This window comes from Mus musculus, chromosome 15, assembly GCF_000001635.26.
Source record: "Mus musculus strain C57BL/6J chromosome 15, GRCm38.p6 C57BL/6J".
Classification (NCBI taxonomy): domain Eukaryota; kingdom Metazoa; phylum Chordata; class Mammalia; order Rodentia; family Muridae; genus Mus; species Mus musculus.
Window position 1 is genome coordinate 25,082,498 of NC_000081.6, and position 144,179 is coordinate 25,226,676.

Consider the following 144,179-nt stretch of genomic DNA (forward strand, 5'->3'; position numbering starts at 1 on the left):
TTCTAAACATCTATACTCAAAATGCAAGGGCACCCACATTCATAAAAGAAACATTACTAAAGCTTAAATCATAAATCACACCCCATACATGAATAGTGGGAGACGTCAATATCTCACTTTCACCTATGAACAGGTCATAGAGACAGAAACTAAACAGAAAAATAATGAAACTAACACAGGTTATGAATCAAATCGACCTAACAGATCTATAGAAAATTTCACCCAAACACAAAAGAATCTTAGCATCATCTCATAGGACTTTCTCCAAAAATACCATATAATTGGTCACAAAGCAAGCTTCAACAGATACAAGACTATTGAAATAACACCATGCATCTTATCAGATTACCACAGATTAAAGCTGGACTTCAACAACTGAAGAAACAACAGAAAGCCTACATATTCTCAGAAACTGAATAACTCTCTACTCAATGATGATGGAGTCAGGGAAGAAATAAAAAAAGAGATTAAAGGCTTTCTAGAATTCAGTGAAAATGAGGGCACAGCATACCCAAACTTACAGGATACTCTGAAAGCAGTGCTGAGAGGAAAATTCATAGTACTACGTGCCCTCAAAAATAATTATAGAGTTCTCATACTAACAAATTAAAAGTACAAAAGGAGGAGGAGGAGGAGGAGGAGGAGGAAGAGGAAGAGAAGGAGGAGGAGGAAGAAGAAGAAAAGAGGAAGAAGAAGAGGAAGAGGAAGAAGAGGACACACTGAAGATGGGAGGAAATAATCAAACCCAGATCTGAAGTCAAACAATTAGAAACAAAGAGAACAATATAAAGAATCAACAAAACCACAGGCTATTGCTTTGAGAAAAATCAGAAAGATAGACAAACCATTAGCCAAACTAACTAAAATGCAGAGAAACAGTACCCAAATTAACAAAATCAGAAATGAAAAGAGAGACATAACAACAGAACTGAGGAAATTCAAAGAATCTTTAGGTCTTATTTCAAAAGCCTATAATCCACAAAAATTGAAAAATCTAAATAAAATTGATGATTTTTCTGGACAGATACCAATTGCCAAAACTAAATCAAGATCGAGTAAACTATATAAATAGTTCTATAACCCTAAGGAAATAGATGCAATCATTAAAAGATTTCTAACCAAAAATGCCCTAGGCCAGATGGTGCAGAATTCTACCAGACTTTCAAAGAAGTGCTAATGCCAATATTATTCAAACCATTCCATAAAGTAGAAACAATTAGAACACTGCAAAACTCATTCTATGAGGCCACAGCCACCCTGACATCTAAACCACACAAAGACTCAACAAAGAAAGAAAATTTCAGACCAATTCCCTTATGAACACTATACTCAATAAAATAATCACAAACAGAATCCAAAAACATATCAAAGACATCACACACCATGATCAAATAGGGTTCATCCCAGGGATGCAGGGGTAGTTCAATATGTGAAAATTCATCAACACAATACACCATATAAACAAACAAAGAAAAAACTTAATGAACATCTCATTCGATACTAAAAACAGATGTGACAAAATCCAATACTCCTTCATGATAAAAAGTCTTGGAGAGAGCAGGGATGCAAAGTGCATACTTAAACACAATAAAGGCAATGCATAGCAGGTGAATTGCTAGCCCCAAACCAAGGGGAGAGAAACTTAAAGCATTTCCACTAAAACTGAGGGCAAGACAAGATTGTCCACTCTCCCCTATATCTTCAATGTAGTGTTTAAAGTTCTAGCTAGAGCAATAAGACAACTAGAGGAGATTAAGAGGAAACAAAATCAAAAGAAGGAAGTCAAAGTAGGCTTTCTGCCTTCATTTGCAGCTGATATGATAGTATACCAGCATCCTTCATGATAGCCACAAATACTATAAAATACTTTGGTGTAAAGTACTGTATAACTTCAAGACTCTGAAAAAAGAAATTAAAGAAGATATCAGAAGATAGAAAGATCTCCTACACTTGTGAATCAGTAAGATTAATATAGAAAAATAGCTATCTTACTAAAAGCAATCTACAGATTCAATGCAATCTGTTGAAAGAATAATCCTTGGCTTCATATGGAAAAGAAAGCCAGAATAGCTAAAATTATCCTGAAAAATGAAAGAACTTCTGGAGGTATCACTATCCCTGACTTCAAGCTACACTACAGAGAAACAGTAATAAAAATTGCATGGTATTGATGTAGAAATAGACAGGCAGATCAATGAAATTAAATCAAAGACTCAGAAATAAACCCACATGCTAGACAGACACTTGATTTTCTTGACAAAGAATCCAAACCATACAATGGAAAAGAGAGAGCATCTTCAACAAAAGGTGCTGGTCTAACTGAATGTCAGCAGCTAGAAGAATGAAAATAGATCCATATTTATTACTCTACACAAAACTCAAGTTCAAATGTATCAAATACTTCAAAGTAAAATGAGAAACTCTAAATCTAATAGAACAGAAAGTGGAGGATAACATTGAACTCAGCTGTGTAGGAGACAGCACATCAATGCCTGAGTCTCTAAGATCAAGAATTAATAAACGACCTCATGAAACTGAAAGGCTACTGTAAGTCAAAGGACACCATCATTAAGACGAAATGCAACCTAAATATTGTGGAAAAATCTTCATTAACCCTACCCCTGTCAGAGGGCTAGTACCCAAAATAAACAAAGAACTCAAGAAGTTAGACAACAACATTCCAAATAACCCAATTTAAAAATGGAGCACAGAGATAAAAAAAAGAATTCCCAACAGAGGAATCTCGAATGGCTGAAAAACACCTAAAGAAATGTTCGTCATCTTTAGTCATCCGGTAAAAGCAAATTGAAAAGACCTTGAGATTCCACCTTACACACATCAGAATGGCTAAGATCAAAAACTCAAAGGACAGCACGTGTTGGTGAGGATGAGGAATACGGGGAACACTCCTCCACTGTTGATGGGAGTGCAAACATGTACAACCACTCTGGAAATCAATTTAGTGGTTTCTCAGAAGACTTGGAATAGTTCTATCTGAAGACCCAGCTATACCACTCCTGGGTATATACCCAAGAGATGCCCCACCATCTTACATAGGATTATTCATAATACCCAGAAACTGGAAACAACCCAGATGCCCCTCAACTGAAGAATGGACAAAGAAAAAGTGGTTCATTTACTCAATGGAATACTACACAGTCATTAAAAACAAGGACATCATGACTTCCACAGGCAAATGGAACTTGAGAATATCATCCTGAGTGAAGGAATCCAGAACATGAATAGTATGTATTTACCTCTAAGTGGATATTAGCCATAGAGTACAGGGTAACTGTGCTATAATCAACAGACTCAAAGAAGCCAAATAACAAGGAGGGTCCAAGGGAAGATGGTTGATTCTTTCTCAGAAGGGGAAACAAAACAGATATCAGAGGTCCATGGAAGGAGGAAACTGGGTGGAAGAGGGAAGAGGGACGGAAAATCTTATGTAGGGAGAGAAAGGGAGGAAAAAAAAAAGAGATTGGGGGTGGTGAGCAATCTCTAGAAAGTGCTAGAGATCTGGGATTGGGGCAGAATCCTAAGTGGCTCTGGGAGCCACTCTAGCTGAGACTCTTAGCAGTAGGGGATATGGATCCTAAAGTAGCTACTTCCTGTAGCCAGACAGGACTCCCATTGGAAGGATAAGGACATCAACCCACCCATAAAAACTTCAATCCAAAATGTGCCTTGCCCTCAAGAAGTGCAAGGACAAAGATAGAGCAGAGACTGGGGGAATGGCCAACCAATGACTGCCCCAATGTGAGACCCATCCCATGAGCTAGAACCAATCCCTGACACTATTAATTATAGTCTGTTATGTTTGCAGACAGGAACTGTCCTCTGAGAGGCTTCACCCAGCAGTCAATGGAAAGAGGTGCAAAGACCCACACCTGAACATTAGATGGAGATCAGGGAATCTTACAGAAGAGTTGGGAAAAAGATTAAGAGACCCGAATAGGACAGGAACTCCACAGAAATACCAACAGAGTCAACTAACCTGGACCCTTGGGGACTGCCATAAACTGAATCACCAATCAAAGAGCAAGCATGAGCTGGTCCTAGGACCCATGCATATATGTAGCAAATGAAAAGCTTGGTCTTTATGTGGGTCCCCCAACAACTAGAGCAGGGGCTGTCCCTGAGCCTTTTGCCTAACTGTGGGTCCCATGACCCTAAATGGACCACGTTATCTGGCTTCAGTGGGAGAGGGTGTGCCTAGTCCCACAGTGACCTGATATGGGGGTGGGGGATAAGTGTTTGTGGAAGGTAAAGACCCCCAGGCTGGAAAGGCTAAATTCAGGACAAAAGGACACAGAGAAAAGGAAGGAAGAACCCGTGGCTATAGCTACCCTATACAGAAAGACCAGTCAATCTCATCTACAAATATTAGAACTGAAGGAAACCTAGAAGGTGAGAAAACAAGTTCTAGAGCTAGGACATTCTTAAAGAGAAAGCATAATGGCCATAGGGTTGCTTTAGGCTGTCTGTGTTGGAGAAAAAAGGAACACTTACTGGAGAAAATTAGCCAGATGACAGAAGGTGAAGTGACATCTTAGAAATAGCCAGGTCCAGTAGGGCTATAAATCAGGGTTCATAAATTGCATAATGAATGGCTCTGAAAGAACCTAGTGGGGAAACCCCCACTCAATTTCCGTCCGGCATGCACCCAAGAATCACAAACAGAAGACCATCTTGATGTAAAAGTATGAGGTAGTTTAATGACGGAGCTTGGGGGGGGGGGGGGTGACACATATCTCCCGCAGGAGACAGAGGTATCGACCACATGGTGGAGCCATAATGGCAGAGCTCCGGGTCGAAATGTATCTCACGCAGGAGATAGTGGTTTTGACCCCGACACTTGGAAGCTAGGGGTTTTTATAGAAAAGGGGTGGGGCTGGGGGAGGAATTGGCGTGGTTTCACATGATTGGTCCATTTAAACATCAACAGACTGTCAGAAGGGCGGGAGATAGGGAGCCACTAGGCCAGTCAGGACTTGTAACGACTGGCCTTCCCCGGGCATGTCCTGGCCTGTTCTGCTATGTTCTCAGCTCCAGGTTTCAAAGCTCACAAACAACTCTTTGGGCTATTTGACATAAATTACATGAATCACAGGTCTCAGGTTTTATTTCCTTTTATTCCCCTTTTCTAAGTAATTCTAATCTTAGAATTTTAGAAGTCTATTATCTCTATGTGGAGAATAGAAATCATAAGAACAAGAAGGGGTGGTAAACAGAACTAGGCAGGGACCCTTCTGGTGAGGCTTGAGGGTCTGGGCATGATGTAGGTGTACGTGGGTCAGATCTCTGGCTGGAACTGTTGAGATGTCTTTGTGGTACCCGGCTCGTTTGCTGTAGCCAATTGTGAGCAGCCTTCTTTCTGCACCACCTGCAAGCCTTTTAACTTAGCATACAGATTATTATTACAACCACATGTAGGTTTAAACACATCATTTAAGACAGTGATGAACATGGGAGCCCATAAAGGATAAGGCTGAATAGGGCATGGGGAAGGAGCACCAAGTCTGCACCAGTCTCTTTTAGAATTTTATTCATCTTTTCTACCTGTCCTGAGCTTTGGAGCTTGTATGCACAATGTAACTTCTAATTAATCTCTAATATCTTGGCCAGTCCCTGATTTACCTGGGCAACAAAGGCAAGTCCATTACCTCGGGAAGATTTCTTTTAGGATCTTCTTGGCTATCACATTGGTGGTCTCAGTCCTGAGGTAGGGAAAGCTTCTATTCATCTTGAAATGGTGTCTATAAACACTAATAAGTACTTGTTGCCATATCTAGCTGGCTTAATTTCTGTAAATTTTACCTCGTCATAGCACAGGCCTTGTAGCTTTTGACTATTTCTTCTGCCAAGTCAGAGAGTCCTGTAACATAGTAGTCAAAGGACCTAACCACACCTTTTAATTTCTTGGCCCCCAGGTGGGTCAAGCAATGTCCATAACTTGATAGTGCTCAGGGGTGTATCTAAAGCTGGTCTCTTTGACATCATAATAATCTTTAGGCTCCTTGACTGCCAGAATCATTGCTCTTTGGGCCACATGTTTGGCGGTTAGATTTGCCATCTGATTTCCTTTAGCCACAGCATCTTAGGTCCTTCTCTGCAGATGTCAACAGCCCTCTTTGTATCAAAGTTACAAGTTTAGCTTTTTGGGCCGATGTCCCTTTAGGGAGGCTGCTGGCCTAGATCACTTGCTTTCTGTCCACCACCGTACTGCTGTCCCTGCCTTCTGCTTACCTTTAACTGCGAGGCTACTGCCATCAGTGTACCAGCTCGAACTCTCAGGTCAAGGCTGATCTGATCCTTCAGATCATTTTGAGTACCAGTTTCTTCTGCTAGAATGTCAGCTCAGTGATGAGTAGGTGAAGTCTTAGGCAGTAGTGTAGTGAGATTCAGGACAGCAGGTGGAGCGAAGGTCACTCGTTCAGTCAACAAAAAGCTCTGATGTGTCACAGGAGCGTTGGTTGTCATTCATCAGTCAGAGAGCTTTTTGAACAAAGGAACCCAGTCCGTTTGCACCAGAATTCATGGCCTACACCACTGCTACATAACGTTTCAAAGCTCTCCAGCTGCAAACCATCTGTCGTTACTCATAATTTGCCACTCTCACCTGCTCCTTCATTCTGCAGTCTAGCTAATAATCAGAGCTGTTGTCATACAAAAGTAGGTTTTCAGAGAACCCACTTCTAGGAGCACCTGCATGGGGTGATTGCCAGGATTACAGTTCTGTTTCCAAGTGCTTATCATGGAGGGCCAAGGTCTACCTTGAATTTCTCTCTTCAACATGGGAACTTGCTGCATGAGATCAAGCAAATCGCTAAGGGTCTTCTAACAAGATGGAAGTGCTAGCCATTTGTTACACGGGCATGGAATGATATCCTGTGAGTTCTGCTCTGTTTTAGTTCATATAAAGCAAATGGAAACTAAATACCTACAAGAGAAAAAGAGCCCTGCATAGAAACATGAATGAGAGAGACAGGGACTGGAGAAAACTAAGAACACAGGACCTAGAAAAGGAACTGGAATTTTGTTTTCAAGGAGATCGGTAGAGCCTTGGGAGGTTTCTGTTGGTTCAGGAACAGTTGTAATGTCATCTTTAGTGCAAGAAGGGGTGTCTGAGGCCACTGTAATTGTAGATCTTGATCATGTGGTCATCCACGACAGGCACATAGATACTGGTTTTTTGTTTTTTTTTTTTTGGTTTTTTGGTTTTTTGGTTTTTTTTTTTTTTTCTTTCTGGAAAGCATCACCTTTCCATGATAAGGTGACTGGAAACAGAACAAAGGCCTGCCATGGCTGCCTCCATTTGTGTCCATCTCCTGAACTCTAGTGTAGGCACTTACTTCACCCTATATGTAGGCATTTTAACAATCCAAGGAATGTCCTTTTACATACTGGTGGTGTTTCTATCTTATCAGTCTCCAGAACTAAAGGCACAAAGATAAGAATAACTGAGTTATCTTACTATCAGCTTTCATAATGATTTCTTTGAGTTCTCCAAGGGGCATCTGGAAGTTTCCAGTCATTACCCTAAATCTACAGTCACCTGGAATCCCAGAAACAGCAGAGTTTGGCAGACACTGTTCCCCAGCAGAAATAGTTACCTCACCTGACCAACCTTGTCCCCTCCAGCAATGAGGTCTTTCCAAACTCTTTGTAGAGTCAGAACGGAGACAGTGATCAACCAGACTACAGTTTGACCGAGACTTCTGAATCCACATTCTGAGTCCAGTCCTTCTTCTGCTTAAATCCAAGACTCATGTCAGTATCTAGGGGACAGACTCTGAATCAATGAGTCACTGCCTCTGTATTTTCCAATGTGGTTACATTGATTAAAATCTCCTTTCTCTGCTCTCTTGCTGTTACTCATCTCTTTAATTGGCAAACTGGGACAAGTAGCTGAGCCCAGTGAACTGACACTGAGAAAGCTGGAATTTTTTTTTTCTTATGACTCCAGTACCAGTTACAGAGCTACCGAAATCATGTCATGCTGTTTGAGTGACAGAGACTACAGCATTTACTCCTAAAATTAGTAACCGGAGGTAGGGGATATCAACCAGAACACCTTAAATATGCAACCAAGCCCCCAAGAAAGATGCTTTTTTATGCTTCCAAAAGAAAGGCAATCTGCTTCCATACCCTGTCTGTCTTCTGACATACTGATGCTTCCCTGGTCTTTCAAGTAATTCCGGACATTGTTGTCAGAAAAATCCAGACTTCCAGCACTTAATTATGTGGGGGAAAATGTGATAAAAAATGTCATTAGCACAATTTCTTAGCAGAAATGCAGTGCTACCTTTTTAAGTGTAAGCTCTAGTTTTTCATCCTCATTGATTGATAGAACAACCTTCATTGTTCTGATTTTTCGATTTAAAAATTGCGGTATAGAAGTTCATTGAAAGATGCTGACTTTGGAGCTAGTTAATTTCCATGACTGATCTTTTTTATTTTCAGGTTATTTATAATAAAGTCTTAATTTAAGTATGCCAATAAAGAAGATAAATTGGTTTGAAGACAGTACAAAGGAAGAATGGCTGTGTATGTCTATATTTGAGCTTTCTGTGACAAATCACAGTCCTCCCAAAGTCATACATGTGACCTCCCAATGCACGTTGCCTTACAAGTCCTATCTCCTATGAAACCAGGAGCCCACAGACAAACCAGACAACAATGTGCTTATCTATGACAGCCTTGATTCATATAAAGTTATGCATCATCCAAAGCTAAATATGTATGCAGCCAAAAAATAAATGAACAAAACCTAGATGGGCCAATGTTAGTGAGCAATAGAATTCTCCCTCTTGAGTTTTAATAATTAACCCAAATTCCTTCATTAGTAAGCAACTGATGCCATCTTTGCCTTGAGCAAAATAATGTAATGTCACTTTGCAACTGACTTACTCTCCCTTCCGTTCTTTCATCTCTCCCACCCACTCTCTGGACACAGGGTTCTTTTCGCATGAGCATTTCTTGTTGGGAATAGGAACTCAGATATTCAAGAACAACACATATACAAAAAAGAAAGCTTACCATAGAGGCAAAACTTACCCACCATTCAAGTAGCTAAGGCATAGTACCCTATGTCATAGGAAGTGTGTATGCCTGTGTATGTCCGTTCCAAGTCCCAGACCTAGTCTATCAACAGCCCAGTAACATGAAATCACCACTCACCCTACACACACACACACACACACACACACACACACACAGGAATACTGGATAGGTAGACAGAAATGTAGCAGAAACAGTGATCATCTTAATTTCAACCTTAGAGGGGCTTTGATTAGAAACAAATAATTAGAAGCTCAGTATCTCTAAGACAGCCCCCCTACATACACAGAGAGAGGGGAGAGAGGGAGAGAGAGAGCGAGAGAGAGAGCGAGAGCGAGAGAGAGAGAGAGAGAGAGAGAGTCATTTAGCCTCAGAATGCTGCTAGGGACAAAGATCTTAAACATGGGGTAAGAGAAATTCCCAAACTGACAGGAATATTCTGAATAGCAGAGGCCTCCTGCCTACCAGGCCATGTTTACTAGTTATTCACTCAGATGCCGAACTATCATAAAGAGATCAGTTTAAAGACAGTTAGGCTGCATCAATTGCCATACCAATGTTCCACACGGAACAAAAATCCTTATTTTCAAATTGTGTTTCTCCCATGTAGGCTTATACCTTTATCACACATCAAAGCCTTTCTTCCAGGAGTGAAGCCACACTGCATCCCGGGCCTACAACTCCAGCTTCTGTCCAGCCTCGCATGTGACTGAGCTGAGGGTCCCAGCTGTAGGTCTCAGCAGCTTGTGACTACATGCCTAGAAGGGTGGATCAAGGCAGCCTACAGCAATCACGTCTCTCAGGACTATCACAGTATACATCATAAACACCATCCACACCAGGCTGACTGGGGCCCAAAGTGCAGCTGTGAGTAAGAAAAAAAAATGGATGTACGGGTATAAACAGAGCATTAGCATCACCAGAGATCTTGGTTGGCTCAGTTTGGTCGGACTGAAGAACAGCTGTTGACGCTATCTCTACTAGACTCCAAAAAAAAAAAAAAAAAAAAAAAAAAAAAAGTCCTAGGACGACTGCTGATGTGCTGTGAGAACCACCAGGAAAGCCCCCACACGACTTGCCCTTCAAACTGATTTTTGAGTAAGTTTGATCTCTCTCTTATCTTTAAGACAAGTGCTATCGTTGCCTCTGTCTGGCTTGTGCCAGATTCATCACAGCATCTATAGGTCTATGTCTGCTTCCATGGACTCTGGACAGTATAGGGGAATGCCAGGGCGAGGATGCAGGATTGGGTGGGTTGGGGAGCAGGGGGGAGGGGGAGGGACTAGGGGGCTTGGGGAGGAGAAACTATGAAAGGGGATAACATTTGAAATGTAAATAAAGAAAATAATTGAATAAAAAAATTTAAAAACAATATTAAAAAAAAACCAAAAAAACAAAAAACCAGCTTCTCTGTTAACTTTCTAGCTGCCTCTTGGCATCTTCGGTTTAGTTCCCAAGCTGATGAGTTCAAGCTATAGTACCTCTTGTTCCTCGGGTGCTGTCTCACTCTCCTTGATCACCCAACCTTGCTATCTGTCTTTCTGGTCCTGTCAACTTGACTTCAGCCCTGCCCCCATTCAGCCTTCTGGGCTGTACCTGCTGTCCTGTCTTGTCTGTTTGTCTTTCTTTCTGATCTTGGCATTTTCATAATCATCTTCACTCTCAGGTCCCTTCACCCCTTGGCATGTTTTCCTGGGTCCAGATTCCTGGGGCAGGAACCTGCACACCTGCCACACTGTTCCACAAAGCCTCTTCCCATCCAGCCACGGTCGTCACGTTTCTCTGTGCTTTGTAACCCTCTGGGCTATACAAATGGAAGGTTCATACAGGGCACGTTGAAAAACCAAGTCTTGCTACATTCTGCGCAAATTTTGACCAAGGGAAAAATAGCCAAACAAGTTAGTCACTGGATATAGAAGGAAACCATTTTGTGAAGTTGCAAAATACAGAATAAATAAGCATGCTGCTGTCAGCATGTGTAGCTATAGGGGATTTTAAAAAATGGTAATATATTTTTGATCTTTGCATGTTTTCCCAAAAAAAGAATACAAATGTAATAAGTAATGACCTATACAATAAAGAGTTTGTTCAACTACTCCTTTGTATACTAATGAATATTTTAAGAAGTCCATTTTTTTATTTTCTGTAGAAAAATAAATCACCCCAATTTCCCCTTTCCATTGTTTTATTTACTTTACCTATTTCTGTTTATCTAATCATCCAGTGGCAGATGAGAGCATATTTGTCCTCAAGAAGTTTTTAAATCACTTGAAAAAAAATGTCGTATACTGTGCTTCTTTGTGCATTGTTCAAAGCCTGCCCTGGAGCATAGCATGAGGCAGAAGACTTGCAGTGAACACTGCCACCCCTCCAGGGGAAAGCTTTACCCATCTCACAGCCATTAGGAGAGGCCGGAGATGCATCACCGCAGGCTGCAATTACTCCGTGAATCCCACGTCGACTGAAGTATCACCTCTCAAGGGTGTAATCTTAGGGTCACATTTCTTTTCCAGGGGAGCTAAGCCCACACTCTGACTATTAAAGCTGCTGTGGGCAATCCCAGACAATCAAAGCTCCTCTTCTTCTCTGAGTAAATAAAATCACCTTTAAAAGCAGGCAGTTTGATATTCACAAAAACAACAACCTACAGGGATCTGAGCAAATCAGTCACCAACAAAACACTAATTATGGTCATACAGTGAAGAGAGATTACATTTACACATTGCCTATTTAAAGCATCACGCCTGTGTGTTACTGAAACATACGTGGAAATCACATATGTCTTTTGCTTTCCAACTTCAAGATATTTTTTAAATAATTTTTAAATAATAAAATAAAAGTAATAAAATAATAAGTAAAAACATTTAAAGAGGTCTGCCTGTAGCAATTATTAGTTACTTTATTTGTCTCCTGAAATTAATGTCTCCAAAGCCTTAATGTCTTTTTCCAATTGAGAGGATAAATTTGTGCTCCCAGATATTTTTTCCATCTCCATCTTCTTCCCATCTCTCTCTCTCTGTCTCTGTCTCTCTGTCTCTCTCTGTCTCTCTCTGTCTCTCTCTGTCTCTCTCTGTCTCTCTCTCTCTCTCTGTCTCTCTCTCTCTCTCTCTCTCTCTCTCTCTGAGGCAGGGTTTTATATAACCTCATCTAACCTCAAATTCACTATTTAGCCAAGGATAGCATTGAATTTACCATCTTCCTGTCTCTACCCCTGAGTAATGGGATTATGGATTCGCATACATTTATGGGTTCTGAAAGATTGAATCCAGGGCTTTGCACGTGTTGACTAAGGCAATACCAATGGAGCCACATGCCCAGGCCTCCACCCTCACTGCTCAGCCATACCTTACATATTTGTGAGCTTAGCATACTCTTCATCTCTGTCCTCATTCTTTTCTATAGCCTATCGCACTATAGAATTGAGTGCTTGTACTCAACAATGGATGGGAAAGTTATTTTGTTATATTGTAAAGCTTAACACTGTCATTCTACACTGGGACAGAGCCACCTCAACTCCAGGTCACCATTGCATAACAGTGCTAGCTTCAGGTTTGCAGAATTAATGGCTGTCGGTGCAAGGATGTATTGGTAGGTGAGGAAATAAATAGTTACCTTTAAATCTGTGTGAAATTAAGATGGCTATTTTGGAAGAAAGATTAAGACTGGGCACATAAGGACCTTCTTGATATCAATACACCACATTGCTAACTTTGCTCACATTAATTTGATACAAGACAGATAAGAATCTGCTTACAACTGAAATTATCTAGCCATACTTTTTTTTTTGCATTAATTTAGTTGTGACAAATATGGGACAAGTCTCTCACAGAAGCAAGATGAAAATCATTGTGTTCTTCCTTAGAGAGTTTCTGGTATTGGGAGTGGGGCACTGTATAGTGAAAATGAAGCAAAAAAATGTACAGCAAAGTAATAGATTTAGTTGCAGGATTTTCATATGTCTGACATCATCCTTCTCTTCCCTGAACTTACTATGTCTGGGCTGCCTCTTAAAAAAAAACCATTTTTTATAATCACCCTTACAAATGGGGGCTGAAGAGATGGCTTGACAGCCAAAAGCACTGGTTGCCAGATGCCCTCGATTTGATCCTGATCACCCACATAGAGACACACAGCTGTCTATAATTCCAGTTCTAGGAGATCCAATGTCATTTTCTGTCTTCCACAGGCACCAGCTATGCCCATGATTCACGATCATGCATGCAAGCAAGATACTCATATAGTGAAATAATAATAAAATATTTTAGATATTTCAAAACAGTTTGGACTAGAAAAATCATAAACTTTTAATGTCTAAATTTAAAATTACTTTGGATTGATGATATGTTCCCTCTTCCAGCAATGATTAAACAATGGGTTTCCACCTGGGAAAAGCAGCCAGTATAAGAAGAGAACGTGAGATTTGTAGACTCATAAAATGGACTGGGCAAAGCAGAGAGAAGAGCCTACCTGTGGCATACCAAGGGTTGCATCCCATCACAGGACACCACCACTGGGTAGTGGAAGCCACAATTTGGACAGCACAGAAAACCAGAAACCTAATAACCAGCCTTGCCATTTGGGGACAACAGAGGGATGATTGTACTTGGAACAAAATCCGGGAGTCACTAGATAACGTAAATGGTTCTGCCATATTTTCCACTGAAAAAAAGATTTCTTATTAGCCTGACTGTACAAAGGCACCTTATAAAGGAAAGCAGGTTCATAAATGGTGCTGGGGGAGTGGGGGGCTGTCAATCATTGTGGCTGTGGCAGCATTAGGAACAACAGGAGAAGAAGTTTCACTTAAATGCCTTCACCTCACTCCAATGTGTGATTATATTAAAATGATAATGGCTACTAAATCTTATTTCACATTGTATAATAACCTACAGATCCTTACATTTTCCTGAATATGCCACATTTTATTTCTTCTCTATTAATGAACAAAATCCCATTGTGGGATTAGAATTAATAAGTGACTTAAATCACTAATAGACAATACATGATTATGAAGATAGATACACAAATAAATGATAGATGTGATAGGTAGATAGATAGATAGGCAGACATAGATTGAAAGAATGGGTAAATGGAAGATGATTATGATAGATTGCTAGGATAAATAGTTGAAAAATAATTTTCTAAGAATTATTTTCACAAAGTACTCCTGCCAATTCTACTTAAGTCTTGTATTCTTAGGCAGCTATGGCTGCAATAACCATGTCTCACAGAACTGGACTATATTTAAAGCCTTAGATTTTATTATTTTCTTTTTAAAATAATTCTTATTTATTAATTGAGAATTATATACGTGTGTATATTATGTTATTCTAATAGGCCCGCCTTTATATGTTATTTGACCTTTTCTCCTTGCAGCTTTTAGTATTCTTTCTTTGTTTTGTATGTTTAATGTTAGGATTGTTATATGACCCAGGGATCTCTTTTATGGTACAATCTCTATGCTTCTTATGCCTTGATCGCCTTCTTTTGTAGGGTTAGGAAAGGGTTTTTTTTTCTAGGATTTTGTCATGGCTTGTTTCAGGACTGGGGATGAGATCGGGGAATTGGAAATAGAGAGGAAGGAAGAGAGTGAAGATCAGCTACTGATTCCCAGTCTGCGAAGCCAGCTGGTTTCCAGTAAAGAGTGCCTCTGGGTATGGGAGGCTGACTGAGGGAATGAGGTAAGTAGGAAGGCTAGGTCCTTGAGGATATGGAATCCCAGGGAATTGGGTCAGAGAGGTTGGAGAGGCTTCAGCAGATGTTTTGCTACAGGCCTGGAGGTAGTACTGGGGAATTGGTATTAAAGGATAGGAAAGAGACTGAAGATGGTATACTTGGTCCCCAGGCCAGTGTGCCCAGTGGGATTCTAGATTGAGAGAGCCTGTGGGTACCTGGCAGTAAAGAGAAAGGGGTCAGGTGAGGAAGGCAGCTGAACCAGAAGATCTGAGGATGGAGGCACAGGAGAAGGAGAAGGCCAACATGTGGCCTTAAAGTCTTACCATTTTCCAATTTAAAAGCTGCTTATGTTGTTGGGAAATTAAAGTGGCCTTGGCATCAATATCAATTGATATTCTCATTTTCACTAAGACCAAAAATGCAAAGATAGCTGGGCAGTCTTGTTTTCTCCTTTCCTTTCATAAGTCTAGACAGTCAGCACAATAGTAAACCAAACACTGTCCAGTCTTCAAATGTGAAAGGAAGTATTTGCCAATCCCTGCCGCCTACATGATCCCAGCAAGACCAAATCAGAGCTCTTGCTATATGGTGTTCCTGAATACAAAAATGGGAAAATAGACATAATAACACACACAAACACACATACACACACTCACACTCACACTCACACACACACACATATATATGTTTCCTCAAGATAAATGCAAGGGTCATGAGATCTCAAGAATATGGCTCATAGTATAGAAAGTCAGAGATGAGTTTTTTCAAATACATACTAGTCTTATTTTTATTACTAAAATATTCTTTGATAATTTCATGCTTGCGCATAGTCTATTCTGTGTACCCTCACCCTTATCTTACCAACTCCCACTGCCTAAAACCTTCTGCCTAAATAGTCTTTCTCCCCTGTTCATGTTTGTTGTTGTTGTTATTGTTGACTAATACACCCTTAAATAAACTGTTAGAAATGAGACTGAACATCCATGAATGCAGAGATGCATAACTGTTGACAGTTTTGAGTATAAGTGAGGGTTGAGTGCTCAGCTCTACACAGGACATTTATCCTCCCCTATCTGAGCTCCAAAGAACATCAAAGAGGGTTAGGAAGAATGTAAGAAAGGAACATATATAGAAAAAACAGAAATGATGTCATGAAACACACACACACACACACACACACACACACACACACAGGGGTAGGGATTTATTGAAGTCATGTACTATGACTTACAGGTTGTGATCTGAGTAGTGTAACAATGAATAGCTCCTAACAGAAAGGCCATGAGACTAATATCTGTGCAAACTCCATCTAGCGCTGTAGTCATAGAGAGATGCTAGCCTATATTGGAATCCAAAAAAAGTAGATTCTAAAACTAGTGAAGGATACTGCCTCCGGATTAGTACAGATGGACTTGCCAATGAGAGTGAGGGAGAGTAGGCAAAATCAAAAAGAGTTCATCTTCTATTATTTTTTGTTATTGTTTGTTTGTTAGTTTTTTATGTAGGCTGCCAGAAGATGTGGCCCAGATTTAGGGTGTGTCTTCTCATCTCAAATGACCCAATCAAGAAAACCCTTCACAGGCCTACTGTCTGCTTGGGATTTAGTTGATTTCAGATATAGTCACATTGACAACCAAGATTAGCCATCACAAATGCTAAATTTATATAATTTTATCTTCAACAATGCCTATGTTTGACCAAAGTTGGCAGGTTCTGAAAATTTCACTTGCTCTTGTGAATGAATCAAGCCAACTCTAATCACTGCAAGTCACTGTCCTTCATAATCTGTGTCCTCTCTTACTGCTAATCACAGCATCATGCCAGTAATGAATGCTACTCTTTCCTCCTGAAGCAGTTCATCACATGGAGGACAGGAAGTCCCTTCTCTGACTCCAGTCCTTGACGTACAGACCACATCAATGGCTGTAATGGAGATGAAACAACTGCCCTTTTCTAACTGGGTACCTAAAAATTGTCCAGACGCAAACACCTAGAATTTCTTGGTCCTTATCATTACCTCATTACTGATGTCAACTAAGGTGAGCAACTGTTGTTGGTATTAACTCATTAAATGAAACTCAAAATTTTAGTGATGTAGCATCAATGATTTTCTTATATAAATGGTAGCTGCATCGTCATATTAAGGAATCCTGGTAAACCTTCTGAAGTTCTTCTTGCCTGTAATTTCTAGGACCTGGGAGCCTTGGGGACCGTTACGGCAGCTACCTCAGTCATCTACCGGTGTGCATTCCTCTCAGGACTGAGGAATTAATGAATGTCTCTAGCTAACTCAGGGAACTAAAAGTCCTCAGACGAAGTCTTCTGGAACTACTCTCATCTAATCCATTATCCAGTCCCAAATCATGCCCTCCCTCTAGTGGCAGTCTAAAACAAATGGCTGGTCACTGCAGGGGTTTGTAGACCCAGCCATTTTGCTTCAATCCAGCCATCTTGCCTCCATTTCTGATAGCTCTGAATGGCTCCTTTAGCCCCAGAATTCCTTGGGTGTCTGGTGCGAATTTGTGTGCAGTCACTATGTCTTCCAACTTCTCCCTCTGCCCACTTTTATTTCCTTAACTCTCCTCATCAATTTACACACAAAAGCTTCCCCTCTGTTTTTTGAGGGTCCCAGTATGTTGTGCTATGCAGAGCAACACAGATATTTTAACACCACACCATGTGTAAAGAGACACATCATGAAAACTGCTGAAGTTTAAAACTGGAGCTGAACTCCAGCAAATAGAAGAGATGAACAGATAGAGTGGTGCAATTTCACTGGACTGCCTCAGCTATTAAACCTTAGCATTTAAATGCATATGTGTGTATACACATATGTATATATATATTAGTTTTGGTAAAAAATTACTCTATAATTTTAAGTATAATTAAATCTGTGTGTTTTCAGTGTATAGGCTGCTGAAACAAGCACCTATATATTAAGTTTCCAAGGCTCACAAAAGACAGAAAATTCTTGCATGAATAGCAAACTATATGGAGAGTAGTTAGTCATTTGTATTTTCAGTAGAGTGTCTGGAAGTGTGGGGTGAGTGGTAATTGGCTATAGGAATGAAAAATAGCTCAGTTAACATTAATAATCATGAAAGAATGAAAATGACCTTAATTTCTTAATAAGAAGGGCATGTTTAATGACACCTTATTAGCTGACTCTTGCCTTACACAATTACGGAGACAGCTCTGGATAGACACAATACCTGGTATGTCTGAACAATTGCCACTCCTGGATGAACAGCACTTTGTGTGTGCAGTCCCTTCGATGAAATAGGTTTTAATTCTAAGACAAGAAAAGACAAAACTAGAAACTGCTTTCTTAAAACTCTACCAAATTAGCTACGAAGATTGCTCAATGACCTTGGGCCATAAACTAGTTAATTCCATAGTATTGACACTTTTCCTAACACACACACACACAAAGAGGATGCCTCGGTAACCTATGACCAAGCCATAAGTCATCTAAATCATGCTCACCCCCATCAGAAATTGGTCCAAGGAAGTGCACTTGAGTTTTTGAAGAGATGAGATATTATGTTCATATCAAGGCCAACTTTTAAATAATAGTATGCCAAAGTAAACCTAAGATAGACTAATTTAAAATAATACTCCTCATTCCTTTTTCCATACTTGTCATAATTTATAAAATAGGGTCTTTAAAAAGATACACAACACCAAGTGTCCATTAATGTGTTTTTCTACCTTCTAATTATTTTTCTACCTGAGTAAAATAAGAATTAATTCACAAATAATGACACATGTGTGCTACAAATACACAAGAATCCTGCATTTTACTAGAAGTCCGTGATAGATCCAATGGCTCACCACCTCTTTAACACAGATGAGTTTCCATTTTCATTTCAAACACAAAATGGAGACAAGAATAAAATTACATTTTTTTTTCTTGAGGGTCAGCATAGCCCAGAAGTTTGTCTACCAGATTTGCCTGAGCTGTTGCTTAGATTGGAAGTTTTGCTCCAGAATTAGAACCCCACAAAAAAGGAAAATATAAGTATAAATTTGAAGCAAGGTTCCGTGCTCTTTGTAGGTTTGTTTGTAACATAGTAACAAAGGTGCTTCCTTGTTCTTAATGTCTACCTTTCATATGACCAATCTGTTTCACCTTAGTGTTATATTTGCAGACCTAAGCCTGAATTAAAAGGAAAATATAAACCTTGAGGAAAGGTGTGCCTAACTTAATGGACCAAATCCAAAATGGAAAGCTTTAATTCTGAGCGTCTCAAACTGGCCTTCCAGATTTGTGGCCAGTGTCCCACATTACTGCATTCCTTTGCCATTTTTATACACTGGTTGCACTGGACAAAATATCCTTCTCAACCTACCTCATTTCCGTTCTCCTGGATTTCCCAATTTGGGAGTGCAGTGTGTTATTAAATGCTATTGCTCTTCCTGCTTCATCAAAATCCATCTTGAGGGAAATACCAAATAACTACCCTGTAGCACACACATATTTTGAAAAGGGATGCAGTCTAAGTTATTGCTTTAGGATTTGCAGGCATTGACAAGAAAACATAACCAGATTGGTCTTTTTAGCAGGAGCAAGTCATTGACCTTAGCCTAAATATGACTAAAGTCTCATGGCAGCCAGCTACAGTGACTCCCACCACAGCTCTGGAGGATGGGCAGTCACGCGTCTTCCTGTCCTCAAGCTAAAGAAAAGACAAGGCAGGGAGACACAAAGGAACTGTAACCTAAAAAAGAATAGCTGGCTCTCCTGAATGAAACAACATTTCTATGCCCAGAAAAGCATCTTTAAGTCTACAAATGAAATTTGTGAAGAAATTTGAGTCGGACGGTTATTCTAGTTTCTTCTGGAATTGGGTAACATCACTGGATGCCTGTCAGAGGCAGGGGTGGACACATATGTTGTCAGTCCTCAAAGTTTATCAGTCAGGCTTCTTTTCCGTTGGAAAGCATACGTTTGTGATTTCCAAATCCGAAGCAGAGCCGAGAAGAGAACTACAGATTGGTGTTCCAGGAGCAAGGTCCTCTTCAGAGAACTGAAGTAATGTGTACAAACTTCATTGTTCTGAATGTCTCCTGTCCTGGAAGCAGATAACGCTGCTGTAAAGGAGCATAATTTAATAAAAGCCTAATTAGCTCCTCAAGATGCTTGCTAGAGTTAGCTATTTCACACACAGATATAGTGATAATAAATCCTACGCATATTTTATGTGTATTTATGACCTGAGTTGTACATATCCAAACATTTTAATAGTTGTGACTTTTACATACAAATCCACTAAGCTTGACATTTTTAACCATCTTAACTTTTTTTAAATTTTTGCTTGAATTCCACTAGCTATCATTAATAAGCAGTAGGGACTCTAGTCTAGACCATTTAACATTTGATGGCTACAAGCTGGCTTGATCACAATGTTTTTGTGTCATTTGAAACATCTTTAAGATTCTCCTAATCCTTAGTACCTTCCTGGTTGAGCAAATTCCTAAATTCCCTAAATAATCATAAGTATTGCTCATTTTTGTTGATAGTGGCCTCAGAGAACTTTAAACAAAATGCCTTGTTGACTTGGGACAATAGGACCAACTGCGGCGTCATTAGACTGAGCTCTATGGGCTTCTTTTGCTCCATAATGTCCTTCTAGTGGAGGAAACCATGAGCAATTCAGCAGTAGAGAAAAAAACTGACATTATTTATTGGCGTTTCCTTTCCTAAACAATAGACGGTTATATTTCTCTCATTTTTTTAAACTGCTTGTCTGTACCGCACACAGGCAAGAAGACATAAAGAAATGTTCTTGAAGTGTAGTCATCTATCATTCAAACTGCACACATAAATTTTTCTTAAGGCTTAAAAATGAAAAATATAAAACTGGGGCTATGGTTTAGTGTGAGGAATGTCTGCGATACAAGCATCTCTAGCGCCTGCAGGCAGCAGAGTCCTGCCTATAAACCCAGTGCTCCGGAGGCAGACAGGGGTTCACTGGAACAAGCTGACAGGTTAAAGTAGCTGAACCTGGGAGCTCTGGGTTCAAGTGACAGGTCTTGCCTGATTACCTAAGGGGAAGAGTAATAGAAGACACTTCACATAGGCCATTACACTCATACATATGCACATGGATAAGCATACACATGTGAAAGAAAAAGAAATGTGGGCTAGTCAGCACCCTCCTGGACTCACACTCTCCCTAGTCTTTGTGGCCTTCTAGATATACCACAACCTGTCCATGACACTCTTCTCCACACTACCCAACTTTTGGTTAGGATATTGTGTTTTCTAACTTATATGTAGAACAGTTTCCCTGTGCAAAGGGAGAAAAACAAGCAAAAGACATTAGAACATCATTCACACCCAAGAATCTATGGTTTCAATAATTCTACTTTCTACGTGGTCAGTTTCTTACTTTCGTCTCTGATTAACATTTATTAATTTTTATCTCCCCTACTGTGTTTCCTTAACCATGTTCTACAGCCTACTATGTCCTTTTTTTTGCCTCTGATCTTATAACCTATCTTTCTTCTTTATTACTACACGCTAACTCCAGTCCACAGTTACCATACTACTACCACTACTATCCCCCCATGTGTGTGCCCTCCATTTCTAGCCTTTCTCTCTCACACTAGCTTCCTGCACATTTGTTTCTGTGTGGCTGAACATACATATAGAGTAGAAAACAACCACACTCCCTGTTACCTTGATTGTATGATCACTAACACACTGAGCCCTTATTATCTCAAGAGCCTCCTGAACCCCATGAATCCTGCTTCTCCATAACTGAATGTAAATGGGTCCAATCTTAAGAGGGGTGATCACAGTCATCTGTAAGTTGGAACACAGGGCCCCCAATGGAGAAGCTAGAGAAAGCACCAAAGGAGATGAAGGTTGAATATATGAACTAACCAGTACCCCTAGAGCTCATATCTCTAGCTGCATATGTAGCAGAAGATGGCCTAGTCGGCCATCATTGGGAAGAGAGGCCCCTTGGTATTGCAAACTTTATATGCCCCAGTACAGGGGAATGCCAGGGCCAAGAAGCAGGAGTGGGTGGGTAGGGGAGAAGGGCGGAGCGGGGGAGGGAATAGGGAACTTTCGGGATAGCATTTGAAATGTAGATCTAGAAAATATCTAATAAAAAAAAAGAGGGGCTGTGCAAATAACTGCAGCTGCTCTGGTTCAATGGTACTGACGATGTCCAACTAGAAGACATAGCGACAAAGTGTAGAGAGGGATTAGAGATTGAGATGGAACGAGGGTTTGGTTTCTGCTAAGAAAAAGTCATAGAATATGAGATATATTGGTAGAAAAAAGGAACCATAAATACATTTTATATGTGTTATTTTAGTTTGAAAGTTATTCACTTCCACCACCACTACCATGTTCAGCAGTATCTATTTGATTATTTTAATTAATTCTCATGACTAGACTGTGTTTCTATTAATAAGAAATAAAGAGATCTTGCTCCACCAAGGGCTGCATATTGTACTTAAAACCTAATTTTAACAGTTTGCCTTTATAAATTTAAACTGTACTCTTTTTATCATTACAAGAAATTTCTTGCTACCAAGCTTAACTTCTTTTTGACCTCTGGGTAAACTTTATTCAAAATATAACTCCTTTCACAAAGGAATTCCAGTGCCTTACAAATGTAGAGATTTGGAGAGTGTTATCAAAGGCTTTTCACAACTGATCCAGAGGATCATAGTCCAAGGACATCTTTGTCAGCTGACTGTCGTCCAGTTGTACGTCCTGGGTCCTTGTCTCTGTCCTCTCCATGTGCACTCTGAAGTCACTTCTGCCTCCTCTCTCTTTTTGTGAATAAAAAAGCTCGTGGCTTCCTCCTGAAACAGACTTAGAAAGAATGCATTGTCAAGAATTTCTGAACTAATGTGAAATATGTAAAAGTTGTATTATTCACAGGTAGAGGGGAATGGAGGATTAAATTAAAGGACAAATTCCTCTGTCAGCATTACCTACCAGAGAGGAAAAAAATGGTTCTTCCAGGTGAAAATGTAATCCCATGTGACTAAAGAAGTATCCCTTGTTTCCATGAGGCGCTCTCTATAGGAACATGCATTGTTTTCCTTGATTTTACCTCTAAGCTCCATAAACTCGTGAAATTTATAAATTTGAAAGTCTGACATAAACACAAAAGAAAATCAGTTAATGATCACTGAGAAAAAACCAACTTGATAAGATGGGGAAGAAGGAGAAACAGCAATGTCTATGAATGAAGTATCAAAATTGATCCCTGACAGTTTTCTAGTAGATACAAGAACAGCACATATTCTTATACACTGAATTTTAAATATGTTCAATTCTTGCTGCACTTTCTGGAAAAAAGCAAGCACAAAATTTTTGTGTATTAAAATTTAAATGCTGAATTTAGTTACCTTGTAGAACTCTTTTTTTTTTTTTTTTCTTGAACTGTGGGGCTTATTGGGAAAATGTGCATCTTTATTCTTGTGTAATGATTCTTTGCATTTAATGTTGTCATAAATCAATAAATCATTAAAAATAAACTAAAGACAACTAAATGGTTCATAAAATCAGTTTTCAATTTATGGCTTCATAATAAAAAAAAAAAGGTTCCATATAAGCTATAAGCTATGATGTAGTTTCCTCCCTAGTGATGAGTTTCGTGTTGAAGTTACCTGAATGGAGCGCTTCAAGAATATTAGTAAGCTCTGTTTGGCATTCCAGATCAGTGCTCATGGAAAGCACAGTCATTTGAAAAGTCACAAACATGGGATCTCATCAAGCTCCCTCCTCAGTTGTCCCTTTGTGTGGCTGTCCTCAAGGTCGAGCTCCTACAGGCATCCCCTCAAGGTCGAGCTCCTACAGGCATCCCCTCAAGGTCGAGCTCCTACAGGCATCCCTCCCCGTTCTGACATTCCAGAAAGCCATAGAAGCCTACAGCTTCTGCCCATTTATAATTCCCAGAAATAATCAATACATATTTGGTAATAGTCTCAAGGGAACTGCTAAATACCCATTCCATTTCCTTTTCTTAGCAAGCTATTGAGACTCAACAGAGTTGAATTACAATACCCAGGTTCTTTTAAGTGCCTAAGAGTGTAATATTGTATATATTTAGAATTAAATTAATGTCTCAAATATATTAGTAAATTGTGCTTGAGACTGGATGCACTTGGGCCTTATCCTCAAAAATGGCTGTTTCGTGGTCGTTAACAAGATTCAGGAGATCTGAGGAACCACAAATGAGAGAGGTATCTCAGTATGTATGCCTCACTTCAGATCTTGAGTGACTTCCCTACCACAGTACAGAGTGAAGAAACCTGAGGACTGAGGTAGACAGCCAGGCATGCACATCTGCCTTCCCATTTGGATTGTACTTTCTCCCTTCATTTTTCTGGCAAACATTATATACGTCATGGGGCTAATTATATTTCATGTTAATTCCGTTCTCCTGTGAGGGGCTGCGAATAAGGAATGAGTCAGCACTCAGGTGATTTCCTGTAAACCTGCTTCCCACCTTAATTTGTAAAATAGAGAGCTGGTGATTGGGCAAATAAAGGGAAGGTGGAGCAGAAGGTTGGGAGAGGGAAGAAGGAGAAAATGGAAGAGGGAGGAGAGACAGAGGAGGAGGAAGAAGAAAAGCAGAGCAGAAGCACATGGCCTGGAGAAACTGCAAGTTCTAAGCGGTCTCATAGATGTCAAAGATGGTAGTGTAGCAGTAGCTCTGCCCAATCTAGGCGCACAGCATGTATTCATATTAATTGTGTTGTGTTTTCATTGCCAGGGCATATTTAGGTTGGAGATTTACTGCAACACGAATACTTGCCATACATCTTTTTGGAAATATAAAATTCTTAAACATTTATTTATTTTCATCTTCTGTATATATGTGTTTTGCCTTCCTTCACTCCACATGTGCTTTTGATTCCTTCAGAGGTAGAAGAGGGTAGGCACTGGCCATGAAAGTAGAGTTCCATGTGGTTATAAGACACCATGTGGGTGCTGGGAACCAACCCAGGTCCTCTGAAAACCAAACAAATGCTCTTAACAGCTGAGCTCTCTTCAGGGGCACGATCCATAGTTCTTGTGAAAGCAGATCTACAAATTGTGAAAGGTTGTTGAAATAAATCTCCATTGATTACGAAAAATATTTCAAAAGATTTTTTTCTTAATCAGAATCATTTGTCTAATGGCCTCTATTTTCTCTGAGGATATATATAGATATATATCAGCACTTTTTCTGCCCTGTACTGGGAAAGATAATTGCACAATTCTAGTTTTCAGAAAAATTTATAAGCTATAAATGTAGCCATCAAAGATGTAAGATTATTTCATTCTAAAATATAGTGCTACTTCAGACATATCATTTGTGATATGTTTAAATAAACATATTCTTATAAATCATCTAGTGAAAATTTTAAGGCATGGTGATGATGATTATGATTATGGTGATGATAACTGTTGGTTTAGAGAAGGATACAGTTTATTCTTGTATGGTTGGTAGTTTTGATTTCTGAATTTGCTCTAAGACCTTTGGTATTAGGAAAACAATTTTAACGTAATGTGGACTTCAAAGTTGGGTTACTTACACTTATTCTATCCAAAAGCAACAACTGATGAATACAGAAAACAGAGCTAATTAAACTGAGCCTCATGGAAGCTTATGAAACGCACATTGAACATCTGCCAATATACCTCACTGTATCCAAGTGCTATGAGCCACTGTCACACAGTGTAACAGCTACAGTGTCTTCGAAACACATATATCTGCTAGTTAAAAAAATAACCTAGAAGCTGAAGCTCTTTTACAAACAAATTTCAGTTACTTCTTAAGACAAAGTGTCATGTTAATTCAATATTTACTTCTTAACACTTAACATGTATGAGACTATCCTGTCTGTCCATTCTACTTGATTTTTTACTTTATGTGTCAGTGATGTCATATTTTCACTACTACATCTCTACACAGCTATCTTTCTCAGAAAATTTGTTTACCATGCTATGTGACTTAAAATAATAGAGTTATTTATAGCAACATGTATTTCATTTTATACCTGAGCTGTTTGTTTCTTTCATTGGGACGGGGTCTCACTGTGTAGACCTGGTTGGTCTACAATAAAGCAATCCTTCTGCATTTGTCTCCCACATTCTCCTTAAATTTTCATATTTCTTGGGCATTTTATTTGTTGATGTTCAGAGGGTATCTCTTTATAGGGATGCCCCTGAACAAATAACTGGGCAGATATATATAGGTGCAGCAGAAGCAGAAATGGTTCATTAGGAAAGGATACACTCCCAAAGGAGAAAGCAGCCAAAGAAACGGGAGGATTTTAGCATCCCAGAGGATGCCCCACTGCACAAAGAGCAAGAGTGTCTGCATTATCATAGCAGGAGCTTTGGGGACTCGTTTGCAAGCACATTCTTTCTTGCATTATGTTCTGTAGCTCTATATACAGCTCTATATTACCGATTTCCTCAGTGTGAGGAGAGCGATGTGGTCACCTTCCTCTTTGCCAACATTTTAAGATGTGCTTTTTAAATCTTTGTTGGTGGCTCTCCGGATCTCAGATTCTACAAGGCTCTACCGCAGCCCTGAATGCCATTGTGGTTTTCATTGTCAACGTTATAGCAGTTCTAGAACTTCATCATTTTCTCCTGAAGAATGAATCTATACCATGAATGGGGAATGAGGTAGGACTGATGGCTCAGAATGAAGCTCTTAAAATCAGTTCAGTGCTGCATATGCAGAATTAAACTATTTGATCCTCTTTGTGCTTAATGACCAAGACAGAACTGTTTCAACTATCCCATTCTTACCTATTTGCAAAACTAGTTCCCACTGTTACGTTATCAAACAGACCCATGCTCCATTATTATTCAGACTATTCATCAAAAAAAAAAAATGTTGCTTTTTTGTCTTTGGAGGAAAAAAAAAAACAGCTAAACAACTGATTTATGACCATCTCGTTCCCTGTCACACCTTAACAATGATTTGTTCTTAATTTATAAGGCAATTCAATATGGCTATAGGACAAATTTTAGGTTGAATGCTGAACTCTCTCCAAATCTGGCTGTGTTCCCTATGTGGAAGTGAGAGTGTTGCTGGTGATTATTAGGCGGTGAGAGAGGAAGGAACATGGTACTAAATGAATAAATCTTTGCCTTTAACAAATTAAGTCAGATTAAAACAAAGAAAGACACATATTTCTATGTGCCAGTCTTTCTCCCTCTCTATCAGAAACAGTGATAGATAGCAGAAAGCAGAATGCAAGTCTCACCCTCCGATTTCTCTGTCAGTGAGCTGGTAGGTGACAAGGCATACACTGGAGAAAAGACATCATCTGCAAAAAATAGTTGTGCAAAATCGGATGTCCACATGTGGAAGCACTAAAAGTAATCTGTATTCTCACACTGCACAAAAACGAGGTCCAAGTAGATCAAAGACCTCATCTGAAAGCTGAAACACTAAAACTATTAGAAGAAAATATAGGTAGTATCCTACAAGATACAGGTATAGGAAAAATTTCTCTAAACATAAATCTACTTGCCAAGGAATTAGGAGCAAAAGTTAACCAACTGGGCCGTCATAAAACCAAAAAGCTTCTGCACAGCTAAGGATGCAATCAAGTCAGTAAAGAACCCCACAGAAAGGGAAGGAATCTTTGCCAGATATACACTTGACTAGGGAATAATATTCAGAGTTTCCAAAACTCATAAAATAATCAAGTGAGAAAATGACTGAATTAGTAAGTGGGTGGGTTAGGGAATCTAAGCAAAGTGTTCTCCATAGATGAAATAAAAATGGTTAAGAAATACTCCCAAAAAATATTTACTATCCTTAGCAATTGGGGCATTATAAATTAAAACAACATTGAGGTTTCATTTCACCTCCAATCAGAGTAGCTAAGATCAACAAGACAACTAACTGCTGTGGAAGTTATCGAGAAAGTGAAACCCTTACTCAGCATCGGTGGGGATGAAAATTAGCGTGGTCACTCCGAAAATAGGCATGGCAAATTCTCAAAAACAAAACGGATATCTACCATATGACCCAGCTATACAACACCTTGGCATGCACCCAAAATGACTAGACATCCTAGTACACAGATACTTGCATAGACACTCTATTCTCACTAGCCAGGAAATACAAACTACCTCAATGCCCTTCAGCAGATCAATGGATAACGAAATGTGATACGAAGACACAATGAAATACTTTTCAGCTGTAAAGAAAAATGAGATCATGAAGCTGACAGATAAGTAAATAAGCCTACAAAAGATCATACTGAACAAAAGGCAAATGCCACGTGTTCTTACTCATTCCCCAAATGTGAGTGTACAACATAAAGTAACCATGGTAAACAAAGGGTTGGCTGAAAGGAAAATATCAGGACATGGGTGACATGAACTGGGAAACAGAATAGTGGAAAGATGCTCCAGCGGAGAAGGGGGAGAGAGAGAGAGAGAGAGAGAGAGAGAGAGAGAGAGAGAGAGAGAGAGAGAGAAAGAGAGAGAGAGAGAATTGACCCACTTAGGTTGACAAAGCTTTCCACAAATACCATAGACTAACAAAACCCCAGCAACAGACATGAGAAACCCTCCTTTTGGATAGTTGTACAGGGTAATACAAATGAATTCCAAAACAATATAAGTTATTGCTGTGCCTATTGGTTGCCTTTCTGCAGCTGAAGGCAGGGTCCTTTTTTTTTTTTTTTTCCATTTTTTATTAGGTATTTAGCTCATTTACATTTCCAATGCTATACCAAAAGTCCCCCATGCCCACCCACCCCCACTCCCCTACCCGCCCACTACCCCTTTTTGGCCCTGGCATTCCCCTGTTCTGGGGCATATAAAGTTTGCGTGTCCAATGGGCCTCTCTTTCCAGTGATGGCCGACTAGGCCATCTTTTGATACATATGCAGCTAGAGTCAAGAGCTCCGGGGTACTGGTTAGTTCATAATGTTGATCCAACTATAGGGTTGCAGATCCCTTTAGCTCCTTGGGTACTTTCTCTAGCTCCTCCATTGGGAGCCCTGTGATCCATCCATTAGCTGACTGTGAGCATTCACTTCTGTGTTTGCTAGGCCCCGGCATAGTCTCACAAGAGACAGCTACATCTGGGTCCTTTCGATAAAATCTTGCTAGTGTATGCAATGGTGTCAGCATTTGGATGCTGATTATAGGGTGGATCCCTGGATATGGCAGTCTCTACATGGTCCATCCTTTCATCTCAGCTCCAAACTTTGTCTCTGTAACTCCTTCCAAGGGTGTTTTGTTCCCACTTCTAAGGAGGGGCATAGTGTCCACACTTCAGTCTTCATTTTTCTTGAGTTTCATGTGTTTAGGAAATTGTATCTTATATCTTGGGTATCCTAAGTTTTGGGCTATTATCCACTTATCAGTGAGTACATATTGTGTGAGTTCCTTTGTGAATGTGTTACCTCACTCAGGATGATGCCCTCCAGGTCCATCCATTTGGCTAGGAATTTCATAAATTCATTCTTTTTAATAGCTGAGTAGTACTCCATTGTGTAGATGTACCACATTTTCTGTATCCATTCCTCTGTTGAGGGGCATCTGGGTTCTTTCCAGCTTCTGGCTATTATAAATAAGGCTGCTATGAACATAGTGGAGCATGTGTCCTTCTTACCAGTTGGGGCATCTTCTGGATATATGCCCAGGAGAGGTATTGCTGGATCCTCCGGTAGTACTATGTCCAATTTTCTGAGGAACCGCCAGACGGATTTCCAGAGTGGTTGTACAAGCCTGCAATCCCACCAACAATGGAGGAGTGTTCCTCTTTCTCCACATCCTTGCCAGCATCTGCTGTCACCTGAATTTTTGATCTTAGCCATTCTGACTGGTGTGAGGTAGAATCTCAGGGTTGTTTTGATTTGCATTTCCCTGATGATTAAGGATGTTGAACATTTTTTCAGGTGCTTCTCTGCCATTCGGTATTGCTCAGGTGAGAATTCTTTGTTCAGTTCTGAGCCCCATTTTTTAATGGGGTTATTTGATTTTCTGCAGTCCACCTTCTTGAGTTCTTTATATATGTTGGATATTAGTCCCCTATCTGATTTAGGATAGGTAAAGATCCTTTCCCAATCTGTTGGTGGTCTCTTTGTCTTATTGACGGTCTCTTTTGCCTTGCAGAAACTTTGGAGTTTCATTAGGTCCCATTTATCAATTCTCGATCTTACAGCACAAGCCATTGCTGTTCTGTTCAGGAATTTTTCCCCTGTGCCCATATCTTCAAGGCTTTTCCCCACTTTCTCCTCTATAAGTTTGAGTGTCTCTGGTTTTATGTGAAGTTCTTTGATCCATTTAGATTTGACCTTAGTACAAGGAGATAAGTATGGATCGATTCGCATTCTTCTACACGATAACAACCAGTTGTGCCAGCACCAATTGTTGAAAATGCTGTCTTTCTTCCACTGGATGGTTTTAGCTCCCTTGTCGAAGATCAAGTGACCATAGGTGTGTGGGTTCATTTCTGGGTCTTCAATTCTATTCCATTGGTCTACTTGTCTGTCTCTATACCAGTACCATGCAGTTTTTACCACAATTGCTCTGTAGTAAAGCTTTAGGTCAGGCATGGTGATTCCACCAGAGGTTATTTTATCCTTGAGAAGAGTTTTTGCTATCCTAGGTTTTTTGTTATTCCAGATGAATTTGCAAATTGCTCCTTCTAATTTGTTGAAGAATTGAGTTGGAATTTTGATGGGGATTGCATTGAATCTGTAGATTGCTTTTGGCAAGATAGCCATTTTTACAATGTTGATCCTGCCAATCCATGAGCATGGGAGATCTTTCCATCTTCTGAGATCTTCTTTAATTTCTTTCTTCAGAGACTTGAAGTTTTTATCATACAGATCTTTCACTTCCTTAGTTAGAGTCACGCCGAGATATTTTATATTATTTGTGACTATTGAGAAGGGTGTTGTTTCCCTAATTTCTTTCTCAGCCTGTTTATTCTTTGTGTAGAGAAAGGCCATTGACTTGTTTGAGTTAATTTTATATCCAGCTACTTCACCGAAGCTGTTTATCAGGTTTAGGAGTTCTCTGGTGGAATTTTTAGGGTCACTTATATATACTATCATATCATCTGCAAAAAGTGATATTTTGACTTCCTCCTTTCCAATTTGTATCCCCTTGATCTCCTTTTGTTGTCGAATTGCTCTGGCTAATACTTCAAGTACTATGTTGAAAAGGTAGGGAGAAAGTGGGCAGCCTTGTCTAGTCCCTGATTTTAGTGGGATTGCTTCCAGCTTCTCTCCATTTACTTTGATGTTGGCTACTGGTTTGCTGTAGATTGCTTTTATCATGTTTAGGTATGGGCCTTGAATTCCTGATCTTTCCAGAACTTTTATCATGAATGGGTGTTGGATCTTGTCAAATGCTTTTTCTGCATCTAACGAGATGATCATGTGGTTTTTGTCTTTGAGTTTGTTTATATAGTGGATTACATTGATGGATTTTCGTATATTAAACCATCCCTGCATCCCTGGAATAAAACCTACTTGGTCAGGATGGATGATTGCTTTAATGTGTTCTTGGATTCAGTTAGCGAGAATTTTATTGAGGATTTTTGCATCGATATTCATAAGAGAAATTGGTCTGAAGTTCTCTATCTTTGTTGGATCTTTCTGTGGTTTAGGTATCAGAGTAATAGTGGCTTCATAAAATGAGTTGGGTAGAGTACCTTCTACTTCTATCTTGTGACAAAGTTTGTGCAGAACTGGAATTAGATCTTTGAAGGTCTGATAGAACTCTGCACTAAACCCATCTGGTCCTGGGCTTTTTTTGGCTGGGAGACTATTTATAACTGCTTCTATTTCTTTAGGGGATATGGGACTGTTTAGAAGGTCAACTTGATCCTGATTCAACTTTGGTACCTGGTATCTGTCCAGAAATTTGTCCATTTCGTCCAGGTTTTCCAGTTTTGTTGAGTATAGCCTTTTGTAGAAGGATCTGATGGTGTTTTGGATTTCTTCAGGATCTGTTGTTATGTCTCCCTTTTCAGTTCTGATTTTGTTAATTAGGATTTTGTCTCTGTGCCCTTTAGTGAGTCTAGCTAAGGGTTTATCTATCTTGTTGATTTTCTCAAAGAACCAACTCCTCGTTTGGTTAATTCTTTGAATAGTTCTTCTTGTTTCCACTTGGTTGATTTCACCCCTGAGTTTGATTATTTCCTGCCGTCTACTCCTCTTGGGTGAATTTGCCTCCTTTTTTTCTAGAGCTTTTAGATGTGTTGTCAAGCTGCTAGTATGTGCTCTCTCCCGTTTCTTCATGGAGGCACTCACAGCTATAAGTTTCCCTCTTAGAAATGCTTTCATTGTGTCCCAAAGGTTTGGGTACGTTGTGGCTTCATTTTCATTCAACTCTAAAAAGTCTTTAATTTCTTTCTTTATTCCTTCCTTGACCAAGGTAACATTGAGAAGAGTGTTGTTCAGTTTCCACGTGAGTGTTGGCTTTCTGTTATTTTTTTTTGTTATTGAAGATCAGCCTTAGTACATGGTGATCTGATAGGATACATGGGATAATTTCAATATTTTTGAATCTGTTGAGGCCTGTTTTGTGACCTATTATGTGGTCAATTTTGGAGAAGGTACCATGAGGTGCTGAGAAGAAGGTATATCCTTTTGTTTTAGGATAAAATGTTCTGTAGATACCTGTCAGATCCATTTGTTTCATCACTTCTGTTAGTTTCAGTGTGTCCCTGTTTAGTTTCTGTTTCCATGATCTGTCCATTGGTGAAAGTGGTGTGTTGAAGTCTCCCACTATTATTGTGTGAGGTGCAATGTGTGCTTTGAGCTTTACTAAAGTTTCTTTAATGAATGTGGCTGCCCTTGTATTTGGAGCATAGATATTCAGAATTGAGAGTTCCTCTTGGAGGATTTTACCTTTGATGAGAACGAAGTGCCCCTCCTTGTCTTTTTTGATGACTTTGGGTTGGAAGTCAATCTTATCAGATATTAGGATGGTTACTCCAGCTTGTTTCTTCATACCATTTGCTTGGAAAATTGTTTTCCAGCCTTTTATTCTGAGGTAGTGTCTATCTTTTTCTCTGAGATGTGTCTCCTGTAAACAGCAAAATGTTGGGTCTTGTTTGTGTAGCCAGTTTGTTAGTCTATGTCTTTTTATTGGGGAGTTGAGACCATTGATGTTAAGAGATATTAAGGAAAAGTAATTGTTGCTTCCTGTTATTTTTGTTGTTAAAGTTGGCATTCTTTTCTTGTGGCTGTCTTCTTTTAGGTTTGTTGAGGGATTACCTTCTTGTTTTTTCTAGGGCATTGTTCCCGTTCTTGTATTGGTTTTTTTCTGTTATTAACCTTTGAAGGGCTGGATTTGTGGAGAGATAATGTGTGAATTTGGTTTTGTCGTGGAATACTTTGGTTTCTCCATCTATGGTAATTGAGAGTTTGGCTGGGTATAGTAGCCTGGGCTGGAATTTGTGTTCTCTTAGTGTCTGTATAACATCTGTCCAGGCTCTTCAGGCTTTCATAGTCTCTGGTGAAAAATCTGGTGTAATTCTGATAGGCTTGCCTTTGTATGTTACTTGACCTTTTTCCCTTACTGCTTTTAGTATTCTATCTTTATTTAGTGCATTTGTTGTTCTAATTATTATGTGTCGGGAGGAATTTCTTTCCTGGTCCAGTCTATTTGGAGTTCTGTAGGCTTCTTGTATGTTCATAGGTATCTCTTTCTTTATATTTGGGAAGTTTTCTTCAATAATTTTGTTGAAGATGTTTGCTGGTCCTTTGAGTTGAAAATCTTCATTCTCATCCACTCCTATTATCCGTAGGTTTGGTCTTCTCATTGTGTCCTGGATTTCCTGGATATTTTGAGTTAGGATCTTTTTGCATTTTCCATTTTCTTTGATTGTTGTGCCGATGTTCTCTATGGAATCTTCTGCACCTGAGCTTCTCTCTTCCATCTCTTGTATTCTGTTGCTGATGCTCAAATCTATGGTTCCAGATTTCTTTCCTAGGGTTTCTATCTCCAGTGTTGCCTCACTTTGAGTTTTCTTTATTGTGTCTACTTCCCTTTTTAGGTCAAGTATGGTTTTGTTCATTTCCATCACCTGTTTGTATGTTTTTTCCTCTTTTTCTGTAAGGACTTCTACCTGTTTGATTGTGTTTTCCTGTTTTTCTTTAAGGACTTGTAACTCTTTAGCTGTGTTCTCCTGTATTTCTTTAAGTGATTTATTAAAGTCCTTCTTGATGTCCTCTACCATCATCATGAGATATGCTTTTAAATCTAGGTCTAGGTTTTCGGGTGTGTTGGGGTGCCCTGGACTGGGCGAAGTGGGAGTGCTGGGTTCTGATGATGGTGGGTGGTCTTGGTTCCTGTTAGTAGGATTCCTACGTTTACCTTTCGCCATCTGGTAATCTCTGGAGTTAGTAGTTATAGTTGACTCTGTTTAGAGATTGTACTTCTGGTGATTCTGTTACCGTCTCTCAGCAGACTTGGGAGACAGATTCTCTCCTCTGAGTTTCAGTGCTCAGAGCACTCTCTGCTGGCAAGCTCTCTTACAGGGAAGGTGCGCAGATATCTTGTTTTTGGACCTCCTCCTGGTCGAAGAGGAAGGCCCAAAACAGGGCCTTTCTCAGAAGCTGTGTTGCTTTGGCAGTTCCCAGAAGCTGTCAGCTTCTGTGGTGCAGACTCTCACCTGTGCAGACTAAATTCCTAAGTTCCAGGGAGTCCTGGAACCAAGATGGCGACCGCTGCTCCTGAGGCTGAGGCCGCCTCCCAAGCCAGGCGGACACCTGTCCTCTGGTCCGGCTGGTGGCCGGCTATCTGCAGCCTGCAAAGGGTACTGCCTTAGCGGCTCTGTGCTTCCGCCTGTCCCAGAAGCTGTCCGGTTCTCTGGCGCACCCTCTGACCTGTTCAGACTAATTTCCTAAGTTCTGCTGAGTCCCGGAACCAAGATGGCGACCGCTGCTGCTGAGGCTGAGGCCGCCTCCCAAGCCAGGCGGACACCTGTCCTCTGGTCCGGACGGTGGCCGGCTGTCTGCGGCCCGCCAAGGGTGCTGCCTCAGCGGCTCTGTGCTTCCGCCTGTCCCAGAAGCTGTCCGGTTCTCTGGCGCACCCTCTAACCTGTTCAGACTAATTTCCTAGGTCCCGCAGTGTCCCGGAACCCAGATGGTGACCGCTGCTGCTGAGGCTGAGGCCGCCTCCCAAGCCAGGCGCAGCAGGGTCCTTTTGCTAAGACACTGCACACTCAGGTCTCAGGATTTGACTGAGCTAGATCTGGCCTGAACGCCTCCTTCCTGTAGTCTAAATTCTAAATAGCTTTTATTATGAATAGTCTCACTGTCCCCCCTGACTCAGCAGGAAAAGAGGGCAGGTTTATCTTACATAATTTTCACACTTCTAATTGTCTGCGAGGATCATTTGTTCCAAAGTCTGTCTTTACCTTCATTTTTAGATGGTAATTAGGGTTGTTAATTTATTACCCATCTTTCTCATCTTCCATGGCTCTTTATCTAAACAGACATAGTTTATGTCCAAGCCAGAACCAATTATTTCACCCTTGTCAAAATCAGCCTTAGAACCTGTTAAAATATAATATAATAGAACTCTTACCCCTTTATTACGTTCTGGGATTCTTCATGTCCTGAAATAATGTCTGTCTCATGGTTGTCTTCACAGAAGTTCTAGGTTGAGAACACTTCCAGAAATGTAGCTAATTCAAAATGAAAGACAAAATGAGAGACATGGAAATGATGTCCACATTTAGTCCTGAAAAGCAAATTAAAGGAGAGTAAAGTTTGGTGAAACACAGATTCTTCTTCCAACAAGGGTCACATTATTGTTGTAGGTAGATGTATTATCTGTACATATCTCCTAATGATCAAGTTTACAGACTCAGAGAAGTTAGGTATCAGATTTACTCCCTGTCTTCTGCCCTTGTGCTCAGGCCGTGTGTAATCTCTGGGAGCATGAATGATTGAGTCGCTGTCCTTGGTCCTGAGCATCACTCTTCCCCAGTGCTATTGGTGGGTTCATCTCTTCCAGCCTTGACACTCCTCTTGCTATGCTCACATCAGCCTGTAACTTCTGAGTCCACACATCCAGAATAATTCTGAGTCCTCACATCCAGAATAATTCTTAACGTTAATAAAAATAAGTTCATAGTGAATGTAAATAAACATTCTGGCCCAAACTGCAATAAAGTAGTCCTTATTGCAATGCCTTGAAATCTAAAGTCTGTTATGTGTGTGCCAAGGTAAGTATTGACATAATTTAAAAGCTATAACAAATAAATAGATGATTAATAGTTAACTCCCTTAATCTTCCATTAATCTTCCTTAATGATCCAAAGATTGCCTAGTGCTCTTGAAGAAAATAAGTACTAACACTAACAAAATGAAAAGAAAAATACAGTTCACATATTTCACTTTAAATAGCAATGCTACCAAATGAGGTTTGCTTTTAGGATTCAGCTTGGCTGAGTTTATAACCAGATGTCAACTCTTGCGTCACTACCCCTAGCTCTGTGAAACTGTTCTGTGAAATAATAAGCTATTTTGCTATTAACATGAGTTCTGTGTACATGCTGTCCCTCACCTGCATCGTAGTTGTGTTTTTTTCTGCAAAGTGAGCACAATATTGATAGTCCACAAGATTGATGTAGTCATTCATAAGTAGTTACTACCAGACCCATCAACTTTACTAACCCTAAACATATTTAGTTACTAATAAGTTACTAGTATAAACACCACTACTTTCCAACCAAGTATCTTACTCTACTGAGAAACCTATCCATCACGTATTATTGTTGATCTTCCTCTTTGAACTTTAGTGTCTGTATACAACGCTTGTGACAGCAACCATTATCTCCAGTCAATGAGATGTTAACCATATTGGAACATGAGAATGCACTACTTTTTAAAATTTTCCTACATATAAATGACACTAAGTATGAACAATTACTAGGCTGTCCAAATTCAGTCTCTCTCTCTCTCTCTCTCTCTCTCTCTCTCTCTCTCTCTCTCTCTCTCTCTCTCTCTCTCTTTCTCTCTCTCTCTCTCTCTGTGTGTGTGTGTGTGTGTGTGTGTGTGTGTGTGTGTGTGTGTCTATCTCCCTTCTATCAGCAACTCCACTTAATAAACCTATATCAGAGTTCTCCCAATATAGGTAAGCACTCAGTTCACTAAATCTACTTTAGGCACAGCTTCATGTAACAGTGCTCAATCAAGCTGACTCTGGGCTCATCTGACATGATTTACCCTATTCCTCTTAGTGTAACTTAGAGTCCACGAGAATGGTCTAGTCATAGACAAGGTCTCACTATTGTAATATCAACTTTGAATAGAACTTGTAATCCTCCTGCCTCATCTCCTTGATGTCTGAAAGTATAACAAACACATACTATTATGATCTAGAATGATGAAATTATATAGCCTGGAACATATAAGCAATGTACTCCATCAAAGCCTTATTCTCTAACCTAGAAAGATAATAATGTGTAAAAATTAAATAATTACTTAGAATAATAACATTATAATAACTTCAAATAAAACTGTGTGATGGTTATGCTTTGAAGGAAAGTTATTTCTAAATTTTTAAATTCTTTGCATGTGAGAGTAGATACTTGAGACTGATAGAGATCTGACTGCATGAGCTCACTGTTGGACTGTATAAGGAACCCATATGCTATCTAAGCTCACCTTGAGAACTCTCATTATCCCAGCTTGAGCAGAGCATACTTGAATAACATTGGAGATGCATGTAATTAACCAAGCCTCAGATTGGTGCTTTTCTGGATTCTCTATTATCTCCTTATCTGTAGTCTCCCATTAAAGAAATTCATATCTGTCTCAAGAAACTAGAGTACCCCAATATCAAAGCCTGAAAAAAAAACACACAAAAAGGTTGTGGGAGAGATATTTAAAGTCCCTCAATTTCTTATTCTTTAGTTATGCCAGTATAATTTTCTACCTCCATATTGATAAAATACTAAAGATATGTTATGATTATTATTTAATTTCCTCAGTATATGGGTTTTTTACTTTGAGAGGATAAATATTAAAAACTCACAATGATATTCGAAACCAAAAAAATCATAAATTAAATGTTTTATTCATTTTATTTTTCAGAATATATTTTTGGTCAGTCTCTTTCGAAATTATGGTTTGAACTTTTGCTTTCCTTTGCACTGTTTAATATCACTATAGAAATATCTTTCTTTGTCAGTAAGTATAAAAATGTCCTTTTTATGAAGAGTAGAAAAAAAAAAACCACTACCATACAGTTAATTCTTAAGTAATGTTTTTCAGTGGCTAAGTGGTAGAACCAATGTGCATTCGTGTATACATGAGGCAGAGCCACAGGGTGTGAATAATTAGAACCAGCAGGACCCACAGCCCCTGCAAACCTTCTGCTCTCTGCTGAGCCAAGTGGCTCTTAGGGCTCAGTCCCTGGAGCAGACGGGTGGATTGGCCAGCTGAGACAGAGTGAGTCAGTTGGGAAGTAAAGAGTCAGATCCTCGGGAAGGAACATAAACCACGAAGAACAGATGCTCACCCAGATGGAGGAATAGGGGACAGTCATCTACCAGAGTATTTGAAGCTCTACTAAGTTTCTTGGCACAGGAAAAAAAAAAGGTAATTGAATAAAACTTCAGGAGAGGAGCAACAGGAGAAGTGTGACATCTCGGAAGCAGCATAAATCGGTTAGAACAGGTATATTGCAAGTCTCTCTCTAGTGCTAAAATTTGATTACTTTACACAAGTCAGTTCTTTTGACTAATGATAGAGGACATGCAAGTATGTTGGTTACTACAGAGAAGTAGTGAGGTACAACGATGCAAAATAAAGAGACTTGACTGTTACAGTGGGTATAGGTTGGACAGTAACTTCGCTTTTCTCTTAACCTGTACAGTGTTTTGTTGACAATTTTACTGAAGGATTTAATTTTAAAGGTTGAAAGGTTATTCATAGGAGAAAAAAAAAGCAATAGAAGAAACTCAAAAGGGTGGGCTATGGTTACATCATTATCTTCTCAGGGACATTATCTAAATCCTTAACTCACGAGTGCTTTGCCTCTGGAACCACTGGCCCTTCGAGTGTTGCCCATTCTGTGTTGATAAAACTTTCCATTCAATTATGCATCCACCGCTATTTTTTGAAGTGTATCACCATTATCATTTCATTAGCAGGAAGTAGAATGAGAAAGATAGATTTTTCTTTTAAAAGCTTTGTGTAAAAAGCTACTCATAAGATGTGCTATTTTTTTGTCATTTCAGCCTAAGGAAAATGGTTTCAAGATCATGAAGTTATAACGTAAAAGTATAATTCAGGAGACGAATTATCACACTAGATCCATTTATTTCAGTTGGAACGATCCTCAAGCAGTATTTGATTAGTCTGGCTGTTTCCTATTTCAGAGGTACACACTTAAACTAACGTGGTTTAAAAAAATAAAAAACCCAGAGTGTTTCCTTTTTTAAAAATTATGATTCCTTGTAGAATGGCAGTATTCCCCCACCCCCCAAGCCACAGTTTGCTACAAATTATTCAAAGCAATTTGGATTGCACAGACTGTTAGCTTTTATTGCCTATATCTGAGCTGGTCATGTGAAGCCCAGCTTCAAGGTACTTATTGTAAAAAGAATTGTCTTCTTCCCATCTTTTGATGGAAATTTGCATATTCCTGCTTGAGCCACTTTGACATTGCTCTTTGTACTACTTAAGCTCACACCATTTGGCACGTAGCCTTCTTCTAGTTCGCCTAACTGATGGCACTACTTCATTTCTGTGAATGCCAGGATACCGACGGTTAAGGGAAATTTCATTTTTATTACCTGCTTCCAATAAATGAAGTGCTTGTAAATGTGTTATTTGCAAGCTATAAGCACGGATATGATCCATTTTCTGGAAGGAATGAAGACACACGATGATAAGTCACATCTTCCCTGTTCTGAGACACTGAGCATTTAAGCAATGGGAAGAGTTTGCAGGGCTAGTTGTTTCCCAGAAACTCACCATGCCTCTCATCAAATGTAAGCATAAGGGTCAGGGCTCTGAAAAACAAACACATTTCAATGGAACAATTTTCTTCTCTCTTTTTAGTGGCTGTATTAGTTAAATGAGTTTGTTTTCCTTGTCTTTCTCTAGTGTTCCCATGGCTCCAATCTGCAAGCAACATGTTTTTATTTGCATCTGGAAAAAATGTGATTTTACTTTATCATCAAATAAATGCCCATCAAGTGTATGTGGATAGCAGACAGGGTACTTTATAGACCGTGGTTTTGAATGTGTTGTTCCCAGAGGTACAGGAACTCTCTGGCTCACCCTCTGGATGACCTCTGTCTCAGCACCACCTGTCTTTCCCAGAAAACTACTTTTCTGACCTACAAATGTTTCTTTTAATCATTGCAACAGAATCCTCTTTGAAAATACCCTTCTCTGACATTGCTCGCAGGGAAAAGGAAAAAAAAAAGGTATCATGGTAGATAAAGCATGAAAGGGGGAAATTCTTTTGAAAATTCTTCAAACACTAAATACATTTCAGAAGGTCTATCTAAGGGTGGAAAAATAATTAGAAATATACCACATCATATAATCTAGTCATGGTCCTCTTAATTTGCAGTCTTTCCCCTTGAGTGCAACTGTAGGAGAAATTTCCCTGAAGTATGTATTGACATAGCACACTGATGGAAAGCCCTTTGTGAATATCTGATCCCCGACCCCCGCCCCTAGGGTAGATATTGCTGTTACCAACAAAATCAGGGAGGTGAGGGCTATTAGTTTTCTCTCCCATGATTTTAAAGCTGTAAGATGTTTTATAATAAAAGAATATTCGGACAGACTTAATTCAACCTTTAACTCAAAAAGGAAATACAAGCAAGTCCCATGTATAGTCCCATATAGTCTTGTGCATGTTCTGAAAAACAAACTAAGTCTTCATGATTTGACCCACAGGCAGACACAGCTTCACCCCTTCTGTTCATTTGGAATAGTTTGGGCAATGTCAAAACAATGAAATTCAGCTAACAGGCTAACCAGAACCCCCAACAGCAGAGTTCTCCCATACAGCTATTCCCAAGCCTGGCCAGCATCCCACAATACAGTGCAACCCAGAAGTGGGATGTTAGGTGTTTCTATCTTAGAGCTCAGTCATCAAACGTCACAGGTGGCAAGGCACAGTATTTCAGCCCATCCCACAGGCCCTGAACACTGCTTGTTTTGCCCACACCCACTACGAAGACCTACTTGTGACGTAGTGAGGTTGACTCACAAAGAGATGCTATAGCCTTTTTCTCAACTACCCCTGAACACTTAATGAGTTTTAATCCTCCAATGGCTAATCAACCTCTTCTGGGGTACACATTCTTTATCAAAGCACTATGAAGGTTTATAGATACTAGAATATAGGTAAACCAAAACCATCAGTCTAGCCATCACCAGCATGGTTTCTGTGAGGGAAGATCTGACTTCATTATTGTAAAGTACACAGAACAGTGAACTTTTTTTTCTGAGTTTAACTGAATTGATTTAAATGAAGCTTTTTTTTTTTTTAATTTTGGTTTTGTTTTTGTTTGTTTTTTTTCCCCACATTCCTGTAGGAGTTAATGAAGCAGCCACACTGGAGACTGATCTATTGTTACAGCAGCTCAAGACTAGGAGACTGAGACTGGGGAAACTGTTAAGTATGGAAAGGACTTGCCATGCATGAAAACCAGAGATTATGCAACCAGAATCCACTAAAAGCTGGATCCAGGCGGTACCCAACCTGTCCCAGCCCTTGAGAGGTTGAGAATGGGGATTCTACAGTGAGCTGGCTAGGTCTGGCCAAAGAATGAGCATTCAGTGAGAAATGCTGATTTCAAATATAAGGTGGAGAGTCTCCACACACACAGTGCACACACGCCCACATGAGCTTACATGCATACTTGTACTCCCACATATATACATGTTCCCACATGTACATGCACACCCCTATACACACCTGTGCTCACATGCACATCTGTGCTCATACATGTGCCTCTACATAGAGAACACATAACATGACCACACACAAAGACCCAAGCAGCCCAATTTAAGATTACAGTGTGTCTTAGTCAGTATTCTACTTCTGTGAAGAAACACAAAAACCATAGAACTCTTATATAAGAAAACCTTTAATGGGGCTGGCTTACAGTTTTAGAAGTTTAGTTCACTGTCATCATGGCAGGAAGCATGGTGACACGCAGAAAAACATAGTGCTACAGGAAGAGCTGAGAGGTCTACAACCATATCATCAGGCATCAGGGAGAGAGAGAGAGAGACAGAGACAGAGAGACACAGAGAGACAGACACAGAGAGAAACAGACATAGAGAGAAACGAGGAAAGAGAGAGACAGAGAAAGAAAGACTAGGTCTGGCTTGAACATTTCAAACCTCAAAGCTCATCCCCAGAGACACAAGTCTGTGGGAAGCCGCCCTCACATTTGCCATTACAAGATGGCGCTGACAGCTGTGTTCTAAGTGGTAAACATAATCTGCACACGTGCAGGGGCAGTTTTCCCGCCATGTGTTCTGCCTTTCTCGTGATGACAACTGGGCCGATGGGCTGCAGCCAATCAGGGAGTAATACGTCCTAGGCGGAGGATAATTCTCCTTAAAAGGAACGGGGTTTTGCCATTCTTTCTCTTGCGCTCTTGCTTTCTTGTTCTTGTTCTTTTTCTTGCTCTTGCACTCTTGCTCTTGCTCTCTTGCACTCTTGCTTTCTTGTTCTTGCTTTCTTGCTCTCTTGCTTTCTTGTTCTTTTTCTCTCTCTTGCTCTCTCTCTCTCTTGCACTCTTGCACTATTGCTCTCTTGCTTCTTGCTCCTGAAGATGTAAGCAATAAAGCTCTTGCGCTCTTGCTCTTGCACTCTTGCTCCTGAAGATGTAAGCAATAAAGTTTTGCCGCAGAAGATTCTGGTTTGTTGCGTTCTTCCTGGCCAGTCTCGAGAACGCGTGTAAGACAAGTCCACCAACAAGGCTACACCTATCAATTCTGTCAGGTAGTGCCACTCACTTCCTAAGGAGCAAGCATTCAAACCTGAGAGCTTATGAGGGCCACTCTTATTCAAACCATCACTGAGAGCTGCACTTCCTCAGATGACTCTAAACGATGTCTTTTACCCAAACTTCAAAATTCCTTTAAACAGGGTTCCGGTTTTCTAAGTGCTTCAAATATTTTATAATCATAGACCTTAAAATGCCGTGTGTTTCCTTATTTTTTTTGTTTTCTGTGAAAACAATGTTCATTTGAAATAACTATAGCTGCACTCACATGTGTGGTGTATATACATGAATGCAGGTTTGAGAGAGAGAGAGAGAGAGAGAGAGAGAGAGAGAGAGAGTAGAATTACTCATATTTGATACCTTTGCTGTCATCCATCCCATAGGCTTCTTTTACCCACACCCACTATGCAACTCACTTGTAACTTTGTGAGGTTGATTGGAGAACTTTTATAGCTTTTTCATCAGCCACCTCTGAATGCTTAATGGGTTTTAGTTTTTCTCTTTTTTTTCATTATTTTTTATTAATCATTTTATTCATTTACAATTCAAATGATACCCTCCTTCCCCGTTATGCCTCCACAAACCCCCTATCCCATCCTCCATCGCCTTTGCTTCTATGAGGGTGCTCCTCCACCCATTCACCCACTCCTGCCCCACAACTCCAGCATCCCCCTACACTGGGTCATCAAGCTTCCACAGGACCAAGGGCCTTCCCTCCCTTTGATGTCAGATAAGGCCATCTCTGCTACATATGTATCTGGAGCCTTGCTACACATCTTTATTATGGTCAGGAATCTAAATCAACCTTCCTCCAAAGCTCCTCCAATTTACTACTGGTTTCGAATCCTGCCTGTTTGGCTTCGTGGGACATCCTGCCAGCACCGCAACCCCACAACTGTTGGGAGTCTGCCAAGCCTGGGTGTTCCCAGCCAGAGCTAATCTGCCTCACACCTTACCTTCTCATTGTAAAGGGCCATGGTTGGGGAAGGAGGCTCCTTGGTTACTTAGGTTTAGATAGAGCCGAGATAAAACTCGTTCTTTTCTCATAGACTTTGCAGGCAAACAAGCTTGATGTTAAAATAATGGTTCCCACTGAATATTGAGGTACAGGCTGAGAAATGCCTGAGCTATGATGTGACCCTTCAGCCACAGCACTGCTCTGTGCTGCCAAAAGCTCCCTTCTTACCTTGCACTAACAGGCTTGTAACGTCACCCCCCCCCCACTTCAGTTTATGTAATTATCTGTACATAGCAGCAGCATCGAATAATAACACTGAAGGTGAATTAGTAACCGAGAGAAAATACAGGAATTAATGTTCTATAAACAACTCCAACCAAGGAAACTGTAGGCATGCCAGGGAAAATGTCAACTGATCAGTTAAAATTGGATGTCAAGTGAGCAGTGGGGTTTTTCATTATAAGTTTACCCCAAATACTTCACAAGATGCACTCCTTTTGAAAAGTACTTGTTAATTATCTAGGTTTCAGATTTAATTAGACATTCTTTATTTTTGCTTGCTAAAGGCAGCAATCCTGTCTGGATATCAGCCTTACCTGAATTTCTAAGTATATGCAAACATCTGATATAGCTCGTCACAAAATTAAAGTCCCTACACTTGATGTAGCTCATTTTAAAACACTGACCTAGCATGTAAAAAACTCTGGGTTGAATCTCTAACAGTTTGTAAAAAATAGTCCCACACCGATTGTTTATCCAGTTGGGTCAGCCCAGTTCACACACACACACACATATATATATCTATATATGTAGATAGATAGATAGATAGATAGATAGATAGATAGATAGATAGATAGATAGATTCTATAGACTGGTCAGATTGTATTTATGCATTTAGACTATATATGCATATATAACATGTATATAACAATAACTAATGAAATATAAAGATGAATTTGAAAGAGATCAGGAAGTGTACATGGGAGGGTTTTGCTGGAGGAATGAGAAGGGTGAAATAATCCAATTATGTTATAACCTCAAAAAATAGAATTTTTTAAAAAGAAAAATCAGTGGAGGGGAGCTGAGGAGGAGGTGCAGAGAGGATGCAAGGGGAGAAGCAAAGAGAAAGCCAAGTGTGATGTCATATACCTATGGTTACAGCACTGAAAAAGGAAAGGAAAGGAAAGGGAAGGGAAGGGAAGGGAAGGGAAGGGAAGGGAAGGGAAGGGAAGGGAAGGGAAGGGAAGGGAAGGGAAGGGAAGGGAAGGAAAGGAAAGGAAAGGAAAGGAAAGGAAAGGAAAGGAAAGGAAAGGAAAGGAAGAGGAGGAGGAGAAGAAGAGGAGGAGGAGGAGGAGGAGGAGGAGAAGAAGAAGAAGAAGAAGAAGAAGAAGAAGAAGAAGAAGAAGAAGAAGAAGAAGAAGAAGAACAACAACAACAACAACAACAACAACAACAACAACAACAAAAGAGAAGAGAAGAGAAGAGAAGAGAAGAGAAGAGAAGAGAAGAGAAGAGAAGAGAAGAGAAGAGAAGAGAAGAGAAGAGAAGAGGAGGGAGGAAGATAGATAGATAGGTAGATAGATAGATAGATAGATAGATAGATAGATAGATAGATAGTAGATAGAAACAAGAAAAGAAAAGAAAAGAAAAGAAAAGAAAAGAAAAGAAAAGAAAAGAAAAGAAAAGAAAAGAAAAGAAAAGAAAAGAAAAGAATCCTGTCGAATTCTCCTTCTCTGATTTATCCACAAAGGCTGATGATACACACCCCCAGGTCATTGCAGCAAAGACAGATCCACGACCAGTCCTTGTGTTTTGAACTCCGGGTGACAAAGTGCATTAGGACAGTCGTCAGTCTTCCTCTCCCTCACGAGTATGAGTTCTTCATAGGTACCTCCCATGCTGTTTTTAGCGAATCTGCACTTGCCAATATAAAGTTAACTCTGAAAGTTGCAAGAAAATGAACAGAAGAGAGCGAGTCAGACATCATGGGCATAAAACCAACAACACTTATATGAGCAGTCTTGATAGTCTTAGCTTTTGTTTTAGTTTCCTAGCTACCTTTTGTTCAGTTTCCTTCCATACTGAAGGAGGAGGACCGAGATTATTTCTCCCCTGATGGAAGTGCCCTGAGGACCTGAGAAGTGGTGAGCTGACGCCACCAATGAAGGATCCTGATGCATCGAGAGCACCCAAGTTTGCCTGTGAGCATTCAGGCTCACCTTCTGGTCCTGCTCATGCTGGGATATGGACAATTGTATACTCTACCCGTATCCACTATTGAGTAACAAAGCACAAGTGTTCCACTTCACTCAAGTTCCCTCCACTCTGCATGCTCACCTTGTTTTCCTTACCGCCTCACAATCGGGGATTGTTCACTGTCTGCATGGCTTCACCTTTGCCAGGATATCACACACTGGGAGGCGTACTGTAATGGCCTTTGCCGTCTGGCTTCCTTCCCTAAGTGATATGGACTGATGTTTCTTCATATGTTCTCCTGGCAGGGTGCTTGGTTTCCATTTTAGCAATGAATAACGCTCAATTGTCTGGATCGTCTACTCATGTCTTAAGGACATCATGCAGGCTTCCCGTTTAGCTAACTCTGATAAATTAAAATGCTATAAACAATCACCTATGGATTTTTGTGTGGGCAAAAGATTGAGCTCCTCTGAGTAAGAACTGACCCCATTATATTTTCAATTCCATTGAATGCAAACAAAATATGTAAAGAAAAATATCAAACAATTGGAATAAAGATGTCTGTGCCTACATTTGTGTGGCTACGGCCCACTTGCCTTTCTCTTGTCCCAGCCCTGCTTGTTCCTTTCCAGTCCATTTTTAAGCTTATCCTGTCCATTCCACAATGGCTACCTGTGACCCCTAGGCTAAGACCTGCTGATGTCACCCAGACTCGGTGTGCACATGTGTCAGCTTAGGGGCACATCTACAGACACGTTATATCCAAGGCAGCCATCACAGAATAGGACCATTTTTAATTCATGGGAATCAAGTTTTTCATAAAGGAAATGATTTTTCTAATTTACCTTTTCTGGGATGCTAATTGCAAATTTAGATTGAATATCTTTTTTACTATGCCTTACTGAAACGTTCTATTCTCTTTTAATTTTAGATGGGCCTCATTCTTTTTCATCATGCCCTCAGGATAATGAAATACCTGGGAAAGTTCCTGGGGGAGGGGGGGGCGGGGGGGGGCGTTGCTAGCATCACTTCCTCTTCACATTTCTATCTTTTGTCCATAATCAAATCCATTTATGTCAGCAATCCCTGTTCGCTCCGTTCCTGGGTGCATTGTGGACCCGGTGGGCAATTGTTGGGCTGTGTTCACATTGTCTCGGGTCATTGCTTTCCAAGTAAGCTTCGAGCTAGCCTTATCCCTTTTCATTCTCTGCCGGACGTTTTATCTTGGTTAGCCAATTTCCCTTTACTGTTATCTAGTTTTGTGAAATGCACATAGGTTTATCATTAAAAACAAGGAAACCACTCAATCGACTGCTATGTGCAATCTGCATAAGCAATGCGCCAAGTGTTAAACAGATTTTTTTTTCCAAAGCTGTAATATGATTGGTCGCTGAGAATGATGCATAGGGATTAGTTACAGGGTGAATTATGGGCCAAGATGCTCTGTTCTACGTAGACAGCTAATGCATCATGGGACCTGAAATTTGAGCTATAGTCTGTTATTTGACTAGACTGTGTTAACAGAATTTCATACATAGAAAATTATGCAAAGTAGTTCTGCCTGCATTCTAACCTCTGTCTTAATACTTCTTCCAGTGTTAAAATAGAATTGGATGTCTGTAAACAAAATCGATCATTGAAGTATTTCCCCTATTTTCATGCAAATATATTGCACTCTGTGAATACGTTCCTGTTCTTTTTTTCCTGTATTTCCTCATAAAATAACAGTAATAGCTTAATAAACTCATCCCTTGTCACCATGCCCACAGGATTTTCTAATTTCGCAGCCACCGTGCTGACACCAACCTCATTCCTGTCAAATTTTTAGTCTCCTCCGAAGTGAGGATTCTCACATCTCCCCCTCCCCACCTGCTAAGCAGGAGCACATCCCAAGACACTAAGACCAAAGCCATCATGCAGAACCTTGGGCCCCCTGTGGTCAGCACTCTAGTAGGAGCTTCTGTCGTCTAAGGCTAAAGCCAAAGATCCACGGATACCACAAAGCAGATGAGTGAATGTGCAATAATTACATTGGAAGACTCCAAAGCTGTGATTCAGTGGTTATCTGATAGCTCGGAGTGCCCAGAAAGCAGCCTTACACACAACAATAAATCTCACCCTTCACTAGCTAAAGTAGGCATAATTAGGGTTAGTTAGCTCTGCATTTCTATGCACATTTTTAAACTTTATATTTGTATGTCTGTGTGTGTTCATGCTTATGAGTGTGTATCTACCACAGTGTGTGTGTGTGTGTGTAAAGGCCAGAGGACAATCTAAGGTTACACTCTTGCCATTTATCTTGTTTGAGACAAGGTCACTTGTCTGCCCCTGTGTATTCCAGGCTAGTTGGTCTAAGAGGTTCCAAGGACTCTCCCATCTATACCTCCCTTCCTGACATTGGAGCTTCAAGATTACAGCCCAGGATGCCTTGTGGTTTTATATGAGCTTTAGGGCTCTAGACACAGGCCCTCATGCACGTATGGTAAGTGCTTTGCTCCAGCCCTTTATCCACAGTCTAACAGCAGATACCTCTGAGGTTGAGTCTATCTTTGCACCCTGCGGCTCTATTCCCCAACCTATACAGAACATGGTCTGAATGGTGTAACCCAGTTTCCCTTTGTGATTTCTAACTTAAAGTCTACATATGCCAAAACCAAAAAGAACGTCACTGTGACTATGTCCTCTATATAAGCCTCTACGGAATGAATAGCAGCCAGGTGAATGGAAGGATTCAGCTCTCTTCAGGATTTATGAATAATGAAATATGATATTAGTCTATATCAAATTTAATCGTGTTCTCGTTTTGAGAGTATGCACCTTCTAAGTATGTTATTATTAGTTAAAGCTTTACTGTGGGGTAGGATGGATCAAAAATCCCCAAAGCTTAACGCCCACCGTCCCATTTTCTACAACCGTGGAAGGCAGCATCTGTGCCAGAGCTGTGTGCCTACTCCCATTTCTTACGATTTTGTGAGGGGTCCTCTTAGCTTTGGCTCGTGCCAAGAAAGAACGACTAGCTTGAGTCAGAAAATAAAACGATTGAAAACATTCACTGCATGCCTTCCCTAGCCAACCTTGGTCATGGTCATTTCAATTCCAGAAGAAGAGCAAATGACTTTGTTTTTCTGTCTTCTAGAAGCTGGAAAGGGGTTTGTGTTTTTGTTTTTGTTTGGGTTTTTTGTTTGTTTGTTTGTTTGTTTGTTTTTCAGTTTTTCACTTTGTTTTGTTTTGTCTATTTTGTTTGTCTGGCTTTTTGTTTTTGTGGGGATTTTTTCCCCATAGGGGGTACTACTTTTTTATTTCCACTCAACATATTTTCATACATATCATTTGCTTTTCACTTTTTATGCCTATGAGTATTTTGCCTGTATGTATAACTCTGCACCAGCAATAACTGGTAAATCCAGAAGGAAGCAGTGGGTACCTTGAAACTGTCATTACAGTTAGTGGCATACTACTGTGTGGGTGCTGGGATTCAAATCCAAGTCCTCTGGAAGCCTGTGATCTTTACCACTGAGCCATCTCTCTAGTGCCTTGCAAATATTAATTGTTTGCCTTTTAAATGAAAAATTAAATGTCTAGACATCCTCAGAAGTAGTTGTTTTTCTTAACTAGTTCAAAACTTGACAAGGTAACAAGCTTAATGTGCCAGTAACGTATTTGTTCCAACACAGTAACAAAGAAACTATATATAACAAAAAATAAAGACTTGGGTATGGTTCAGTCTGTAAAGTACTTTCCTTGAGAGAATGAAGACCTGAATTTAATCCCCATGTTTAAAAGAGAAAACAGCTGAGTTGGCCCACTTGTAATCCCTGTGCTGAGGAGACAGAAAAAGGGAGAAACTGAGACTGTGGTTGAACAGCTAAGCATATTTGGCTAGTTTCAAGCCAAAGAGACACTGTCTTAGGGGAAAAAGAAAGATGGAGAGAGACTTAAATGTAACACTGAAAGTTGTCCGCTGGTGCATGTGTGAGCATGCACACAGAGAGAGACAGAGACAGAAAGAGATAGAGAGCAACAGTGAGAGACAGAGAGAGAGAGAGAGAGAGAATCTTTTCTTTCACCTAACACAAACTCTTTTGTATTGTTGTGACCTGACTTTTACATAAAACTCTGGAGGGTCACTGAACCACAGAAAAAGCACAAAGTCACTGCCAATATAAAACTACTCCTACACATAAATTCCTATGGGTCTAGGCACTGGCTACTGGGTAAAAATGAGTGAAGTCTAGATGTGATCATAAAATGGAGCTTTCTATCATGCTTATATTTCTTAAGTGAACAATGTTAATCGTATTACATTTGATTTCATGTTATAATGCACAAGCATAGTAATAAAATTAGTACGCTACTCACATAAACCCAGATGTGCAGATCAATACAACAGAATAAGGGAACCAAAAACAAGCCCACACAGCTCCATCCACCAGACCTTTTTTAAAGGTCCAAAAACATACTTTGGAGAAAAGGCATCTTCTTCATTGAATTGTACTGAGAAAGCTGGATAGCCACAGGTAGAACAAATCTAAATTACTACCCCTCACTCTGTACAAAAAAAAAAAAAAAAAAGTTCAATTCAAAATGAACCAAAAGCCTTCTACAAGATGTGAACCTCTACCCTGTTAAGGTAAAATCTAAGAGAACAGAGCTGAAGACGCATCCATAAGCAAACACTTTCTGAGAAGGTCTCTAGTAGCTCAGAAAGTAACACCAAGAACCAACACATTGGATCACAGTAATGTTTCCTGTGCAGCAAAGGGAAAAAATATGGGAAAACCAGTATCGAATGGGAGAAAACCTTTACTATCTGTGCATTTTATAGACGATTAATATCTAGGATCTATAAAGAACTCTGAACAAAGTAATAAGCCAATGAGTCTAATCAATACACGACTAGTGAAATGGACAGACAGCACAAAATGTCAGAGTGTAAATGACCAGCAAGCAGGAGAAAGCGGTCAGCATGGTTAGCCACCAGGGAAATGCAAATGGAAGGTAGTCAGCGTGTTGGTCCAAAAAAAAAAAAAAATGGGACAGAAGAATGAGAAAAGGAAATCTAGACACTGCTGGTAAATGGAAATTAGGCCAGTCGCTATGGAAATCAATATGCACATCCTTAAAAACCTAAAGCCAACCATATGGCCAGGCATAGCACCCTCAATGTACCAATGGACCCTAGAGCAACCTAACATGGAGCAATGTTAACACCAATATTAACTATGGCAGTATTCACAATAACGGAGTGATACAAAAGTCCTAGCTCCTTGTCAGTGGGTGGATGGGTAAATCAAATGTGTTAATGAATACAGTTTTATTTAGCATCAATGCTGTGAAGAACAATGCAGTTATGTCATTCGCAAGACAACAAATGCGACTGGAAATTGTCATAGTATGTGAGTAACTCAAATATTACAATTTTTTCTCTCGTTTGTGGATCCTAGATTTAACATAAACGAATAAAATGATTTAAGCACATATATATTTATGTATGTGTATATATATATATGTGTGTGTGTATATATGCATATGCATATACATCATATACATATACATCATATACATATACATCATATACATATACATCATATACATATACACATACACATACACATACACATACACATACACATACACATACACATACACATACACATACACATACACATATACATATACATATGGAATGAAAGTAGAAACAAAACTGAGGGAATGGAAGTGAGTACTGGAGGAGTTGAGAGGGGGAGAAATGGGTCTGAATGAGGTCAAAGTACATAATATACTTTAAGAAATGTCTTTATGAATTAGCAAAAAGCTGGAAGAAGCTGAGGAGGATGGCATCCCTGTAGGAGAACCAGGAATCTCAATTAACCTAGAACCCAGAGATCTCTCAAATACTGGACCACCACCAAACAGACAGCATACACCAGCTGATATGAGGCCCCCAATACACATATAGCAGAGGACTTTCGGGTCTGTGCTCATTCAGAAATGATGCACCTAACCATCAAGAGACGAGATCCCAGGGGTTTAGAGGTCTGGTGGGATGGGGAGTGGGGCAGAGACATCCTTCTGGAGAGGAGGTATGGGATGTGGAACAGTTGGTGGGTGGACCAGAGGGGAACAAAATCTGGAGTGAAAAAAAAAAGTTTAAATAAAAAGAAGGATTAAAAATGAAATGACTCTATGAAACCCAAAAATAAATACAATGCATGCATGCCAATAAAATGTTTACATCATAGGAATTAATCACCAACAAATAGAAATATAGTGATTTGTTTACATTGAGAACTTAGCATGACTTTAAGAATTCAAATTCTGGGAATAAAATCCTGGAGAACATGGAAATAGAGATCTGAGAGATGCTGTCTTTCAAACCATCCATCTTAGAAATCTCATAGTCTAAGAAGATGTAGGTCTGGTTCCCTTTTCCCATCCTGTCCCTCTGTTACCCTGATTTACTGTGTTTGTCAAGCCCAGAGAAGCTGATATTAATGTAAACAGGCAGCTATGGGCAGATTTTGTTGTAAATATAGAAACTAATACCTTGGAGCAATATCTGAATTTCATTCGCTTGGCAGGGAGGTAGAAATCCAGACAGGACTAACTTCTCCTGGAAGGTCTGACTATAAATATGCTGTTCCCACAGAGAAAGTCACTACATGGCCCAAAGTCAGACTAGGTCGCTTACCTCCATGCTGTTCTTCAAACCAGAGCTGATTGTCCCCAATCTTTAGATGAGAGACATTTAATATGCTAACTAAAACCTAGAGTGAAAGTCTTCCACATTAGTGTGTGCTAAGATGTTTAATAAGCAGACATCCACTAGACAGCATCTAGCTGGCATGAGGAAGAGCCTCAGGTAATAAGCATGTCTTCTACAACCCATCATTCATTCACTTTCACATCAACACACACACACACACACACACACACACAAACACAAAAGGACCACTGCCTTGTTCTGTGCCACAGCACTTTTGTATGCCCCCATAGAAATAATTGTTTTGATCCATTTTCCCTGGATTAAACGTTGACACAGAAAATTGAAGGACATCAAATAAGTTATGACCATAAATAGATAATAACTGTACAACAGTTCACGAGAGAGGAAAAATCTCTGTCAAGCAAACTGTCCGTGAGCCTCGTACTTACTGGTAGACTAGAAAGGAGTGAGCAGTTTTGAGAGGAGAAACAGCACAGCCACTGAGCTTAGCGGCAGATTCAGTAGAGGAGTCAGAAGATGAAACAAGAGTCGCTCCATCTACGGCTGGAGGACAGTGCAGTGAACTAGAGGAAATGAGGAAGTTGCTGGAGATAGAGGGCCTGGCCCGCACTTCCCCCGAGGGCTCTCTAGGACCGAAGGAGAGTACTGGACCCACAGCTGCCTCCCAGCCCCCAGAATACTTCTTTTATTAGACACGAGACACACTCAGAGTGATATTTCAAACTACAGAAATCAGAAGCAAAATATACTTTGCCCTCCACAAACATTTGCTAATACGTAATGATCAGTGGATTGGACCTTCCAGGTGGATAAAGCTGTATGTTTAATTATCTGATTTGATCTTGAGAAAAAGAGCAGGAAACATGCAGAGATCAGACGGAAAGGGCTAACTAGAGGTTCCTGGTCATGTGGCTATCAGAGCAAAGGTGACGTCATAACTACTCACTTAGAAACGCCACCTCCCTCCTTTCCGGTGCCTGGAGGACAGACCTCGAACCTGAAGTCACGTACCTAATGAGTCAGCCCTCCATGGGTCATCTTAACCTACTTCTGCGTCCTTTCCATGTTTTTCTTGAAAGATCACCGGCTCCAGATCTTCCTTAAATGTCCAGCTGTTCTGTTCACGGCCTTTCTGAACTGTGTACTACATCTGTATAAGATGTTCCTTCTTCTAGACGGCAAACATGACTTCACATTTCTGCTCAAAATCCACAACCTCTGTTGAGACTTCCTGAACAAAGATGGTCACCCTTCACTCTGTATTCAAGAGCACTTTTTGCTCAGTTTTCTTTTCACAAGTACATGTACAGTGATAGTTGTAAATAATAAATAAGTCAAGGAATCAACGAGAGCCCAATATCCACAAGGACAAAGGGACAGAGAGTGCAAACACATCCACACACATCTAAGCTCACTGCTTCTCACCTAAAAGCAAAACAATTCTAAGAAAGAGCAGAAGTGTGTTACAACAATGTTTTTATAAAACTACTAATCTTTTAATATTTTTCTTCCTTTTAGAGAACTCATGACACTTGTGTACCCATTGCCCATCTAAGCACTTGACAACCATCAACTCACATTATCATCAAAAGTGTCCTCATGAGGAAGACACCATTATTATCAGCCCATTTTATAGATAGATAAGCTGAGGTAACAGATGTATATATAATTCCCTAAGACCTCAGAATTAGCAAGTAAGAAGACTCTGCCCTGCGATAGCCACCAGACTCTTCACTAAATGGTGATGTTGTCAGCTGAAGAAAAAGAGAAGCTCAGAGTGGGTCTTACCCAAGAAAGCACAACAGTATCACAGCCAGCTGAGTGCAGAGTTCTAATTGGTTCCCAAATACCCTGAAAATCCCATGGATATTCATTCACATCTGCCTGTAAAAGGCATTGTGCTGGACACAGAAAGCAAACATGAAGCTAAAGATGCCACACTTCCTGCTCTGGACTCCCAGAGAGGTTTGTACAAAAATGGTGGCTAATTTCAAGACAATTAAAGCTCTCTGAAAGTTCTTTCAATACGTTGCAAGAGGTCAAAGTTGAGTTCAATTACATGTCACTATAGAGACCAAAGGAGTCAGACATAACACCCTGGGTTTGAGGTGAGCATGGAAGTACGGGGAAAGCCTGTCAGAACTGGTCAAGGGAAGGCAGGAAGTGTTGGGAAACTGCAGTCCTTATTGTCCTGGGGCATGAGAATGTTGGGGAGATTGGACAGCACATGGTGAGTTTCCTCTGGACCACCCTCAAGCATTCCCCACCAAAATTTATGCCTTGTTTCCATGGCAACCAGAACCCTTCAGGCTTTGATGCAGAGTTGATTCAGAGCTTTGCTAAACTCAGTCAAAGGTCTCTCAAAGGTTTCAGGGATGCACAAACATCAGTGATCGTTTATAAAAGCAGGGAGAATAAACGATGCAAGAAGAAATCTGTGTTTCAGCTAACATTATTTTTAATCCGACAAAAACGATTGTCCCCAAAAGACCCTTTAAAAAGCAAGAAAGTATTAAGAAAATTGAGACATTTCAAATCGTGTGTACATATTTGAATTAGGGCAAGAGGTTATTATTACATTATAGACATGCGAGCTGTCTGTGGACTGGGAAAATTTTAAAAGATAAATAAAAATGAAATCAAACAAATTAACAGCAAGAGAAGCCAGTAGCACTCTGAAACTTTTTCTATTTCTAAACTTCAGTAGCAAGCTAAGCCTGGGAAATCTCATTTATGGTGTTTACCCTGATTCCACATTGTTTATCGCCAAATTCTGCTCTAACCTTTGCATTATTAAACATATATCCAAAACCAGCACTCCATTTAATACTTCAATATATTCAATATATTCCTATTATGCTAAAGGTCATAGGAAACCACTCAAACCATGGGAAGGGTGGAGTAATGTTTTTAACCTATGGGGTATCTATGTCCAGCATCTGAGCAGGTATACTGTGTGAAAAGATAAATAGGGGAATGGCTTAGTCGGTAATGTGCTGCTATGCAAGCATGAGGATTTGTGTGTGAAGACACAGAACCTATGGAAAAGCCAGAAGTGTCCGTGTCAATCTGTAATTTCATTTCTGCTGGGCAGAGGGTGGCTGCTACAGACAGATTCTCAGAGCCAGTGGGTCATCCAGTCCAGCCAATTGGTGAGCTTTGGGTTCAAGGAGCTTCAGGTTGTCACAAGAGGATGTAGTGGCACATGACAATGGGAGAAGCAATATAAAACCTGGTCTCCATACACACGGGAATATATACAAAAATGTGTACCTGTTCACACACATACATCCACAGACACACGGAGACAAGATAAATAGATGCTTGAATACATTATCAGGACTTCTCAGTAACCAGGAAACACTAATTTTACAAGTTATAAACCAATGGTTTCCTGATTCCCAATTAGACACATTTAATGACAAGTTTGTAGAAAGGAATACATTTTTCACATTCAATTAATTACACTTCACACTATTTTTAGCAGGAACAAGAGCTGTTTATGTTTGTGACAGATTTAGATAGCAACCCAGTACTACATCAGCTCTTTTGAGTTATAAACTTGATTTCTGCTATCTATAACAAGAAAATGTTTTGTACTGAATCATTTTCTCAAAACAAGTCAACAGTTTACCAACATGATTCCCCTTGGTTCAGGGAACACATTAATCTTAACCCACAATTAAAAGAGAAACTGTGAAACCTAGCACATCTCTTGGACAATGTCACAGCGCATGACTTTCCTTGAAAAGTTACCAGTGAGATGGGGATGTATGAATCCAGAGGGTCTCATGCACACACCAGCATCATTAACTGAAAAAGTGATTCTCAGAATGTATCCCAGGAAACACACGCATTCACAGCTCTTGCACATAGATACAAATACACACAAGCCATATAAACAGACACTAAACCACATACTCTGAACTTTAAAGAAGTCACATGCAACTGAAATGGATCCAAATGGAAAGTCTTCACAGTAGATTTGCCAAGGGTCTTTTTGATATGGCACTTGCAATGTGTCTGTTGGTTCTATCATGCCAGGATTCTGATCAAAGCAGTTCCTCGATGAGCTGCTCAGCACGAACTCCTGCAGACAGACACAGCAAGCAGAGCGAAAACCATGATGGGGTTCATATGCTGCTGGTTTTAATTATGAACAATACATGAGACCGTGGCTCCTGTGTGAATGAATAGTTCCTCGTGCCAGGGTCAGCAGCTGGTGGCTTCCCCTGGTGTGAGAACACATCACCCCAGGCATTCCTCTCCACCCACCACACTGCACCTTCCCACCTTCATTCCTTCCTGCCAAATGCATTACTTCATGATGCTAAATCAGTGTCCTTTCCATGTTCTATTACTGTGTTTGAAAATGCTTGAGGTTGGGTTCTTTAAAATGTATGCCCTCTGCCTCAACTCCCAGAGTTCTTGACTTCTATCTCTGCTTGTTTTTTTTTTTGTTGTTGTTTTTGTTTTTGTTTTGTTTTGTTTTGTTTTTCAGTTTCTGAGTCCAACAGCGGTTCTCAACTTGTGGGCCATGAATCCACCTTTGGGGATTGAACAATCCTTTTACGGAGGTCACCGAAGACCATCAGAAAACACAAATATTTACATTATGGTTTGTAACACCAGCAAAAGTACCATTATGAAGTATCAGTCCAAATAATTGTATGGTTGGAGGTCACCTCAACATGAGGAACCGTGTGTCATAGCATCAGGAAGGTTGAGAACCACTGAATTAGCAAGGATTGGCGAAATGATGGAGGCATGGAAGATATAACAACCCTGAAGAGCTTCCTTGGAACCCGAACATCTTCCCATGAGGAATTCAAGAACTACATCCTGCATTTTTATCATCTTAAATCAAACAACAAATCAATAATATCTTTCAGAAGTAACCACAAAGACACATTTCCAATCGTTCAAATTGTTTTGCTCCTCTTCCCGTGCTGTGTTCTTGAGTTACAAAAGTTGTTGAGCGTCTTCCATGGGATGTTTGATGTTTCAGAATATCAGACCTACTATGTGAAGCTAGCAGATTAAATTCTTTTCTTTGGAAAATGTTTGAAATCGTGGAGATGGTACAATATTGGAGAGATAGACTTGTTCTTTTCCTAGACATACAATGCCATATTTGTTAATTACCAGGCAGTAAGCAACAATTGTATGCAGCTAAAAGGGAGATTATAGTAAGAAATGCAGGGTGTGATCTGTGCCCAAGTGAAATGGATAATATATTTACCATTCACAAGAAGATAAAGGATGTGCTAGTAAAAGTTCAACCTGTGTCTACTCAAAGCTTTTCAAAGCACTCTCCTATTATTACTTAATTCCCATACTATCCTAACATTCTCAAGTGTCCTTATCATAGTTAATTCTCGGAGCTTTACCAAACAGTGCCCTACCCTCTATCGTGGTTAACTCTCAAACGTTTACTCCTAAGATAACAGCCGCAGATTACAAAAGAAAAGATTGATTCGCAGAAATGTACTTAGTTGCTCAACCACATGACCCCTGGCAAAACTGGGAACAGGAGGGGAAGGGGTGGAGAGGAGGTGAGACAAGGTCTCTCTGTGTAGCCCTAGCTATCCTCGAACTCACTATGTAAACCACTCTGGCCTTGAACTCAGAAAGATATACCTGCCTCTGACTCCTGAGTGTTGGAATTAAAGGTGTACACCACTGTGCCGGCTTTGTATTATTTTTAAAGTTGTTTAGATTCTAAAAACACTTTGGGTTTTTTTTTTTAAATACTGTATCTCTGCAAGTTAGTCTACTCAAGGAAACAGAATGCATGCCAGAAAGTTTCACAGAGGAATTTGGCTGGGGAATGTAACTGCAATGGTGTTGCAAGAACTTACTGGCCTCAGAGGAAAAGGCACGCCAAAGATTTGCAGGAGTCAGTATCAGCTGCAGGGCTGGAAGCACACAGAGGGGGATACAGTGATGATGTTGCCATGGTTTCTGCTGCCTGGGGCCTACTGGAGGGGAGGAATGCTTTGGAGAAAGCTCAGAAGCAGAAAACCATACAGGAAACTGGAGTTCACACCGAGAGAGGGTCCTAGAGACTGAGTCTCAGGAAGAAACCTAGGGAGCATTTTAATATGGGAAACAATATCTCTGTGTATTAGAAAAATAAATTTTCTAAGAACTAAGGATTGGGTGCTGAGCTGAGGTAAACAATCAGCAGGTAGAAAAGATATGGGAAGGACATTTCCGTGTTTGCAGGAAAGCATCGCCTTCCTACACTGAGAGCTAGGATGAGGTGCCCCAGTTACACTGACTGAATAGGAGATAGCAGATTTGGGAGGACAGGGCATACATGGATATTTCAGCAGGATGAAAACATTCTCCCACGTGAGCACGCTAAAGAACCACCAGGTTATCGCCACTGTTTTATCCTTACACTTTGTAGGCTCTCCCTATGCCTCCTGTTGGGCTAAAGTAGACGAGAGCCATTTGTCCAGGAAACCTGGCAAGCACAGTTTGCAAAGATCAGGGCTGTGGGATACAGAGAACATCAGAGATGAATGTATCAGCACGGGAGCAAGCAAATGATTGCTACAATTCTCTAGAATGAAAAAGAACTGTGGAGCCCTTGTAGTTAACAGATAGGAAAGAAAATACTTTGTATGAGGGGAAAGATTCTTTTGTTGAAGATGGCCTTGTGTATGTCTCTTTAGAGAGATTTTAGAAACATCTAGAAAAAAAAGGATATAGCTGGGAAAAAAATGAATGAAGGGTTAGGGTGCAAGGAGAGGGGGAGGAGAAAGAGAGGGAGAAAGCAAGAGTGAGTGAGAGAGAGAGAGTAAATACTGAATAGCCCAAGTCAAGATTTTGAAGAAGTATCAGGAGCAACTGGTAAAAGACAGTGAGAGTTCATTACGGAGTGAGTCCAGCAGAGATTGACATTAACTCTGTGCAAACTACAGAGGTGACAGCAGGAAATCTGACAATCTAGACAGAAGATGAGACAGAAGTAGCAAGGAGCCTAAGTGAGCCACTTAAGTCAAGCAAGACTTCACTATTCATGTGTCCTCATCTCCGCACTGGTCCCTGCCCCACTGAGGAGACTCTGGCATCATCTACCATATCATATTTGTGACTAGTCTCCTCATGGTGTCCCTCATGTGCTACCAACGTTCTGTCTACAGGTAGCTGACATATATTTTTAGTTGAATCCAGTCACTCTCTTCCTTAAAGTGATTCACTAATCCACCACTGCAGGTAAGACCAGAATGGCTAGCATCCCCTATAAGATATCCCACAACAGAGAGTGAAAGCTTCCCTCTCCACCTCTTTCTACAACCTATCTCTCTAGTTCATCCAATCTTTCTCATACTGGAGTTCCTTTGGCCCTTCAACCTTCCACTGGACCCCAGAGGTCGGTTCCATCCGCCAAGAACATTTTCCACTTTCTCCACTGTCCTAGTTGGAGATGGGTAAGGCGTGAAGGAGTGTGGCTGAAAATAAATCAGATATCTGGTATAATAACGAAATGGTTGAGAGGAGAAGGGAAGGAGGGAGGGAGGGAGGGAAAAAAATCTAACAAGTAAGAGTTAAGGTCAGGAAACCCCAGGTGTCTCTAAGGCAAGCAACCACTATAGTCTAGTAAGAGGCTTAATGTCCTGCTCTGGACTACAGCATAGTGAACAGGGCATGAGTGACATCATCATAGCCAAGCCGATCACATTCACAGTGGGTTCACTCATCTTTTACCAAAACCCACAAACTGTGGTGTGAGTTCTCTTGCTGTTCATTGCTACCTTCTTCCTCGGTAATGACACTCCCACACCAGCTATGTCTTCACACTGTGTGTAGACAAAGATAATCCTGAACTTCATACCACAACCTGATGTTTCCCCATGAACATCGAGATCTGCAGGGAGTGGTTGTAACTTGAAACACGCTGAAAAGGATTAAATGTATTCTAACACCAGGGAAGGAAATTTAAGGTCAAACTTGCAAATGATAAGAGAAGTAACAAAATTAACAGTTATAGAGTACATATTACAAATGATTATTCTTATACCCTAAGTCCTAATGCATATTGCAAAGAAAAGTAGGTGAGAAAATTGTAAATGCTCACCTGCTGGCTCTAGCTGTTGCAGGGCAGGGAAAGTCTTTTGAACTTCCAATGAACCTGGGAGTGAAAAAGAACATATTTTGAAGGGTGATACGTTAGGACAAGAGCAAGAGGAAACAAGGCCAAAAAATATTTCCATCAGAAATACAGCTTTGAAGGCTATTGTAAGGAGGATCATAGTGGGCTTGAGACACTCAAAGGTAGGCACCTGACAGAGACATGGACCTGTGACAAGGCTGAGGAAATTGGAAGGTGAGCAGATAAGGGTCTTCCATACTTAGTGTCAATGCAAAGCTACTTGCAGTTTGAACTAGATGATCCTACATCATCTGTCATTCTTCTGTGGACCTATCAGCTGTCTTTCCTTGGGCAGATGTATAATAACTTATAGAGACTATATTTAAAAAATAACTATAATAAATTCTGTGTCTTAAACTCTTTGTATAAGACTAAGATAGTTTGAATTTTTCTGGGTTGAGACTTGTTTCTGAGTTCTGACTTGTGCATTCTATGGGTTACCGTTTTCAAACAGATAATAAAGGCTCTAACGAAGTCAGCCTAGACCTTTGGAACATTAGTATAAACGTCATGACTCTTTTGGTGCCTACTGTCTGGCACCCTTCTCACGTGATAATCCACAGAATTGCCATTTCATTGTTAGGGTATTACTCAGCACTCAGGGAGACACCAGTAGCTACAGAGACAAAAGCAAGTATTAGCTGCATTCATTTGTCTACCCCTGCATCCTTCTCAAACTTTATGAAAGCTTCTGCCACTCAAATTTCCATAATAGGTTTTATCTCTTTCTGTATAGTGTCACACCTCATCACAAGTAACAGACAGAGCTGCCAAGTGCCCTGAGGAGTAAAACAGGAGACACTCAGGCAAGCAATTGGGTGGAGCTCAGAGGTATAGCAAGGACACAGGGAGAGTTACACCCTGGCAGGCTAAAACAAAACTTTATCATATCCTGCAATCATGGAGAAAGGCTACTTAGCTTCTCCTGGATGGCTATGAGGGTTACAATCAAATGTACATTGTAAACTAATTTTGGTTCACAGGCAAAGTAGAGAATTCTTTAAAACTCACTTGATTTTGCAAGTTAAATCCAATCCATACATCAAGGACCTTCCCCAAGTCAACATCCATCCAGGTCTCCTTCCTTTATGTCTCCTCCAATCACCTACCAAGTTGGACTCTCTTTCTCAATGGTCTATCGCTATGACAACCAAAGTCCACACCTCCTCAGCAGGAGGAAGAAGCACCCACCAGGAGGTGCTCAAGAGAAAGAAACATGACCAATGGATAACATTTTAGAGCTTATCTCCCTGTGCAGGTGAGTGTTCAGCTGTCCTCTAAGTGGAGGTAGGATGTTCATTTTTTTACTTTGCAGAGTTGTGACTGTCCAAAGGAAAATGTGAGGTGGGGACAGTCATCAGACATGCCTTCAATTCCTAAATAGAAACCAGAAACCCTGTAGACTTAAAAAAATGAAAACCTTGAAATTTTCTTAAATTATCAACACAGACTAGCACAAAGTGTCTTATGTTTAAATTGTCCAGTGCCTTTGTTAACTAGACTCTGAATTCTGAATGATTTCTGTTAACTATGTGCTGAATGTCGAGAACTAGGCAGAAGCGAGAGCAAAAACTATATGCATATTTTCGGATAATCAAGTCATCTCATACCCAACACAATAACAACCTCACAAAATTACTTGAAGACATGTAGAGAATTTCCAATATCCTCTTTCCCCTTCCAGGTGTAATCCATTCAAATTATTGTTAGGTCACTACATTATTCAAATTTTAAAGGTTAAAGAAAATAATACCCAGACTACTTTCTCTTGGGGCCACAGACACCAGATGCAGTCACTGCAGCCTTTTGGTATACATATAGCCTAACCACTGTGTTTACCACCCAAACTTGCCACCTTGGACTGCTGTCAAGTCTTGGCAACATCTCATCACCATCTAGATAATGATGTCACTCATTTAATGTTTCACTTTCAAATGTCACTTCTTCTAGACTCAGACACTAACGATTCACACTTTGTGTTTCAGACCAATGGCAAAGGACCTCCATACCACAGGGACGGACCTGCCTGGAATTACACATTTTAATCCAGCATGTTCGACCCTCCCAGTGTCCTGGTGCCTTTTCTCTGGAATGTTTCAGATAAATACAGGAATGTTGGAGGTAAGACCTTCCTGGAATATTTAGGTAGAGCCCTGGGCTGACTTTAACCTTTTCTCACCAGAGTGAGAAAACACTGAATTCCATGCCCTGCACTATACTATGGCTGTTGGTCCATTGTGCTGTGCGTACAATGATCCACTTTGTACCCAGGTAACATTTTTCCTTTATCTTCTTGGCACTAAAATGTGGTGCAGGTTCTGTGGCCATTAAACACTTGAGTCTATAAAGTCCTGCATCTTTATACTTCTCCTTAGTCAAGATATGAACTTCCTGGGCTCTGAACAGCAAAGAGATGCACACGTTTTATGAAAACAGTTAACAACTGAGGGAAATCAAAGACAGAAAGAGATACTACTGAAAGGGTTGAGAACAGATACAAACCAAAAAGGTGCCTTGTGTTGTATCCCAAGAAATTTCAACCAAAATCAATCATTGTATATTTATAAAATTCATTAAGCTGAGCAAATGAAACCACAGTTGGAAAGATAGTAATTGTGCATCTTCTGTCTTATATGGAATTTTTTATAATACAAGAAAAAGACTTGAATGCAGAAAGGAATAAGAACTGGACCAGTAGGAGGACGGTGGGTGGTAACTGGCTAATGAAGGATGTCTGTGATCAAAGTACATGATGCATACAAATGAAAGATGACATATTGAAACATTTTACTTTGTAGAATGAGTATACATTCATTTAAAGATGTCCAGACCTCTGCCACACATTGAGACAGCAGGACACATGAAGACTTTGCATAAGAAAAGGACTCATACTGAGCTAAGTCGTTTTTGCAAACTCCCCTACTAAATTTTACTCTTAAATTAATGTATGAGCAATGAAAGAAAAGTCAGAAAATAAAACTAAACCCAAAATAAATAAACAGAAGCATCACTAAGTCCCCCAATAAGGTGAGAATTCTGTCGGTAAATCCTTCATGATTATATGAAATGTAACTGTGAATATAATATTACATACTAGGAAATGTCACACCGGGTAGCAATTGGGACAGAAAATAATATAATCCTTATTACAATAAAATTACTTTCCCACATATCACTCCAGTAAACAAATATTCAAACTCCTCTAAAGTAAGAAAAAAAATAATATGAGATCATTGTGTGGTTTTCCAGGGAAATCAATTACAGGTAGTTACGTGCCTTCATGAGCTCACTAAATAAACATAGTCCAAATGCCCCTGATGTGCTGGTGATACAACAGAGTTAGCAACTAAATGGTCTGCTTCCAGGAATCTAGCCAGATAATCAATATGACTAGGACTGGAGTCACTCAGAAGCTAAGGGAACAAACCATCAACACCTCTTACTTACAGTCTTCAGTTACCCAATTTTGCACATATAAATTCAAATTGCAGTTCTGTCTTCAGAAAGATGATTGGTCAAAATATTGACAAGAAGACCATAACTCTTCCCTAAATAGGATGGTTTTATCCACCCCCTCCCCCTAAGGCTCAGGAAACATCATAGAAGAGGTAGCAGAAAGAGTGTAAGAGCTGAGGTTGGGGAGAAAGACAGTTGAATGCTGTCTTCTGCACATTCATGGCTACCACGTGCTTGAATTCAGATGAAATATGGTTAGATCTACACAAGGCCAAGCCAGTCAAAATCCCAGGAGAGACAGAGTAGGACATCCCGATACCCCACCCTTTAATGAGAAGCTGTTGGTAGTTGAAAGTGTCTGCAAGAGGGAGAGATATTTTTATTGTTACTTAGTTTTTGAGAATTTCATACATGAATACTTTATTTGCATCATTTTCATACTGCCTGATCCCCATTCCATCTCTGATTCATAGCTGTTTCTTTCTTCTATAATTATTATTGTCCACACACACAGGCACACAAATATTAACAAGAATGTATGCATTTATGTCTAGTTCTAGCTTTGTAAGTATCTTCATCCATTACCATACCTAGAGGGGGAAAAAGTAAATCTCATGTTGAACATAGGTAATAAAAGTAATCTTCATATAACCTTTAAGTGACTTTTACATCTTCTAATATGAGCAAGAAGTAGAAAATGGTTGCACTCTGACCAAAGTTTTCAACTCTAGGTGCAAGGTAAAAATATTAAGCATGGTATATGTTCATTTAACATGTTGATGTGTACCACAAACCAACTAACATTCTTCATCTTTCCATAGTGAGAAGCTGAGTCACATCCCTATAAGTGCATTTTTTTTCTCCAACTGATTTTCATCTGAAATATATTAATGTCTTCTGTGAAATATTGTTGTTATCACAGCTATTTCTTCTGAGTTCCAGAATCCTAATTAAGAATTTCTGAAGCTGTCTCTACCTAATGTGAATTTCCAGATAGACATTATTTTTAAACTGAGACCTATTTGGGATTAGTCTGAGTTGCTGGAATAAATCAATCAAAGCAATATCTGTCAGACTCACAACTCCCGAACCATGAATTGCTTCAATGATGTCTACGAGTTGGACAGTAGGAACATGATACAGAACTGAAGCATGGAATGAGAAAGTTGAATATTAAGTTCACCCTTGATATCAGTTGTCAGCCTTGTGTCTTTTAATTTCCTTCCATCTATGTAAAACAGAATCAAATTTTATACTGGCTCATCTTGCAAACCAGCATCTTAATACTTTAACTCCTGCAGGAGTTTTAAGAATTTTCAATTCATAAAAACCCTGTCTCTTGATAGAATTTTCTATTCTCTGAGAATTTACATACCTTCCTCTGAGATATCTCTTTTTTACTTAAAAGTACATTATAGGCTGAAGATATAGCTCAGTGGTAGAGTATTTTTCTAGCATATGTGAATCTCTGGATTTAACTACAAATATTTCAACTTTTTAGAGAAAAACATATTTCATATGGGTGCCAATGGTGATCCCAATTGTTGTATAAATGCAATACTAGAGTATTAGTCATATAAAACATAAATGCTTGGAAAACTATTATTCCTCTCTGAGATCAAATAAAATGCAGAAGTCATTATTCCCCTAGTCCAAGATCAACATAGACTCTAATAGTTAGAAAAAGAAACCAATATGATTCTAATTATCATAGTATATTAGGACATAATTTAAATAGATTGTGAATAGTTATAGTATATATATATATATGGTTTTTCGAGACAGGGTTTCTCTGTATAGCCCTGGCTGTCCTGGAACTCATTTTGTAGACCAGGCTGACCTCGAACTCAGAAATCCACCTGCCTCTGCCTCCCAAGTGCTGGAATTAAAGGCGTGCACCACCAGGCCCAGTATGTATATATATACATATATATATCAGCATGGCATGTAAATTAAAAGTTGAAGAGTTAGCATAGCAACTGGAAATTATTAATCTAGAGACTTAGAGAAACAAACTACAGTACTGAGCTGCAAAAACCTAAAGGATACAACTAAAAAAAACCTGCCAGTGAAATTAAGAAGAATCTGATGCTCCAGAACGAGGGAACAGATATAAGCGAGAATCAGTTCAACAGGCTGGCGGGAACTGGATTTACTCGCCTTGGGAAACAAATGCATTCTTAACAATTATAATGTCCTAAAGTAAAGATTACCTTCCAGGGTCCATTTGTTTTGTGTCATAAGGAGGTCTTTGTTGGTCCTCTATTCTCTGTTATTCTGGATAGAGGAATTTAAATATATATATTAGGAGGCATAGTACACAGTCAGAGGAAAACATTTACAGCTTTCTTCATTTTCTCCATCCTCCAGTGTGAACTTGGAAACTGAAACTGAATTCAGGTCGCTGGACCTGGTGATAAGCGTGTTTACTCACTGAACCATCTCAGCAGCCCTGGAGAAGTCTTAAACTGCAGATCAGATTTATGTAGGTCAGGTGAAGAAGGAAGAGTCCTACCGTAAGGCCACGCCCACGTCCTGGATCAGAACTTGTATTGACTGAGGTCACTGATTAATTGATATGGGTGTTAGAGTTTGGGGAACACGGCTAGATCCTCAACCCCAAGACTAACAAAGCTTAGCTCAGGGCAGCTGGTAGCTACTGTACTGTTGATTTCTAGTAGTCACTGAATAGCAAGTATTTTGAAATACTAAAATTACACAATCAAGTTGCAGTTCATATATAATACATGGAGTGCAGGCACTAACCGGGGTCATTTATAAGGTAACTTGCTTATCTGAAGCCTTAAATCTAAAGAATAAAGAACAGGGAAACAAAACACGCTTCAAATTAAGTACCAAGTCTTAATAAGAAGCTATACCAATTAACTGCAAAGCACTGACATTTTCAGACAGAAAGGTGAACTCTAAGCTCTTAACAGCCCCACGAACCCAAGAGGTTATAATTAGCACTAAATGTCAAAAGATTAACCTTTTAGTTCCCATGGAAGTGACTACCTAATTATCAAGAATTATTCTCAGTGTATTAGACTGTAGCTGCATTAACTCCATTCCAGAGCTTCTAGACCACTTCCTACAGGATATTCTACATTCTAATAGATTTTGCTGTGGCTTCAACCCTTTTGTTTACTCCTCCCTAATAATATCTAAATAATATTGATCTATTCTAAGCTCAAGATGTTACTAGGTTAACTTAAATAAAAACTGATGCAGTGAAATAGTCCAGCCACTATGAAACATAGAATGGACATTCCTACAGAATTAACATATAATGTGGTCTACTTTAATTTCTGTGTATTCAAATGGATGCAAAGGAGAGGTTTGAAGAACTATTTCTACACTCATGTGCTTAGCATTATTATTCACAATAACTAAAGAGTCAAAACAACTCAGGCGTCCCCTTACCTACACAGGAATGAAATCAAGAGGGATAAATGTGATCAATTGAGTCTTAACCAGCTTTTTAAGAGAATGGAATTCTGAAACATGCCACAATATACCTGAAGCTTGAAGATGAGTGAAATTAGACTGTCATGGAAAGGAGGAGGCTGTATGAGCCTGTTACTAGGAGGTGTCTAGAGTATCCGAAGGCACAAAAAGAGGACTTGTTGCTCAATGGGTGTGTCCTAGTTTAACTTCTGTTGTGTGACAAATGTCCAGGTCAGAAGCAACTTAGAGGAGGGAAGGCTTAACTTGATTTATAGTTCAAGGCTGCAGTCCAGCAGGAACTTAAGCAACTAGTTACAGATATTCACAGTAAAGAGCAAAGAGAATAACTACACACATTGCTTGCTTGCTTGCTTGCTTGCTTGCTTGCTTGCTTGCTTGCTTGCTTGCTTGCTTGCTTGCATAAAACTAGGATTCTTCTGTCATATAGTTCAGGACTCTCCTGCCTAGAGAATGGTATCCTCCATTAAGGAGAGTATTGCCAAACTCCTCTTAAGTCCTTTACTATGTAGATACTTAAAGTTTATCTCCAAAACAGAATAAATAACATGTGCCACTTTCAATATTCTTTCAGGGAAAATACTAACTTTTGTTAGTATCAGTCTTACTAAGCCTTATCCAAAAGTTGATACCACACATCAGAATGAGGAAGACAGTTAAATTGTAACTTTGCTTTAACCTTCGGAAAGGAGTGGTTTTGAAAGCAAGGAGAAATTTTACTTTTTGTCATGTGTTCTTGAGCTCACCAACTTACGCTCTCACATTTAGTATTTTATCATGCAGAATATATGCAGCACATAAAATTAGAAATTATCTCAGCCAAGTATTTAATCTATCTGTATGAATAGAAAAGTGTTACCAACATCAGTTGCTGAACAATAACATCCCAGTACATTATATTTATTTGCAAATTTCAAAATACCCATGTGACCTTATGATTATGTCTATTTTATGTCGCTTCATCATGTAGAAAGTATTCATATCGAATTGTAACACATTGAAATAAATGGAAAAGCCCACTAAACAAACCAGCTAAGACAACAACACAGTCCTGCTACCAGCTGATCAGTAGTGCCTAGGCAGTTAGTGGTGCTTAGAAATGGCATGAGACTTACTGGGTTTCTATGTTAAGGCATTCTGCACTATGAGAACACAGGAGGAGATCACCTCAGTTTGGTTATAAAATGTTAAGAAGGAGAAAATAGTACCTGAATTATGCTTAAGAGAAGCAGAATAGGGGGAAAATTTTTATAACCTGAACAAAGGGATAATTTCTACTAAAAATGGTATCTTTCTTAGAGGCTTAACAAACATTATATTTAAATACACTCAGTTATGAACTTAAGGAGGTAAGCTTGCTTTTGGGATTGCTGGGTTCCTGCCCCAGCATTCATGCACTGCTACACTCTTAGGGTTATCAGGCCATGCAGATTGTTACTAAGGTGCACAGGCAACATAACTAGTAGGAATGTTGGTTCCTTCCCTCCTGTGGAGGCTCTCTCAGAACCTTCTGCTACCATGAAAGCCAGTTCTCAAGAAAAAAGCTTTCAGGTTCATGCCAGCTCAGGGGGGCCTCTGAGCTCTACATCTGGAGTGCATGGTGTCTTTAGCCATAAGGACATAAGATTCGCCCAACAAGGAGGAAATCAGTCCTGGTACTGGAAACCTAGTAAACTACCCAACGTTCATGAAATTGTGCATCTTGGAGGAGAACCTACAACCACCACCTTACTAAACTCGCATAATCCCTAAGAATAGTCCAAATGGTTGCCTGTATACATACAGATAAGCATAGTCCTAACCTCTCATCAAGGCAACGTCTCTTGGTGACAAAGAATATTACAGAAAACTACAACCAATCAAAAAGCCGTCACGGAGCCCAGTCCCAATACATGCATCTACAAAACAATTCTGGCACCTAAGGCTTAGAAGAGGGGACAGAAAGGCTGTAAGGACCAGAGGGTCATGGAGTTTGCTGTGAGACTGTCTCTAGTAGCATCAGAATCAACACTTACAAATCCTCAGCAACATTGGCTGAATAGACATGATAACATAAACGTGCCACGGTAGACTGGGAACAGCCCAAGATGCCTCCAATCTATAGAGTGAACCACAAGCAACAGTGGGATTCTGAAAGCTGGGGAATTGGCCTTTCCCAGGGAACAACGCACTAACTGGTTACCCAAAACCAAAGGGTCCAACCTGAAAACATAGAAACGAGGAACATTACACAGACTGAGAAGTTTATGCCTAGGAATATATGTGTATATACATCAATGGAAAGGTTTAGAGGGAGGATGAAGAATAGAAAGATTATATAATCATATTGTAATCTCAAAAATTAAAAAATATATATTTCAGATGAATTATTGAGAAATTTCTTTTCCCTAAACGTTGTTGGAGGTTTTCAGAATTTGGCAATATTCTACAGTTTGAATAAGTCCCTTCAAAATTCTTAGTGAGATTTAATTTCTGCTATGGTGGTATTCACTGTGCTGAAGTGGGGTTTTAGGACGTAATTAAGTATTCCACCTTCACTAAGGGATGGCTCTCATAAAATAGCTTGAGATTGAAGCAGGCAGTACTGTGCCAGTCCAACCTCCATCACCTCCTGGGTACCACAACAGGGTCTTGGGAGCAGACAGAACCCATTCTGGGTGTGTAGACAACACTTTGATCTTGAACTTCCCAGACTCTAAAACAAAATAAATTTAGACTTGGAGCTGGAGAAATGGCTCAGTGGTTAAGAGCACTGAATACTCTTCCAAAGGTCCTGAGTTCCATTTCCAGCAACCACGTGGTGGCTCACAACCATTTGTAATGGGATCTGATGCCCTCTTCTGGTGTGTCTGAAGACAGCAACAGTGAACTCATATACATTAACTGAACAAATAGATCTTAAAAAAAAAAAAGAAAGAAATTTAACCTTAAAGTCTTGACAAAAAGTACTAATTTATAAACTTAAGATAATTATATTATGTAATTCTGTAATAGAAGTTTATCCTTGACCATGAAGTCACCACATTTTTAAAATATCTGTGCACGTTTTTGCTCAGTGACACATGTTTCAAACATGACTCCACAAAGTTGGTTGCAAACTCTATAGTTTAAAAATGTAATTTTCTCTGTGCAAATTAACTATGCTATCCAGGGATCTAAGATATGATCCTGACCTCATTAATAACTGTACTTGAATCAGTCTCAAAAACTGGGAAGAAATATCTCGACGCAGGTAATAAGCTCATTTGTATGAATTCTGTGCCTTCCTTGTCTGTTTTGTAAGAACCCCTTACAAGTAACAAAACTAATTGCTCTCTGATGCACTGGGGTCTCCTTAACTAAATTTCCCACCCTGTTTCCTTGTAATGGTGTTCAGTCTGTCACTCTCTCACAATGGGAACATTTTCTTTGACCCAGACATCAATTAAATCTGATCTGTCTGGATACATCTAGATAACAGTCTCTCTCTCTCTCTCTCTCTCTCTCTCTCTCTCTCTCTCTCTCTCGTGTGTGTGTGTGTGTGTGTGTGTGTGTGTGTGTGTGTGTGTGTGTGTGTGTGTATGTGTCAAGAGTTGATTCCCTTCTCTTTCCTGCATGTCAACCTTAGTATTATTTCTAAGTAGCATCTCCCTTAGGTTTATAAACAAGGCCTCTCACCGGGACCTAGGCTCTTTCCCCTAAGTTGGGGGAAGTTTAGTTGACGATGAACATCTAGCTGGCAGTAAACCCCTGGAATCCACCTATTCCTTGTCCTATTCCCAATAATGCTGGGATTTCAAATGTGTACCACCATGTGCAACTCTTTATGTGGGGTCTAGGGCTCAAACTTGGGTCCTCAGCTTGCTTTCCCTGAACTTTACCAACTAAGCCATCATGCCTGATGCCACTGAGCCAATAACTGTTGCTTCATAGTGACTTGTTTCCTCTAGATTTTGTGATTTAATACTAACAAATGTACCTAACTCAGATCATAGCATTCATGACACCACCACCCAAAATAATTTAATAACACTTTATCAACTTCCCAGCATGCTTTACTGTCTTTCTACATGGTAGTCATAAAATATCTAAGCTAACTTTGATGTCAAAACAAACTATCCCAAGATCTAAATGCATTGGCTCTTATGTCATAGTAGTCAGTCCTTAATCCTGTTTTCTTCCTCACAAATCATTTTTATTAAGAGACATGTTAAGAGGCTACAGAGATGTCTCAGTCAGTCAGGTCACTATTCTGCAAGCCTCAGGAACTGCCTTTTATCCCAACACCTAAGAAAGCTCGGTGTGGTGATACTAATCCTGAATCCCAGTATGAAAAAACAGAGGCAGGTGAATCCCAGAGGCTCACTAGCTACCTATGCCAACTTCATGTGCATACAGGATCTCTCTCTCTCTCTCTCTCTCTCTCTCACACACACACACACACACACACACACACACACACACCACGCACACGCACACGCACACACACAAAACTTACACAAAAAATAAGGCATTTTATGACTCTTCCCACAGTCTCTTGGTCTGTTCCTTTACAAGTCGTGTATAGGCTGCATTGTATATGTGCCGGGATATTTTATTAGAATTGATCAAAATAACCTTTCCCTTTCTTCCCACAGAGCCATGTGTAGATGAGAGTCCTTCCTGGATTCAGCCCCTCCCTGAGCTCTCAGCTCAGTTCTCTGAGCCTCGTGGCCTTTCTGCTCTGCACACAAAGCTATAATATCCGTGTGTGAAGTAGAGTCGGGCAATTTGTGTTATTTTATCATATATCCCAAGATCATTTCTGAAGATTTACACAGTAGTAATCTAAGGAGACATATCTAAGCTGAAGGCACGGCAGTAGCTATTCACACTCTCTACTTGCCATTTCTGCCACTTCGGCCCTGGGGTTCCTGAGATGGGACACAGTCGGAATCAACTGAGAGTTCTATGCATAGATTTCATTTAAGGGCTGTGCTTCATAAAAAAAATGTCTTTTGAAGTCTGTAAGTGTTTTTGCAGAGCCTTATACAGTATACACTCCAGAATCTCTATGGCAGATAGTTCCGAAATGATCCATGCATTTGCTCCTCCTTAATAGACACCTTTCCCTGTCCCTCCCTACAGAGAGAATTGAACTTCAGCACTGAATGGGCTTCCTATAAGTAGGTTACTGGTCACATGACACAGGTAATCTCTGCTGGAGAACTCTGCCATCACAGGAGCAGGAAATGACATATAAAGCATTCAGGTGATTGGACCAGTCCCACTCAGGTAACTGCCAAGGAGAACTCCCCTTGATGTAATAAGTAACCTGATAAACAAAGAGAAAAATCCATCAAGCTCCAATACGCTCCTACCCATAAGCTTGATGGAGGGCACGTTCCCACGGATAGATGCTCTTTAGCCCGTTTCAGAATTCTGTCTGCAGCAGAGATTCTGGACATTTCCATTTCCTGGTGAGTGACACATAGTTGGCCTTCAGAAACACATCTCTATAGACTTCTACATCGGTCATTACAAATGTCCACACTCAGCTCCCAAATGATGGGCTCAGCTATGTCAGCTGCTCTGAGGCTGAACAGGGCAGGGGCAGCTGAGAGAAAACTTGAACAGCCAGTGTTCCAGCCCGGTTTCCACACTGAGTCTTTAGTCCTGGCTAGAAAGTCACAAGCAAATGGCTGCAATTAATAAAGTGGTTTCTGGGATGAGTTGTATATAGACTTAGAACTGACTGTCCTGTATTCCACTGACTGCCTCTCTCTCTCTCTCTCTCTCTCTCTCTCTCTCTCTCTCTCTCTCTCTCTCTCTCTCTTTCTCTCTCTCTCTCTCTCTTGAACAAAGTATCAACAGCAGGAATGAGGAAACAAAAGTGGCTGGGGGAAAAAAAACACCTAGGAATTTTGTCTTGATTCTTGTCAGTTCTTAATTATATCAAGACCAATGGAGAAGAGTCTTGGCTAACTCTTAAATTCATGTAACTGCAACTTTCTCCATGCTTGTGAAACTTCAGAGCCTACAGGATAGGTGGAATTCTCTACTATAAACCATGCATAAGCAAAATTCCAGATCATTATCAACTCAGTCTTCAATGATGAAATACTACCCAGACTCACAGGGATACCCACATTTATCATGCACAGGCCTTTCAAGGTAGATCTGGGTATCTGGGCTACAAAAATTTAACTTATTCTGAACTTTGTGTTGAAGATTTAACCCTTGGACTTTAATCTCCAGAGAGCCTCTCTCAAATGCTTAGGCTGGTTGGAGGAGTCGCTACCAGACCTTATGTACATCCAGGGCCCCATAGACAATGACCATAAAAAAGACTTTGGCTATCCCTACCATTATGATGACTGTGTTCTCAGATGCCATCCGGTGATGGTTTCCATAAGACTTTCCATGCGTGTCCTCAAGAAAGCTGACTGGCTTTCCCATAATGCATCAGTCACTCCTCAGACAAAGAAAACATCTACTGGACATATGTGGTTGGCACCCATGCTCCATCTATTCCTGAGGTAAGGCATATTTTTCATGTCAAGGGTAGAAGAGCAGAGGCTCTGAGGACCCAGCCTCATGCACTGAGGTGCTCTGACTCCATGAGAAATGTAAACCTCGTCAATCCACTGCTGAGAGAAGTGTTAGTCCTTATCAATCCAGTGCTGACAAGTTTTGTTGGTGCTTAATGACAGAAAGCCACGCCAGCCCACCTCATATACACAATATTCTAAAAGTTAAATCGTAACATTATATTACTTATGACATAGGATCACATAATTAGTTTTAAATAGTTTCATTTTATGACAGTATTATTTCTAAAGCAAAACTGAGGAGTGTACGCACTCCCCACAGCTCCTGTGTCCCACCTATGCACAGCTGCTCTCAGTCTAGAGTGTGCGTAGCCATAACCCTAGAGATGTGGGTTTGTTACCAGCATCCAGCATTGAGGCTTTGCTGGCACCTCCATTATCACACAGAGGATTTCCATGGTTCAAGCTTGGTGTCTTTCAATCTCTGAGTATGGTCAAATGCATATAATGACACATATCTAACATTATACCATCAGAAATAACAACTCTATTTCTCTAAAATCTCTCTTTGTACAGCTTCTCCATCTGTCTCTTTCCCCAGCCCCAGCAACTACTAATCTGTTTCCACCATTTGCCCTCTGACCCTACCCCTATAAGGGTTGTAAGGCGAGAGGCTGACTCTTAGCTTTTTAACTGCTGTTGAAAGACTGATGGCATCTGCATTCCTGCCTGTAATATGAATATGAAATTCCACCTGACTTTTACTATATACTTATTACAAATCATCTTAAATTTGCTATATTATTAATTACAGCTAATATAAAAATTATTCAATTCAAAAATATTTGGTGCTTATAACTTTGTGGACACAAGAGCTTAAGATGCTTATGTTTTATATAATTTATTTACTATAAAATTCATATGTGTAATCTATTATTAAATATGTTATAGATCACATGTGCTTCTGCATAAGAAAGGTGAATAATTTATTTCAAGGTAGAAAATATTTTATACTAGGTCAAAATCATGTAGCAGAAAAGAGCATGGGAAATTGTGCAGAGAATAGCATTTCTCAGGAGTCTGGTTTTCTTCTCTAATGTTCTGGATCTCCCGACTGGTGTCTTGTTTCAGACTGCATCAGACATCACTCACATCCCATGCTCTGAGTAAGTAAATAAAAAGTCTTTACAGAAAAAAAAATGCTTAACTTCATTGTTTTTTATTTCCACAAGTTGTTACTGAGTTTTATGACTGTATAAGAAAAACCACAGGAGAATTTTCAGTGAACCCTACCACAATTATTCCAGTGTTCCAGGAGCCCTAGTATCTTCTGCATAAAACATACTGAGGAAAAAAAATGTCTGACAGTCTTGTACTCAAAATTGGGCACAAAATCTAGGGCATAAAACCTTGAATGAGAAGTAATTCTGGTCCCTTGGATGGAATTCTACTCTCCAAAATACCCCATGCAGAACCTACTGCTCAAGGCCCATTCTTTGTCCAAAAGGGAAACATAGGAGAAGCCAACTATATCTTCTTTTCTTTTTATTCCTACATATTCTTTTTATTATTGTTATTATTACTTTAATTTTTTACAACCCAGTTGTTACCCAACTCCTGGTCCACCTCCCCACAGTTCCTCATCCCATTTCTCTTCCCACCTGTCTCCAAGAGGATGTCCCCCCACCACCAGGCCTCCTGACCCCCTGGGTCCTCAAGTCTCTTGAGAGGGTTAAGTGTGTATTCTCCCACTGAACCCAGACCAGTCAGCCGTCTTCTGTAAATGTGTTGGGGGCCTCAGACCAGCTCATGTATGCTGCCTAGTTGGTGGCTCAGTGTCTGAGAGATCTCAGGGGTCCGGGTTAATTGAGACTGCTGGTTTTCCTACAGGGTTACCCTCCTCCTTAGCTTCTTCCAGCCTCTCCCTAATTCAACCACAGGGGTCCCCATCGTCGGTTCAAAGGTTAGGTGTGAGCATCTGCATCTGTCTCAGTCCAAAACCTTAGCCAGAGTCTTTATTGAGGGAAGGTCAATGTCCAAGTTTGAGGATGATATTACCATACTGCTTAAATCTAGAGTGGTCTCACATGTACAAGTCTTGTGGCTCTCTTGTAGGAAAATGGAAACCAGCATTTCTTTGGGCTGGCACAAACTCATAGTCTTTTCCAGGTAGGTTTGGAAGTTTGTGTTTGAAGAACAAGGCTTTCCCGTGCTTTGTAGAAAGGATTTTACCTACCAAATTTAAACTCTGGAAAGCCACTCTCAGATGCTAGAGATGTGTCAGAAGACTCTCTCCTCAGACTTTGCATATATCCAATGCCTCTTCTACCCCTCTCCAAAAATGACCTTGACTATCCCTGCCATGGCGATATTCACATTATCAGACACAGAACTACCAGTGATGGACTGTGTCAACCTTTAATGTCTCTCCTGCAGAAAGATGACTGCCAGTGTATCTCAAAATGCCTTAGCTACTCCTAAGAGAAAGAGGTCAGCAGGAGCCTCTTCCTCCACATCTTTTCTCCAACCTCTACAGGCCTCTTCCTCTTTTGTCCTGTGATAGGTCTTCTCAGGTTTGGGGCATAGGAAGTAAACAGGGATAACCGCTGCTTGTCTCCTGCCCTTGAATCCTGATTTTTGAGCACTCTGGGATCATGATCATGGTTGCTGGTCATATTCTCATTGCTGTCCTCCAGGACTCTGTTGCCAATGATGATCTGGAAGTCTGAATACATGACTACCATCTCATTGAACCTACTTGTCTGCCAACTGAGGTGAAGATGGGTATGCCTGGGCCTTGGAGTCACTGTAGACCCCTGTGTCTAAATGCAAATGTTGGAAAAGTTAGTTGCCACAACAACTGCCCTTTTCCTGAGTCGTTTTAGGAATAATAAGATCACAGCTCCTCCTTACCTCCCCCATACCTCATGCCCATGGCTTTTATGTTTCCTACAAGTTGAAGATACTTGTGGGTATACAGTATATATGGTTCATTTCTAGTTTTCTTTTTGCTTTCTCTTCCTTTTCTTTATTCTTCTCTCATACACTACATCCTGCCTGCAGCATTCCTTCCTTCCCTTTCTCCCAGACCCTTCCACAACCCCCCCCCCCATCCCCAGATCCACTGCTCCTCCATTTCCCTGCAGAAAAGAGCAGATCTCCCAGTGATAGCAACGGAACGCAGCAGAACAAGAGGCAATAAGTCTAAGGATAAATAAACCCTCCCATATCAAAGCCGGACAGGGCAACCTAGCAGGAGGAAAGGGGTTCAGAGAGCAGGTAATAGGAATCAGAGACACTCCCATTCCCACTCGTCTTAATCAGGGTTTGTATTCGTGCACAAAACGTCATGGCCAGGAAACAAGTTGGGAAGAAAAGGTTTGTTTTTTTGTTTTTTTTTTCCATTTTTATTAGGTATTTAGCTCATTTACATTTCCAATGCTATACCAAAAGTCCCCCAAACCCACCCACCCCCACTCCCCAACCCACCCACTCCCCCTTTTTGGCCCTGGCGTTCTCCTGTACTGGGGCATATAAAGTTTGCCTGTCCAATTGGACTCTCTTTCCAGTGATGGCCAACTAGGCCATCTTTTGATACATATACAGCTAGAGTCAAGAGCTCCGGGGTACTGGTTAGTTCATAATGTTGTTCCACCTATAGGGTTGCAGATCCCTTTAGCTCCTTGGGTACTTTCTCTAGCTCCTCCATTGGGAGCCCTGTGATCCATCCATTAGCTGACTGTGAGCATCCACTTCTGTGTTTGCTAGGCCCCGGCATAGTCTCACAAGAGACAGCTACATCTGGGTCCTTTCAATAAAATCTTGCTAGTATATGCAATGGTGTCAGCGTTTGGATGCTGATTATGGGGTGGATCCCTGGATATGGCAGTCTCTACATGGTCCATCCTTTCATCTCAGCTCCAAACTTTGTCTTTGTAACTCCTTCCATGGGTGTTTTGTTCCCAATTCTAAGGAGGGGCATAGTGTCCACACTTCAGTCTTCATTCTTCTTGAGTTTCATGTGTTTAGCAAATTGTATCTTATATCTTGGGTATCCTAGGTTTGGGGCTAATATCCACTTATCAGTGAGTACATATTGTGTGAGTTCCTTTGTGAATGTGTTACCTCACTCAGGATAATGCCCTCCAGGTCCATCCATTTGGCTAGGAATTTCATAAATTCATTCTTTTTAATAGCTGAGTAGTACTCCATTGTGTAAATGTACCACATTTTCTGTATCCATTCCTCTGTTGAGGGGCATCTGGGTTCTTTCCAGCTTCTGGCTATTATAAATAAGGCTGCTATGAACGTAGTGGAGCATGTGTCCTTCTTACCAGTTGGGGCATCTTCTGGATATATGCCCAGGAGAGGTATTGCTGGATCCTCCGGTAGTACTATGTCCAATTTTCTGAGGAACCGCCAGACTGATTTCCAGAGTGGTTGTACAAGCCTGCAATCCCACCAACAATGGAGGAGTGTTCCTCTTTCTCCACATCCACGCCAGCATCTGCTGTCACCTGAATTTTTGATCTTAGCCATTCTGACTGGTGTGAGGTGGAATCTCAGGGTTGTTTTGATTTGCATTTCCCTGATGATTAAGGATGTTGAACATTTTTTCAGGTGCTTCTCTGCCATTCGGTATTCCTCAGGTGAGAATTCTTTGTTCAGTTCTCAGCCCCATTTTTTAATGGGGTTATTTGCATTTCTGAAGTCCACCTTCTTGAGTTCTTTATATATGTTGGATATTAGTCCCCTATCTGATTTAGGATAGGTAAAGATCCTTTCCCAATCTGTTGGTGGTCTTTTTGTCTTATTGACGGTGTCTTTCCCTTGCAGAAACTTTGGAGTTTCATTAGGTCCCGTTTGTCAATTCTCGATCTTACAGCACAAGCCATTGCTGTTCTGTTCAGGAATTTTTCCCCTGTGCCCATATCTTCAAGGCTTTTCCCCACTTTCTCCTCTATAAGTTTCAGTGTCTCTGGTTTTATGTGAAGTTCCTTGATCCACTTAGATTTGACCTTAGTACAAGGAGACAAGTATGGATCGATTCGCATTCTTCTACACGATAACAACCAGTTGTGCCAGCACCAATTGTTGAAAATGCTGTCTTTCTTCCACTGGATGGTTTTAGCTCCCTTGTCGAAGATCAAGTGACCATAGGTGTGTGGGTTCATTTCTGGGTCTTCAATTCTATTCCATTGGTCTACTTGTCTGTCTCTATACCAGTACCATGCAGTTTTTATCACAATTGCTCTGTAGTAAAGCTTTAGGTCTGGCATGGTGATTCCACCAGAGGTTCTTTTATCCTTGAGAAGACTTTTTGCTATCCTAGGCTTTTTGTTATTCCAGACGAATTTGCAAATTGGTCCTTCTAATTCATTGAAGAATTGAGTTGGAATTTTGATGGGGATTGCATTGAATCTGTAGATTGCTTTTGGCAAGATAGCCATTTTTACAATGTTGATCCTGCCAATCCATGAGCATGGGAGATCTTTCCATCTTCTGAGATCTTCTTTAATTTCTTTCTTCAGAGATTTGAAGTTTTTATCATACAGATCTTTCACTTCCTTAGTTAGAGTCACGCCAAGATATTTTATATTATTTGTGACTATTGAGAAGGGTGTTGTTTCCCTAATTTCTTTCTCAGCCTGTTTATTCTTGTATAGAGAAAGGCCATTGACTTGTTTGAGTTTATTTTATATCCAGCTACTTCACCGAAACTGTTTATCAGGTTTAGAAGTTCTCTGGTAGAATTTTTAGGGTCACTTATATATACTATCATATCATCTGCAAAAAGTGATATTTTGACTTCCTCTTTTCCAATTTGTATCCCCTTGATCTCCTTTTGTTGTCGAATTGCTCTGGCTAATACTTCAAGTACTATGTTGAAAAGGTAGGGAGAAAGTGGGCAGCCTTGTCTAGTCCCTGATTTTAGTGGGATTGCTTCCAGCTTCTCTCCATTTACTTTGATGTTGGCTCCTGGTTTGCTGTAGATTGCTTTTATCATGTTTAGGTATGGGCCTTGAATTCCTGATCTTTCCAAAACTTTTATCATGAATGGGTGTTGGATCTTGTCAAATGCTTTTTCTGCATCTAACGAGATGATCATGTGGTTTTTGTCTTTGAGTTTATTTATATAATGGATTACATTGATGGATTTTCGTATATTAAACCATCCCTGCATCCCTGGAATAAAACCTACTTGGTCAGGATGGATGATTGCTTTAATGTGTTCTTGGATTCGGTTAGCGAGAATTTTATTGAGGATTTTTGCATCGATATTCATAAGAGAAATTGGTCTGAAGTTCTCTATCTTTGTTGGGTCTTTCTGTGGTTTAGGTATCAGAGTAATAGTGGCTTCATAAAATGAGTTGGGTAGATTACCTTCTACTTCTATTTTGTGAAATAGTTTGTGAAGAACTTGGATTAGATCTTCTTTGAAGGTCTGATAGAACTCTGCACTAAACCTGTCTGGTCCTGGGCTTTTTTTGGTTGAGAGACTATTAATAACTGCTTCTATTTCTTTAGGTGATATGGGACTGTTTAGATGGTCAACTTGATCCTGATTCAACTTTGGTACCTGGTATCTGTCCAGAAATTTGTCCATTTCGTCCAGGTTTTCCAGTTTTGTTGAGTATAGCCTTTTGTAGAAGGATCTGATGGTGTTTTGGATTTCTTCAGGATCTGTTGTTATGTCTCCCTTTTCATTTCTGATTTTGTTAATTAGGATTTTGTCCCTGTACTCTTTAGTAAGTCTAGCTAAGGGTTTATCTATCTTGTTGATTTTCTCAAAGAACCAACTCCTCCTTTGGTTAATTCTTTGAATAGTTCTTCTTGTTTCCACTTGGTTGATTTCACACCTGAGTTTGATTATTTCCTGCCGTCTACTCCTCTTGGGTGAATTTGCTTCCTTTTTTTCTAGGGCTTTTAGATGTGTTGTCAAGCTGCTAGTATGTGCTCTCTCCCGTTTCTTCTTGGAGGCACTCAGAGCTATGAGTTTCCCTCTTAGAAATGCTTTCATTGTGTCCCATAGGTTTGGGTACGTTGTGGCTTCATTTTCATTAAACTCTAAAAAGTCTTTAATTTCTTTCTTTATTCCTTCCTTGACCAAGGTATCATTGAGAAGAGTGTCATTCAGTTTCCACGTGAATGTTGGCTTTCCATTATTTATGTTGTTATTGAAGATCAGTCTTAGGCCATGGTGGTCTGATAGGATACATGGGACAATTTCAATATTTTTGTATTTGTTGAGGCCTGTTTTGTGACCAATTATATGGTCAATTTTGGAGAAGGTCCCGTGAGGTGCTGAGAAGAAGGTATATCCTTTTGTTTTAGGATAAAATGTTCTGTAGATATCTGTCAAGTCCATTTGTTTCCTAACTTCTGTTAGTTTCACTGTGTCCCTGTTTAGTTTCTGTTTCCACGATCTGTCCATTGAAGAAAGTGGTGTGTTGAAGTCTCCCACTATTATTGTGTGAGGTGCAATATATGCTTTGAGCTTTACTAAAGTGTCTTTAATGAATGTGGCTGCCCTTGCATTTGGTGCGTAGATATTCAGAATTGAGAGTTCCTCTTGGAGGATTTTACCTTTGATGAGTATGAAGTGTCCCTCCTTGTCTTTTTTGATAACTTTGGGTTGGAAGTCGATTTTATCTGATATTAAAATGGCTACTCCAGCTTGTTTCTTCAGTCCATTTGCTTGGAAAATTGTTTTCCAGCCTTTCACTCTGAGGTAGTGTCTGTCTTTTTCCCTGAGATGGGTTTCCTGTAAGCAGCAGAATGTTGGGTCCTGTTTGTGTAGCCAGTCTGTTAGTCTATGTCTTTTTATTGGGGAATTGAGTCCATTGATATTAAGAGATATTAAGGAAAAGTAATTGTTGCTTCCTTTTGTTTTTGTTGTTAGAGTTGGCATTCTGTTCTTGTGGCTGTCTTCTTTTTGGTTTGTTGAATGATTACTTTCTTGGTTGTTCTAGGGCGTGATTTCCGTCCTTGTATTGCTTCTTTTCTGTTATTATCCTTTGAAGGGCTGGATTCGTGGAAAGATATTGTGTGAATTTGGTTTTGTCGTGGAATACTTTGGTTTCTCCATCTATGGTAATTGAGAGTTTGGCCGGGTATAGTAGCCTGGGCTGGCATTTGTGTTCTCTTAGTATCTGTATAACATCTGTCCAGGCTCTTCTGGCTTTCATAGTCTCTGGTGAAAAGTCTGGTGTAATTCTGATAGGCCTTCCTTTATATGTTACTTGACCTTTCTCCCTTACTGCTTTTAATATTCTATCTTTATTTAGTGCATTTGTTGTTCTGATTATTATGTGTCGGGAGGAATTTCTTTTCTGGTCCAGTCTATTTGGAGTTCTGTAGGCTTCTTGTATGATCATGGGCAACTCTTTTTTTATGTTTGGGAAGTTTTCTTCTATTATTTTGTTGAAGATATTAGCTGGTCCTTTAAGTTGAAAATCTTCATTCTCATCAATTCCTATTATCCGTAGGTTTGGTCTTCTCATTGTGTCCTGGATTACCTGGATGTTTTGAGTTAGGATCCTTTTGTATTTTGTATTTTCTTTGACTGTTGTGTCGATGTTCTCTATGGAATCTTCTGCACCTGAGGGTCTCTCTTCCATTTCTTGTATTCTGTTGCTGATGCTCGCATCTATGGTTCCAGATCTCTTTCCTCGGGTTTCTATCTCCAGCGTTGCCTCGCTTTGGGTTTTCTTTATTGTGTCTACTTCCCTTTTTAGGTCTTGGATGGTTTTATTCAATTCCATCACCTGTTTGGATGTGTTTTCCTGTTTTTCTTTAATGATTTCTACCTGTTTGGCTGTGTTTTCCTGCTTTTCTTTAAGGGCCTGTAACTCTTTAGCAGTGCTCTCCTGTAATTCTTTAAGTGACTTATGAAAGTCCTTCTTGACGTCCTCTATCATCATCATGAGAAAGGTTTTTAAATCTGTGTCTAGATTTTCGGTTGTGTTGGGGTGCCCAGGACTAGGTGGGGTGGGAGTGCTGCGTTCTGATGATGGTGAGTGGTCTTGATTTCTGTTAGTAGGATTCTTACGTTTGCCTTTCGCCATCTGGTAATCTCTGAAGCTAGCTGTTTTAGTTGTCACTGTTAAGAGCTTGTTCTTCAGGTGACTCTGTTAGCCTCTATAAGCAGACCTGGAGGGTAGCACTCTCCTTAGTTTCAGTGGGCAGAGTATTCTCTGCAGGCAAGCTCTCTTCTTGCAGGGCAGGTACCCAGATATCTGGTGTTCGAACCAGACTCCTGGCAGAAGTTGTGTTCCACTCACCAGAGGTCTTAGGATCCCGTGGGGAGTCCTGTGTGGGCCCTTGCGGGTGTTGGGCGAGACTCTGCTGGCAAGGTAGCCCGGGGCTCGAGTGGAGCGGAAGGGGCTTGTAAGAAAAGGGTTTATTCAGCTTACACTTCCACATTGCTGTTCATCATCAAAGGAAGTCAGGACTGGAACTCAAGCAGGTCAGGAAGCAGGAGTTGATGCAGAGGCCATGGAGGGATGTTACTTACTGGCTTACTTCCCCTGCCTTGCTCAGCTTGTTTTCTTATAGAACCCAATTCTACTAGCCCAGGGATGGCACCAATCACAGTGGGCCTCCCCCGCTTGAGAAAATGCCTTACATCTGAATCTCAAAGAGTCATTTCCTCAAGGCATGGCTCCTTTCTCTGTGATAACTCCAGCACAAAACCAGCCAGTATACCACTGTTATGATTCCAACAAAATATGCAGAGGGTCTAGCTCAGACTCGTGTAGGCTCAGTGGTTGTGGCTGCAAACTCTGTGAGCTTCTATGAGCGCTACTTATTTCATTCTCTGGAGGATGATCTCCTGGTGTTCTTGACTCCTCTGGCTTCTGCAATCTCTCTCTCTCTCTCTCTCTCTCTCTCTCTCTCTCTCTCTCTCTCTCTCTCTCTCTCTCTTCTGTGGGATTCTTCAAGCCCCACCTTATTGTGGCTGTGGGTCTCTGTATCTGCTCCCATCAGCAGCTGGAGACTCTCTCATGAGAGCTGGGCTAGGCATTGCTCTATGAGTATAGAGGAATGTCATTAGGAATCCTTTCACTGACATTTTTGCTGTTGCTGTTGTTTTTGTTAGTCGTATTACTCAGAGTTCTCTAGAATCAAAGAACTTACAGAACATCTTTCTCTCTCTCTCTCTCTCTCTCTCTCTCTCTCTCTCTCTCTCTCTCTCTCTCTCTCCTTATATGGACTTACAGCAGCAGATACGGTCCATATTAAAGTATGTCTACCTCACGCTTTGGAATAAAGGAGTATGCCTGTCCCTCCTGGAGATCTGAATCTGAATAGACCTATCTATGTCTTCCAGCCTTGAGATTAAAGGTGCATGTCTTCCCACCTCAAGATGATGCACAACAAAGGTGCATGTCTTCCCACCTCAAGATACACAACAAAGGTGTGTGTCTTCCTACCTAAAAGGTTCAGTCGAGAAAGTAAACAGAAAATTTCTCACAGGTGTGTCCTCCCTTTCTGGATTGTAGCTCATTCCAGATATAGTCAAGTTGAAAAGCAAGAATAGCCATCATAAATCTACCCTTTATCAACTTGTCACACAATCATATCTCCTTATGTCATAATTAATGTCCAAATGAAAAAATAACTGGTAGCAATAACACATAAACATAATATAACTATCCCACATACAACTACATACAATCACAAATGCATTTTATATTTAACCAGGTAATAATTACATTTAACATGGTATAATTATCTCAATTGTACACTCTCAAGCTGGGGAAATAACCACAAGGTGAGTTCAGGAAGCCATTGGACTGAGAGTCCAACACCTAGACTCCAGAAGCCCCACTCTAACTGAAGGACCACAGTGTTTCTTGGGACTTCTTGGAATCAGCATCAACATAGAAGCAGTATCCAATAGACCCGAGACAGTCTGATTCTTTCCTTTTCCCCAGCGTACAGTTACCATTGTAACAAGCCATGAATCCCTCTGGGGAAGGACTGGAAAAGGCTAAAGGGAAAACTTTTAGGTGTTTTTCTAGGTCCTTTCCCAGAGGAAGAATCTTTCATTCAAGGAGTTCTGGGTCTGCAAACTGACTTAAGTCTGGAAATTGATTCACTGTCCAAGATTGCCTTTTACCATGATCCAATGTAGATTTTCATTTGTTTTAAAGTTTTTTCCACTTATGCATGTCAAACAAAAATTCAGGAGTCTTCTCATGTATTTCTTGCCTGGAAACACAATGATTGAATAGCAGTACTAAATGTTCGTACAAATCGTACCACTATAAAATTCACTTTGCCAGTGCTGACCATTGTGGGTGAGGCCATTACAGACATTGTTTTGTTTGTGCTGCACCTTATGATAACCACATTCACCTTGCCTCTGGTAACTCAGTGCTGCCATGTGGCCCCTGCTACCTCGGGGCCCAATTAAAACCATTGAACTTAATTTATCCAACCCTAAGGTCTGGCACAAGGAGAAGGATGACAGAAAGTTCTTCAAATGTGCTGGTGCTCCTCTGTGATGGTTTGTATATGCTCAGCCCAGGAGGTGGCACTATTAGAAGGTGTAGCCCTGTTGGAGTAGGTGTGAACTTGTTGGAGTGAGTGTGGGCTTTAAGACCCTCATCCTAGCTGTCTGGAAGTCAGTATTCTGCTAGCAGCCTTCAGATGAAGATGTAGAACTCTCATCTCTGCCTGCACTATGCCTGCCTGGATGCTGCCATGATGATAATGGACTGAACCTCTGAACCTGTAAGCCGGCCTCAATTAAATGTTGTCCTTTATAAAACTTGCATTGGACAAGGTGTTTGTTCACAGCAGTAAAACCCTAACTAAGACATCCTCTGTATCTTACTGGGTTAGTGAACAGTATGTCTTCTGGGCATTCCCATTTCTGAGGGTTAGGTTTTACGCAGCATACCCACTCTAGTATTGCAATTTCCCTGAGCCTTAATAATCCCTTCTTTGACACTAAACGAAGGGCTATCATACATCTCCACCTCCTTCTCAGTGGGCCATCTTTAGACAAACTCTTCTGCCAACCATTCACTTTGGGCACTTTTCTTAACTGCCTGAGTTTCCATATTAAACCTAAAATCTCCACTCCGAGGGCCTGGATCAATAAACTCAGCCTGATCTAGTTTTATGTTCCTTCCACCGTTATCTCACACTCTAAAAATCCATTCCCACACATACTCCCCAGACTTCTGCTTGAATCAATAGCAAACTTGTTAAGCTCCCCAGTAGTGCAGCACACCTCCTCTTGGACTACTTTCTACCTCCCCTTCAGGAGCCTGCTTTACCTTGAGTCTGGCTATAGGTCTAGAAGCAACTTAGTGGCCCTGAGGGACATCAGTGTTTTCTTGCCTTGCATTTCCATCAGAGAAAGTCACTGCTGTTTTATCAGACAATGAAGGAATACTTTCTTCCGTGAAAGGTTAAAAAAAAAAGAAAGAAAGAAAGAAATATTTCAAGGGGCAGGGCTGAGGGTACTACCTCTTCAGGTAAGACAAACCCTTGATAATCGGAGGGTTCAAAGTTCTCAGCTACAATAGGGTCCTCCCACACATCCCCATCCCAAGTTATAGGATCCTATAATTTACCAAGTGTCATCTTCACTTTAACTACTGACACCCTCTGAGGCTGGGACTTAAATTTTCACTGTAATTCAGCCAACCTTAAAATGAAGACTTCAGTTTGATTTTCCACAACTTGAGTTCTTTGTGGCTGCTGGAAAGAAGAATCTCTTCCAGGGCACACTTAGAAACTTTAGACTCTTTACACACACTGGAGCCCATCGGTTTTCCCACAGTTTTAAGTCTTTGTTGTCCTTTGCTGTATTGTGAAGTTGTTCAATTTTATTGTCAAGGCTAAGAGATGCTAAGAGCAACCAACCAGAAGTGTCATTTTCCTTATTCCCCTCCCCAATCCATCAAAAGTTCCATATACAAGATCACCAAATCCATTGCCTCTCACAATTGTTGAATCAGGATAGTCAAATGCATTTATCTCGTTAAGTTTGTAAGCCACTTCACACCAAGGACTTTCAGTACACTGCAAGATTCCAGGAGGGGAAGTAGCTGAAGAGGCTTCAGTAGCTGAAGGTGATGGAAAATTTAAATACCTATTCCATTTCTTCCTTACACTTCTGTTCCTCTAAAACCACCTCTGATGCTAAAATCTGTATTTGTTAGGGACCTCTAGAGTCACAGAACTTATGGATGCTAAGAGCAATATATGTGAGCTTTATTGGAATGGCTTACAGTCTTCAGTCCAGCTAATCCAACAGCTAGCAGTGAATGGAAAGTCCAAGAATCTAATACTTGCTTAGTCCCACAACATATTCTGTATACACTGGAATCCTGAAGTAGGCTCTGGTGCCAATAAAGGTATGGATGTGCTAGCCAAGGTGATCAGGGAAAGAACAAAAGCTTCCTTCTTCTTCTGTGTTTTTATATAGACTTCCAGTAAAGGTTTGGCTCATATAAAAGGTATGTCTTCCTGTCTCAAGATGGGAATTAATGGCCTGTGTCTTCCAGCCAAAGGCACATGCCCTACCCTTGAAAAGTCACAAGCCAGGCCTCTGTTATCTGCACTGATCTCAACATTATCTTCCAAGCTACTACAGAACAACCCACTGAACTCCCGACACTTGACGACTCTTCAAGCCCAAAGTTCCACAATCCTCCCCAAAACATGGTCAGGTTGTCATAGCAACACCCTACCATGGTGGTATCAACTTGTCTTACTTAGGTTTCTATTGCTGAGACAAAACACTGTGACCAAAAAAGTTAAAGATGAAAGGGTTTCGTTGGCTTATACTTCCATATGTCTGTTCATTACTGAATGAAGTCGAGACAGGAACTCATACAGGGCAGAGACGTGGATGCAGGAGCTGATGAAGAGGCCATGGAAGGGTGCTGCTTAGTGGCTTGCTCTCGATGGTTTGCTCAGCATGCTTTCAGGAGTCCAAGGTCATACTGGCCTATATAGGAGATTGGAGGCCAGACTGGGTCACATAAGATCCTGTCTCAAAAAACAGCAGCAACAAACCCCCTCCTCCCACTGCAGCTAAATGTTTGCCTTTGGGATAAACCAAATGTAATCTGATCAAGGAGATATCTGAAGCCTTCAGGAGAGAATTAACACTGAAAGTAATATGTATTCAAAAATCTTAAAACTGAACTTATAATGACTTAGCATATCCCATATTCTGCTCTCTTGTCATTTTAATACAAAGTGACCATTTCATTTAAGTAACAGAGAGGATAAATATACTACAGAAGTACATGTGAGGCTTACTAAGAGTTTAAAATTATAGTGTCCCCCTCTCCCTTGAGACATTGCATCCAGTCTTGCAAGCCCTAGTCAAGCTTTCTCTTTTCAGCCTCCAATAAATGGCCAGGCTATAAAGAGAAAGAAACTAAAACAAAGGGTGGAACTTACCTGTAAAAAAGAAAAGCCTACACATACATCTTTTGGTAGAATTTAACGATATAATTATTTCTAGCTGTACTTTAAGGAGACTAGCGTTTAGTGAAGAGTCTTCTGCTCCCTTTTTTCTCTTTAAAAAAAAAAAAAAAAAAAAAAAAAACTACCTGGAGCAGAGATGTCACAGTCAGTAAAGGGCCTGCCTTGGAAACAAGAAGGGCTGAGTTCAAGCCCCAGAACCCATACATTCAAAAGTTGGGCCTGGTGGTACACACTATAATCCCAGCATTGTATGGGCAGAATGTCAGAGACTCCTGAGGCTCATTGTCCAGTCAGCCTAACCTACTCAGAGTTCTGGACCAAGTGAGAGAAGGGGACTCAATAAATAAGGCAAAAGGCATCTGAAGAACACCTCTGGCCTCAGCATGCATGCACCCATGCTCATACTCATAGACTTGTACCCTCTCTCTCATTCTCTCTCTCTCTCTCTCTCTCTCCCTCTCTCTCTCTCTCTCTCTCCTCCTACCCTTTCATTTCCTTCCTTCCACCTTTCCTTCCCCCTCTTACCTTACCTTCCTTCCTCCTTCTCTCCTTCCTTCCCCTCCCCTTCCACACACAGAGTCACACACCGAAGGTATATAAGAGAGCTAAGAAACTCTGCCTCCTTGATATGATATGGCTGTAGCAATCACAAAGACACAGTAGCTGTGGTTGGCCACACACCAGAGATGGAAAACAAACAATAAAACATAGAGGCCAGATGGGGAATAATGAGGGTGGTGGGAGAGAGTTAAGAGAGGCCACTAGAACCAGCCACTACTTCATCCATTGGTGAAGTAGCCTATCCTATAAACTCTCACAGGCTAGAAGGAAAGCCCATACTTCATACTGCTTCCAAGAAGAATGTGAAATACTGAGGTCACACATCAGCTATGTGCTAAGGTTCCAAGTCAGTAAGAAGAAATTTCATTTCTTTAGAAAGATTAACAGCCCTTTGTCTTCCTCTGAAAAATGACATCATTCTTTATCTCACTCCTGTAACTCTTCCTCCAAAACACCTCATAGTGTTTTCTGAAACACTCTTCCTTAGCAGTTCCAAAACCAGACTAGTGAAAGGAAAAAAATCTTACCAGAACTGTCATCATTATTTTACAAAGTGGTTCTAGAAGCTTTGCCTTGTCAACCAGCTTCCTTGCATGCAACTTTTAAACTGATGGGAGGGGACAGGGGTGACACACTTGATTCCCCAAAGGATAGTGTGCTCATAATTTTTATATTGAAAATAAGAAAGATAACTGCTTTCTATGATTTTGGCTTACTTAATTTGTTTGTTTGTTTGTTTGTTTGTTTGTTATTTTACTTTTTTCTTAATTTTTGATAGGGCCTAGTGTAGTCTGGGCTGATGTAAAACTCCCTGTATATTAAAAGATGGCCTTGAATCTCTGATCCTTCCTGTATCCACATCCAGAATACTGGAATTACAGGGTACCATAGTATCCAGGGTTTAAGTGCTGCTGGGGATTGAACCCAGGGCTTTGTATCTGTTCAGAAAGGACTCTACCCAACTCAATTATATTTTCAGATCTTGGCATCTTATTTTTATATTACACATTCAACAATATATTTGTCTAGGTATACTTATTGACCATGACAGGTATTATGTATAAAATGGCATGTGCAAGATTCGACTTCTCTCTTTCCAAAGGAGTTAGATCTGGTATTTTGCGGTGTTATTATATTCTCTCCCTTAGCCATGGCTGCGGAGTCTTTCAACTTCTGTCCTTCCTGAAAGTCACTGTCATATATCAGCCATGGCATAGGCTTCCTGTTGGCTTCCTAAAGCCATGCTTCTGGAACTACAATACGGATATTATAATGTAAACATATAATAAAGATGTCACATATTCAGATATTATAAACTTCCCATTTATTTTCCCACAATCACTCTTGGCAAACACAGAACTGTGGTGAGCCTGAAATGAGCCGATGGATGGATGAAGGCCACACAAATTATCTTCATGCTTCCTTTCCAAAACAGGGTGAAGTAAAGGCGGAAAGTTCACAAGGTTCAAAGAGAAAAAAAAAATGTGTCCACTTCTGGCAGGACACTGTTTTGTGTAGACTGGGAAGATACATTCCAAGCCTTCATCTTCACCAGCTTGGGACCAGTCCTTCTTACAGAGGGAACCTCTACCCTTTGAGACCGAAAGACCAGGGCAGAAGGGGGTGGACTGAAATGTAAGAAAGAGGCTGCAGAGTAAAGCAAGTCTTGAATTGATTAGCATGTCACCAAGTAGAAGAAGAGGAATGGAATGGAACTCTCCCCTGTGATCCTGAATCCTCCCTAGCAAAGCAATCTACCCTGATCCTACATTCTCCCTTAGCCAGGCAATCTGCCTCCACAGAGTGGCTGCGTACAGATCAGGGTGTGCCTTGCACTCTTTTATCTGCACTAAGAACAGTCTTTAGCTAGCTTGTGTGAGGCTGAATATAGTCCCATCCCTAACAGCTAAACAAACTGTCTCAGCCTATGCCATTTGTATGCATTGACATATTTTAGCAAAGGCATGACATCCAAGGAAGTCACAGTCACAGTACACTGAAGCATCTGATTATTTTCTTACAGGAAAAAAAAAAATAAGGTCACTTTGTTCCCAGCACACCCATATCTTCCCTCAAATCAGCTATTCAGATCTCTCTCATCAAGATGTTGGCTCCTTCCTCATACATGAAATATTCTAAACCTGAAGACTTTCTAGCAAAATCCTCTTTTATCTCTTTTAACTCTACTACTTCTACTCTATACATATCTGAATGTTGTCCATTATTTCTCTCTCTTTAGCTGTATCACCTTTTCTCCCAGCACTAAGTGAGAACCCTCCTAAAAGTTACCAGTTGATGCTCTCTTCTTTTCCAAAGTCTCCCCTAACTACGCATATGGAATCTAGCTTCTGCCTTGAGTACACCATGAACATTATCTCAGATGTCACATGCAGAATATGATAATGGTGACCATTCAACTTTCTAATGACAACAAATCCTTCTAGGTCACCCAGATACTCCTCTGGGTTGCCTCTCTTTCTTGTCTTAGGGATTTATTACCATAAAGAGACACCATGACCATGGCAGCTTTTACAAAGGAAAACCTTGACTTGGAAGTGGCTTACAGTTCAGAGGTTCAGTCTATTATTGTCAGGGCAGGAAGCATGGTGGCAAGCAGGCAGACATAGTGCTCAAAACATAGCTGACAGTTCTGCTGATATGTTTCCAAATCAGTAGGCAGCAGGAAGACTGAGCCACTAGTCCTGGCTTGAGCTTCTGAGATCTCAAAGCCCCTACTCCCAGAGACACACCTCCAGCAAGACCACACTTCCTAATAGTGTCCCTCTCTATTGGCCTGTGGGGCCATTTTTATTCAAATGCTACATTTCTCTTTTGCTTTTCTTTCTTCTATTTTTTTCTTTCTTTATTATATCTGGTGGAGGTTTTAAGATAATATCTTGCTCTCCATTTCAGGCTGGCCTGAAATTTGCTTCAGCTTCCTGAGTGTTGGAATTATAGACATGTGCCACTGATCCCAGTCAATCTTTCAACTAAAAAGGAAGTGGCCTAATAATGTAAGCCATTTGCATACATTTTTGTTTGACTAAAGAAACCTCAGTCCTGTCTTGTGCTTTCTTTATCTTCCCTAAACGAACTGATAAAAGCAAACGCATATAAGCCACATTATGAGATTTAATCAGAGCTGACTATATGCAGAAATTTTCCAAGAGTCTGAGATAGTTCAGAAGAGCTCTCAGACAAATGCTGTTTGAGAATTTGTGAACCAATTTTTGAACCAAGCTAACGTAATGCAGTGTACTTAGGTCTTGCAGCTTAAAATTGGCTCCCAAAATAGAGAAGAGCATAGTACGAACCCCATCAAATCCTAAAAGCCATATCCTTGAATCATCTTTGTAGTGGTGACAGCTATAGGTTTTGTTCTATAAGAACACATGCCTTAAACATGTAAATGATTGTATGTGTCCTAAACACCCTCTCCCATATTGTCTCCCTTATTCAAATGGTATTCCCTCAAATATACTCTTACATCCTAATCTCTAGAATCTATGTATACTACTTAAATGTATGTCAAAATATATGTCTTAATATGTTACTTAATATATGTTGAAAGAATGACTATTACTGAAAACCAAAAGGAGTGGCCAAAAAAATGATGCTCTAAGGAAAGTGTATCTTGTGTCATCCTATGCATCCCTGAATACAGTCACATGCATGTGCTTGTAAGAGAAACCTGAAGGACAGACACTCAAGGAGAAGCACATGTGAGCCGAGTAGGTGGGGGAAGGGGAGCAGAGAGAAGTCTAAGGTCCAGGCCACAGAACACGTGTGGCCATGAGAACCTAGAAGAAACAAGGATGGCATTTGTCCCTACAACCCTTGAGGATACTTGGATATTGAGTTTTAGTCTCTAGAATTTTGAGAGAATCATCTGTTTGGAGCTGATGTGTCCTGATGTGTTGGAACTGTCCTATAGGATGGATTCAGTGGCCATGTTTCATTCTTCTAAGGGCTTTTCAAAGCTTACCACAGCCCAGCACATGACTATCCGCTACCTTAGAAGTAGAGAGAACCACTGTATCTAACTATGGAAAGATGGTTTTAAGGTCTGAGAATGAGTTCCTGTGCATAAGGCTAAGCAGCAAGCCAAGCTTAGTAACTTTGGAAACTGAGGCAGGAGGATTCCAATACATTTGAGGCTAGCCCAGGTTACACGGTGTCTTTTTTTAAAAAAGTCTTAGTTTTGCATATTTGCCACATGAACTTGGGAAGGTCCTTATTCTTTGTGTTATCTGCTCACCATAGGAGGGGGAAGGACTGCATCACACAGCTCATTCAACCATTCACTCACACACACAATGAACACCACCCAGTGCTGTCCCTGCTAACATCATGGAATCAGAAAAAGGGCAGAATGATAGTTAACAACCTTTGAAGCAGGGCTGTGCAGAAATGTGTAGAACTCCGTGAAAAAGTGGAAAATGTGAGTTTTCTGGTTCAAAAATGATTAGGAACCTCACAGCAGAAAAGACCCGTATCTATCACAGGGCCCTTCTAAGCCAGAACCCATGTGCAGCTCTGCAGAGCACACACCCCAGAAGTTAGGCCTGCATGGAAAAGCAGTCCAGTTCAGGATTTTTTTCTGAGGAAAGAGAGCGACTTCAGGAAAAGCTTCAGCATTTATCTTTCTCAAGGTGGCAGAGACCCAAGCGCAACTAATGAACACACAGATCTGTCCACATGGAACGAAGGACCATGAACCACAGCTCCTAAATAACTAGACATGATGGCAGGAAGCAAATGAAACAGAGTGAGGCCTGTGGACCAAAGGAAGAGGAAAGCAAGGGCTCAGGGTAATGTAATTAGTATGGACTCTCATCTCACCTGGAGCAAGCATGCTGACTAGAATGCTAAACTCAGCTAATAGTAAATGGTAAACAGTAGTGTAAAGGAATATATATTAACATATCTATGCTAATACAACTAATACACTAGTGATATGTGTTCGTCTTCCAAGATTTACTGCTCTACTACCTATATGCTCAAAGCAATTAAATGTTGTCAAGTGCTACAGGGTATTATAGTATATATTAACACACATATATATGTACATATATATGTATATTTTGGACCTAGCATATATCAATATATAATACACTTTGACTATACATTATATATGCCTAATTTGTGTGATGCACAGTAGAATATATAAATTTATGTAAGAATATATTTATTATACCTATGTATAATTTATAGTTTATTAATGAAGTTTCTGCTAGAAACACTGAAGTAAATACATCAAACCAATGTATCGAAGATGGCTGAAAAGAAGAGGGACAACAGGCAACCAAGAAACTTGGTGGACTGAGGAGCTGAGGAGCCGAGGAGCCGAGGAGCCAAGTCAGTGGTTAAGAGTACCTACTACTCTGGCAGAGGACCTAAGTTCAGTCCCAGGGTCTATGTCAAGCAGATAACAACAGCTTGTAACTCAAGCTCCATAAGACCAGGGCCTCTACTCTCTGCAGGAGCCTGAGCTTATGTTAACACATGTTATTGACGAAGAAGTTCCATTTTATGCTAGGCATCTGTCTTAGTCAGGGTCTCTATTCCTGCACAAACATCATGACCAAGAAGCAAGCTGGGGAGGAAAGGGTTTATTCGGCTTACACTTCCATGCTGCTGTTCATCACCAAAGGAAGTCAGGACTGGAACGCAGGCAGGTCAGGAAGCAGGAGCTGATGCAGAGGCCATGGAGGGATGTTCCTTACTAGCTTGCCTTCTCTGGCTTGCTCAGCCTAGAGACTATCCATAAGTTCTGTGACTCTAGAGAACCCTGACTAATACAGCATCCATCGTAGTAACCACCAGCCATTTGTATATGACTCCAAACCCTGGATAAGTTCCCCCCTAACCCTGACTCAGTGACCCCCACCCAAAAGTGTAGCCATAACCATCTACTTCTTATGATATGACTAACTCTACTTTTTAAAAATTCTGTAACCTATGAAACTCCAAAGTTTCTGCAAGGCAAAAGACACCGTCAATAAGACAAAAAGACCACCAACAGATTGGGAAAGGATCTTTACCTATCCTAAATCAGATAGGGGACTAATATCCAACATATATTAAGAACTCAAGAAGGTGGACTTCAGAAAATCAAATAACCCCATTAAAAAATGGGGCTCAGAACTGAACAAAGAATTCTCACCTGAGGAATACCGAATGGCAGAGAAGCACTTGAAAAAATGTTCAACATCCTTAATCATCAGGGAAATGCAAATCAAAACAACCCTGAGATTCCACCTCACACCAGTCAGAATGGCTAAGATCAAAAATTCAGGTGACAGCAGATGCTGGCGAGGATGTGGAGAAAGAGGAACACTCCTCCATTGTTGGTGGGATTGCAGGCTTGTACAACCACTCTGGAAATCAGTCTGGCGGTTCCTCAGAAAACTGGACATAGTACTACCGGAGGATCCAGCAATACCTCTCCTGGGCATATATCCAGAAGATGCCCCAACAGGTAAGAAGGACACATGCTCCACTATGTTCATAGCAGCCTTATTTATAATATCCAGAAGCTGGAAAGAACCTAGATGCCCCTCAACAGAGGAATGGATACAGAAAATGTGGTACATCTACACAATGGAGTACTACTCAGCTATTAAAAAGAATGAATTTATGAAATTCCTAGCCAAATGGATGGACCTGGAGGGCATCATCCTGAGTGAGGTAACACATTCACAAAGAAACTCACACAATATGTATTCACTGATAAGTGGATATTAGCCCCAAACCTAGGATACCCAAGATATAAGATATAATTTGCTAAACACATGAAACTCAAGGAGAATGAAGACTGAAGTGTGGACACTATGCCCCTCCTTAGATTTGGGAACAAAACACCCATGGAAGGAGTTACAGAGACGGAGTTTGGAGCTGAGATGAAAGGATGGACCATGTAGAGACTGCCATAGCCAGGGATCCACCCCATAATCAGCATCCAAACGCTGACACCATTGCATACACTAGCAAGATTTTATTGAAAGGACGCAGATGTAGCTGTCTCTTGTGAGACTATGCCGGGGCCCAGCAAACACAGAAGTGGATGCTCACAGTCAGCTAATGGATGGATCATAGGGCTCCCAATGGAGGAGCTAGAGAAAGTAGCCAAGGAGCTAAAGGGATCTGCAACCCTATAGGTGGAACAACATTATGAGCTAACCAGTACCCCGGAGCTCTTGACTCTAGCTGCATATATATCAAAAGATGGCCTAGTCGGCCATCACTGGAAAGAGAGGCCCATTGGACTTGCAAACTTTATATGCCCCAGTACAGGGGAATACCAGGGCCAAAAAGGGGGAGTGGGTGGGCAGGGGAGTGGGGGTGGGTGGATATGGGGGACTTTTGGTATAGCATTGGAAATGTAAATGAGTTAAATACCTAATTAAAAAAAAAACTCCTATAAAATTATATATAATGACATAATTATTACTATCAGCTAATTATGATTACAATCCATAGCTGGTGTGCTTATGAATATTATTATTTGCTTAGGCTTTTGGAAAACTCATTATCTAAGCAAGAAGAGTGAGGAAGGATTAAGAGAAAAAGCCTAACATGAAAGGTTTCTGAATCTCTACCTCCATCTTCACAGTCTTCAGGGGCTTTGGCTTTCTTGCAGAGACGAGGATCCAACCAGGTGGTTGTCTTCGTATTATGACTGCAATAGGATAAAGATCTCAGTTAGAAATAGTAAGATATTGCAAATCAAAACAACCCTGAGATTCCACCTCACACCAGTCAGAATGGCTAAGATCAAAAATTCAGGTGACAGCAGATGCTGGCGTGGGTGTGGAGAAAGAGGAACACTCCTCCATTGTTGGTGGGAGTGCAGGCTTGTACAACCACTCTGGAAATCAGTCTGGCTGTTCCTCAGAAAATTGGACATAGTACTACCGGAGGATCCAGCAATACCTCTCCTGGGCATATATCCAGAAGATGCCCCAACTGGTAAGAAGGACACATGCTCCACTATGTTCATAGCAACCTTATTTATAATAACCAGAAGCTGGAAAGAACCTAGATGCCCCTCAACAGAGGAATGGATACAGAAAATGTGGTACATCTACACAATGGAGTACTACTCAGCTATTAAAAAGAATGAATTTATGAAATTCCTAGCCAAATGGATGGACCTGGAGGGCATCATCCTGAGTGAGGTAACACATTCACAAAGAAACTCACACAATATGTATTCACTGATAAGTGGATATTAGCCCCAAACCTAGGATACCCAAGATATAAGATATAATTTGCTAAATACATGAAATCAAGGAGAATGAAGACTGAAGTGTGGACACTATGCCCCTCCTTAGATTTGGGAACAAAACACCCATGGAAGGAGTTACAGAGACAAAGTTTGGAGCTGAGATGAAAGGATGGACCATGTAGAGACTGCCATAGCCAGGGATCCACCCCATAATCAGCATCCAAACGCTGACACCATTGCATACACTAGCAAGATTTTATTGAAAGGACGCAGATGTAGCTGTCTCTGGTGAGACTATGCCGGGGCCTAGCAAACACAGAAGTGGATGCTCACAGTCAGCTAATAGATGGATCATAGGGCTCCCAATGGAGGAGCTAGAGAAAGTACCCAAGGAGCTAAAGGGATCTGCAACCCTATAGGTGGAACAACATTATGAACTAACCAGTACCCCGGAGCTCTTGACTCTAGCTGCATATATATCAAAAGATGGCCTAGTCGGCCATCACTGGAAAGAGAGGCCCATTGGACTTGCAAACTTTATATGCCCCAGTACAGGGGAACACCAGGGCCAAAAAGGGGGAGTGGGTGGGCAGGGGAGTGGGGGTGGGTGGATATGGGGGACTTTTGGTATAGCATTGGAAATGTAAATGAGCTAAATACCTAATAAAAAATGGAAAAAAAAAATTCTGTAACTTGCCCTAATCATTGAACTTGGCATAGGAGATGTTTTAGTTGCTTGCATAGATATTGAAGGTCTTTGTGTGTTTTTTCTCTTTAAAAGTTCTTCCCCGTACCTCTTCCTTCACAGAAATCTCAAATTTGGTGCATAGAGTGTTCATCCTTATAGTAACTAATCAATAAGTCTTTTAATTATAATTGGATTGAGTCTACCATCTTTTTCCCAGGGGTGACAGACTCTATAATATTTGGAGGCCCTAGTGAGGTCCCTAGGAAACCCCAGACTCAGAGTCAGGCCCCAGAGGAAGCTAATCCAACATGGACTTGATAGGCCCATAGCATTCCAAACTAAAACCACCCCAGATTTCAAAATTCTATGTAATCCTTGCCAGCCAACATGCATCTGAAGTTTGGACCTATCTGTGAGATGCCCTGCTCTGTTTTGGAGTCTGGACATTTGGAGAGACAAAGGTTAAGATAGGATCAGATCATAGACCCAGTCTTTAGAGTAGAGAAGTCTCCTTACTGTCCTGGCTTTGGTGTATGAATGAAGGCAGCCACCATGTGTCTGAATTTATCTAATTTTTTGTTCTGTCTTTTCCTGTTGTTCTCTGTTGTCTTTTGGAGTCATGTTTTCAAGTTTTGTTGCTGAGATTTGAATTGAACTAAACATAGCCAAACCTCTAGATTACAGCTACTTAAATATGATAGTCTACAACTTAATGGCTTTATAATTTAAAGAATATTTATTAAGCATTTCAGCTGGTCTGCCTCCTCTACAAACTTGTTTTTAAATAAATTAAAATCTTCTGTCTAAAAGCTCTCAGTAATAACTCTAGATATGCTTGTTTAAAATAATCAGTGCTGTAGTTGTTAAACGTTATTTCTTCAAAAGAAGGAGATAAGCCAGATCACTGGACCTCCACTTGAGAGGCCAGTCTCTCCTTCTAGCTGGTTGTATGCAATGGGGCCCTGATTGCATGAAGCTTCAAGGAAGCTAATAGCTAAGAATAAAAATGAAAAGCTGTTGTACATTCTGGTTAAAGGCTCCAGATATTATCAAACTACTCGTAGGAAAACTTTTCTTATGACAATTGGAAAATTTATTTGTTACTCTTATGCCTCATGTTATTTATTTTTAAGAAGGGATTTATATAAAAAATGTATAAGATATCTAATTTGTAATAAAAGATTTCTAGTTCTTCCCCTCCCCCCCCCCCGGACTGTTGTGATGACGTCTCCCCAACTTGTTTGGTTCTTGTTTACAAAAATTGTTCCCTTATTGAAAGTCATGAATGTTCAAAACTCTTACTAAAATTTAAACTTTCTTTCAGGATCTGTAAAACTACTGGCAGGGCAGGGGGGTAGAATGTGCGGGGGGGAGGGAACCTATAAAAATTCCAAGCCCCCAAAAGTTTAATACTTGTAACAAAAAGATGAATAATTAAAAATCTATACATAGGTAATCTTCATTTGCTATTGCGTGCTTCTATGTAACTTGACATCAGCTCTGGCTACTTCCTTCTTAGATGAAGAAGACAGCACCAGGGCCCCACGATGTTTGGGATTAGGAGGGATTTTTATATAATGATTTTTGTTCTGAAATTTTTAAGTTAAAAAAAATACATGTTTCAGAAATAAAATATACTGATGAATAAGTTTTATAGATGCCTAAGGCCTACTCTAGTTAACAATAACTAACTTAAAGATTTATCTCTAACCTCTTTGTCTTTGCTAACTTTGTTAAGTTTTAACTATTTTTGATAAACTTAACCATACAAGAAACTATAATATTTTGTAATGGTGTATTATAGAAGAATCAAAAATGAAATAAGGTTTCTAATCTCTCTCTAGGCTATGTTTAAGATTTTATAAAACTCCCAGTCTCTCTAAAAGCTATTTTTATGATTCAAAGTTTTATTTTATACTAAGAAGTCTTCAATTCAAAAATTATTATTTTTGAGGTTAAAACTTAAGGAGAGTAAAATTATAAAATCATAATCTCATTAAACCTACTATCTTCTTATAAACTATTAAGAATAATTAGGACATTTAAGTTAATGTCCAATCATCTTATAAATGATCAAATTCTTTAATGTGCTCAAAACTGTGCTTAAAATCATGCTAGGTGAAAATGTAATTCATTTTTAGGGAGAACCTTTATTTAGCCTTCTCTATAGGTTTTTCAAGATCAAGCCTAAAACAAGTAACTAAAAGCCAGCAAAGTTTGTTTAGCTCGTATATACTAAATAGATAATGGTCCTCAAACTTGTCAGAGACCTGCTGAGTACAGAATTTAAAGTGCTTAATGGAAAAAGCTAACTATGACAGACAAATCCCCAGCTCCTAGACATGACCACAAGCTCTCCTAAGGCATGGCAACTCTACCTGAACTGTGACAATGCTAGCCAAGGGGAAAATGGCCCTAAATGCTTCACCAGCCACCAGCAAGCACCCAGCCCAAACTGTGGACACGCAGGACACTGGAGAGTTGATAGCCCCACTTTGCCTATAAACTGAGATCAAGGCTCCCAAGTGCCTCCTCCACAGGAAAGCCTCTCAGATCTACAGGGTCTGGCAGCCAAAGACTGGTAGTTCCCTGGGACCTCTGTCCCCAACGGAGCCATCAACATCACCGGAGCCTGGTGGGGTGAACATCTAAGTAACGGGCAGATCTCTGACACTTTAACTTATACAATGGCCATTTGGATTGTATTTCTATTATAATTATCCTTCTCAGACCTCTGATGATTTTGGTGACTAGACTAACTAACACTGTCAACTTGGTAGCAGCAGGCAATGAGTTCCATCTCCCAAGGATTCGGCCAACTTGTTAGTTTCTTTCATATATAATCATCAGGCCTTTTCCTTTTTTCTAGAGCTACTAAGTTTCCTACTGAGAAAGGCAGACAGGTTTGCCTTGATAACAGGCTTCACATGAAAGAATAAACAGGTTTCAGATATAACTTTTTCACTGTTCCTTTATTTAAAAGAAATTACTTTGCAATTACTGTTCTCAGCAATAACTGCTCTTATCTCTGATGAATGCTTAGATGAAAAGAAAAGGATTTAAGGTATGCAAGTTCTGAGGGCCTAAAAAGTGATTCTAAGGAACATGAAGTTCTGAGGATATGAAGGTTTAAGGAAGTATCTGAGGGTATAAGAAAATGATTTGAAATATATAAATGCAAATTATAAAAGTTTAAGATTAAGATGTAAGGTATGGGACATGTTTCAGATGTATTCCCCCGCCCTTTATGCTATTGTTATACTAAGATTTTAGATTTTAAAATTTCAGAGTTTGAGCATTGATCAATGGAATACTGATAAGCTGGTAGACTGTAGACTTCTTACTATTTAGTCACAAGCTCAAGATTTTAAATTTCCTTTGGTTGTCTTCTAAGTGTAGAAGGTATTTCTCATTGAGTTAAAAACAACCTGTCATTCTCTCTCTCCCTCCCCCTCTCCCTCTCTTCCTCTCTTCCTCTCTTCCTCTCCTCTCTCTTTCTCCCTCTCCCTCTCCTCTCTGTCTCTCCCTCTCTCTCTGTTTCTCTTTCTGCCTCCCCCACCTGGTCTTGGGACTCTTCCAAGCTAATGGACCTAAAGTCCAGTATAAGAATTTCCTTTAAGTTCCTAAACTTCAACTTCTGTTCCTAGTCTATATATTTCTTTCAGCAGATTTTCAATTAACTAAAGACTGCAAAGTGCTCCAAACACAGCAGCCTAAGGTAGCCCTTCAAAACTAGCAAGCCTTGCACTACTAGCAAGCTAATGTAAATCAGACGCTTCTGACAAAATTTCTTACCAGCTTGATCCCTCGCTTTGGACCAGCATTCCAGATGCTCCAAAGCTACCTGAACTTCATTAGCCTCCGATGGATAAACAAAAACTAGACAGCAATCCATATGTACCCTGTTCCCTCAAGGCCTTTCTCCAGGTTTCCAGCCTTTCTCTGCCTGGAAAAAATGTTCTATTTCAGCTGAGAAAGCCTTTACATAGAAGACTACATCATCCTTTATCATTAACCAAAGGATGGAATGTAAGTTTCAAAGAAAAACATCACTGTCAAAAGAAACAAATGACTGTCTATGGTACTTATTAGCACACCGAAGTTCCTGCTGACCTCTAGGCTCCTTCAGTATTACAAATACGTGGTAAGATTCTGAAAGTTACAAAGGGGTTACTCAAAGATGGGGGTTGGGATCTAAATGAATGGCTTGATTAAAATATCAATCTTTACCCCTACATGAATGTGAATCAGTTAGTTGATTCATATGATCTAGAGCCCATGTGGAATGTTATGGCTACAGTGCTCAACTCTATGGTAAGTATCCATCTCAATACCCTCCAGTCATTTTTTTCTGACTTCAATCTCAGGATAAGTTCGCCATAGCCTTGACTCAGTGACCATAAGCCAAATGTACAGCCATGACTATCTATTATAAGTAACTGTTACTTTTTTTTTTCTTCTGTAACTTTCCTACCAAATATCCACAGAATGGTCTGAGTTACACTTAGCTCGGCAGAACGGATCAGTTTTTACTTGTTTGCATAGATACTGAAGGTCTTTGTATGGTTTTCCTTTTTAAAGCTTCTTTCCTATACACCTCCTTCATGGCCATCTAAAATTTGGTTCAGAGATTGTTCATCCCACTAGCAGAAAATCAATGTCTTTTAATTATAATTGGATTGAGTCTGTGGTCTTTCCCAAGGGTCACAAACTTCATAAGACATACAGACAGACACACATATTTAAAATTAATATTAATATTTTTAAATTAAAAAAATAAAGTTGGTAGAACATAGGAAATTCTGCAATATCAAGCTAGACTTTTTATTACTTTGAATTTATTATCATATATGATGGCAATTAAATTTTTTATTAAATTAAACATACATTAACCTTATAGTAAAATAAACTTTGCTTTATAGTCTATGTGGAAATTCAATAATATTCAACTAAACTTGCATATGTCTTTGAGATGCTATAAGTTAAAAATGTATCAGGAAAAGTGTAGGGCACACTGCGGATTGGTATAAACATCCCACTATTAGACATGAACATCCTAAGGCAAGATAGTACTGCAGAAAGCAATGATCAAATATTGGTGTAGTAGATACTTCTCCAGGAACAGGGAAGAACATAAGGGACAGACAGGCATGGATCCCATTGAGGGAGCTTACTCTTCAGGAACTAAAATAGAGATAAATAGAGATGCCCCTCATTTACAAAAGGGAAGAGAGAAGCAATGAATTCAATGGAGCCGCAAATGTAGATGTTAGAAGGAATAATCTCAACATTTTCTGTAAGTCCGAAACTCTGTTTTTTTGACATATTACAACACTAGGACAGATTGTCGTCCATATTCGTTCTTCTTTCTCCTAATGCATCAATTCACTTCATGATGAATAACGTCATGCCATACAAAGGTCGGGTTAAAATCTTCAATAATCAAAATTCTGTCACCTGTATCTCTGAAAGAAAACCCCAGTCCCCACCACAGCTGACAGAGGCCTCACCTAATACTCTCCTCTCATTGCCTGAGGGCATATATAGCACTCCTGAGGGGAATAAGGGAACGTTATCATCTTATCCTTGAGTAAACTGAGGTCTAGGGAATTTAAGGAGAAATCCCAGAGATGCAAGAAACCAGTGAAGAGTGGGAATGTGGAATGTATGCACAGATGGTGCCATCTTCTTTATCTCGCTACCTCTGGAATGGGAAAGCACTGATAGTCCCGGAGCTGAAATCTTGAAACTCACATGCATCAGAGTGAACATTCCTGTCTCCAGGACTGAAATTCCGTGAATTCTCTCGTATGGGAGCTTCCCTCTGGGAGCAGTTCTGTTCAATGCTTCTTTGCCCTCCTTTTCATGTTTCATAGATTTCCCAACCCTTACTCTCTGACCTCAAAATACAGGTTGTTTACAAAATTTTCGTCAAAAAAAATCTTACTACTAATTATTCTCTTTTATAAACTCCTAGTATGTTTTTATAAACATATTGGGTCTTTCCTAATGAAGCTTCATGTCTCCCAAGAGGCTCCATTTCCCTAAGTTAATTGAGGACTAGAGTTTTATCTGTGCAACTGTACAGCACTTCCCCTTATCGCTCTTTGATCTGACTCTATGCCTTTGCAACTTATTTTCTCTCACCTCCAGCTTCTTCAAGTCACTGCTCCTAAAGTTCAAATCCTGGAAACCCTGTGGCAACTGTATAAGAAGGAAAGCAACTTCTTTAGTCTAAGAGAAAATTTTATCACTGGCATTTTATAGTAGATTAATTACTCCTAGAACTATTACTGCTACTGTCAATATCATTACATTTCTCACATAGGTTTTTTGCTAGAATTAAATGTAGACAAAAATGCTGCATAAGGTTGGAGAGATACTTCAGTTGGTTAAAAGCTTGCAGCATGAACTTGGAGATCACAATTCAGATCTGCAGCACCCATATAAATATAGTCAGACAGGGCAACACATATTTATAACCCCAGTGGTGAGGGGGTTGGACAGATATATCCCTGAAGCCAGTTGTCCATCTAGTCTAAGTTGATGGCCTCAATATTCAGTGATAGACTCTGTCTCAAAAAATAAGGTAGAAAGAGATTGATGTAGGTCCTAGAGGTCAATCTCTGACCTCCACACAAGCACATACACATGTGCATGCACACACACACGTGCACACACTTGCACAAAACTTTCCTTCAAAGGAAAGCTCAGTTACCATGTATGACACAAAACAATGATAAAGATTCCCACCATGGTATAGCCGCTGATGTCACGTAAGAGGAAAAGGACACTGGGATTTATAGAGGTCTCATACTTGGAAAACAGGCCTGGGTTTGAATACAGGAGTAGTGAGTTCTGATATACAAGCCCATCCTAAGGCTATAGGAAGTAAATAAAAATGATATCCTTAGCAAGTCTAAGTCATCCATTCTATATCTTTTCATTCTTTGCTGTTTCTACCACAGGGTCTCAGACATATCCAATACTGTCTTGAATCCCTTCACATAAATGCATACTGTTGTTCAGTTTCTCACATATTTCAATTTTGTCTCTTTTTAGTGTGTTTTTACTCATTCAGTGTTTCAAGGATTCAGTGTTACAAAAGGTACCCTGTCTCCTAATTGCATCTGAAGCAAAGTAATATAAGCGTGTGTGTGTGTGTCCGCGCTGATGTCTATGTTCAAACCCACAAGAGCAATCAATAGCAAAACAGACTCACTCAAGTACAAATATTTTTACATTCTAGTTTAATCAATGTTCTGCCCACTGAACCATGCTACTTCAGTAGGACACCCAGTACACTGTCTGATCAGCAGTTGCCAAATGTTTAACTACCAGGAAAAATAGCTTTTGTGTTCAACCTATGAATGATGCCCAGGTCAAAACAAAGCCACTGCATTATTGTGCCACCCATTGTTTTCGAATTCTATGCTGCAGCCAGCCAACACAAATCAGCCTTTCTTGGTGGTTTTATTACCTTTCTGACATGGCCATAGCTACTCCAACAAGAATAGCAACCCTGACTAAAGCAAATCACAGTATTGATTGCCATTCTGGAAAGAAGAGCTTAAATGTTGCCCACTGCTGGTGCCAGTACCTCCTGCCAGCTGAAACTATGGTAAGGCATTATGGGACGTCTAAACAAACCCTTGCCTCCCTCTGTCAGGAGTGTTAGCTGTGACTCAGCTGTTTATTGGCTTCTACTGTTGTTCTCCATTTCCTCTGCCTACATGAAGCTGCCTCTCTCTGGAATGTTCTCTAGTAAACAGCAACTCCCGATGAGTGCTAAACCATTAGCTTCCAAAACAGGCTTGACTCACTGGTCGCAATGTAGATTAAAAAAAAAGAAAAAAAAAAGTTGAGATGGTACACTTTTATTTTTACCTTTAAACAACATGAAATAAATAAATAGGTGTTCTGTTTTCTTGACAGAAGGAAACTTAAGCGAATTTTCATCAGGAAATTAATTTGAGATACATAAAACAACACTGGAACCAAAAGAGCCTCAAGTCAAGCATTTAAATTATATCATAGAAAACTGAGTTCCAGAGATACTGTGAGACTCCCTCAGAGACAAGTCTGAAGCACATACTTACGATCACAGAACTGAAGAGGCAGAGGGTTCCAAGTTCAAGGCCAGCCTAACACACATAGGGATTTTAAAGCTACTATATTAGTTTATTTTCCTGTTACCGGGATAAAATATTCTGACAAAGCAATGTATGGGAAAAAGTTTATTCGAGTCTGTCATGGTTTGGGAGTCAAGACAGCAATAGCTTGAAATAGTAACAACCTAGCCATAGCTGCAAAGTAAAGAACAACAAATTCGTCAACCATGCACATGCTAGTGTTTAACTTGCTTTGTCTACTCTATGCAGTCCAGGATCTCCTACCCAGGAAATGACCCATCCACAATTAGGCTGGATTTTCTCACATCAATTAATTCAGTCAAGAGGTATGTGCAGAGATCCTTCTCCAAGATGTTTCTAGACTCAGTCAAGTTGACAATTAACAGTAACCACTACAGCTATGCATCAAGAGCCTATATTATTGAAAGCAGCATGAAGAGTAAGAAGACATGGTGAGAGTTGGAGGAAGGAGCAGGAAATGAAGAGAAATATTTTAATTGTTTGAAGTATAAAAGCCAGTGTAAAGAAATAAGCTAAACCTACCTAGATATTCTCTCAGCTCCACATCTGAAGCTGAAACCAAGATCCCCAAACTCAACTGACTTATCATCTCCCACCACGTGCTCATCTTTTCTGTACTACAGACCAGAACCAGTCCATACTCACATATGACATCAAGCCTGCTTTGTGGAACTGATTTTTTAATTAGATATTTTCTTTATTTACATATCAAATGCTATCCCAAAAGTTCCCTATACCCTACCCCCACCCTGCTCCCCTACCCACCCACTCACAATTCGTGGCCCTGGCATTCCACTGTACTGGGGCATATAAAGTTTGCAATACCAAGGGGCCTCTCTTTCCAGTGATGGCCAACTAGGCCATCTTCTGCTACATATGCAGCTAGAGACACAAGCTCTGGGGATACTGGTTAGTTCATATTGTTGTTCCACTTATAGGGTTGCAGACCCCTTCTGCTCTTTGGGTGCTTTCTCTAGCTTCTCCATTGGGGGCCCTGTGTTCCATCCTATAGATGATTGTGAGCATCCACTTCTGTATTTGCCAGCCACTGGCATAGCCTCACAAGAGACAACTACATCAGAGTCCCTTCAACAAAATCTTGCTATCATATACAATAGTGTCTGGGTTTGGTGGCTGATAATGAGAAGGATCCCCAAGTGGGTAGTCTCTGTATAGTCCATCCTTTCGTCTCAGCTCCAGACTTTGTCTCTATAACTCCTTCCATGGGTATTTTAGTCCCTATTCTAAGGAGGAATGAAGTATCCACACATTGGTCTTCCTTCTTATTGATTTTCTTGTGTTCTACAAATTGAATCTTGGATATTCTAAGTTTCTGGGCTAATATCCACTTACCAGTGAGTGCATATCTAATGACTTCTTTTATGATTGGGTTACCTCACTAAGGATGATATCCTCCAGATGCATCCATTTGCCCAAGAATTTCATAAATTCATTGTTTTTAATAGCTGAGTAGTACTTCATTGTATAGATACACCACATTTTCTGTATCCATTCCTCTGTTGAGGGATATCTGGGTTCTTTCCAGCTTCTGACTATTATAAATAAAGCTGCTATGAACATAGTGGAGCATGTGTTCTTCTTACCAGTTGGAACATCTTCTGGGTATATGACCTGGAGAGTTATTGCTGGATCTTTCAGTAGTACTATATCCAATTTTCTGAGGGACCTCCAAACTGACTTCCAGAGTGGTTGTACAAGCCTGCAATCCCACCAACAATGGAGGAGTGTTCCTCTTTCTCCACATCCTCGCCAGCATCTGCTGTCACCTGAATTTTTGATCTTAGCCATTCTGACTGGTGTGAGGTGGAATCTCAAGGTTGTTTTGATTTGCATTTCCCTGACGATTAAGGATGTTGTACATTTTTTCAGGTGCTTCTCAGCCATTCGGAATTTCTCAGTTGAAAATTCTTTGTTTAGCTCTGTACCGCATTTTTTAATGGGGTTATTTGAATTTCTGGAGCCCAGATTCTTGAGCTCTTTGTATATATTGGATATTAGTCCCCTATCAAATTTAGGAATGGTAAAAATCCTTTCCCAATCTGTTGGTGGCCTTTTTGTCTTATTGACAGTATCTTTGGCCTTACAGAAGCTTTACAATTTTATAAGGTCCCATTTGTCAATTCTGATCTTACAGCACAAGTCATTGCTGTTCTGTTTAGGAATTTTTTCCCTGTGCTCATATCTTCAAAGCTTTTACCCACTTTCTACTCTATTAATTTCAGTGTCTCTCGTTTTATGTGGAGGTCTTTGATCCATTTAGATTGAGGTTTGTACAGGAGATAAGAACAGATCAATTCACATTCTTATACATGGTAACTGCCAGTTGGGCCAACACCATTTGTTGAAAATGCTCACTTTTTTCCCAATGGATGGTTTTAGCTCCCTTGTCAAAATCAGGTGACCATAGGTGTGTGGATTCATTTCTGGGTCTTCAATTCTGTTCAACTGATCTACCTGTCTGTCGCTGTACCAGTACCATGCAGTTTTTATCACAATTGCTCTATAGTATAGCTTAATGTCAGGCATGGTGATTCCACCAGAAGTTCTTTTATTGTTGAGAATAGTTTTTGCTATCCTAGGTTTTTTGTTATTCCAAATGAATTTACAAATTGCCCTTTCTAACTCAGTGAAGAATTGAGTTGGAATTTTGATGGGGATTGTATTGAATCAGTAGATTGCTTTTGGCAAGATAGCCATTTTGAATATATTAATCCTGCCAATCCATGAGCATGGGAGATCTTTCCATCTTCTGAGATCTTCTTTAATTTCTTTCTTCAGAGACTCTAAGTGCTTATCATACAGATCTTTCACTTCCTTAGTTAGAATCACAGCAAGGTATTTTATATTATTTATGACTATTGTCAAGGGTGTTGTTTCCCTAATTTCTTTCTCAGCCTATTTATCCTTTGTATAGAGAAAGGCCATTGATTTGTTTGAGTTAATTTTATATCCAGCTACTGCACTGAAGTTGTTTATCAGGTTTAGGAGTTCTCTGATGGTATTTTTAGGGTCACTTATATATACTATCATATCATCTGCAAAAAGTGATATTTTGACTTCTTCCTTTCCAATTTGTATCCCCCTTGATCTCCTTTTGTTGTCGAATTGCTCTGGCTAGGACTTCAAGTACTATATTGAATAGGTAGGGAGAAAGTGGGCAGCCTTATCTAGTCCCTGAGTTTAGTGGGAGAGTTTCTCTCCATTTAGTTTGATGCTGGCTACTGGTTTGCTGTATATTGCTTTTATTATGTTTAGGTATGGCCCTTGAATTCCTGATCCTTCCAAGACTTTTATCATGAAGGGGTGTTGGATTTTGTCAAATGCTTTCTCAGCATCTAACAAGATGATCATGTGATTTTTGTCTTTAAGTTTGTTTATATAGTGGATTACGTTGATGGATTTCCAAATATTAAACCATCCCTACATCCCTGGGATGAAGCCAACTTGGTCATGATGGATGATCATTTTGATGTGTTCTTGGGTTCAGTTTGCGACGATTTTATTGAGTATTTTTGCATTGATATTCATAGGGGAAATTGGTCTGAAGTTCTCTTTCTTTGTTGGATCTTTGTGTGGTTTAGTTGTCAGAGTTATTGTGGCTTCATACAATGAACTGGGTAGAGTACCTTCTGTTTCTATTTTATGGAATAGTTTGAGGAGAGTTGGAATTCTGTCTTCTTTGAAGGTCTGATAGAACTCTGCACTAAACCCATCTGGTCCTGGGCTTTTTTTGGTTGGGACACTATTGATGACTGCTTCTATTTCTTTAGGGAAAATGGGACTGTTTAGATAATTAATCTGATCCTGATTCAACTTTGGTACCTCTTATTTCTCTAGGAAGTTGTCCATTTCATCCAGGTTTTGCAGTTTTGTTGAGTATAGTCTTTTGTAGTAGGATCTGATGATGTTTTGGATTTCCTCAGGTTCTGTTGTTATGTCTTCTTTTTAATTTCTGATTTTGTTAATTAGGATGCTGTCCCTGTGCCCTCTAGTGAGTCTGGCTAAGGGTTTATCTATCTTGTTGATTTTCTCAAAGAACCAGCCGTCTACTCCTCTTAGGTGAGTTTGCTTCCTTTAGTTCTAGAACTTCTAGGTGTGCTGTCAGGCTGCTAGTGTATGCTCTCTCTAGTTTCTTTTTGGAGGCACTCAGGACTATGAGTTTTCCTCTTAGGACTGCCTTTATTGTGTCCCATAAATTTGGGTATGTTGTGGCTTCATTTTCATTAAACTCTAAAAAGTCTTTAATTTCTTTCTTTATTTCATCCTTGACCAAGGAATCATTGAGTTGAGTGTTGTTCAGTTTCCACATGAATGTCGGCTTTCTATTATTTATGTTGTTATTGAAGATCAGCGTTAGTCCATGGTGATCTGATAGGATACATGGGACAATTTCAATATTTTTGTATCTGTTGAGGCCTGTTTTGTGACCAATAATATGGTCAATTTTGGAGGAGGTACCATGAGGTGCTGAGAAGAAGGTATATCCTTTTGTTTTAGGATAAAATGTTCTGTTAAATCCATTTGTTTCATAACTTCTTTTAGTTTCACTGTACCCCTGTTTAGTTTCTGTTTCCATGATCTGTCCATTGATGAAAGTGGTGTGTTGAAGTCTCCCACTATTACTGTTTGAGGTACAATGTGTGCTTTGAGCTTTACTAAAGTTTCTTTAATGAATGTGGCTGCCCTTGCATTTGGAGCATAGATATTCAGAATTGAGAGTTCCTCTTGGAGGATTTTACCATTGATGAGTATCAAGTGTCTCTCCTTGTCTTTTTTGATAACTTTGGGTTGGAAGTCAATTTTATTTGATATTAGGATGGCTACTCTAGCTTATTTCTTCAGACGGTTTTCTTGGAAAATTGTTTTCCAGCCTTTCACTCTGAGGTAGTGTGTGTCTTTTTCCCTGAGGTGGGTTTCCTGTAAGCAGCAAAATGTTGGGACCTGTTTGTGTAGCCAGTCTATTAGCCTATGCCTTTTTTTATTGGGGAACTGAAACCATTGATGTTAAGAGAAATTAAAGAAAAGTAATTGTTGCTTTCTGTTTTTTTTTTTTTTTTTTTTTTTTTTTTTTTTTTTTTTTTTGGTTAAAGCTGGAATTCTGTTCTTGTGGCTGTCTTCTTTTAGGTTTGTTGAAGGATTACTTTCTTGCTTTTTCTAGGGTGTAGTTTCCATCCTTGTGGTGGTGTTTTCCCTTTATTATCTTTTGAAGGGCTGGGTTCATGGAAAGATATTGTGTGAATGTGTTTTTATCATGGAATACTTTGCTTTCTCCATCTATGGTAATTGAGAGTTTTGCTGGGTATAGTAGCCTAGGTTGGCATTTGTGTTCTCTTAGTGTCTGCATAACATCTGTCTTCTGGCTTTCATATTCTCTGGTGAGAAGTCTGGTGTAATTCTAATAGGCATGCCTTTATATGTTACTTGACCTTTTCCCCTTACTACTTTTTTTTTTCTTTTTTGTTTTTTAATTTTATTTTATTTTTATTAGGTATTTTCCTCGTTTACATTTTCAATGCTATCCCAAAAGTTCGCCATACCCACCCCCCCAATCCACTACCCACCCACTCCCCCCGTTTTGGCCCTGGGGTTCCCCTATACTGGGGCATATACAGTTTGCAAGTCCAATGGGCCTCTCTTTGCAGTGATGGCCAACTAGGCCATCTTTTGATACATATGCAGCTAGAGTCAAGAGCTCCAGGGTATTGGTTAGTTCATAATGTTGTTCCACCTATAGGGTTGCAGTTCCCTTTAGCTTCTTGAGTAATTACTCTAGCTCCTCCATTGGGGGCCGTGTGACCCATCCAATAGCTGACTGAGATCATCCACATCTGTGTTTGATAGGCCACGGCATAGTCTCACAATAGACAGCTATATCTGGGTCCTTTCAGCAAAATCTTGCTAGTGTATGCAATGGTGTCAGCGTTTGGGAGCTGATTATGGGATAGATCCCTGCATATGGCAATCACTAGATGGTCCATCCTTTTGTCACAGCTCCAAATTTTGTCTCTATAACTCCTTCAAAGGGTGTTTTGTTCCCATTTCTAAGAAGGGGCAAAGTGTCCACACTTTGGTCTTCGTTCTTCCAGAATTTCATGTGTTTAGCAAATTGTATCTTATATCTTGGGTATCCTAGGTTTGGGACTAATATCCACTTATCAGTGAGTACATATTGTGCGAGTTCCTTTGTGTTTGGGTTACCTCACTCAGGATGATGCCCTCCAGGTCCATCCATTTGCCTAGGAATTTCATAAATTCATTTTTTTTAATAGCTGAGTAGTATTCCATTGTGTAAATGTACCACATTTTCTGTATACATTCCTCTGTTGAGGGGCATCTGGGTTCTTTCCAGCTTCTGGCTATTATAAATAAGGCTGCTATGAACATAGTGGAGCATATGTCCTTCTTACCGGTTGGGACATCTTCTGGATATATGCCCAGGAGAAGTATTGCGGGATCCTCCGGTAGTACTATGTCCAATTTTCTGAGGAACTGCCAGACTGATTTCCACAGTGGTTGTACAAGCTTGCAATCCCACCAACAATGGAGGAGTGTTCCTCTTTCTCCACATCCTCGCCAGCATCTGCTGTCACCTGAATTTTTGATCTTAGCCATTCTGACTGGAGTAAAGTGGAATCTCAGGGTTGTTTTGATTTGCATTTCCCTGATGATTAAGGATGTTGAACATTTTTTCAGGTGCTTCTCAGCCATTCGGTATTCCTTAGGTGAGAATTCTTTATTCAGCTCTGAGCCCCATTTTTTAATGGGGTTATTTGATTTTCTGGAGTCCACCTTCTTGAGTTCTTTATATATATTGGATATTAGTCCCCTATCTGATTTGGGATAGGTAAATATCCTTTCCCAATCTGTTGGTGGCCTTTTTGTCTTATTGACGGTGTCTTTTGCCTTGCAGAAGCTTTGCAATTTTATGAGGTCCCATTTATCAATTCTCGATCTCACAGCACAAGCCATTGCTGTTCTATTCAGGAATTTTTCCCATGTACCCATATCTTCAAGGCTCTTCCCTACTTTCTCCTCTATAAGTTTCAGTATCTCTGGTTTTATGTGGAGTTCCTTAATCCACTTAGATTTGACCTTACTACAAGGAGATAGGAATGGATCAATTCGCATTTTTCTACACGATAACCACCAGTTGTGCCAGCACCATTTGTTGAAAATGCTGTCTTTTTTCCACTGGATGGTTTTAGCTCCCTTGTCAAAGATCAAGTGACCATAGGTGTGTGGGTTCATCTCTGGGTCTTCAATTCTGTTCCATTGGTCTACTTGTCTGTCACTATACCAATACCATGCAGTTTTTATCACAATTGCTCTCTAGTACATCTTTAGGTCGGGCATGGTGATTCCACCAGAGGTTCTTTTATCCTTGAAAAGAGTTTTTGCTATCCTAGGTTTTTTGTTATTCCAGATGAATCTGCCGAATGCCCTTTCTAATTCGTTGAAGAATTGAGTTGGAATTTTGATGGGGATTGCATTGAATCTGTAGATTGCTTTTAGCAAGATAGCCATTTTTACAATGTTGATCCTGCCAATCCATGAGCATGGGAGACCTTTCCATCTTCTGAGATCTTCTTTAATTTCTTTCTTCAGAGACTTGAAGTTCTTATCATACAGATCTTTCACTTCCTTAGTTAGAGTCACACCAAGGTATTTTATATTATTTGTGACTATTGAGAAGGGTGTTGTTTCCCTAATTTCTTTCTCAGCCTGTTTATCCTTTGTTTACAGAAAGGCCATTGACTTGTTTGAGTTAATTTTATATCCAGCTACTTCATCGAAGCTGTTTATCAGGCTTAGGAGTTCTCTGGTGGAATTTTTAGGGTCACTTATATATACTATCATATCATCTGCAAAAAGTGATATTTTGACTTCTTCCTTTCCAATTTGTATCCCCTTGATCTCCTTTTGTTGTCTAATTCCTCTGGCTAGGACTTCAAGTACAATGTTGAATAGGTAGGGCGAGAGTGGACAGCCTTGTCTAGTCCCTGATTTTAGTGGGATTGCTTCCAGCTTTTCACCATTTACTTTGATGTTGGCTACTGGTTTGCTGTAGATTGCTTTTATCATGTTTAGGTATGGGCCTTGAATTCCTGATCTTTCCAAGACTTTTATCATGAATGGGTGTTGGATTTTGTCAAATGCTTTCTCAGCATCTAACGAGATGATCATGTGGTTTTTGTCTTTGAGTTTGTTTATATACTGGATTACGTTGATGGATTTCCGTATATTGAACCATCCCTGCATCCCTGGGATGAAACCTACTTGGTCAGGATGGATGATTGTTTTGATGTGTTCTTGGATTCGGTTAGCAAGAATTTTATTGAGGATTTTTGCATCGATATTCATAAGGGAAATTGGTCTGAAGTTCTCTATCTTTGTTGGGTTTTTTTGTGGTTTAGGTATCAGAGTAATTGTGGCTTCATAGAATGAGTTGGGTAGAGTACCTTCCATTTATATTTTGTGGAATAGTTTGTGAAGAACTGGAATTAGGTCTTCTTTGAAGGTCTGATAGAACTCTGCACTAAACCCATCTGGTCCTGGGCTTTTTTTGTTTGGGAGACTATTAATGACTGCTTCTACTTCTTTAGGGGATATAGGACTGTTTAGATCATTAACCTGATCTTGATTTAGCTTTGGTACCTGGTATCTGTCTAGAAACTTGTCCATTTCATCCAGGTTTTCCAGTTTTGTTGAGTATAGCCTTTTGTAGAAGGAGCTGATGGTGTTTTGGATTTCTTCAGGATCTGTTGTTATGTTTCCCTTTTCATTTCTGATTTTGTTAATTAGGATGCTTTCCCTGTGCCCTCTAGTGAGTCTGGCTAAGGGTTTATCTATCTTGTTGATTTTCTCAAAGAACCAGCTCCTTGATTGGTTGATTCTTTGAATAGTTCTTCTTGTTTCCACTTGGTTGATTTCACCCCTGGTTTTGATTATTTCCTGCCTTCTGCTCCTCTTGGGTGAATTTGCTTCCTTTTGTTCTAGAGCTTTTAGGTGTGTTGTCAAGCTGCTAATGTGTGCTGTCTCTAGTTTCTTTTTGGAGGCACTCAGGACTATGAGTTTTCCTCTTAGGACTGCCTTTATTGTGTCCCATAAGTTTGGGTATGTTGTGGCTTCGTTTTCATTAAACTCCAAAAAGTCCTTAATTTCTTTCTTTATTCCTTCTTTGACCAATTTATCATTGAGAAGAGTGTTGTTCAGTTTCCACGTGAATGTTGGCTTTCTATTATTTATTTTGTTATTGAAGATCAGCCTTAGTCCATGGTGATCTGATAGGATGCATGGGACAATTTCTATATTTTTGTATCTGTTGAGGCCTGTTATGTGACCAATTATGTGGTCGATTTTGGAGAAGGTACCATGGGGTGCTGAGAAGAAGGTATATCCTTTTGTTTTAGGATAAAATGTTCTGTAGATATCTGTTCAGTCCATTTGTTTCATCACTTCTGTTAGTTTCACTGTGTCCCTGTTTAGTTTGTTTCCAGGATCTGTCCATTGGTGAAAGTGGTATGTTGAAGTCTCCCACTATTATTGTGTGAGGTGCAATGTGTGCTTTGAGCTTTACTAAAGTTTCTTTAATGAATGTGGCTCCCCTTGTATTTGTAGCATAGATATTCAGAATTGAGAGTTCCTCTTGGAGGATTTTACCTTTGATGAGTATGAAGTGCCCCTCCTTGTCTTTTTTGATTATTTTGGGTTGGAAGTCGATTTTGTTAGATTTTAGAATGGCTACTCCAGCTTGTTTCTTCACACCATTTGCTTGGAAAATTGTTTTCCAGCCTTTCATTCTGAGGTAGTGTCTATCTTTTTCTCTGAGATGAGTTTCCTGTAAGCAGCAAAATGTTGGGTCCTGTTTGGGTAGCCAGTTTGTAAGTCTATGTCTTTTTATTGGGGAGTTGAGTCCATTGATATTAAGAGATATTAAGGAAAAGTAATTGTTGCTTCCTATTATTTTTGTCGTTAAAGTTGGCATTCTGTTCTTGTGGCTGTCTTCTTTTAGGTTTGTTGAGGGATTACCTTCTTGTTTTTTCTAGGGCATGGTTCCCGTTCTTGTATTGGTTTTTTTCTGTTATTATCCTTTGAAAGGCTGGATTCGTGGAGAGATAATGGGTGAATTTGGCTTTATCTTGGAATAATTTGGTTTCTCCGTCTTTTGTAATTGAGAGTTTGGCTGGGTATAGTAACCTGGGCTGGAATTTGTGTTCTCTTAGTGTCTGTATAACATCTGTCCAGGCTCTTCTGGCTTTCATAGTCTCTGATGAAAAATCTGGTGTAATTCTGATAGGCTTGCCTTTATATGTTACTTGACCTTTTTCCCTTACTGCTTTTAGTATTCTATCTTTATTTAGTGCATTTGTTGTTCTGATTATTATGTGTCGGGAGGAATTTCTTTTCTGGTCCAGTCTATTTGGAGTTCTGTAGGCTTCTTGTATGTTCATGGGCATCTCTTTCTTTAGATTTGGGAAGTTTTCTTCAATAATCTTGTTGAAGATGTTTGCTGGTCCTTTGAGTTGAAAATCTTCATTCTCATCCACTCCTATTATCCGTAGGTTTGGTCTTCTCATTGTGTCCTGGATTTCCTGGATGTTTTGAGTTAGGATCTTTTTGCATTTTCCATTTTCTTTGATTGTTGTGCCGATATTCTCTATGGAATCTTCTGCACCTGAGATTCTCTCTTCCATCTCTTGTATTCTGTTGCTGATGCTCGCATCTATGGTTCCAGATTTCTTTCCTAGTGTTTCTATCTCCAGTGTTGCCTCACTTTGGGTTTTCTTTATTGTGTCTACTTCCCTTTTTAGGTCTTGGATGGTTTTATTCAATTCCATCACCTGTTTGGTTGTGTTTTCCTGCAATTCTTTAAGGGATTTTTGTGTTTCCTCTTTAATGTCTTCTACCTGTTTGGTTATGTTTTCCTGCAATTCTTTAAGGGATTTTTGTATTTCCTCTTTAATGTCTTCTACTTGTTTGGCAGTGTTCTCCTATATTTCTTTAAGTGAGTTATTTAAGTCCTTCTTGATGTCCTCTACCATCATCATGAGATATGCTTTTAAATCCAGGTCTAGCTTTTCAGGTGTGTTGGGGTGCCTTGGACTGGGCGAAGTGGGAGTGCTGGGTTCTGATGATGGGGAGTGGTCCTGGTTTCTGTTAGTAAGATTCTTATGTTTACCTTTCGCCATCTGGTAATCTCTGGAGTTAGTTGTTATAGTTGTCTCTGTTTAGAGATTGTTCCTCTGGTGATTTTGTTACCCTCTATCAGCAGACCAGGGAGACTAGCTCTCTTCCCTGAGTTTCAGTGGTCAGAGCAGTCTCTGCAGGCAAGGTCTCCTCTTTCAGGGAGGTGCACAGTTATCTGGTGTTTGGACCTCCTCCTGGCCGAAGATGAAGGCCCAAAACAGGATCTTTCCAAGAAGCTGTATTGCTTTGGCCTGTCACAGAAGCCTTTGTTTCAGTAGTCCACACTCTCACCTGTGTAGACTACTTTCCTTGGAGTCCCGGAACCAAGGTGGCCCCCGAGGAACGTGAGGCAGAAGCCTCTCGGGCTGGGCGGACACCTGTGCTCTGACCAAGAAGATGTCCGGTTGTGTGGAGCTGAAAATGGCGCCGCCCCAGAGGCTCCGTAGCTCTCGCCCGTTCCAGAAGCTGCTGGCCTCTGTGTTCCACACTCTCACCCGCAGACCACCCGCCGCGGAGTCCCGGAACCAAGGTGGCCCCCGCGGAACGTGAGGCAGAAGCCTCTCGGGCCGGGAGGACACCTGTGCTCTCACCAGGAAGGTGGTCAGTTGTCAGGAAAGTGGTCAGTTGTCTGGAGCCGGAAATGGCACCGCCTCAGATGCTATGTGGCTCTCACCTGTCCCAGGAGCTGCTGGCCTCTGTGTTCCACACTCCCACCTGCAGGCTGCCGGCCGCGGAGTCCCAGAACTCCCTTACTACTTTTAATATTCTATCTTTATTTAGTGCATTTGTTGTTCTGATTATTATGTGTCAGGAGGAATTTCTTTTCTGGTGCAATCTATTTGGAGTTCTGTAGGCTTCTTGTATGTTCATGGGCATCTCTTTAGGTTAGGGAAGTTTTCTTCTATAATTTTGTTGAAGATATTCGCTGGCCCTTTAAGTTGAAAAATCTTCATCCTATTATCCGTAGGTTTGGTCTTCTCATTGTGTCTTGCATTTCCTGGATGTTTTGAGTTAGGATCTTTTTGCATTTTCCATTTTCTTTGATTGTTGTGCCCATGTTCTCTATGGAATCTTCTGCACCTGAGATTCTCTCTTCCATGTCTTGTATTCTGTTGCTGATGCTAGCATCTATGGTTCCTGATTTCTTTCCTAGGGTTTCTATCTCCAGACTTATATCCCTTTGGATTTTCTTTATTGTTTCTACTTCCCTCTTTAGGTCTTGGATGGTTTTGCTCAATTCCATCACCTGTTTGGTTGTGTTTTCCTGTAGCTCTTTAAGGGGTTTTTGTGTTTCCTCTTTAAGGGCTTCTACCTCTTTAGCACTGTTCTCCTGTATTTCTTTAACTGAGTTATTAATGCCCTTCTTGATGTCCTCTGCCAGCATCATGAGATATGGTATTAAATCCAAGTCTTGTTTTTGGATGTGTTGTGGTATCCAGAACTGGCTGAGGTGGGAGTACTGGGTTATGATGATGGTGAGTGGTCTTGGTTTCTATTAGTAAGATTAAGGATTGAGGGGCCAGAGAAAGATAAGCTCTGCAATGACAGACTCCCAGTGACAGACCTCTACTTAGGTTCTCATTGCTAAATCCTTGCCATCCTTGATAGATGCCTTTGAACCATGGATGGATTAATTCTATGGATGGATTAATCCTCAGGATTCAGTCACTTCCTGTATTGCAAATGTGTAGCATGAGAGATTTTGTGAGATAGTTCATCAGGTGCAAGCCATAACAAAATGAGAAGTTTCCCATGACAGAGGCTGGGAAGGTATGTTCGTCAATAAACTGCTTGCCTTGTAAGCATTTAAATCTCAAAATCCACCAAGGAAAAGAAAGAAAGAAGGAAAGAAAGGAAGAAAGAAAGGATGGAAAAGAGGTAGAACGGAAAAGGGAGAAAAGGAGGGATGAGAAAGAGAGCACTATGCTTGTTGTTGTGAGATTATGGTCATTGGCATGGTAGGAACAGACTAATCCGTGGGACTTGCTAGGCAGCCAGCCCAGTCTACTCCAGGCTACTGAGAATCCCTGTCTTAAGAAGGAAAAGAAAAAGAAAAAGAAAAAGAAAAAGAAAAAGAAAGAGAAAGAGAAAGAGAAAGAGAAAGAGAAAGAGAAAGAGAAAGAGAAAGCGAAAGAGAAAAAGAAAAAGAAAAAGAAAAAGAAAAAGAAAAAGAAAAAGAAAAAGAAAAAGAAAAAGAAAAAGAAAGAGAAAAAGAAAGGTAAACAGTGCCTGAAGAAGAACAGCTGAGGTTGTCCTCTGCCCTCGCATTGTTGAATACCTGCATAAACACAACCACAGAACACACGTGACAGGCTAGATATAAATAGCCACTATATTTCCTAACAGCATTGCTCATGTAGATCACATTGACCAAGACTATGGGTGTGGCTTTTTAAAAAATATACCCTAGATATTCAGTAAGCCTTGCTTTCACTGTCAGTCATGTGTATAGCAGACTGGTAAACCCATGAAATGTCAGTTCTATCTTATATTCAGAAAGAAAGAAACTAGCATCACTTGAACTAGCTATAGGTCAATGCCTTAGAAAAGATAGTGAGCACAATGATTCTATACTCCAGCAACACATCTGAAATATCTAAGGTGAAGACTTAATGTTTCAAATTTTTAATACCTAAGTTATTTTTAAGATGTATATTTTAAAAAAATTAGCAGAGCTGGGACCAACACATCTCTATTTTTAAAATTCTTCAAGAAGTTTCATTCTGCAGCCAAGTCTGGGAGTCACTGGAGAATTCACAAATCTTAGACTCAATGTACATGGCACCAAATCGTGCATTATACAGGATTTTACTTTATAAACTTGGATGTGTTTCCTTACAGATCTCTATCTCAACTTCCTACTAGTAATGATGAACTTGTTCCCTAACCATTGTGAGCCAGTGTGTAAAACCCTTGCCCTTTACATGAGGAAGGCTTGGCAGTATGCTCACAGCATACATGAGAAGTCCTGCTCTCATTTGTGATAGACTAGATCCTAATAGACTAAACCTCCTGTAGTGATGATGACACCCAGAAAGAAAATTAGAAAGACTCTGTGTGAAAACATGTGTGTATAATCTGAGGCAGCCAGAAACTCAAGAAGACCCAGTCCTTCCATCACTGAAAGCTCACTAGGCAAACTCCTAACTCCTGGCTTCTCTGAGGATGTTCTTGGCTCCTCACAGGGATACATGGAGAATGTGGGGGTCTTAAAGGAAGTGTCTTATTGAGATGAGGAAGTGAACCTGGAGCTCAGGGTCTTAGCAGAGCAGAAGATTGAAAGAATAACTTCAAAGAGGAGGGAGTCTCAGAAGGACCACTCTGTAATCTGCATTGAAATTATTCTCAAACCCTTGGCTTTCACCTAAATTGCATCTTTTCCTGGTGGTGATTTAAGGAAAAGAGCAGAAAAAAAAAAAAAAAAAAAAAAAAAAAAGGCTTGAAGCATTAAAACTCCAAGAGAACCTCTCAGCAACTCCCTGACAGTGGGAGTGCCTGGAGCTTAAACCAGGTTAGGGAGGAGGAGTTTCATAACTCCTTTGTTTGACTAGAACTTTAAAAATGAACAAACTTTAGAAATAAGAACACTATCTTGAAGTTTATAGCACAGGACTAGGAGAAAAACTTAGTAGACACTCATTTAAAATCCTAGAAGACTAGGGGAAATATTGATATCTCATGGCCTCCCAAAGCAGACCATGATACCTTAGAAGACAATCCAGAAGGGTTTCAAATAAGTATACCATGGCGCCCAAACTTACTGGACAGAGAAAAACATTACAATTTAACCACAGCAACCCAAATAATTTTCCAGAAGCAGAACCAAAATTACTTGGATGTTAACACCAGCAAAGTCTAAAATAGTCTTCCTTGGGGAAGACCATGGCAATTGGCCATCCCTGAAAATACACATATGAGAAGGCTTATGCACACAGAGCAGGTTATATTTAGGAAGGTATATATGGATCTACATTATGCATATGATAACAATTAATGAAAAAAGAGGCCATGAACTTGCAAGAGAGCAAGGAAGTTATGTATAAGAAATGGGAGGGAGGAAAGGGAAGCGGGATATGTTCTAATCATACTATAATTTTAAAAACTAAAAGAAGTCATTTAAAATTAAAACAGCACTTTTGTAGGTGATGAAAAAAATGAGGAAAAAGTGAAACAAACACAAGTGAAGAATATAAGCACATAAGTGGATTTTAGTAAGAAAAACAAAGACAAACCAAAGAGGCAAAATCCAATATGTGACACATACATAAAAACAATGTCAGCTTAACTGAAGATTAAACCATAGAAAAACCAATCAACTCACAGAAAGGAAGAGATGTTGGGGAAAACTTAAATAATATAGATTTATATATTATGTTTTTATGTATTTAGTAATATATAAACCTTGTGGGACAGTATTTTAAGATCTAACAAATCTATAACTGTCCAAAAGAAGATAATGAGTAAGAACCAATACTTGAAGAAAGAATTCCTGAATCCCTCATAAAAATACAAGTAGCCCTCAAATATAATAATGCAAACCTCAAGCAGGACAAAGACAAAGATATCTAGTGTTTGTTTGTTTGTTTGTTTGTTTGTTTGTTTCTTTGTTTTTACTGAACTGCCAAAAACCACCTGAGTGATGGAAACTGAAGCCCGTTTTTCTGAAAGAATGATAAGGACTCCTAACCCCTGAGCCAGCACTCCTGACCCCAAGGGTATGGGTTTCATAAGGACTTTTCTTCATCCAAGTATATATCATGTACATTGTCATATTCAGCACCCCATTTCCCTCTCTTGACCCTTCCCATCCACTAGTCTCATTCAGCTGATTAGTGTGTCGTTAACTTAGCACAAGCTAAAGTCATTTGGAAAGAACAAATGAGAAAATTTTTCCACAAGATTGGCCTGTAGAAAAGTCTGCAGTGAATTTTCTTAATGAGAAATTGAGGTAGGGAGGCCCAGACTATTGTGAGCCCTGCCACCCTTGGGCTGGTGGTCCTTGGGTACATAAGAAAACAGGCTTAGCAAGTCAGTATGAGAAAGGCTGTAAGCAGCACTCCTCCATAGCCTCTACTTCACTCCCTGCCTCCTAATTCCTTCCCAGCTTGTGTTCTTGTCCTAACTTCCCCAAGGGCTATTAACTGGTAGCCTAAGATTAAATACACCCTTTCCTCATTGGGTTGGTTTTGGTCATGGTGCTTTATCACTTCAGTAGAAACCTTCACTAAGCTCCTACATCATCTTCCTTTTAACATACATGTTTATCTTTTTACTTGGCTTCTTTCAATAAACTTCTCTGACCTGGTACTGTAAATGTGGCCTTGCGCCAAAATCGGAATCTTCCCTTCCTAGAATCTCCAACAAGTATTATTTGTATTTACACCAAGTTGATGCCCCAGAGGCAGGTCACAGCAACAGAGCATAGCTCTATGCTGAATCCTTCCTAGTCACAGACTTATCTACACTGTGAAACCTAGAAAACCAGAACTCAACAGAGCATTGTGCTTTCTTGCAGTTGTTTTTTGGTGGTGGTGGGTTGTCTGTGTTCCATGACCTGCAGTCACATAGAGGTGAGAGAACAATTTGCAAGAATCCAGTCTGTTCTTTCCTCCTATCATGTGGAGTCTAGGGATGCAACTCAAGACATCAATCTTGGCAAGCTCCTTGCTTCCCACCACTGAGCCATCTTGGCAGCCCTGGAGTAGTGCTCTCAAGGATAATAAATGTAGTGAAGTGTTTTGTGTCTGTTTGTGGACCAGACCTCTTGAGACTTAGTGCTTCCTGTGAAAGTGGACTTTGGCAAAAGTCACAACTGACTGAATTTAATGATGAAAATACCATTCCTGTGTTGATTTAAAATGCTAATTGTTTCAGGTACACGTTAGTTTTCCTTTCAAATCTGTGCAAAGTACACCATAAACTCCTGAAATACATTTTAGACTGGATGATAATGGCATGATAGTGCAGGCTTATCACCTGTAGCATGTGTACCACAGTAGTGGAGGGTGTTGACAGTAGGGGAGGCCATGCATGCAGGGCACAGAGGGACCACGACATTCTCTGCACTTTCCTTTTTATTTTGGTGTAAACCAAGAACCACATCAAGAAAACTTTAAAGCCTTTTCATTTCTGTTACTTTGATTGTTCTGTTTTCATTGAGAAGACAAGCTGCAAAAAGAAACAGGGGATGCAAATACCCTTGAGGGTTCCTGCATAGGTCTACCTAAGCTCGCCACAGGTAGAGGTCAATGAGTCAGAAGTACACACGATTTTTACATTATTACATTTGCATGTTTTCTCCCTCAAAATATGAAGAAAAAATCCTGGGAGGATGAATGGGTGGTGTGAAATCCCAGGTATGTCAGTTTGGGCATCTTATGTAATAGGTTTCCAGTTATGGACCTTTTGTCTCACTTAGATAGAGAAAGAAAAGAAAAGAAAAAAAAAAAACTAACTTGCCCCCAAAGTTGGAAACAAAGTTTACTTCTCATGTAAATGTGAGAAGATAGAGGAGTCTTACGGTGCGAATCATACATCATATAACAAATGGAGCTGTAACCAAGGGCATCGTGTAGCACTATTTCAGGGCTGGCATTACCTCACCCTCCACATACCAGTAATGTTGTGGGAAAATTTGCTCAGGATTTCTGCTCACATCCTCCAATTTGAGAGGTTTCAAGACAAATGTCATTTTGACACTGCCAAGAGAAACACACCACTGAAAATCTATCTTGAGTTTTGAAAGCCGTGGTTACAGAATCAGATACAAACAATTCCTAGCAAAAGGCTTCCTAGGAAGTACATCGATTACTCAGAATGAAAAATCCCAAACTAAAACATGATTAATATGAAGAAAGAATTATTTATTTCTTCTATACACAATTCATCAAGTAATGCACTGAGTTATAATTTTCTTTGCCCACATCATCCATTTTATACTTTATACCACCACCCATTTTCTTCCAAGTAATCTTGGCTCCAAGGTGACTGCTCTGTTACAAATTTATACTTATTCACCCCATTTATATGTGCTCACGAAAAAACTGATGTCCTTCTGCTCCAAGAAAGAGAATACTACATTAGAAGACCATTAAAAATAGAATTCTAAACAAAAACTTTGTATAAAAGAAAATATCAAATATAAATGTTGTGTCCACATTAGCCTCAAGAGTCCCCTCAAATCCCATGTGGTAAAGGCTCAGTAACAGATAGTAAAACTTTAAGACATGGATGTAGTGGAAGGTTGTCTGGTGAGTGGGGTTGTGGTCCAAGGTGATTTGAGGGCTCTGTTTCTTTCTCTCTCCTTGTTTTCCTCTCCTACCCCTCCATTTTCTTCTCCTTCCTCCTTCTCCTCCTCCTCTGCCTCCTCCTGCTCCCTCCTTCTCCTTCTTCTCCTTTCCTTCTCCTTCTCCTTCTCCATCTCCTTTTCTTCTTTCTTCCTCTTCCTCTTTCTTCCCCTCCTCTTCATCTTCTTCCCTTCTTCCCTCCCTCCCCATCTCCTCTCTCTGTCTCCTCTCCACTATTTTTCTGAATATATAGTGAATTACTCTGCTCAACGACGTTACTCTGGAATGATGTGCAACTAGATGATATGCAACTAGAATCCTAAAGTCACAGGAACTGGTCACAGACCGAAACCTCCTAAACCTATGAAACTAGAGAAACCTTATTATTTCAATACTTAGGTAGCTATGATGTTGCTGAGATGCTAACACAAATGTTTAAGATAGATGAAAACAAGAAGTAAAATAGACATTTGGGCAAAAAATCAACACAAATTATCCTCAAATGTCCCAGTTTCAAGTGTCTTCTACACCAGGCTTGGAGTCACACACACCTTTAATCCCATCACTTGGAAAGCAGAGGCAGGCAGATCTCTCAGAGTCTGAGATATCTCAAACCCTGGTTTACATAATGAGTTCCAAAGCAGTCAAGGCTGCATAGTGATAACCTATCTCAAAAATTAAAATTAAAAAAGGAAAAAGAAAATTCTAAATGTTACAAAATTCATTTGGGGTCACAGGATCCCAGGGAATACTTTGGGATGACGAGACTAATTTGTGTCTGGATTATGATGGTGGTCCCACGGGCATGTGCAAGGCATTATCAATATTCATTGAAGTTTACACTTCACTACAGTGCAGTGAAGTGTAACAGGTTTGCACATAAATTAGACCTTAGCATATTTTACTATAAAAAGGAAACAAAATGTTTTCTTATGGCACTAAGACTAGTTAAGCATTCTGACACGAAATGAAATTTGATAGTGATAAATTATAATATTTCATAAAAGGTATTCCTTTGACTATTCTGAGTAACACATCTCTTCTGACGTTTTAAAATTGTGGTGAATGATAAATACCGATGTCAGACTTCCCTTTTTTGTAATCAAAACAAAAATTACAAGTGAAAAGTGATTGTAGTTTCTGCCTTTTGTTGCTCTATCTTCATTTATAGTCCTGTCCTAATAAAGCTGAGAAATTTGGAATATCTTGTGTTTTATGGCATAATACAGAACCAATGGGTTTCAAAATCACTCTGCAATGTAGAACTGAGAAACATCTGAGAATTCACTCTACCTTCAAGCTAACTTAGTGAGCCTGCCAACAGTGAATGGAAATGTTTGTAGACGACACAAGATTCCTGGATCCCAGACAAGGGACAGTTGATGGCTCTTGGCCTCCATTTTGTGAAGAGAAGCAAAGAGTCACAAGTCGCACCAACATGTGTAACATTGTGTAAGAGCAGAGGAATCCCAAATTTAGAGACACCAAGTTTTTACAATGAGATTGGTGCATGCTTGGCCTTTGCTGCAAATAGGGATATTGGTTCTATCTTCTAACACTGATAACAACCCAAGAACTCATGAGAATATAGTCCAAAATGAAGAACAGTTAGTTCCTTTTTTGGAAGACAAGCAGGAGTGTGCACTCATATTTAGTGTTGTTAGGTAATAATTCTAATGTTATTGGAAGCCCTGCAGACTAGTTCTAGATTCCTTAAGAAATTGTTGTTTATTTAAAATCTGTGTTTCTACAAATCCCAATTTAATGCCAATAAACTTCTATTGAAGTACGCACGCATGCACCTAATTTGAATCTATATAGCATAATGAAATTTATTGTAATAACCAGAATTATTATGACAGGGATTAGCCTTCTATGCCAGTCATGCATGAAACTTCTTTGTAAAACACCTCATATAACCAACGACAATCCAACTGTCAACATCTCTTATAAGTGACAAGTTCTTACTTGTGAAATTCACTCCCCATTCATCAAGGTAATGAGGAAAGAAATGAATCCGGGCTTCAAACCAGCTGTTCAGAGTTACAAAGTATTTTTCACTAGCTGCTAAAAGGGTCAAAACTGGGGGGTTAATTTATTTTTCAGCCTAGTATATCAGAAAAATTGTGTGTGTGTGTGTGTGTGTGTGTGTGTGTGTGTGTGTGTGTGTGTGTGTCTGTGTGTGTGTGTGTGTGTGTGTGAGTGTGTGTGTGTGTGTGTGTGTGTGTGTGTGTGTGTGTGTGTGTGTATACAGAGACATATATATCAATCCCCATTGGCTCAATGAACCTTATCAAAAACTCATCCTCATCCTTGATCCTACTCTCTTGATAAACTCCTCACATTGAGTCAGTTGTTCACACCTGTCAGTTTCATTAATATATAGGGGTTTTTATTTTTTTTTACTACAATTCTGCTTTTATTCCTGTGTTAACACATTTTTTTCACTAAGCCAAATAAATATGAGGTCCACTAGTGACACAAAGAAATCAACTGCACTACCAATATTGGAAACTCATGTGTAGCTGGAATTGAACTCCACTAATATTTAACAATCCTGTTACAGGACACATGCACAAAGAATGGAAATCGGTGTTAGGAATCAGCGACCTCAATCCTTTAACCAGTATTTCTCCTCTTTTCTGATGCCCACTGTTCTGCCATGCTGTGTATTGTCCTTCTGAGTCTTACTAGCATCTCTTAATATTAAAGTTTATCTATTTTAGCACGAATGACAGATGTTTTTGTGATGCTGAGAATTACATTTCCTTTATCTGTCTATCTACCTGTTGATTGACACTTTATTCTGCCTGGGATGCTATGGACAAGTCTGACCTCAATAGGAAACTGATGATTCCTAACATACTCATTTTCTTTCCTTGGGCATGTGTCCTGGGAGAGGAGTCTCTGAAGATGGTCAATAAGGCACCAGTCTACAAGTCAATTTTTTTTGTTCTGGTTTGGGGTTTGTTTGTTTGTTTGTTTGTTTGTTTTAGACCAACAGTATTTGGTTTTACCCTAGGTCTCTGAACCCTCTGGACTCCGGTTATGAGTCACACAAGCAGCATGAGGTATGGATTCACTGTCATGGAATGGGTCTTCAGTCAAATCATACTTCAGTTGGTTGCTTGTACAAGGTCTGTGCCACCATTGCTTAGCATACTTTGTAGGCAGAAGAGATTGTATATCAAAAGTTTTGTGGTTGGATTTACTTGGTTTTTTTTTTTTTTTTTTTTTTTTTTTGGTTGTGTTGTTGCTGTTTTTGGTAGCCTAAAGGATACCTTTCTGAGTCATAGACACTAGAACATGGTGTAAAGTTTCTATGTAGACACCACCTCAGCCTCTCCATGTTCAATGAGTTGTTTGAGTACTGTCTTCAGAAATGGGCCCTTGCTGTCAATTGTGGAGAGCAACAATAGCCTGGGGATTTCCATGGGACCTTTTCAACCAACTACTCAATTGACTGAAACCCAATCCTGGCACTTGAAGCTTAGTTTGGTGGCAAGGGATGGCCAGTAAAGATTCTACCTTCCTCATTATTTGAAGACACCATAAGGATCGCCATAATATACTATAAGAAGTTTTGACTCACTAAGTTTCCACATTGCCCTTCAAATGTTCTTCAGTTCTGTCTCTCTCCTCATTCTTTCTGTCCATTCCAACCCCCTTCTCACCTGATTCTCCCTCTCTTACCCCCAACCCCAGCCTGCTCCAGTCCACCCATAAAATCTCTTCTATTTCCCATTTCCATGGAGACTCATGTCTTCCCTCAAGCCAGTTGTTCTATGTCTAACCTGTCTGGATCTATAGACTATAGCTTGGTTATTTAAAGGCCAATGTCTAAAAAAAAGTGAAACATGTCACATTTATCTTTCTGGATATAGGGTGATTTGGGATGATTTTTTTTTCTAGTTCCATCCATTTGCCTACAGATTTCTTTTTTTTTTTTAATTTTATTTTATTTTTATTGGATATTTTCCTCGTTTACATTTTCAATGCTATCCCAAAAGTCCGCCATACCCACCCCCCCAATCCACTACCCACCCACTCCCCCGTTTTGGCCCTGGGGTTCCCCTGTACTGGGGCATATACAGTTTGCAAGTCCAATGGGCCTCTCTTTGCAGTGATGGCCGACTAGGCCATCTTTTGATACATATGCAGCTAGAGTCAAGAGCTCCGGGGTAATAGTTAGTTCATAATGTTGTTCCACCTATAGGGTTGCAGTTCCCTTTAGCTCCTTGAGTAATTTCTCTAGCTCCTCCATTGGGGGCCGTGTGACCCATCCAATAGCTGACTGTGATCATCCAGATTTCTTGATATCATTTTTTAGGAGGTAAGTAATACTCAATAATACTCATTGTGCAAATATAACACATTCTCTCTATCCATTTCTCTGTTAAGGGGCATCTAGGTTGTTTCCTATTTCTAGCTATTATGAATAAATCTGCTCTGAACATAGGTGAACAAATGTCCTTGAGGTAGGATGAAGTGTCCCTTGGGTACATGTCCAAGAGGGATATAGCTGGATCTTGCAATAGACAGATTCTCATCTTTCTGAGGAACCACCATACTGATTTTCATAGTAATTTTATAAGTTTGCACTCCCATCAGAAATGGAGGAGTGTCCCCCTTGTCCCAAATCATCACCAGCATGAGCTGTCACTTGTGTTTTTGATCCTAGCCATTCTGACAGGTGTAAGATGGAATATCAAAATAGTCCTGATTTGCATCTCCCTGATGGTTAACTATGTTGAACATTTCTCAAATGGCTGAGTGTTCCTCAGCCATTTGAGTTTCCTCTATTGAGAATTCTATAATTAGATCTGTACCCCATTTTTAATTGGGTTATTTGGCTTTTTGATATCAAGAAATTTCAGTTCTTAACGTATTTTGGATATTGGTCCTCTGTTGGATACAGAGTTGGTAAAAACATTTTCCCATTCTATAGTCGGCTTCTTTGTCCAGTGTCAATTGCCTTCCAGAAGCTTTTCAGTTTCATAAGGATCCATTTACTAATTGTTGATATTATTTCTGTGTTATTGGTTCAGAAATCTGTTTGGAAAATTGTGGAAATTCTCCTGTACCAATGTGTTCAAGGTTATTCCCAATTCTCTTCAGTTAGGTTCTGTGTTCCTGGTTTTATAAACACATATTTTTCAATTAGAAAATAACTGAATATTGCCCAGCAGGCATGAGAACTTAGACTTAAATTTCACCAAGACTATAAAACAAACAATAAGTTTAAGGAAAATACTGTTAAAATTAAAATACTATTTTAAACAAAGAATAAGAAAAGAGTCCACAAAGAATTTTATTATTTTCTTAGTAATTATGAGTTCTGATTTTTTACAATTATTTTACATTTCTAATAATCTCTAATGGAAGAATACATCTTACCAATAAAGATTCATATTTTTAAAAACAGATTCATATCTTTCTCTAACACTTAAACTATCTGGTTGCATGTCCCTGTTATATGTCAGTGACCCATGAACTCAATCATCTGAACGTTTTCCATGGATTCTCGATCAACCCTGAGACTTCAGCTGTAGGATTTGGTGAGCCTCTCAGAGCAGTGGGGCCCCATGTAATCTAAGATCATACTGAAAATGTTTACTTATCCTAGGATTTTCTGTGCACTTTCAGATGATTTGTTTGAATTCTCCCAAATACACATCTTTCGTAGATATCTCCCAAATACACAGCTTCTGTTAGAAGAGGAAACTCAAAATCAAAAGTTTATCTCCAGTTCTCATATGAAAATCTTCATTAGAAAATCCTTCCCGTTTTTTTTTATTATTTTTAGTTTAACTCATTTTTTATTAGATATTTTCTTTATTTACATTTCAAATGTTATCCCCTTTTTTGGTTTCCCCTCTGAAAACCCCCTTATCCTGTCCCTGCTCCCCCAGCTCACCAACCCACTCAAGGGGAAGAGCCTTGAGCACATGGGCACAAGGGAAAATTTCCTGAACAAAACACCAATAGCTTATGCCACGGACCGGACCCAGTAGGCCCCCCTCAATCCGTGGGAGTCAGGGGTTCCAGCCGATGGGCATAGAGTCAGCAGGAATTGACAGACAGACACAAAAAAGAGAGAGTGTACTGAATCTGAATGTAATTTGTCAAGTCGAGCACCAAACTTTTTATACAGAAGAAAATAGGGGAGTTAGGTGACACACCGGCAAGGTACAAAGAGGTTACTGAATTCTTACACAAAACAGAGGAATGCAAACACTGAAGGACTGGCAGGAACCAACTGGGATAAAATTCAGTGTTAACAACTGGGATCAAAAACAGCTCCATTTAAGGTCCATTTAATCTTAGAAGCCAGGGGCAAGGGCTTCATGCCCTTGCCATAGTTCCTATTCTAGTCTATTGTATAGTCCACCTTCCCCCTAGGCCATTGTAAATACTTGTATATGGGTGTAACTCAGCTATCTATAGTACTAAGTATCTACTCTGGTTCCTCCTTAGATCACAAACTTCCTTCTTCCTAGATAATGGTAAATTCCTGTGTAGTGCAGTGACTTAGCTATCCATGCCCAGGTTCGGCTCAAGGACTGACTAGGACTGATATATATCAAATAAAGGCATTTATAATAAAGCAATATTAAGGGAAAGCACACAGATCTGTTTACCAACTAAAGCAAGGACATTGGAGCATTTCTTATACAGGATGCCATGATTCCAAGAGACTAAGTTTCCATGAACTTTTCACCTCAGGACAGTGCCCAGGTTTTCAGGACCTGTCGCGCTTGTCACTACTAGAGTGGATGTAGCAAGCTTATTCTGCTCTAAGATCAAGAATTGACTAGTGAGGCCTCATAAAATTGCAAAGCTTCTGTAAGGCAAAGGATACTGTCAATAGGCCAAAACAGCCACCAACAGATTGGGAAAAGATCTTTACCAACCCTACATCCAATAGAGTGCTAATATAAATAATTCAAGAAGTTAGACTCCAGAGAACCGAATAACCCTATTAAAAAATGGGGTATAGAGCTAACAAAGAATTCTCAACTGCGAATGGCTGAGAAGCACCTAAAGAAATGTTCAAAGTCCTTAGTGATCAGGGAAATGCAAATCAAAACAACCCTGAGATTCTACCTCACACCAGTCAGAATGGCTAAGATCAAAAACTCAGGTGGCAGCAGATGCTGGCAAGGATGTGGAGAAAGAGGAACACTCCTCCATTGCTGGTGGGACTGCAAGCTGGTACAACCACTCAGAAAATCCTTCCCATTTAAAAAAAATGTAATTATTGTTTTTAAAAACACATCCTCATTGCTCCTTCCCATCCTGATTTTCTTCTCCCACCAGCCTTATCCTCCTACTTTGCTGTCTGGTTTTTGGTAACTTTTTTGAACCTGCTTTGCTTGATTACGGTTTCTTCGATGACATGAGTAGGAGGTGATTTACTGGAAACGGACAACTCAGTAATGGCTACACCACTGAATAAAATGTCATTGCTTCCCATATCATCACCTAGAAATAAAGAGAATTTCAAAGGAATGACACTGTGATGGGATGGCAATGCTCCCTCCTCCCTCCGGGACAACATAAGCTAGCAAGTTTTTTAAAAACAGAGCCAGCAATGGGTTAACTCTTGAAATCGTTGTCCACTGAGGCTTTATAGCAAATATCGCAGGACATTGCAACATTCTTAGCTGTCCTCTTGAACTTGATACTTAAACCCTGTTATTGAAGATACCACACACTTAAGTCATAGAACATGGAGAAACCAAGCTGATATGCATTTGAGAGCCTCATTTTCATTGGCTAGTTTTCATAGTACTGAAAGATACTGTGCATGCTACTGAAGAAGAAAAGTACTAATGGGTCTTTTCTAGCTACAATTTATTTAAAGCTCATTGAGTCCAATTATTGCTGCCCTTCCAGCCTTGGGTGTGTGGTCAATATACCAAATATATTAGGGACCATAGCATTAGATAAAATAACCCCCCTCTCCCCCAATCTACCAATTACCAATAGATCCTCAGCTAAGGATACAACTCATGACTACATTTCTCCTTTCTGAGCTACAAAAATAGCCAGCCTCACTAGGCACATTCACTAGTACAATAACAACAGGAATGTCATCAAAGTAGCCAACTGCTTTCTGATTGGGTGTCATGCCTGATCCACAACATGAATCTCACACCAGGCCGTTATTAATGCCAATAACCTGTGGCTACATGTGCCATTATACTCTAGGGAAGAATCTACTATTACTCTGCTAAATGAACATAATTTAATATTAAACTTACTTCTAATGACTAATCCTTATACTCATAGATTAATATAACTCTCAAACCTCATAAGGGAAGCTTCTTTTTGCAACAGATGTCAATTAACACAGAGATCCACATCTGGCCAACCTTCAGCGATTGCAGAATGCTCTGCCCTAAATATTGAATCGATATCATGCCCCTTCCTCCAAAAGGTCAGGGGTCATCATGGAAGAGGGCACATAAAGATTGAAAGAGCCACATATAAACTTATAGTGGGTTCTAAGAACATCTACAGGAGCCACATGCTGTCAAATCAGACAGATCCCAGCATGGAAGTGGGAGGTTGTCATGAGATTAACTCCAGCTAAAGAGCTATTGGCAATTGATAGTTCCTATGAGAGGGAGAATTATTTTCTGTTAGAGGTATGGCCCCTGCTACATTGACCAAATACAAGTGGATGGCTACTCATCCAAGTCATAAAGGCAGCACAAATTAGACTCCAAAAGCTTTAAAACATGAAGACACAAAGTGATGTGAATATGGAACCAGGAGGATGTATGAGGAGTTGAGAAATAAATATAATCAAAAGAAAACGTATGAAATTTAAAAAAAATTAATTAAAGTATTTTAAATTATTTTTTAAAAGATTAGACTTGGATATGTTAAAACAATTTAACTGTTTTAATCTGATGCAAATAACTATCTTTCAGGTATGTACTGTATTTATTACCAAATAGGGCAAAGACTTGAGTATGTAGTACAGTATTAACTACAGATACAGTAAGGCAGAGCACTGAGCGTGCTCATCACATGCTCAAATCCACAGCTTATCCTAAAGCCAAAAAAAAAAAAAAGTATTTTTTTCAGGATGTGATTAGGTTGTATATCCCATACATAATAATTAAACTTACAAATAAACTATAATTATTAAGTATTTGCTTTTGAGTGCAAATATTCACTCTTTTGAGTATTAACTCTGAAACATTTGCAGTCTAAATCAGAAAAAAAAAGAAACAACAAAGTTAGTAACTGCCAGTTGATTCACAAAATGGGCTATCGTCATAGTTTCCACCACATCAAAAGTATGTAAAACCATTTCTTCTGACTTTGAAGTACTTTTCAAACATGAATGTGTTTTTTTATTCTTGAAATAACTTTCTGAAAATGTAAATAAAATAACCTTTCAGCCTCCCACCCTTCCCACACACACCCTCTCTCTTCTACACACTTATATAGAAAGTGTTAGAATGTTCTAATGTCTATGATATTCTGCATCTTTTTTATCTGATAGAAAAAGCCAGCAAAAGTGAAACAGCCTGATTGGGAAGTAGTGACTTAGCTGTTGCTGGATCGTTTTACTTGCATTTGGGATGGAGTGTTTTGTTAGAAATTCGAAGTTTGGATGAATGCCTGAGGGCTAGAGTTGTAAAGAGATCTCTTCATATCCTCACCTATATGAATCTAACTCAGGTGTCTTCTCTGCTCTGTGCGCGCGTGCGCGCGTGCGCGCGTGCGCGCGCGCGCACACACACACACACACACACACACACACTTACTGAGATCTTGTACCCCTTAAGGATTCTGATTCACCTCTCAAGGGATGTTTTCCGTCAACTCCAAATATCCCATGTCAGAAGTGGAATTAATGCAATAGTCTCTGTGACTATGGAGTGCTACCTCCAGACGAATGGAGCTCTCTCCTCTCTCCTTCAGTAGACTGCTCCATTGAGTCATCATATAAGAAGCTAGCTAAGCAAACCATAGCGAGCAGATAAGCAGCACTCTTCCATGGTCTCTGCTGCTGTTCCAGACTCCAGGTTCCTGCCCTGACTTCACTCTGTGACGGAGTATGTATGTCTGGGTAGTATAAGTCAAATAAAGCATTCCCTCTACTGTTGGTTTTGTCAAATGTTTTGTCACACCATCAGAAATCAAAGTTAGGACAGTGTCATAGTTAGCGTCAGCTGTCAGCTTGACGCAACGGAATCATCCGGGAAGAGGGAAAATCAACCCAGACATTGCCTAGACTGGACTAGGTGGTGAGCATGTTTGTGAGTCATTTCCTTAATCGCTAATTATTACAAGATTCAGTCCGCCATGATGCTGTCACCCCCAGGCACATGGGCCTGGGGGAATAAGAAAGGTAGTTGAGCGGGCCCAGGGAACAAGCCAGTAAGCAGCATTGCTAGGTCATCTTTGCTTCAGTTCCTGCCTCCAGGATAGAGCTTGAGCTCCATCTCTGGTCTCCCTCCTGATGATAAAGTGTTCCTTTAAACTGAAATAAAACCTTTCCTCCCCTACATTGCTTTTGGACTTTGTGCTTATCACACCAACCGAAAGCAGGGTAGGAGGAAAGGAAAGGAAAGGAAAGGAAAGGAAAGGAAAGGAAAGGAAAGGAAAGGAAAGGAAAGGAAAGGGAAGGAATGAAAATGGAGAAATCAGCACTCAACTCAGTCTTTTTACCCAGTGCCTGTTGCCATGGTAGCATGCCACCATTAGCATTCAGCATCACATGAGTGCATCAACACTTCATCCCGTCCTTCCTTATACTTAACAGTCTCATCTCTCCCTCTCATACATCCACTTCCGTGACCCTAAGTGAACTGAGTCATCATTGGAACTCACCCCAGGGCATTCCACAGCAGCCCTGTTCAGCACTCCACACCTAAGATCTTCTGGCAGCCTACTCCATTCCTCCCACCATTCCTCCCACTGCTGCACGTCTCCCCATACCCATTCAATCACATTGCTCTCCATCCATCCTCCACCCAAGCTCTCCCCACTCGCACAACCACTGACCTCTCTGCACTTTCTATTCCCAGAGGCTCACTCCTTATTTCACTGGGTCAATCATCCTAAAAGTCTTACCTACTATCACTCTCTTAGAAGAGCTACTCAGTGTTCTAAGCTAAATGAGGCCTCCATGCTAAGCCATTCTATATGGATTGTATACTCTCCTTTAAACACAAGAAGTACTTTATTGCAGTTGTGCTATTGTGGATTTGAATTAGAAGATTTATTTTATCCTACAAATTGGTGGAGGCGAGGGACTACGGCTACCTCAGTTCTCATATAAGTTACCTAGTACCATGTCAGACATATAGAAATATGTGAGGTAAAATTCATATACAAACACAAATTTACACACTTTCATGGTTTTTAATAAGTGAATTTATGTGTTATAAAAGCAATCTTAAATCAAAAAGAACACTTAGTTCTGCCTAACATCAAAACAAATTACATTGATTTTTTTAAAAAAATTTTTTAAAAAAAAGAAAGTACAACTTTATAAACAGGATCTTCCTGTCTAATAGGTTTTTTAAAGTTCTACTTTGTCTGCTGAATATTAACTAGATAAAAAGAGAGCTTGCCAAGAGGCTTATACTCTTTATAGCAGACAGCAGAAACGGAAACAGCAGGAATAAAAGAATATGTGAGCTGATTCTTTACAATCTAATCTAAAAAGTTTTAAAAGTACACACCCTCCAGGGATGGACAGTAATCCTCCCAGAAGCCATGGGTTATCAGAAAAAAACCTTTATAAGTTGTTGCCTAAAACCATCCTGTAGGCCACTCAAATAATACAAGCTATTGTTGCTCTTGATTGCCCACAAGAACTTGGTGGAAAGAAATGATTTCTGAAGACACCCACACACTTCGGTCACAAGACACAGAGCAACCACACTGGAGTTGAGATGCAAGCTTCTTCCCTACTGGCTAGCCCACATAGTGCCAGAAGATATTGTCCAGGCTACTGGAGGGGGTCTGGGGGTGGGGGAAAGCATTAACATACTTGCTCAGGTGTTTATCCTGCAAGCTACAGTAATGGTCTACCAACCATGATATGCCCTTATATAGTCACATGACTGTGATGAGAATAACTGACCACTTTCAGATTAGATTTGAGGTCCTCTCTACGGGAGCAGATTCATGCCTGGTTCTGTAAATATGATTAAAAGCCTGTCACTAGGAAGGCTGATGAGGCCATAGGCTTTGGGATGGGAGCTATTGCTCTACTACCTCAGTTAGGATTTCATTTCTTCGAAGAGGCACCATAACTATGGCAACTCTTGTAAAGGAAAACATTTAATTTGGGCTGCCTTAGAGTTTCAGAGGTTTGAAGCACAGTAGCATGAAGGCAGACATGGTACTGGAGAAAGAATTAAGTATTCTTTCTACATCTTGATTGCAGGCAGCAAAAGGAGACTATGTGTCCCACTGAATGTCGCCTGAGCATGAAAGACCTCAAAGCTTGCCCCCATGGTGACATCACACTTCCTCTAACAAGGCCATACCTCCCAATAGTGCCACTCCCTATAGGCCATTTAAACACATGAGTTTATCATGGCCGTTCTTACTCAAACCACCACATCTGCTAAATTATCATGTTGTCAGGCGGCTTCTAAAGATTCGTGTTTATACCACAGAATAGTGTTCCACTCAGACTTCAACAGGGAAGCATTTCCTATTGCAGAAGGACTGTGTAACTGGTCAAGTGCCTAGAGAACATGATAGCAGAAATCTCAGCCCTAAATTGGGGAGCTATCTTCCTCCCCCTGCCTTATTCAGTGTTCTATTGCTATGAAGAGATACCATGATCACAGCAGCTCTCATAAAGGAAAGCATGTAATTGGTGTTTGCTTATCATTTCAGAGTTTTAATCCATTAGCATGGTGGGAAGCATGGTGGCACACAGGCAGATGTTATGCTGGAGTTGGGAGTTCTGCGTCCCGATCCACAGGAACCAGGAAAAGAGAGTCTCTAGGACTGGCTTGGTCTTTTGAAATCCCAAAGCCCACCTCCATGATGTACTTCCTCCAACTAGGCCACACCTACCCCAACAAGGCCACACCTCCTAATCCTTTCAAATAGGGTCATTCCCTAGTGTTCAAATATAAGAGCCTGTAACTGTCATTCTTTTTTTTTAAATTAGGTATTTTCTTCATTTACATTTCAAATGCTATCCCAAAAGTCCCCTGGATCCTCACCCCCCCCACACTCCCCTACCCACCCACTCCCACTTCTTGGCCCTGGCATTCCCCAGTACTGAGGTATATAAAGTTTGCAAGACCAAGGAGTCTCTCTTCCCAATGATAGCCGACTAGGCCATCTTCTGATACATATGTAGCTAGACACACGAGTTCTGGGGGTACTGATTAGTTCATATAGTTGTTCCACCTATAGGGTTGCAGACTCCTTTAGCTCCTTGGGTACTTTCTCTAGCTCCTCCATTGGGAGCCCTGTGCTCCATCCAATAGCTGACTGTGGGCATCCACTTCTGTGTTTGCCAGGTACCGGCATAGCCTCACAACAGACAGCTATATCAGGGTCCTTTCAGCAAAATCTTGCTGGTGTATGCAATGGTGTCAGCATTTGGAGGTTGATTATGGGATGGATCCCCGGGTGTGGCAGTCTCTAGATGGTCCATCCTTTCGTCTCAGCTCCAAACTTTGTCTCTGTAACTCCTTTCATGGGTATTTTGTTCCCAATTCTAACCAGGGACAAAGTGTCCACACTTTGGTCTTCGTTCTTCTTGAGTTTCATGTGTTTTGCATCTTGTATCTTGTATGTGAATTGTATCTTGTATCTTGGGTATTCTAAGTTTCTGGGCTAATATCCACTTATCAGTGAGTACATACCATGTGAGTACTTTTGTGATTGGGTTACCTCACTCAGGCTGATGCCCTCCAGGTCCATCCATTTGCCTAGAAATTTCACAAATTCATTCTTTTTAATAGCTGAGTAGTACTCCATTGTGTAAATGTACCACATTTTCTATATCCATTCCTCTGTTGAGGGACATCTGTAACCATCATTCTTATTCAAAACACCACACCTTCCAGGACTCAGAGAGCATCATGGAAAACAGAACAGAAAGATTGTACGTACAGGGATTAGGAAGATATGTGGCAGAAAGGTGTGTTCTGCACATGACATAGTAACTGCACTCATTAACTCACTTCAGCTGTGGTCATCTGTACAACACCTACACAAAATTATACCTAACGCCACTTCATCATGCATGAAGGAGGGGCTTTGGGGTCCCACACATCCCAAGGGACCATTCCAATCAAGGGTTGTCAAAAGAAGGAGTGTAATGTTCTTCAGTGCATAGCCTTCTACATACACTAAGTTCACTGCCACTAAGAAACCTCCCATCTACACTCAGACAAGCAGCCCTTACTGAACTCAGTGGGGAACCACTCCTAAAAGGAAGACATAAAAGTAGAAGAACTTGTTGAGAAGACACGTTTCCACAAGAGAAGATTGGGAATGAGATAAAAGAATAGGGGGTGAAAAACAATTTTGATTGATTATCTTGAACATTTTTTTTAACTTAAAACTGAATGTGGAGAAGAATGACCACGCAAAGGCTGCAGCAGTTCCAGGATGCTGAAAATAAGCTCCCAGTCACTTGCCATGCAGCAGAGGAGGCATGCGGGGGATCCAGGTTCTGCTACAAATAGCAGAACTCTTTATAGATAGAAGTGTTAGCAATCCTATCCCAGAGATCTTTGAAACTGCAGCACATCTTAGAAAGAATAAGTCCCATTACCATCTACTTAGCAAGGAAAGTTACAAATAAGCCAGCCAATGCTGTAGAGTGTAAAGACCTCTCCAAATGAAATTCGTTTGTATGAAATCAGATGTCTGTGCTTAGGAGGTATCTGATTTCTGACCAGTTATTCAGAGCAACAGACAAAATCAAGGCCTTGGGTTAGTTTCTATAAACAGTGCACTGCAGACCGTCTAGAAGGAAGGATTACAGTGTAATTTGATGGTTATGAGTTTGAAAGCAAAGGAGACTTAAAACAGGTTATAGTAACCTAACGCTGTTTACTTTTTAAAGTTGTAGGGGTAGGGAAAGCATTCTACTCTGGTAAACATATGTTCTTTATAAAAAAAATGAATTTAAAAAAAAAAAGGCAACACCTAACCCATCTCTGAACTTCTTGAACTGAATACAAGAGGCCTTATGCGTGGTCAGCTTTCATTTTGATTTTAAGAGCTTGTTCCTTGGATCTGAAATTTACTTTTTTAAAAAATGGTTTCATGTGTTTCTTAATTCTGTGTTTGCTTTTTTTTCAAATACATTTGAAATATTTCATTATGGAAAAGCTATTTCATGCTTAGTTTTTATCAATCATAAAGTTTCTCTACTAATTTTACATCAAACTGCCACACTCTAGACCTTACAATAGGAATAGACTTTGCTTAGAATGAAGCTGTATGCATTATAAATGCACACCAGAGCTCACAAGGGGAGAGGGTAATGCAGATACCAGAAATGAGGAGTAGGCAAACCTAGAAACGTGGAGTTGGCCCAAATGTTGCTTCAGTTGCCAGCGTCGTGCCCCTGAGAACATCTGCACTTCGGGCACCAAGAGTAGTCTTCAGCAAACATCTGGCTGGTATGTTATACCCTCAATGAACAGAAAGGCATGGTCAAGCGTTTATGCACTAAAGCATCTTCAGTGTTATTGATAGAGCATTGCACTTTTTCTTAGCTTTTTGTTGATCTTTGTGATTTTCACATTACCTACCCCAATCCCACTCATCTCCCCATTCCTTCAAATCTGTCCTCCATTTTTGCAACCTCTCCTAAAGAAGATAAACAAATAAACAAACAAACAAACAAACTAATTAAATGGTTTTTTAGAATGGCACCATGGAAGCTGCAATGTGTTGTGGTGTATCACACAGTATACTCTTTTGTCCAAACATCTTGCAAATGTTCGTTGCAGTGAGTCAGTCCTTGGTCTGTTTAGAGGCCACTGACTTCTGCTGCCCTATTAGATCCTTATCCAGACTCCAATTGGATATTCTCCTGTTACCCCATGTCCTGGAGATCCTGCACCTTTGGATCTTTAGGGTTGGCCCCTTTACATGCTCTAGCAGTTCAGAGATGGGGTAGATGTTGGGATGGACCAACCCAAAACCCTGGATCTGAGCCTAGCTGGTAGCTGAGTTGGTCAGCCTGCCAGTTTTCCTGAACCCACACCATAAAGACTAGCTCTCCATCACTGCCCAAGCTAGATCACTGAAATGCCTCCGTTGGCAAGGGTGGGGTCAGCTCTCCTGCTCTTATGCCCTCAGGACCAGCTCAACTGTGCTGCCCAGGGGAGGTGTGGGGTTGCTCTCCTGAGTCCTGCAGGCAGCCAGGAGGTGAGGAGCCAGCAAAAAATATCCATAGGCCTGCCAGCTATTAAGTGGCCTACCTGCCTTGGGCACCACTATGATGTGCGAGTATATGACGAAGACATGGGCGAGAAAGAGAAGCTGAATGGTTTGAATACTCTGAAGAGATTCGTAACTGGAGACATGAGGGTGATGAGGAATTGCCTAATGTGAGTAACCTGTGCTGCTACCTGAGGCGACAGAGAGGGTTCAACCCTTACTGCCTCTAAGGCTCATGTCTAGGTACATGACCTTATAGGAGCAGGGGTCTTTCTTGATGTCTATGACCTATGTTACTTCCAAAGGCCATTTGGACATTTCTGACCATGTGCATTGCCCTTCTAAAGCACGCGTGACCACAACAGCACTGTAGTCAGATGTGGACTGTGATTACAACTGTGGTCCCATAGAGTCATGATGAAGCTGAAAACACTCTATGTGAGACATGCGGTCTAATACATGATGTATCTAAGGTGACACAGTGGAAACAAACCCACCAGGTACACATGAAATTATGTACGGTACATAATACTTGATAAAGAATGATTTTTATGCATTGGCTACAAAATAGTTTATCATGATTTTTTAATGTATTCCTTCTACAGAAAGGAGTTAACCATAAATTATTATGTCTTGTTATGCTAGGAGCAGCCTCATACAGCTCATTTTTATTCAGTCTCACGAATGGATCACATCCTCTTATTTTGATATATTTCTTGTTATTTTGCTTACTTTGCAAAGCATCAGATTTATTCCTACACACACATACACACATGCACGCACATGCACATGTGCACATGTGTATGCACAAATTAAGGGCCATACCATCTTGTTTTGTCTAGGTTCGTTTTATAAAAGTCACATAATAAACGCATTGCCTAACTGCACATTACTTGGAATTAATCCCACTTTTGTGATGAGTGACCATGTACAGTTCACACTATTAAAATTTATTACTTCAAAGGAAGAATCCAGTTGATTCTTATAAAATTGCTGCGATTTTATCAATTATGTCAGAAAATAGCATGGCATTAAACTATTTGCTTTTCTCTGTACAACTTATCCTTACCCTCAAGAAGGCTGAAAATCCTCCCTTCTGACTCAGTTTCCCCGAGGAGCTCTCCTCCTCAGAGCATATCATAGCATCTCCACCGAGAATTCCCTCCTTTCCCAAACAGACATCCAGACTTATCATCTAGTCTTAGTTTGCTCTAAATAGATCTGTGGTAGGGAGACAGAGTATCTCACCCATTATTTCTGAAGGAGAGAGAGGAATTTATAATTTAGAAGTGCAATTCAGATAGGTCACCTCCAAAACAAACAGGCCTTGCACACTTCGGAAGATGGTCACCTCAATATCAAGTGAACCTCTCTCTGACCTTCTACTCTTGAGCTGTTACATAAGTCCCCTTTCCTTACGGAGTGCCAAGCCACCAAAGGGAAGTTGAGTGGAAAAGGAAAAATTCCTTGCATAATTTTTAGGCAATCTTTATTTTTTTTCAGCCATGTGCCAGATATAAGGATGCATGCATGCCTCCTTGAGAGCCATCTGTCCCCTCTGAGCTATAAGAGATTTACACTAGATGGCAGAAATAAAGTCCATTGACCTGGGTTTAAATCCTGTCACCTGCTGTTACTGGGGTGCTTCAGTTATCTACCTACAATAGCCTTGCCTGCCAGGTGGAACTTCCTCTCACCATCAGAGTGAAATGAACGCAAAGTTGGTTAGGTAATTTTTAATGTCAAGTTACAAATGTGTCTATAGTGTTCTTTACCCCCTCCCTCTCCCCCTTCCACCTTTGTGTCTTATTTTTACTTTTTCATGCCTTGGTGCTAATAACCCCTGAGTCTAATTAGTGTGGCCCAAAACTAAAACGCAAAGTAGTCCTCACATGCATGAATCTCAGACAAATCCACAGTACACATACAAAGAAAACCACAATGTGGCATGTCGTCATCCTACTGTGGAAGACAAAGGGCTTGATTTCAATGGACTGGTGGTCAGTGTACATAGTCTTTGTTTTAAATGCACACTGAGTTATCTCTTGACACTGCTCATTATAAAGGGAAATTTAATTCCAAACAATGAGCCGGTAAAAGGTAGATAAATTACCTATTGTTTGGAGATTATAGTAACCTTAAAAATGAGCATGCACTTCTTGCTTCTAATTGGTCTATAATGGAGATAAATAACACCAACTTTAAAAAGAATCTGTGTAGCTGACTAAATGAATATTTTAATCTCAATTAAAATGTTGAGAGAGTCATTGAGAAAAGTGAGTTTGGAATATTCATCTTTGCTTCATAGAGGCATTTGCTTCAGGAAGCCTGACTAAAGTTGTTCATAGTGTCCTAACAGTGGAGAGTCAGGCACAGGATATGAGTGGAACTAGAGACAAAGAGCCAAAAGAGACAAAGGGCCAAAAGAGACAAAGAGACAAAAGGAAAGATATTGAGCCCTTGCCCCTACCAGGCGTTTTTTCTCAACTCATTACAGATATGGAACAAAGTTTGCATAGATCATAAATGGATGTGAAATATGGCCTATTTATTAACCCGGGCCTTCAGAATATCTCATTGTAACATGCTTTAGGAAGTCCTATATTTTCTGACAATTCAACTCATTTCCCTTCTTTCCAAAGATAGAAGGCTGCCGACATCTAGACTGACCACAGAGGGCTGTAAATTCCAATGGATCAGCCCTGGTTTCCTGCTGAGCTTTCTCTCTGGGCATCAGCTTGCAGCCCCTCCTCCCTTCCCTTCTAAGTCCCTTCTCACCAACTGAGCCACCGCTCTGACACCAAACCTACCTATGAAAAGAGACATAGCTTTCAGCATGTCCCTACCCATCCAGCAGTCCAGCCTGCACATCCATTTTCCCCTGGGTTTGTTTTTTGTTTTTGTTTCTGCCAATTACTTGAGAAAACAGGACAAGTAAAATTATAAACAAAGGGATTAAAGAAACTCATAATTTGCTTGGAGCCAACACTTCTAGAAT

At 40.1% G+C, this 144,179-nt stretch overlaps 1 long non-coding RNA gene across 2 annotated transcripts; it reads right to left on the bottom strand.

Annotated features, from left to right (window-relative positions):
* Positions 1 to 19,560: 19,560 nt before the first annotated feature.
* On the bottom strand, positions 19,561 to 96,896 carry Gm35996. 2 transcript variants are annotated; one of them, XR_001781659.1, is made up of 6 exons: positions 96,808 to 96,896; positions 60,678 to 60,731; positions 45,431 to 45,605; positions 35,297 to 35,396; positions 22,373 to 22,579; positions 19,561 to 19,833 (listed from the first exon to the last, which is right to left on the bottom strand). It is a non-coding gene; the product is annotated as a predicted gene, 35996 (long non-coding RNA). The 2 variants fall into 2 exon arrangements; XR_875072.1 differs by lacking the exon at positions 19,561 to 19,833 and having other exon boundaries at positions 22,303 to 22,579.
* Between the last annotated feature and the right edge of the window lie 47,283 nt (positions 96,897 to 144,179).